The following is a 144,179-nucleotide window of genomic DNA, read 5'->3' on the forward strand; positions in this document are numbered from 1 at the left end:
ATAAAAGGTACACACTTTGTAAACAGCTGATATTTTGTACTGTTTGAGAGGAAATGGCAAGAAAAACAACTGTACTTAGTGAAATGCAGATACAATTTTTTTTAAAATTGCAAGTGATTTTTTGATACCATTACTCATGTAATTTAATGGATAATTTTATTTTTTATTTTTATTACTTTATTAATACTAAGAATCAAAATTTCCACTTCCTCCCCTCCACCCGCTCCCCCCCCACTCCTACACTCACCCTCCTCCCCCACCCTCCAGTCCTAAGAGAGGGCAGGGTACCCTGCCCTGTGGGAAGCCCAAGGCCCTACCTCAGGATCCAGCAATACCACTCTTAGGCATATACCCAAAAGGTACTCAATCATACTACAAAACATTTGTTCAACTTTATTCATAGCAGCATTATTTCTAATAGCCAGAATTTGGAAACAACCTAGATGCCCCTAAACTGAAGAATGGATTTAAAAAAATGTGGCACATTTACACATTAGAGTATTACTCAATGGTAAAAAACAATGACATCTTGAATTTTGCGTGTAAAATTTTTGCATGGAATTAGAAAACACTATCTGGAGTGAGACTCAAAAAGATGAATATGGTATGTACTCACTCGTAAATGGATACTAACCATAAACAAAGGATATTTAACCTATAGTTCATGATTCTGGAGAAGCTAAGTAATAAGGAGAACCCTAAGAAAAACATATATACATCCACCTGGAAAGTTGAAATAGAAAAGATTGCCTGACAAAATTGGGAGCATGAGGATGGAGGGAGAAGAAAGCATGGAAGGGGAAGAGGATGGTAGAATGGGAAGGATAAGGAGAACTTGAGGGAATGGGCTAGTCGAGATGGAGAAAGAACAGAGATGAGAGCAAGGAAAGAGATATGTTGACTGAGGGAACCATTATAGGGTTAGCAAGAAATGTCTAAGAGACATTCCCAGGAAGCCACAAGAATGACTCCAGCTAAATCCCTAATCAATAGAAGAGAGGAAGCCTGATCATGACTTGCCCTGTAGTGAGACTGATGAATATCTTAAATATCACCATAGAACCTTCATCCAGCAACTGATGGAAACACAGAGACCCACATAGTAGGATTGGACAGAGCTCTCAAAATCCAGTTGAAGAGTGGGAGGAATGAGAATATGAGCACAGGAGTCAAGACCATGATGGGTACACCCAATGAAACAGTCTACCTGAGCTAATGGGAGCTCACCAACTCCAGCCGGACTAGGAAGGAACAAGCATAGGGCGAAACTAGTCCCTCTGAGGGTGGTTGATAGTTGCATGGCAGTGGCACCAGGATTTATCCATACTGTATGTACTGGCTTTTTGAGAACCTGTTTTCTTTGGATGGATACCTTGCTCGCCTAGATATAGTAGGGAGGACCTTGGACTTTCCCCAAAGCAATGTGCCTTATCCTCTTTGAGGATTGGATGGGGGTGGGGTGGAAGGGTTTGTGGAGAGAATGAGTGGAGGGGAGGAAGTGTGAACTTGGGTTGGTATGTATAATGAAAAAAGATTTTTTTTCTCTTTTTTTTTAGAAAAATAAAAAATGTAATGTAAGGTAAGATATATAGGTTAATCAATAGTCATATATAATAGTCATGTTTATAGTCATGTTAGTTATGTTTTCTAGATATACAGAGATATATTTCAGTTAGATAGGTATTTAAATCTTTAAGACACGTTCAGAATATGGCATTTAAAATGTTTTAAGAACTTAGGACTTTTCATGACAGTGAGACACATCTGCTCCTGGCAGCAGCGGTCTACTTCAAGAGGAAGATGGACATCTAGAGGCTCCTTATGTAGTTTGGTAGCCATTTGGGCAAGAAACAGCTCTTGCCTGGACTGCTTGATGTTATGCTGTGTGAAATGGGCATTAAGGACTCACAGAAAAACGACTGCTGAAGTTGCCTAAAGAAGATGAGACAGTTTTTCGGGATTTCTGCTTCTTGAAAAAGTCTGTCAGACATTCTGCAGGACACAGAAAAAAGTGACTGACAGACTGCCTATATAGGCTTAACTATCTTTGGAATTTCCTGCTTCATGAACAAGTGAGCCGAATACTATGGGCCTGTAGGATGAAGATGGATGCCCCAATGCTACAGAAGAACTTTGGGTCACTATCCAGGTAGAAAGATGTCTCTGTCGATTATAGAGTTTTGGAAGTTGCTTACAATGAACTTCTTTTTATTCGGTAATATTATATCATTCTGGAGTCTTTGGTGGAGTTGAAGAATAGATAGTTATAGTTTTCCTTAGTTACAAGAAAAGATAAAGTAGATATAAATATTGTAACTAATTCTTGCTTGATAACTGTTTGGTTTTATGTAATTTTACTATGTTAAAGTTAAAATCTTCCTTTTTATTTAAACAGAAAAGGGGATGTGGGAAGTCCTTCTGAATATGTGCTGCTTTTATTGCTTAATGAATAAAGAAACTGCATTGGCCTGTGGTAGGGCAGAGTAGAGCTAGGTAGGGAAAACTAAACTGAATGGTGGGAGAAAGAAGGTGGAATAAAACAGATGCCATGTAGCCACCAGAGGGGAAAGATGTAAGCTGCAAGCTGGAACCTTGCTGGTAGGCCACATGCCTCATGGTAAATTATAAAATAATGGAAATTGGTTAATTTTAGATATAAGAGCTAGCTAGCAATATGCTTAAGCTATTGTCCAAACAGCATTGCAAATAATATAGTTTCTGAGTGATTATTTCAAGTGTCTGGGTAGCCAGGAATGAACAAAAAGCTTCTAACAACAGACCTTTGCATTTGAGATGTCTCTGTAGGTCAAATGAAACAGAAGCCACTTTCTTGTCACCTCTTCAGATTTAGCTATCAGGCTTCATTTCATTCCTCAGACCTAACCTGCTCTCTTCTCTTTCCAAATGTCTTTCATCATTATGACAGAAAATGTTTAACGCAGACCGACTCAGCCTTCTGGCCAGTGTTTCATTATTTTCCTGGGTAGATTATTTTTATACATTCTAGATAGAGAATGTATGACAGAGTCAATGACAGAGTAAAGAACAATCTCATCTTGAGTCCAAGCTTAGTGAACCAATGCCTTTATTGGGACTGCAAGAGCATGGATGATCCAGGCAGCTGGATCATCAAGTGTCTCACTACAGCATGGGGGTTGATTCCTGAGAGTTCCATTACTGTAATCCCTTGCACAACTTGCAAGCACCTGCCCTATGGAGTCTCCTCCCCTTAGCAATTGCTTACAGCTTATATATTATCAGAAAGGGGATTCCTGAGTCTTATAAGCTTCATGAACTTTGTGAAATTCATAAATTTCTTAGGAATTTCATGAATCTCACCTTCTCTCCACTAGGGATGGTTCAACCCAAAAGAATCAGCTATAGAACAGCAGCCACAGAGATATCAACCACTATGCAAGGCTTAAACTACCCAGGTCCTGTGGATAGCAGTGGCTGTGCTCACAAATATGAAAAGACCAATCAGCCAGGTTCTTGAAACAACTGCTCAAGACACTTCATTAGTGTGAGACTTTTGCTGGCAGATTATATTTAGAATCTACCACAGTTGCAGTCTTGACAATACCAAATTGGGATGGTCTCTATCTAAAATATCCATGATACTATTACATAAACAAATTATTTTTCTAAAATTCAGTATCTTTCTTTCTTAGCCAAAGGGAAAAAAATGAAAATATGCTTCTTTCAATGTGACAACTCTTGAGCACTTCATCAACCCATGTTTTCATTCCAGCTGTTGCTATAGCAACCAAATCAACAAGCTATCATCAGAAGTTTTAGTGGTCATTTTGGTCTATTGGCAAGCCCGAAATTTCAAAGAAATTAATATTACTGGAAAGAGATTGATCAGTGGGCAATCAATACTCCCTTCTTTAGACCATGAGACAATTTTTTTTTCTAAAAGTACCTTCTGCACAGCTCTTCAAAGGGTCCCCAGCAACCAGTTGAACACCATAGCCTTTGAACAGTTCTCTATTTTTCTTTGGTGTATCATTCTTGCTCTTTGGGGGTCACTTCTAGTGTGAACTGTCTTCATAAAAATCCTTGTTAGAGAGTTGGTGGAGCCAGGGGAGGCAAAGGAAGGTAACCATTTTTCAAGATACTTTTTTCAGTCCTGGAGCCTCTGTGATCAAGGACACATGCCTCCCTTTGTTTGTTTGTCTTACATCCCAACTGCAATTTTCCCTCCTTTCTCTCGTCTTTATGTTGTTTAACTTATGCTTAGCATAGCAAACTGTTTATCTCTATTTCAGATCATTTTCCGTGTCTTCCTTCTACTTCAGTGTATCTCAGCAACTGAAAGAGGATGGAGGCAGAGGTTCGGTGCCATGTTTCTAAACCTTCCTGTATATTCAAATGAGTATTCTCTACCTTTGGCTAGAACTTCACAGACAAGAGCTGAGGAAACGCCCAACTCCCACCACCCTGTGGTGCTAACCTCCTCATGTTCTTAGGCATTTGGCCCTATCTAAATGCCCCCAGTTACTCTAATGTATGCCACCAATTGAGAACCATAACATAAGCATCAATATATACAAGATGGAAACTATTTAAGCAGCGATTAGTGCTACCTCAACTAAAATACACTTTAAATAATTGATACTCTCAAAATGAGGAGAAAGGAAAATGAGAGTTGACTCATTTGGCACAGAGACATTTTAGATACTCCGTGAGTGTAGCTCAGGATGGCTAAGGCAGAATCAAAGTGAAAATTGCAGTAATCTATTTCTTTATTGATTTGATACCTTTAATGACTTAAGCATTATAGGGGGTCCAGAGTATGAAAAGAAGACTAGGAAAGAGTTTCTGCTCTCAATAACAAACTGTAATAACACCAGAACTTCGGATGAGGAATAAAACAATAGGGACTCTACTTTTTACTTTTGAATTGTTCATCTAAACCTGTTGATGAGGAAATTTTCTCCTTTTCTCCTTTTTAGAAATTCTGGCAGATCTGGAACTCTATATTTATTTATTTAATTTGGTGTCTTTTATTTACTTAAAATAGTCAAGATAGACATTTTAGAAAATTCCGAAAACAAGAAAATAAAAACTACTCTCAGAATTATTTTGCATTTTGGTATCATCTTTCTTTTGTACTTCTTTGTGAATATAAGTTTGCAAATACATTTATTTATTCTTCTTTACTAATAATTAATATTTATTTATTAAAAATAATTAGTTAATCTTACATGCTACTAAAGCCTTCCCTCTCTCCTTTCTTCCCACTATCTGCCTCCTCCTCCCCTCTATATACCCCTCCTTCTGATCGTCCAGAAAGGGGCAGGCTGCCCATGGACTTCAGTAAAGTATGGTATATCTAGCTGCCATAAGACTCAGCACTTCCCTCTGTATTCAGGCTGGGTAAGGCAATCCAGTATGAGGAATAAGTTCCCAAGAGCCAATCAAAACATCAGAGATAGCCTGTGCTCCCATTGCCTGGGGTCCCACATATAGACCTAGCTATACAACTGTCTCATATATGTAGAGGGCCTAGGTCAGTCATAAGCACGCTCCCTGGTTGTTGGGTCAGGCTCTGTGAGATCCCATGAGCCAGGACAGTGATTTCTGTAGGTTTTCCTACAATGTTCCTGATCCCTCCTGTTTCCTATAATCCCTCCTAGACATAAACTTCTTTTGTACTCTATTTTCACTTATGCTACAACACAGCAGCTTAATTCCTTCAAGTATTTGTCCAAAGTGTGTGGTTTCTTCAGCAATAGGATTTTATTTTCAAGCTCTGTTAAGACGACAAAGGGCAACAGCAATAACCTATATTTTGGGGATAGTCTCTTGTATTCCCAGGACCAACAATTCAAAAGGAGGTTCCTTGTGTCTGGTATTGGGGTTGTGTTAAATAGAATACGGCTCTTGAAGTATCAAATTTATACCTCTGTGATATAAATTTGAAATTATTTACATATGTTGGTATTCAATGTGATTTTAGTTAGATATTAAAATGTATCCTTATGGTTTTTTTCAAACATCCTTAGTGTTATTAATCCCTCACCCCTTCCTCTCTGTCCATAGTCTATGCCCACTGTTCTCAGTTAAATCTCCCTTACTTTTCCCATTTCCCCCGGTGTCCTGCTATTCCTCTCTCTAGAGTTCCTTCTCACCACCTGATCCCCCTTTACTTTCCTGTTACTCCAAGTTATAGATTCCCATCTAAAGATTAAGAGCCAGGATCCACAAATAATACAGAATATGTGTTATTCATCTCTTTGCATCTAGGTTATCTCATTCAGTATAATATGCTTTAGTTCTATTAATTTCCCTGCAAAATTCATGATTTCATATTTATATGAAATATAATGAATTATATAAAAATTATATTATATGAAATATATATATTTCATTATCCTTTCGTCAGTTGAAGGGCTGTTAGGTTGTTTTGATTACTAGCTATTACGAATAGAGCAGCAGTGAACATGGCTGAGCAAGTGTCTGTGGAATATGATGTTGAGTCCTTTGCACGGGCCATACAATAGGCCTACATTTATATTTCTGAGAATTGTCCATACTGGTTTACAGGACTGCTTCAGCTTGTGTCTGATGCTTCCTAAGGCTGTTAAACATCTGATGATCACCCTCAACTCCCAATTTTCTCGCCTCCATTTCTCAAGTTCTGGGATTATAGACATGCATTAGCATGCCTAATTGTATGAAATATTGGAGATCTAACCTAGGGCTTTGTGTATGCTAATTAAGCATGCTACCAATTGAGGTAAACTCCACCCCTCTATTATTTATAGGCTTTATCTATATCTAGACAGATCTTGAATCTGAAATCTTCCCAAGTGCTGGAATTTTAGGTGTAAGCCACCAAAGCCAGCTACCCATTCTTCTTAAACAGAAAAATAATCCTATAGTTTAAGTCACAAAGCACAGTACAACTGTAGTAATTTAAATGACTAATAAGTACTGAGGAATAATAAAATCCCTGATTTTCACTAATCCTCCAATTTCCGTCCTCCTTGTATTAGTTTTGATTTGTTTCTGCTTAGGATAAAACCTGGGGCTGTGGCATGCTGCTTGAGTGTCCCACCACCAAGTAACTATTCTAATCCTAGCAGTACATTTTAAAACAGATGTAGAAATCCCAAAAGAGATACAATTTCTTAACAGGTTCTTTACGTTTTTCATTTAGTTTCTAAAGGTCCCATAAATCCATGCACATGAATGTCACTGTAGGAACAGAAATTCTAGTATTATTTATTAATCCCTGGAGTCAAGAAGGGTGAGCTCTTCAAAATGATGATCTCATTTATAATCAATTTATACAGGACTTAATGGACTGTGACATTATAGTTTGCAATTAATGGGTTTACCTAGTAAAGAGCACCACTCTGATATGAAGTATGAAAGGTCAGCTGAAGTGTTATAATTATTTGAATAGGTTATGAATCTTATGTTAGTTAGTGTCTATTATTTTGATGGACTTTGGCTGGAGATAAGAGCAAGAAGCTGTGTCTTACTGAACAATTTTAAATCATTTACCATATATGTGAGTTCATGATGAATCACACTTTCAAAACGCACATAACATCTAGACTCTTGGTTTGGCTTATCAAAACCTTTAATGTTCACCCAAAAAGAAGAAACAACAAACATATGCTCAAACAGATTTATTTTAATTACTTAAGTGTGTCTTAATCAATTAATGGACTTATAATGAAGATACAAAAGAACGACCAAGGTAAGACTTCCACTCTCAAGAAAAATAAAAATCAGTTGGCAATACTGCACAAAACAGCAAGACTAAAGGCTATCTACTGAGTAGCACAATACCAGTCAAAACAAAGTGTGTCTATTCTAAAAATTGAGGGGGCAGAAAAGTTGGAAATGGGTGGAACACAGTAGAGGCGCTCACAAGCAGCCAAAATGGAAAACAAGTTACTGTAATTTCTCACTCCATGTTCGCTGCGTGTTTGTGAAATTTTATAACAACCCCTTCCCAAAGCCTTCCTGCTGCACAGAATGAGACTACTATGGGTGTGGAAGGCCCTTCCTTAGAAACGCACAAGCAGGCCCCTTTTGTGGGCCAGAAAACCAAGAGCTGTTGCTGAAAAGATGGTGGTCAATCCAAGCAGCTTTAGCAGTCCTGGCACAGAAGGCAAGTGTCTCTCCAGGAAGGTGCTGGTAATGGGTCGTGCAGGGACATCCTGGGTTCAGAGAACATTTGCGTGAGTACAATATTGAACATGTCATTCCAGAAACTATTTCTTTCAGATTTATTTTAGAGTAACCCACTCATTTCAACCTCTGGTATAAAACACAACAGTCCCTTGTGGCTCACCCCCTCTTCTTCACCTGGCCATTTATGTGACTTTGCTAGTCTTTCTGCATCCCAAGGCTGAGATGGCTCCACCTCTCATATTTTCTCTTAGGGTATCCTCTGCCAGAATCATACTTTGGGGTTATTCTCTGTCTTTCCATCTGAAAGCCCTTGCATTCTCAGACCACAGGTCCTTGCAAATCATAAGTGTTTGTTGAGAGAGGATGGATGAATTTCCCTCTCAGCCCACCAACCTATTTCTAGCAGAAGTACTCGGACAGTAATTTTGGAGTGTCAGGGCTGTCCTCTATAGCTTTAAGCTTAAAAGGATAGAAGAATAACTGGCCTTATGGATACACGCTCTCTAAACTCTGTGCATCCTTCCCGCAAGTCAGAAAAAAATTCTATGGTTTTATTACAAAAAATGTAATTGAAGTGAGTTTAAATGTGTTTCACTTTGTTCTACTCCTTCACCACATGAGAAACTTTCCCTACCTCTTATTTTTCTACCTTATTTTCCTATTTCCTTTTGAGAATCATTAAATGAGACCATTCAATAGACATTGAAGCTCTTATGATTGAGTTCTTATTTTGAGTTTTGTTTCTTTTTACCCTCTTTCTTTCGTTTCTTGTCTTGTTAGAGATCTAATGCAGGATCTTACACATGCTAAGCAACCATTTTGCCTCATCCCCACTCAATTTTAAGTATGTCTAGAGTTCTCTAGAAAATATTTCCTTATGATAAAAATCATTTTTTATTAATTTGCAAGATATATAGCACTGTAAATTTATCAAAGTTCATATAAACCTGTAATTCATGTGATTTACTTAGATAGCCATACATAGAATCATTAAGAAAAGGAATCTGCATATATACAATTATGCTCATGGGAACAATCATTGTTAGAGTAAATTTGTGAAATATAGCTTACCACAGACTCTGGTTCTGGCTGCCAAATTTCATCTTCTGGAATCTTCCCAATGGCATGTAGAATCTGAAATGAAAGATTACCTTGACAAATAGCAAAACAGATACTATCTTTCTTTTATTCTTTAAGAAAGAATGAAGTGAATGCCTCTTGGGATATCAAGGTAAAGGGCAGAGAAATCTACTTGACCTTTAGAAAGATCCCTAAAGATCTTTTATTTATGGCATAAAAGGTCTCAACCATTAGTTTCACCATAAATTTTAGTGTATGTGAACATACCTTAGTGGGAATGAGACTAGAAGACTTGCCAGAAAAAGAATAATATGTATTATGAATCCTTGTGGAAATACTTTTTGATTCTATAACATCAGGTCTAGGTGATCATTTTTATTTAAAAATTTTAATAAATGTATCTGTATGTGTACTTATTGAGTGGCTGATAAGGAGGGCTGACTGAGAAGCTAAGGACAATAGCACTGGGTTTTGATTCTACTGCATGTACTGGCTGTGTGAGAACTTAGTCTGTTTGGATGCTCACCTTCCTAGACCTGGATGTAGTGGGGAGGACCTTGGACTTCCCACAGGGCAGGGAACCCTGACTGCTCTTTAGACTAGAGAGGGAATGAGGGGAAGGGGAGGGAAATGGGAGGAGGGGAGGATGGGAAGGAAGTGAAAATTTGTAATAATAATAATAATAATTGCATCAGGTGCTTGGAGAAAGCTTTGGAGATCACAGGAGGCCATCAGATCCCCTAGAACTGAATGTGGGTGCTGAGAACCAAGCCTCTGCAAGAGCAATGAGTGCTCTTAACTGTGAGACCCCTTTCCAGACCCTCTATTTTTAAAGATCTGTTGTATTTGTAGTTATATGCATGTGTGTGTATGATGTGCAGATGTCCTCTGGCTCTGAAGATGGCATTGTTTCCCCTGCAAATTAAGTTATAGGCAGTTGTGAGCCTCCTGATGTGGGCACTGGGAACCAAACTCAGGTTCTATCAAAGAGTAGGAAGCTCTCTTAACTGCTGGACCATCAGTTAATATCTCTTAAGTACAACTGAAATCTGACCTCCAGTTCAAGTAAAATATTAGATATTTTCATTATTTTGTTTGATTAAGCTGTTCCTTTTCCTTAAAACTGCTATTATAATGGTTTCCCAGGTCTATAGCTGGGGAATATGGTTTGTGTGGGGATACTGCCAAGCTCTCAGGTATTTTTGAGCTGTTTATCAAGCTTTTGTGCACCTCAAGCCCATGATCCTGGGCCCTACCTCTCTGGCAGCTCTCTCCCCAGCCTCCACAGCTCCCTCCATGTAGCCACTCCAGTGTGTGGCCGTCTCAGTGCCTGCAAAGAAAATCCTGCCCACTGGCTGACGTAGAACCCTGGGAACAAACACAGAGCAGTAAATGTGATTTTATAAATCCAGAAATGAGTTCTCTCATGAGGACCCAGGTCAGTTCATTTCTTAGATTAAAAACTTCTAGGAAGACACTGGCAATGTGGAATAATGTTCCGTAGGGACCTTAGATATTCTATAATCTCTGTCATGGGCAAAATGGAACAAAAGTTGGAGTTCACACACTCCGGTTCCAAGAGACTACAGGGAAAAGATCTGACATTAATATGGACAAAATAAGTATTTGATTATCTTTATGAAGTAAGGGACTGATTAAGCCAAGCATGTATGGTTACCTTTATATGAGGAAGGTGTCACATGCTTCTGATTTCTTACCTAGTTATTCTACCATTAAACTTGACAGTTTCTTCTAACCAAGCTTTGCCCTCCTCATCTGTTTTTAATAATTACTTGTTTTGTTTTATTTCTGTATAATACATAATGTATCCAAAGACTTTATATATGCTAGGTATGTGTTCCACTACTGAACCGCATCCCCAGACCTTATCTATGTCTTAAAGGGATAGTCTAATGATTTTAAAGATGGCTTATAATATTAAAACTGAAGAAATAAATAAGTCTTATGGCTAATGATAACTAACTCCTATTCGCTACATTTCAGAATAATTACATCAAACTTTAAGTTAAAAATTGTTGGGCACCAGCTCTTCAAAGTTCATTACTCCCCACCAAACCCCTAGTACTATTATTATACACATTTCCACAGGAGAATGTGGAGTCAGACTGTGGTAGGCCCTGTGATGCACTACCAGGAATGAAGGACTTGTTTGTTGGTGGAAGTCCTTCCAGAAGATGGTATTCTCATGCGGGCACTCGTTGGAGGTGGCTATTTCCACTGGAGAAAACTACATCATGACTCCTTCCAGCACCAGTGACTGACAGAAATAAGCTTTTAAAAAATGCAAGCCCCAAACTTCAACATGAGACCACTTGGAAGGACCATTCTACTTCTAGAATGCTTTTAGAATGCTTCATGGGGTCAGCTGGCACCTTTGTTGAAATTGCATCATCACCTCGCTTGCCCTTCCAGATACTCTTGCTTCCTTCCTCTCCCTTTCCCTAGTTTCAATCCTAAGGACACAGCGGAATATCTATCCTGTTTACTGCTTGCTTCAGGGTCTTCTTCCTAGAATGTAACCAACAACAAAAGTGAAGTGCTTTTCTCTAGTTTACAGACAGCAAATAGCAGAGGTAGTATTCGAATCCAAGTGATCTAACAACTCTAACACAGTCTTGCTACATGTCATCTCTGTACTCCGTTCTATTTTCTTTGTAATCTTTTCAAGAACTCCATGATAGACTACTAGTTAACATCTCACATTATGTAGAAACCAACAGGCTCAGGGCAATGTGCAGTGACTCAGCAAGAGCCACAGTGCTATAAAACTGCAGATGCAGCATTTGAAATATGTCGAGCAGCTGCCAACATCTCTATTTTTACCATCTATGTGTTACCTAATATATTACCATCACAGTTTCCATAGTGCTAGCATTCTAAGCAAAGAGATGGAAAGATCACAAGCATGTAGCCCATAAGAATGAAAGTCCGTTATCACGCTTACAAACACACCTTAAAAGGAGTACCATTTACAGCCATTTTCATTCCATCTCAGGCTTCCATGATCAAAAAAGGTTCTTAACTGTTGAGCCACTTCTAAATCCTTGATTCTTGTCATTCTGTCGTCAGTATCTCCTATAGCCCAGTCACACCTAGCTTTGCCCAAGGCCTCGTTTGCAGGATTCCAACAATGATTGCTTCCATACCATTTGGCCTAGACTGCATTCCCCAGGAGGCTTCTTCTGCTCCCTGCAGCCTGACACAAAGCCATTGCACTTCACTAGCTAAGGTGAGATTGCAGAATTCCACAAGTCCCCAGAATATTTTATCGCCTTTAACGAAAGCACTGGCACTAGTACTTTAGTACTTCCATTTCTAATGTTCTGTCCTTCCTCTGCTTCCCACCATTGCCTCCAACACTGTCAACTCTTCAGAAAGGGGGTACTGATATTGACATCTTTAGAAACAGTAAGGAAATGGTTGGCACTTATCCAGTACACACCGATGAATTGTACTTAGTTTGTACCTAGCATATCTGAAAAGCAACCTAATGACTCAGAATTTTACTGGACAGTATCAATATCCTTTAGCCCTCAAATTTTCTCTGGATTCTATTTTGGCCTCTATAGGCAGATAAGGAACATAATCTCCAGAATCATTAATCATCTTCTGCTAAACAAATTTTGACCCTTCTTCCACACTTGTTCTCATGGAGAGCTGGATCACTTGCCTTTACCCATTAACACTCTGTGTTGTACTCTCTCAATGCCCTTTCATTATTTCTCCTGATTTAGTTTAGTGTTGCTAGGAGAATTGGAGTAATGACCCTTAATTTACACCTTGTTATCATCATCAAATGCATTGAACTCAACACCAGTGACTCATACTTGGATGCACAATGCTCTTACTACTAAAAACCTATGAACTCTGAATGGGAGAGTCATATCATATGTTATAATCAGGATAAAGTTTCTAAAGAATAACTCAGACAATAATTACATTATCTTGTGTTTCTCATCCACGTGCTAAGGAAAATCAAATCCAACAACAATAATGACTAAATAGTTGATTGTTAGTAATAGAGTAGGAACCCAAGCCCTTTCCTCCCTGGTCTAGAATTGATTCTAAGTTTACAGTGCCATGCCCACATTGACACAGAACAGTGCCTGGGGAAGTTTATTGAGTTCCAGACTAAGTATTAGGACACAGTACTGTCAATCTTAACGAACCCTCTGGCTATTTAAAGTGCTTCTTACGTGTCAACTTTCTCTGGTTATATTGGTTGAGTTTGCTTCTCTAGCAGAATGAAGAACAGAACCAGCAAACATGGTGCAGCACTGTGACTTCCTTTATGAGACGCATGAGCATCAAAGGAAGTTGGGGATATTTTTTCTCTCTGGTATTGACAAAAACTAGCAAGAAACACGGTAACACTTATCTGGAGCTTGGCTTCAATTGCAGGGCTTTCAGTCACAGCTCGGTTCATTTTTATTTATTAAACATGGCTTGTTTGAATAATGTGTGCCAGCCCTGTATGAGTTGGTGCAGTGATGGGGCAGTACCTTCCATACTGGGTCATGATGCCGGGAGGGAAGTAGGTTGTGTAGCAACCTCCGGAGTACTGCTCTTCACACCAGTTCATCTCTTCATAATGGACTGGCTGTGAGGAAGAGGGAGAAAAGCTTGAAAGAGAGGCAGAGGATGGTATCTTGTCTATTGTGTATCCAGTACATGCTTATAGACTTCATTGTACAGAACAAATTGCACCTGTCTCTTAGAATCTGAAAGACACTGCTTCCAAGCCTTCCTGCTCCCTCAAGTCTTTTGTAGAAATTAGTGCAGTATTTGCATGTAATGTGTGCAACCCTCCTGTATGTTTTAATTCATCTCTAGATTAGTTATAGCACACACTGCAATAAAATGCCATGCAAATACTTATCACACTGAAACTTCAGGGTTTGGGCAGTTTTTCAAATATCTTTCAAGACCTGTACATACAGAAGGCTATATGCACTTCTGAAATACAGCCGTATTATCCTGATGTTTCTTAAGACATGTCTTTGGGCAGGTAAATGTTTTGAATAATAAACTTGTGATAATTTCAGACATTACAAAGTTTTCTCATTTGTCACATACCTGTCTTAATTTAATTATGCTCTGAGACAAAGTTTTCTCATGTGGTATAAGCTTACCTAAGAGTCTTGATTCTCCTCTCCTGCCTCTACCTTCCAAGTACTGGGATCATGGAAATGCACCACTATTCCTGAACATGGGTAACTTAAGTTCTTGCTCATAATAATTATCGGTTTCCAGTTTCACTTTCTTTTACCTATCAGAAAGCTCTTAGTGTTCAATGGTTTTGAAAAAGTTTGAAAATGATATAGTTTACAAGGATGGCTGACCAAGAAAAACAACCAGAAGTGTTTATCTATGAAAGAGACGATGTTTTGGTAGCAGCAAGCTTTGCTGAAGGTAGAATAGTATATGCGCACTATGCCAGGATGGTTGAACCTGTAAAACAACCACTGGTCTGGAAAATGTGTTTTAGTCATTAAGAGGCTGTAGTTTAGTTGAGAGATTTGCAAAATCCGAACTCCTTATAAAAATAGAGCACAGACCTAGCATGCAACACCCTAGGTTCAATTCTACCTGGGGATGGGGGCGAGCCAACAATGAATAACCTAGACAGAAAGTTTATTATTAAGCATATTTTGAAAACAGAGCATTGATATAACAAAATATTTAGAACTAGACTTTGAAAGCTTTTTTTTTTAAATTCAATCATTTAGTTGACTTTGCATAGTCATTTAAGGCGCCCTATTTACAAAGTGTGAGGGCCTGCCTAAGTAGTGAAAGGCCCTAAGTCCCTTTCGGTGTTAACCCTATCATTATGCTTTCTTTTGACATCTGAGGGCAGCTGTTGTTTTCTGAGCATCTTTCTCTGGCTCTTTGCAGCCAATCATAAGAAAGGTTGGGCATTTTTTTCATTTCCTCTTTCTCCAAGGAATTTCTTTCTCTGACACAACAAATATCAAAGTCACACTGAAGCAGGTGACTTTCTTTGTATAAAAACACACACCAGGACAAAAACAACATCTTTTCAGCATTAGAAATTGATCATCAATATCCTTTTTAGAAGACACTTTATCAAATAAAAATTATCACCTTTTAGAAAATACAAAAACAACTTCTTATCTCATTAAACAATCATTCAATGATTTCATACGGTGCCGGAGAATTTGATTTACAAACTGCTGTCACCCAAATGCCTGCTCTGGGAACAGCTCTGACTTTAGGGACAAAAGAAGCACTACCTAAGCCCAGAGTATGCCCCAGGTTCCTTGCCTCATTATATACACAGACAGGACTAGCTCACACTTTATGGAACCATTTATACATTAAACCTATATGTACAGACCCTTCTGTGATTCTTTGGGAAAAGATGAGCAGTAGGGTTCAACTGACACAAACCTGTCCCTGAAAATGCTTTTGGGGCAAAAAATAACCCCAGGCCTCTCCCCATTGGAAAAAAGGCTGGGAAACCTTACCTGCAGAGCTTCTTGGGAGTTCAGAACTTTTGCATATAGCTCGCAAAGTTTCTTCAGTCTGTACAAAGAGAAAAAAAATAATGTTTTAATGATGAAAATGAAGGTTAAAGGAACTGAGACAAAGAAAGAGTCAGAGACATTTATTCCCTGTATCAAAGTCTCTGAGTGCTAGCTTTTCTACTTCGGCATTTCATGTTAACTAATTACTGTTTTCTTTTGTTTGAGATACTACACTGCTATGTAACCCAGGCTTGCTTGGCATTCTCATTCTTCCTGCCCTGACCTCTCATGAAAGATGATTACAGGAAAGTGTGAACATACCCAACTTCATTTTAATTTTTGAAAACAAAGAGTTTATCATATTTCTAATATCTTAAAACCAATAGGGAGACTATTGCTAAATCTTTAAGAAAGAAACTAAAGTGAATCTCTGGGTATATCAACTTGGAAAGGCGAGTCTCAGGTTCATCCCCTGACTTTTCAACTTGGAAAGGAAAGTAGCAGCAATCTGCATTTTACAAGCCTTCCAAGTGAATCTCAAATTTGAAAACCACCAATATAAGGTTTCTAGTCCAATAATGGTTTCTTATAAATAAATTCTTAGCAAATTCTAGCTTCTAAGTCTAGTGGTAGAGTTGGAAGTAAGCCGGCAATTATAATTAACCAAATAAGATGAATCAACTAGTTTATCAATTAACATAAATCTGATGGAGGAAGGTCATTGGCTAATAAAGGAACTGCCTTGACCCATTTTATTGGTTAGAGGATAGGTGGGAGGAGTAAACAGAACAGAACGCTGGGAGGAAGAGGAAGTGAGCTCAGTCTCGACAGCTCTCCTCTCGGGAGCAGACGCCTGAGAGAGACGCCATGCCCCGCTCCCGGGATGAAGCTCTGACCCAGGATGGACATAGGCTAGAATCTTCCTGGTAAGCGCACCTTGGGGTGCCATACACAGATGATTAGAAATGGGCTAAATTAATATGTGAGAATTAGCCTAGAAGAGAATGGGCCAAGCAGTGTTTAAATGAATACAGTTTGTGTGTTGTTATTTCGGGGCATAAGCTAAGCTAGCAGTGCGGGCAGCTGGGGTGCTGGGGACGCAGCCCCGCCGCCCTTATTACTACATAAATCTAGCTAATGATATATGTCTTTAAATAAATATAGCTGTTTCAATACTGTTTTTATAGATTAGTAATATTATAAAGGGGATCGTAAGCATGATTTAGAGTTGTAAAAAGTAGTATTATCATGAACTGGAGAGTGGGTTCAGGAGTTAAGAGAGTTGCTGCTATTCCAGAGGACTTGAGTTCAATACTCAGCATTCATGTGGTAGCTCACAGCAGGTTGCAATCCCTGCCCCAGGGCATCCAGCACATTCTTCTAGTATCATCAGGTACCAGGCGTAGCTCAATATGGTGCACACACATACATGCAGGCAAAACACTCATACACATAAAACTAAATCTTTTTCTAAAATGTAATCTTGTTTTAAATCTAGGAACTCTTTCTACAAGCAGATGACCAAAAACTCTTACTTTCTTCTGCATCTCTCTTCCTCTGAAATAGCTTGGCACGGACAGAGGAATGATGACAGAATAAAGGTATGCAGGTAACATTAGAAATGGAATGAAATCTATAAAGAGGATTAGAATTCAGAAAGGTGGGCCTTTTAAACCCGTGGAGAAGAGACTGATAATTCCAAAATATGGCTGCCAAAGAAAGAAATGAAATTGAACCTTCACTTCTTTTTAAAAAGTTATATTTTATTTATTATTTGAGAAGTTTTTACATATATGCAATATATTTTGATCATTTCTCTCCTCCAATCTTCCCCTTAACTCCTTCCATATCTATTCCCAATCCCCTCCTTTTTTAATGACTCACCAAGTCCAATATGTGCTAGCTATTTATTCATGGATGTGAGCTCAGCCACCAGACCATGGTCAGTTTACTAGAGTCTACATCCTAGAAGGCATCAATAACTCTTTGGTTATTAATAAGCAGTCATGAGTACCTCGACGCTCCATGATATAAACTCTTACTTCAAAATATACTTCAGAAAAAGAAAAGATTTTCAGATAGAGTCCAGAGATGGGCACGGTGTTGCATGCCTGTGATTTCAGCACTTGAGAGATGGTGGCAGGAAGCCTGGGACTTAAAAGCAAGCCTGGGCCAAATAGTGAGTCAGAGGGCAGCCTGACTAGGCAGCAAGTCACCTAACTCCTCTTTCATTATTAGTCCCAAAGTGGTGGAAAAATGGATAATTAAAAATACATATCTTGGAGGGCTGGAGAAATAAATCAGTGGTTAAGAGTGTATATTGTTGGGGCTGGAGAGATGGCTCAGAGGTTAAGAGCATTGCCTGCTCTTCCAAAGGTCCTGAGTTCAAGTCCCAGCAACAGCATGGTGGCTCACAACCATCTGTAATGGGGTCTGGTGCCCTCTTCTGGCCTTCAGGCATACACACAGATAGAATATTGTATACATAATGAATAAATAAATATTTAGAAAAAAGAGTGTATATTGTTCATTGGAGGACCCATGTTAAGTTCCCAGAATCTACACTGGGCAGTTCATAGTTGCCCCAAACTTCAGTTCTAGAGGTATCCAACACCTCTGGCCTCCAAGGGAACCTTCACTCACATGTACACACACACACACACACACACACACACACACACACACACGTTACATAGACATACACACAAGCACTCACCCACATGACACACATGTTTAGAAAATAAAATCTAAACAAAAGATAAAGCACAAACAGTATTTTGGAATAGAATTTTTCTGTGTATGACAGATCATTTATTAAATTGTTAAAATGAATAACCTTGACCACATAAAAAGATACAGCTGAAGCCGGGCGGTGGTGGCGCACGCCTTTAATCCCAGCACTTGGGAGGCAGAGGCAGGCGGATCTCTGTGAGTTCGAAACCAGCCTGGTCTACAAGAGCTAGTTCCAGGACAGGCTCCAAAACCACAGAGAAACCCTGTCTCGAAAAACCAAAAAAAAAAAGATACAGCTGTTACAGTATATGATGATTAAGTTCTGAACATGATCAAAAAGACAAATTGGGAAAAGACGTGTTCAAGGCATTGAAGATTAAGTAGTGAGTCAATCAGATAACACTTCCTAAATTTCATGGATCTTACATTCCATTGGGAATATTTTAAAATCTATGGCCCAGTCAGACTTCCACAACTCTGGCAATGCATCAATGTAGCACTGGTTTTGGAGAACAAGCTGATGCAGACAGAAAGAATGCATTGTAAAGTCATTTAGGCTTTGGGTCATTAAATATGTTACCAGTGGTGAATGAAAAATTGCCAGAAGACATAGCCTCCAGAGAAATTAGTCTCTGTATCTATAATCTACTATTGCTATGCATCACTTATGTAGTGCTGCCTAACCTAGCAATTTGTCTACTTCTCTCCTTCATAAGTAAATGTTCAGCACTCTCATTATGTCCTTTTTTATACTGTTCATAGTTCTGAGCATAATGTCTTTGTACAATAACTTGATAAGTAGTAATTTGAATATTTGGTTCTTAAGTAATAAGCATTGTGGCATATAAGACCCTTGTCATTTGCATAGCAGATACATCACATTAGTAATGCACATATTATAGGGTATTTTGTAAGTTAAAAAGCAAATAAACACTGAAAGACAACTAAATAGTCAAAAATGAAAGAAGAAAGGAGGGAGACAAAAAGGCAGAGGAAAGAAAGGCAACTTACTTGAAAAGCCACACTCCCTATTTAGTATGTGTTCTTGCTCTAAAAAATTATTTTCTTCCAACTTAAAAAATAAAAGGAAGTAAGGAAATAAGAAAGGAGAGTAGAAGAGAGGAAGAGAAGGAAGAATGGCAGACAAGGGATGAAGCAGGGCAAATGAGGGAGGAAAGGAAGGAAGTTGGCAGGGAATGAGGGAAGGAAGCAGAGCGAGAAAAGGAAGGAAGGAGGAGGGACTTGGGTGAGGGAGAGGAAGAAGAGAGGGAAGAAAGAAAGAAAGAGAGAGAGAGAGAAAGAAAGAAAGAAAGAACATTTTGTTACCTTTCTTCTTTGGTAAGGCGTGTCAGTTTTCTAGCTTTGTGAGCCAGGATAAATCTGAAAACACAAATAAGAAAAAGTGGGCAGTTTAATACTTTCTTTCATCTTAGCTTCATTTCTATAGCTACATACGCTCTGTGCAACATGTAGAAGAAACCATTTATATACTAACAATGTTCATAGTGTTCCTGTTTTTATATTGCATTCCTGACAGTGAGGAGCACTTTCTGGCTTTGGGAGATCAAGGTACCAAAAGTAAATGTCTGGCCATGATTTCTGCCTACGGTAATATGGTGACGGAACTACTGCCCTCCAGCAAGCTGGTGACCAAGAGGAAAGGACTTGGACTTCAAATGCTCACTTAAGGCTGTGTCTGAGGTCTCCAGTCCTTTGCCCTCTTGCCCTTTGGTTCTGTCTGTAACACTTAGATTTTTGGATGCTGTCACATTTCCAACTCAACAATTGCTTTCTTCTTAGCAACTTGTTTTGTCCTACCTGTTCTTGCCTTGGCCTTCTGTTGGTCATCTCAATGTTTACTCTAGTAAATATGTCTTTATATCCACTACTGACCCCCAAACACTCTTCAGCTATGCCAGTCTTCCCTAGCAAGGTGAAGATAGGGCTGGCTTTCACTTCTTTGTAGTGGGACTCAGAAAAAAAGCTCACTCTCATAAGTAACATTTACTGTGAGTTAGATAGAATGGTCATTACCCAAACTCATGTTGAATTATAATGACATTGAGAGGTGGTAGGGACTTTCAGAACATTACTTTGTTAGAAATTCAAAGGACTAATATGCTTTTTGTTAGAAATTCAAAGGACTAATATGCTTTTCATAACAGTGGTTTACTTCTTAGGAGAGTGGGCTATTTTAGATAGCAAGCTTGGTTTCTCTGCTTGCTTCTTTCAATCCACTCTTGCCATGTGATTTTGCAACAGATGTTTATCCCTCCCACTTTTCTGCCATGTATGGAGTAGCATAAGTTCCTCATTAGAAGCCGAGTGCATATTGATTCCATGCGCTTGCACTTCCAAAACTGTGAGCTACAGTGAAGCTCTTTGCTTCGTCAGTTGGTCAGTCTTAAGAACTTTGCTGCAGCAACAGACAACATAGTAAACAACATGGATGCCCACAAACTACTTAGTAAAACACTCCTCCTAGTAATACACTGAGTAAGATCAGTCTATCATGTAAAGATGTCCCCCAAATATATCTACTAATACATTAAATATGAGGTAGAAAATTGATACAACAAAATTTAAATGTTATTCGTATTTGACATCTAGGTATTTATTAATTTAAAAGAAGGAATAAAATACTTCTAACACTGAATTCGGAGATTAGTACTATCAAGTAAAAAAATCTTTTAACAAAGCTTTTTTTCCTTAATCAACAGTATTCTATTGCTTTGCCAATAGCAAATATGACTACAATACTATAATTGTGCCTTACCCAATTATAGCGGCATAACTGCCATCGGGTTTGGTATCATCCAATGTGTATGCAATTGGAACTTCCTCTCCTTCAATAACCATGGTTCCACAGAAATCTTAGAAAACAGTGAAGTGAATGAACATGTTCATTACCATATCATTTCACCCACAACAAATGCAATTAAACATACAGTTTTCAACTTGAGAAATTTGGAGGCCAAACATAACACATTATATTCTAAGTATATGAAAGCAAATTAAACTGATGTCAAGGAGACGGCTAGGTAATCAAGGTCTTAGGGAAAAAGTGAGTAGGTCCAGACATTGTAGCACAGCTGGTACAGTGTCTTGGATTTGTTCCCCAGCAGTGAACAAACTGGGTGTGGTGGTACATACCTGTGATCCCCACACCTGGAGGTAGAGGCAGGGACCTCAGGTATATAGTGATTTTGAGACCAACTATGTAAAACACTGTCTTGAACAAAATCAAAGTGGTAAATGGAAATGGAAATACAAGAGACTACATGTTCCTATTTCATGAGGAGCTGCTCCTCTTCCAACTTTTCTTTTAGGGTGGGGTCTCACTATATTGTTCAAGCCAGTCATGAACTCCTGGTCTCATGTGACCTTCCTGCCTCAGCCTCTTGAATAGCTAGGACTACAGATGGTCCTACTGTGTCATGACACTTAATGACTTAATGCCAGTTGAAGCAGCCTTCAACTTTTAGAACACAGGGTAGAGAGCACATGGGAAACTAAAATGAACCACATAGTCCCATTTTAAACCTGACCTCTAAAGACTCTTTTCTTTCAAGAATAGCAACATGGGTAAGAATTTTAATTTATTCTGAATTAAGGTAATCTTATCATCACTGTATGGAACAAAATACAGTTGGACTTCTGTATCTGTGAGTTCTGTAACAGTCAATTCAAACTTACTATCAAAAAAAATTTAAGGGGGCTGGAGAGATGGCTCAGAGGTTAAGAGCATTGCCTGCTCTTCCAAAGGTCCTGAGTTCAATTCCCAGCAACCACATGGTGGCTCACAACCATCTGTAATGGGGTCTGGTGCCCTCCTCTGGCCTGCAGGCATACACACAGACAGAATATTGTATACATAATAAACAAACAAACAAATAAATAAATAAATGGGAAAAAATTTAAGGACAGGCTTGGTGGCACATATCTTTAACCCAAGCATATTCTAGATAGAGACAGGAGAATTTCTGTGCATTCAATACTAGTTAGCTGGTCTACATAGTGAATTCTAAGACAGCCAGGGCTACATAAAGTGATCCTGTTTCAAAGAACCAAAAACATTTTTAGTTAAATCTATACTAACTGAATATATCAACTTTTTCTTGCTATGATTCCCTATGTATAGTGTTTATATTGCAGTGTTTATATTATTTATACATATACATATATTATATACACACATATATAGTATAAACATATATGATGTATAATTGCTATTAGATGGCAACATGTATTAAGTATTTTAAATAGAAATTATTTAGAGTATATTGGAGAATATGTGATAGGGAGGTGGAGAGGATCTGGAAGGAGGAGTGAAAGAATATGATCAAAATACGGTGTATTAAAAAATAACTAAATACTAACTAATTACATCAAACAAACAAAAAACCTAAACTAGTCTTTATTCCTTGTCCTAAATTCTATCAACTTGCCCATAGCCAGCTACCTAAAATTGATGGCCTGGGTCTCAGAAGGAAGAAACTCAGCCCCATTATGCTATTGTTATTGAATTCAAAGGGCAAAAGGACAGAGCTCTTTGAGGTAAGTCCTTTGAAAAGGGTAGAATACTTGCTCAGTAGATATTCCAATAAAGTAAGAACAATAACCAGGACTAGCTGCTGGGAGGGGAGTTAAGAGACTGAAGCATGGCTGGGTAAGGTTATCAATTGTCCCTCCTTATCTAGGAGATTTTACTTCAAGAACTGGCGTGGAAAGTCCTTCTGTATATGTGTTGCTTTTATTGGTTAATGAACAAAGCTGTTTTGGTCAATGGCTTAACAGAGTAAAGCCAGGTGAGAAATCCAAACAGGGATGAAGAGAGAGACTAAGAGGAGACAGGGAGGAAACCATATAGCTACCATAGGAGACAGGCACCTTCACCAGAGTCTGCCAAAACTTTGCCGGTAGACCACAACCTCATGGTGATGTATAGATTATGGGATGGGTTAGTTTAGGTTATAAGAGCTATCTAGAAATATGCTTAAGCTATTGGCCAAACAGTATTGCAAATAATACAGTTTCTGTGTGATTATTTTGAGTCTGAGCAGCCGGGAACAAATGAATAGACTCCAACTACAAAAAACCCCCAAGAGAACCAAAATCCTTGAGTGTGCAAGTCTCTTACATAAGGTGGGAACCTAAACACATTCTCTTATACACTAAAAGTAATTTTGAGATTGCTAAAAATACCTAATAGGATATAAACGCCACATAAATTTTTATACTAAATGACTGAGAAACTAACAAGAACAAAAGGCCTACACATATTCAAGACAGGTATAATTCTCTTCTGAATTTTGTTCATCTGTAGCTGGCTAGATATGATGAGCAGAGCCCATGGATACAGAGGGCTGACTGTGCACAGGAAATGCTATCCAGACACCAAACTGTGACACTATTCTCAATTGTTTCCAACACAGTCTTATGTCTACAGTCTTCCTCCCATTCTAGTCCACCCTAGCCTTATTTTACCCTCAGCTGAAGGGATTGCTCATCTTTCCTAGTCTTCACTCGGTAGATAAGTAGACATGATCAGAGAACAAAAAGAAATGATTGTACATGTTGTTCAAAGCAGCAGATACTAGCTGCATGTGGTGATTCACTTAAAGCAATAAAAGGCCAAAAAATTGTTTTTAGTGTCACTAACCACATTTCAGGTGGTTGGTACCCATATGTATCTAGTGATGTGAATGTTAGACATGATACATCAGGTGGTTGGTACCCATATGTATCTAGTGATGTGAATGTTAGACATGATACATCAGGTGGTTGGTACCCATATGTATCTAGTGATGTGAATGTTAGACATGATACATCAGGAGTGTTTCCTACAATGCACAGTGCAGCACTTTCGTGAGCATTCCCATTCTCTGTCCTACCTGGTGTAGTAGCATAAATATACATGGATGAAGAAATGGATTTTATTTCCTTTAGTAGGAGCTTGACACTAAGAAAACATGACCTGAAAAATTTCACAATTGCCACTTTTGGGGTGTGTGAAGTTAGGGATAAAGCACAGAGTCTTGCATGTGCTGTGAGATTATTGAGCTAAATCTCCATTTATGAATCCATGTTTTATAAATTCATGCTTTTGGTATCTTAGAAAATAAAGTCACATGTTTTCATGGAGATTTGGAGAGAAATAAATAAACTTGAAATCAAATTATTGAAAGAATTGGTCAGATTCCAAGGAAAAATAATTCATGAGTTTGTGTCAATATATTTTATTTGCAAGAATTGTTCATAGAAACTGCAGTAGCCAGAGATAGTGGCACACACCTATAATACCAGTATTCAGAAGGTTGAGACCGCAGGATAAGGAGTTCTTTGTCCAGAATTCTAACAAAAATAGTTATATCCAAATATGTATCTTGATACAAAGTTTCTTGGGCCTTCTCTGCTACGTCTTTATGTCCAGAATGTACTTACCCTTTTGCCTCCAGAAAGGTTCTTTATAATAAACTATGCACTTAATGACTGAACCCAAAGGCACACGAGTGATCAGCTGGTTTCTTAGCACCGGCAGGGGAGGACTATAGTGAATCTTCATGCCAAGAATAGGTGGAATGGCACTAATCACATATTTAGCCTGAAAGAAAAGTAAGCATGGTTAAACACCATTGGCCTGCTACAGAAGATTTTTTAAATCCTCTCTCTCTCTCTTTATGTTTCTACCCTTGCTCCCTTTTCATCCCTTAACAGTGAAGTCAGAAAGACCTTGTTAAAAACTAAAGCAGCCTTTAATACTCCCTAGTTCTAAACCTTCCGTGCCTTCCTGGTTGCCTCTCCATTCCACTTCTTCTTAGTCCCTGCCTTCATTTTGCTTGCGTTTTGATCACCTTGCATTACTTGGTCAGTCCAGACATGCTTCCAATTGAGGCCCTGGTCCTGGCTGTTGTTCCATCCATCTGTAGTTCTTTTCCCACAGAGTCATCTCCTTCAGCTCTAGTTTACCTATGTTGCCTTTGCTAACAACCTTATTTAAAGTAACATGATCCATCATCCCAGTCATCCTTACAGGATGCCTTCTTCTTTTCCCATTTGATTTGTCTGCTGTGAATAATGTTCTTGTACACTGTAAAGATTTATGACTTGTATTAGTTTAATAAAATGCTGATTTGCCAGTAGCCAGGCAGGAAGTATAGGTTGACTGACCAGACAAGGAGAATTCTGGGAGAGGAAAGGCACAATCTGCAACCACCAGCCAGATGTAGAGAAAGCAAGATGAGAATGCCTTACTGAGAAAAGGTATCAAGCCATGTGACTCAACATAGACAAGAATTATGGATTAATTTAAGATGTAAGAGCTAGTTAATAAGAAACCTGAGTTAATAGGTCAAGCAGTTTATAATTAATATAAGCCTCTGTGTGTTTCTTTGGGACTGAACAGCCGTGAGACTGAGCAAGACAGAAACCTTCATCTACATTCTTCCACACTACTTATCACTATTTGATACACTTTAGATTTCAATATATTTGGCTATAGCTTTAGTCTTTTGCTAAAATGTAAAACCTCATGAAGTGAGAAAATTCCAAACTCTTAGAATAATGCCAGGCCCATAAGCCATCCTTGATACTTATCAAATATTTCCTTTGGGTTTTTAATTACGCAAGGGTCAATTAAAGTGAGGACATTTTTAATCTTCTCTCCTCTCAAAGAGTTTCATTCCTTTTGTTTTCTTTCAGGCAGATGTAGCTCTGGCCAATCAACTCTAAGAAGTCTGGGCTATCCTTGACCTCATATATGCTTCAGTTACTCATGGGATTCTGATCGCTTTCCCTCACTTTGAGAGTCTTACTTACCTCATATATTTCATGGTTTAAGGTTTTCACAACAACATTTTCCCCATTCTGGTCAATGTGAACCACAAGCCTCTCAAGCTTCACTTGGTTCCCAAGGAGCTCCATTATCCGCTCACTCACTTGACCGGACCCACCAACAAATTTCCTTTCCTGGAAAGAAGAAAACTGGACTAAGGGTGGATGGTCAACATAAGAGCTGACATAAACAGCTAAGTGGCTGTTTCCCCTGGTTATTCCTTCTCTAATGTATATGAAATTTCATAGTATTATTGGGAATAATTTCCTATACATTGTTGTCAGATTTACTTTTACTTACATTTTTATTGTTAGTTGGATTTTTAACTAGAGGCTACTGTCATTTGACAAAATTATAGGCTTGGCTTATTAATTGACCCTAAAGCTATATTACTGTGGATTCCAGTGCTCCAAACTGAGATGAACATTCTCAGAATAAACCTGGTTTCCCTTTTGCCTGGTTAACACATTGTTCTGGGCCCCTTCTACATTCTTTGGCTGGTCCATTGGGCCTAGTCAAACTCTACCTACATATTGACCATCATTTTCCTGAGTATTACTAGTACTTGTCCTGTGACTCAGAATCAGACACACCCCATTTCTGCCGTTCCTACACTACACCTCCAGCAACAAGTCATCATTTTCCTTCTATTTTGGGTGGGCCCACCTTATCTAGGGTCATATGTCTGCTGCTCCATTGGCCACCAATGTCATTTCATCTTGCTGAATCTACCTGTCTGTTGGCCCTTATTTCATACAAGGTATTTGCAGCCAGGCTCTCTGGCCTTGCTTAATTTCCAAGGCAGCTGCAATCCTGCCAAACAAGCTAGCCACCTAACAAAGGCAAGGATGTATGGCTCCTTCTCTTTTGTTAAAATGTAGATCGCCTGGGGAGAGGTGTAGAATCCAAGCTGGTGACTTAAGTTGCAGGTGATTCAGTAGTCCCATGTCCCCGGAAAGAGAATATTAATGAATTTCCACCTTGGTTTACCCAGGGGATAAAAGGTGTTTGAATAAAAAACGCGGGTAGATCTTCAGGAATGGATGAAGCCTGAGATGCCATTCCCATATTGCTGTGTGAACTGTGTCTCATTATTTCCCGCACCTCTGTATGGGTTGAGTTAGGGAAAAATAGTTTCTATATTGGGGCCACGGACCCTGACACCTGTCTTCAGCCCTGTTTCCAAACATTCAGGAGTTTCTGAATACTATACCTGGCTATGCACACAGTTTACCTGACTGCCTCCTCATCCTCAAGTTTTAGAGCAGCTAATTCAAAAAGCATTATACTATTATTATTAGTAATTGTGTGCGTGTGTGTGTGTGTGCATGATGTGTATATGTGAGTGGAAGTGTTAAGGTCAGGGAGCAATTTTATGGAGCCAGTCTTATTCTTTCTACCTGCCTGACTTGAGTTCTTGGGGTTGAACTTAGCTGTTAAACTTTTATAGCAAGCTCTTTTACCTGCTGAAGAGCTTCATTATTCATTGATTACCTTTTTAAAGACTTTTTCAAATAGGTCTACAAAGAAGGTGAAAAGAGGAGGAGGAAGAAGAAAGGATAGGAGGTGAAGAAGACAGGAAGGAAAGGAGTAAGACAACCAAACAGATTAAAAACTTAAATTCATTTTATACTCTGCCTAACAGGGGACCTTTCACAATGCTCAACAAACAGGCATTGAATAAATAAAAGGAAGAATGAATCCTCATATGTGGCGTCGCTTTTCAAGACATTCACCTCTTCCTTCCTTCATTTATTTTCTCTTTATTTCTTTTTCTTTCTTAGTACTGGAGAAGGATCCAGAGCCTGTTGCATTCCAGGGAAGTGTTCTTTCAATGAACTACAGCCCATACTTTGGCATGTTCTTTAAATTTAAGTGCATATCTGTGTTTTCCTGTTTGGAATTTCTGAGGAGCCTCTTAAAATTTCCACTTGGATACCTGACAACAGATGGTTCCTTCCGAAAGCTACTTGAAGCTACCACGGTAAATAAAGCATGACAAACTACAAGCCTGTCTTATTCATCAGCATTGAGTGACTGCAGAATGACACCCATTTCTGTAGTAGTGAGTTTGTGTGGGTACAGTACCTGCCCTCCATTGGTAGTTGAGATGATTCTGGTTGTGCCCCCACACTGCTTTACGTACCACAGGAACCACAAAGCAGAGACCTCATGGGTCTCTGCAGTGACACACAGGTTCACAAAGAGAGTAGCAAGTTGCTTTGCCGAGCTGTTCAGAAAGAAACAAGAGTATGGTTCGCAAATGCAGAACAGAGCCTTCTGAAAGGTCTAGAGTAGTCAAGTTTCTTGTTTCCTTGGCTATGTTTACTACAATTTAACAAACTTCTGGAATTCAGTATCATAAAACATGAAAACATGGACTTGGAAATTTATGCCCCCTAAAACAAAACACCTTTTTCAGAATTGACTTTGGCGTCATAGCCTGTGGCATCAGTTGTCCCTACACACTCACTAGTCTTCCTAAAATTCTTCTTTGGGTAAAAGGCACTCACTTTCACTAAGTGGTTAAAGCCAAGACTCTCAAAAATAATCTTGAATCTCTGTCTCTATCTCTCTCCTCCCATAAATCCAAAGTGTATTTATGTGCACCACATATGTCCAGTTGTTGAAAAGGGTGTTGGATCTTTTGAAGGTAGAGTTTCCAGGTGGCTGTGAGCCACTTGATGCAGGTGCTAGGAAGTGAACCCAAGTCATCTATAAGAGCTATTTCTGCAACTGCTTATCTATTGTTAATTACTTAAAAACTTATGATAAAATTTAATTTATAGATCTAGGGATGTGGCTTGCCCATTTTGTGTAAAGATTTGGGTTCAGTCCTGAGCATTACAGACTCCTTTAATGTCCTAATTAAAGAAATTATCAATAGCTAATAATAAAATGAATAATCATAAAATTATAAAGTAATAAAATTTATGCGAGTGTAGTCCATCTCTCCCATGAAGACAAATGTTCTTTCTGGGCAAAGACTAATGATGGTTAATTGAAGCTGTAGGTGAAGGAGAAAAACTGCATTTCTCCGTGTCAAGCAAATCCATTCTTAATCTTTTGTTTGATTTACTCTGGGAGTTTCAGCAAGAAAAAAATGAACTTTACAGCATTTAAGGGATGAAAGGTCAAGAAGTCTAGAGTAATAATGTTTTGTAATTTTGCCTTCTTTACTTTAAAAAAGATAAACATTATATTAGTTTCATTACATAAAATATATACACATTAAATGAGCTTTGATTCATAATTCATAAGATAAAAATATGAGGCAATGAGTACTTTCCATATTTCTGCCATCTAAAAGAAATTACAAGTCTAATTTTGATGTGTTCTTTTTCTACATATAGTTTTTTTCTAAAACATAATTGCATACCTAAGATCCCAATGAAAATACACTTTGCTCATCTGAACAACATTTTATAAATTATGACTAAGGAAATGACCAGCACTAGTCTTTGAATGTATGCTTGTCATTTTTTATTGTTTTTATTGAGCTATGCATTTTCTCTGCTTCCCTCCATTCCTTTCCCCTCCCCTTCAACCCTCTCCCATAGTCTCCTTGCTCCCAATTTACTTAGGAGATCCAGCCTTTTTCTACTTCCTATTTAGATTAGATCCATGTTATGTTTCTCTTAGGGTCCTTATTGTTGTCTAGGTACTCTGGGATTATGAATTGTAGGCTGATTTTCTTTGTTTTATGTCTAAAAGTCACTTATGGGTGAGTAGATATGATATTTGTCTTTCTGGGTCTGGGTTACCTCACTCAATATGATGTTCTCTACTTTGAATAAGAATAGGCTAATTGTTTTGAGCGCTGTTACCTTTAAAGTCAGCAAATGATCTCATGTACATCTTGCTTAGTAATAATTAGAAAATGCCTCAATTCTTCTTTAAATAAATATCTCAACATTCTTTCTGTGAGTTGGCCACCAAAGGTATTCACTAACTGGAGGCTGAGGTCAAGGCTGTTGAAAGAATCTCAGGTCTCTATCTACTTAGAGAAACATAACTGATTCTATTGTGAAGGTGCCTGAAAGCTCTTTGAGGACAGAAGATCAACTAGAATTTATTAAAAACATTCCATAACAGAAGTTCCAGAACAGATATAGATTATCTTATTGGAAATCTACAAACTTTATAAGTAATCATAATTCTACTACAGCAAAAATATGTCCTATTATAAATTATGTTCTCATATGAAGTTTTAAATGTCATAGATAAGTGTTCTTAAATGATACAATAACCATAAATTTTGTAACACAAATGATCAGAATGGATTGCTTTATACAATATGTGCATAATAATAATAATAATAATAATAATAATAATAATAATGAAAGCTTTGAGGCAGTCAAAATATCCAACCGAACAGTAATAGGTAAATGCATTGTACCATTCACTATTCACTAAATATATTGCAGTGAATGTCCTTTGTTTTTTATAATGCATATTATAAATAATTTTATTTTCAGAGTTGGGATTGTATATCTCACCATTAATAATCTATGAAAGCCCACTTTTCTTTTTTAAAATTACTACACCGCTTGGCCAATAGCTTAGGCTTCTTATTAACGAACTCTTACATGTTAAATTAACCCATTCCTATTAATTTGTATTTTATCACAAGGCTTGTGGTTTACAGGTAAAGTTCCCAGAAAGTCGAGTTTTCTATGTGTTTAATATTATTTTTTAAACAACTACGTATTCTTCTACAACATGATTTTCAAACTTTCTAGTTTATCCCATCTTTTGGATACCTTTTATTTCATCTAATCAGTCTTCGATTATTAGAGTTTCAGATCCTCCCTGAGGAGTGGATGGGCAGTGGGGTGGGGGGAGCAGAAGGAGGGGAGGGAGAGGGATTTGTATGTAAAATTTTGTATTGTATTGTATTATAAAAGGTGTTTCAAATGCTTGTGCTCTCTACACTTAACCACCAGTGAGGAATACAAAACTATCCCTATGTCAACAATATCAGAGACTATTAAACCACTGGACTTTAAAATGTTCTAAGAAAAAAAATGGCTGATTCTGGTTTGTTCTGAGGACTTCATAGGGGAAATAGCAGCTTGGTGGCACAAAACTACATTGAAGAAGTAAAAATATCTGTATTTAGAGGAAGAATTTGTTTCAGGATCTTTCATCTATTTCCTTACTCAGTGGTATGGTTTTCGACATAAAGCAGACACTTGATTGCGTCCTGTCTGTTAAATGGCATACCAAATAAACCCCAAGGATTTTCACAATAAATGCTTTTGCCCAATGGGAAATCTTACTTAGTCCAGCAGATCTTATCTAGCAATTCTTTCATTGACATGTAGTCCCACTCTTCTGCAAGGGGTGCCTTCCAAGGAGCATCACTGGGAATCTACATTGAGATGCATTAAAGAAGAAAGAATGACAATTTTCCATTCAACTAACTATTTGTACAACATTAAAGGATCTAACTCAAAGAAGAAAAAATTGAAAATTTTATTTTCCAAGTGCCCCTAATAGTTTCTCAAATAGCATAAATCTGTCTGTGTAACTCTTCTGTCACAAATCTATAGCACTCAATTTATAGTAACTTTCCTTTAGAAATAAGATATTTATCTTATAAAATATATCTACAATAAAATTTATTGTACCATGAACAGCAATATATTAGCAATAACAAAACAATGTTTATAACAATGTATTATAATGATCTATGTGATTGTTGTGTTTCTGGAGTTTTCTCTTTAATAATTTCCAACTGCAGTTGGCCATAGATAATTACAATCATGGAAACTGAAGCTACAGGTAAGAAAAATTAAGTTAATAGCTTACAGATATCACTCACAAATTCAACTCTTTAACTTGAATGAAAGAACTGCAGCTAACCATCTGGAAATCAGTTTTCAGTTAAAGCTTCCATGTGTTTATTTGGGAGCTGCAAGTTTGGGTGTGATGGATAATCAAATAACTGTCTATGTCCTGGGGGATTTTCTAAATCCCAGAAAGGCTTCAGGCTTCATACTTCTCAACTTGCTCAATAAGTGTATACAAATAGCAGTATTTTTGATAGCTCATTCTTTTAAACATTAGAAACAAATTAGTTCATTTATTTTACTGATGTGTATTGATTGCTAGTATGTGCTGGGTACTATGTTATGCATGTGGGATGACCAATACTTTGTACCTTCTTTCTTCTGAAGAATAATGAAAAATACATATGCAGCTTTAGGAAGTGTTACCTCATCACCCATCTCGTCCATTGTCCTCCAGAGGTTGTTATGATCTAGGTAGGTAATTGGATTCCATACTGCTGGGAATGGGCCTCTGAAGGGGTATGATTTTCCCTGTGAAATATAAAAATTTAGAAGAAAACATTTAAAACAGTGTAAATCTTGTTAAATCTGCTACGTTGGCGTTTTTGAAAATTATTTATTTTATTTTATGGGCACTGATGTTTTGTCATGGGTGTCAGTTTCCCTGGAATGGAATTACAGGCATCTGTGAGTAGCCAAGTGGGAGCTGGGAATTGAACATAGGTCCTCTGGAAGAGCAGTCAGTCAGTCAAGGACCTTCTTATGAGTGAGTAGTAGCAATCTGGATGAACAAATTGGCAAACAAAGAACATACCAAGAACACCATGCTGAAGAATACACGTGCATTTCTTATGCATGAATTTGCTCAGTCCTCAGGGCCTTACATCTAAGCATATAATGATTTAGTTCAACTGTATTCATAAAAGCAAGTATGCTTTTAGAAGATGAGGGAAAGTTTCTTATAAACACAGGAAAGAGCTATTGTTGGATGACTCATTTAAAAAAATCTCAAAATTTTAAGCTTCAAGGAATAATCAAGAGAGGAAGGAAATGGAAGTTTATAAGACCGCACAACCAAAGGCACTGCAAGAAATTTGGAGCTCAGGTTTGGCTATGGTATAAACAATCCTGCAATTATAACTGTTTTGAGTACTGTCCAAGACAGCCTGTCCTTCTGAAGAAATCATGAAAAGACATCAGAGTAACTCCAGCTCACAAAGCACCAAGTTCCAAAGTCTAATTCTGGATAGCATTTTTGTTTTGTCCTCAAAATAGCCCTGTGATGTAGCATGGTAATTTTTTAACGTACTGTGGGTTAAAAAGATAGAGCACAAATAATGACTGCTTTGAAATATTACAAATGTCAGGTGAAAGCTACTGGACTTTCCATTTACTCTACAGTAGCTGTGTAGGTCAAAACTGTGTACATGTGTGTACTCATGTGTACCAATGTGCATGTGCATGTGTGGAAAGAGAATGGGGACTATCTGGCAATTGTCAGGAAATAATCATTAGTCTATATATAGACTGTTGACTAATACCAAAATCTCTATGATCAAAGAAAGTTAAATGAGTTTTCCAAAATAAGCACTATAAAGCATCAGAGGGATTAAGGTATTTGGGAGAAAGGTACATTTTCCTCTGAGCTCCCCAAACAGAACAGTGAAGTAGATTTATAGGCAAATAGATGGTAGAAGTCCACAACAGCCCCAAGCTCTTTGAAAGATACTTCAGGGAATGTGGAAAACTGTGAGGAGGTAGGGAAGGTTGAATAGCAAAGATTATTAACTATGCTTGGTTTAAGTGTCACACACAGTTAAGCACATATGCATACACACACACTATTGTAAAATTTCTAGATGACAAGGAAGTTATGACACTTAGATATTTATGGTGCACAGTATTACTCTGTAGTAGAATACTTGCCTATCGTATACTGGGTTTGATCCCTAAAATTACAGGATGCAAAATTAAAACAAAGTAATCATTTATGGTTTTCATCAAGCAAAAATTAATCATCATTATAAGTATTTCAACATGTTTATTTCACCCATTTATTCATTTATACATTTGATGATTGAAGTATAGGTATCTTATCTAAGCAATTACTTTCTTGCTAGTTTTTAGCCTATTTTATATCCTAAACATGTTGTATGCCATTTCTTAAACCTTGTCAACCATATTTTTCTTGATAAATAGATTATATTTCATTATGTATGGAGACTAACCATAGTCAAACTGAGCTTAAAGGATTCTGCAGGGTTTCTGAAATGAACAGGGTAGAATTAGCTGTCTCCATTTTCCAACCATACATCCATATGATGGAATTTTTTTATATATTCCATCCCAAACAACATGTTTCAATGAATTAAATGTTAATAAAGGTACAATAACCCAGCTATTTTCCATGGAGCAGGATGCAAACAAGTTATGTAAAAATGTAAATACATGCTATCCACTCATATTTTTCATTTTAAAAAAAATTCTTAACTTTTTCTCATACAATATAATTTGAGCCTATTATATTTCCTCCTCCAATTTTCTAGATCCTCTCAACCTCCCTAACTGCCCAACTTTATTCTCTCTTTCCCTCTCTCTGTCAATAAAATCCCCCAAGCCAAAAACTGAAAAATGAACAACAACAAAAAGCTCACAAAATGGGGAAAATTACTTAACCAAACCCACTCAGAAATTTGAGTGCCTGCCCTGGAGTGTGGTTGATATTCCCACACAGATTTTCTTCCTTTGCAAGCAGATGTTAATTGGATACAGCTTCTTGGTTAGGGGTGAGACCCTGTGTTCACTCTCTCCTCCTAGTACTGGAATCCCATTTGCTTGAACCTGTGCAGGTCTTATGTGTGTTGTCATCGTGTCCTTGTATGCACATGCGTCAGTCCTGTTATATCTGGAAGACCCTGCTTCCTTTGTGTCACCCATGACCTCCAGATCTTACATCGTTCTTCATACTCACCTTGAGGCGACAGGTTTGGTTAAAAACATCCCATTTAGGGTTGAGTGCTTCAAAGTCTCTCACCCTCTACACACTGTTGAGTTCTAGGCCTCTGTGCTACTTACAACCTTCTGCAAAAAGCTTCTCTTAAGAAGGTTGAGTGAGGCTTTGATGTATGCATATAGCAATATGTCATTAGGAGTCATTTTCTTGTTATTTTTTCTTTCGCAGAATAATAGTAGTAGGCTTTCCCCTAAGGCACATGACCTATGTAGTATCAGGTTCTTGGCCACTTTAGCAGGGTCATGTATGGGCTGCATCTCATGGAGGAGGCCTGAGTATAATTTTAGAAAGTACCTTGTTACTTCCCTGTTTCTGTTACTATTATACCAGTATATCTTGTATGCTGGTCACTGTTATAGGTCTCAGGGTTTGTAGCAGGGTGATACCAATGATAATTTTCTTACCCTGGTAGTGTGCACAGTACACAACAGCACCATAAGTCCTATTCAATAGTGGTGAAGCTTCTGGCTGGGTGCCAGCTCAATATCTCCATGTTAGATGACAAAAATCAGCTATATCTTCAGCACCAGGATTTGGAAAGTAACCAGTTGCTTTGTCAATAGTCTGTGATGTTTTGGGGATCCATAAAACCCCTTTGGCCAATGACTGATCAAGATGTAACCTATTCCTATCATGATGTAACCCATATAAATATGTATTTTATATATACATAAAACATACATAAATATATGTATAAACAAACAGTTTGTAATAGAGTTATTGTGGTGACTTTAAGTGGATTAATAAATAGAGAATTCTGTTTCAATTTCTAATATAGCAGTTATAGAGCCAGAAAAACAAAAGCCAGTTGAGATTCTCGATAGTTTTAAAAAATACAAAAGTATGACATAATTTGGAATAGAACCTCATGACAAGAGATAAAAGATGGCTTTTAAGAAGATAACAGAGCAGATTCAAAGTGGCTCTGAAATGTGATAGTCCTATGATTAAAGGGAGTTCTATGATTAAAGGAAAATGGGTAAAGATTTGCAAACTTCAGTTCTCTCTCTTTTTTTAAAGATTTATTTATTTTTTTATGTCTATTTATATGCATAGCCCATAGAAGCAGATTTACAGACAATTATAAACCACCATGAAGGTATCCTCTGCAAGAATAGCAAATGCTCTTAACTGCTGAGGTATCTCTCCAGGCTCAGTTAATTTTATTGTATTGTGTATGCATATACGTGTATGTATGTATGTATGTATGTATGTATGTAGTGGGACTGGAGCTGTAACTGCAAACCACCGGCATAGTAGGCAGGTGTTGTACATGGAGCTATTGCAAACTCTTGTTCTCTTAACTTGAGGATCAGAATTACAATCTGTTTCTCACCTGTGTGTGACAGGAAGCACTGAAGGTTATACACAGCACAAAGGATATGTACATACTAAATGACAGTGGCTGAGGGTTGTGTAGCATGATAAACTGTCATCTAAGTTATCTTATAAAACTATTCCAGGTTCTGTTAAGCTTATTTATTTTATGCATATGAATGCTCTATTTGCATGTATGACTTTATGTCAGAAGAGGGCATCAGATTTCACTAGAGGTGGTTGTGAGCGGCCATGTGGTTGCTAGAAATTGAACTCAGGACCTTTGGAAGAGTAGCACATGCTTTTAACTGTTGAGTCATCTCTCCAGCCTACCATTTCATGTTTTAAAAGTAATCTTCTTTGGGTTAATTCTGAGAGTCTGAATTCTGGGTATGAAGGATTAGATCAAATTTTATGGCAAACTTTGTGAAAGGAAGAAAAGAATTTGATATTCATATGGCTTTATTTTGGAGCCTGTAAAGATTTGCCAGGCATTGGAAAACCATTTGAACTCTGCCTTCTGGAGCCTCTACTTTAGAGAAGAAGGTTTGTTTGGTGACACTAGAGTCAGTATCAAGGACCTGTGGGTCCTTCCCCATTTCCTTATCTTTGTTCTGGAGGGCCAGGCCTCATATTTCTATCAACTTTCCATTGCCTTCTTGTTGTCAATTCTAATGTCAGTCACTACCAGCAGGAGTAAGTGGCTTCATTCTTCTTAGATCAGTCTCCTAAAGGATGGACAAAATGTCACCTCAAATGTTCATGGGAACCTTGCCTTCTTGGCCTTGGAAGCCTAGGATAGTTATTTGTCTTTCTATGGTATTGGCACGTTTATACATATCAATTAGGCTATTCTTAGGACATACCCATTTAAAGGATCAAGCTTTCTTTCCTTTTGATCTATAGTTTCAGTGTGAGAGAAGAGAAACATAATCTTTCCCATGGGGTAAGACCTGCAAACTGTACAGGAAAAAATATTTTTCTTCCTCTGTTGACATGCTGGCTTTGCTGACCGAATTCATATTTATTAACACCCAACCAGACACTGAGATTCTCTTTTGATAGGATCAACACATAGAGTAGATGTGGTTTTTAAAATCTGCCATCAGCTTCCCAGCATATAAAAAGACTGACATTGCTTAAGTAGGGAAAGATGGGAAAGATAGAGCTGCAAAAAGCAGGTCAGGCACTATAGAAATAATAGTGATAACCATGACAACAGCTAACATGGGGCTTTCTCTGCACAGGCCTCTTAACTGGACTTAACCCAAGTTTTGTGCACTTCACAATGACTCTAGGAGACAGGCACAATATTGACTATTAGATATAGCAAAACAGAGCCAGAGAGATGTGAAACAATTATTTGGTATTCTCATAACTAAGTAGCAGCAAGATTTTAATTAACGTAATCAAAGGCCAATGCCTTTGATCATGAACTTCTCAACATTTTAACTATTTAGTACAGCTTGACAGGTATGAGCTAATAGTTTTGAGTAAATTATTTAGTTTAATTTTTATATCAACTCAGGGAATAACAGTATATAAATAGGGTGTTCCATTTTGAAGATCAGTCCCAAGGATGGGCTTAGTAATTTGTCCAAGGTTGTGTAGTTTATATGTGGTAGGATCAGAATAAACTTGTGATTTATGCATCTTTTTTTATGTCAGTGCTGAGGATAGAACCCAGGTCCTGGAGCATGCCAAGTAAACCTCTACTATTGAGCTACATCTCCAGGTCCTGGAGCATGCCAAGTAAACCTCTACTATTGAGCTACATCTCCAGTCCTCAAACTCATTTTGAAAGTTTTCATGGTGCATGACTGACATATTGATAAAATGCTTATAAGAGTAATAGAGTTCAGGAGTCTGATCGTGAGCAACATCTCAGGTGATTTATAGAAGGTCTCTGGGGGAATTTAATCCAGAAATCACTTCAGATTCTTACATGCCAGGCAGGAGTTAATGATCAGCTGAATGACTGGCCAGATCATTTCTATGCTGTTTTTCCTCTTTCAGCAAAATTCCAGTCCAACTCTTGCTCAAATGGTTGTCACACCAACTTCATTTGCCCAATAAGAATGCCCAATGTTCCTGGCAGTGTTGCAGGTGCTGGATAAGTAGCAGACAAAAATCCCTTCTCTTTCACAAGTTTCTATTCTAGTAGGTGCTCAGGAAATAAATGAACCAAAAGGACCATGTAGTGGATTAGAAAGGAAAACACTATGAAGTCAACAAGAGTAAGGAGGACAAACAGGAAGTTCTGGCAGCTTGGGGTTGGGTGCAATTTTCAATAAGGTGGTGAGAGATGTCCCTGAGGGAATGTTGAGATGGGGGAATTATGTGACTGCACTGAGGTAGAGTGCTCCAGTAAGCACAGATTCTGAGACGGAAGGACGGATGGAGTAAAGTACAGGGCACAGAAAGAAGCTAGCCCAGCTCTCCTTTTTTCCTCCAACAGAAATGTTCCCATGCTCTCTGTAACAAATCCAAGTTTGTTGAAAAACTGATTTTCAAGGTGGCCAGAAGATGGTGAATGTCAAAAAAACAGTGGTTGCCTTTGCACTTGGACAGGCACCTACCCTGATTTTAGTGGGACATTTTGACGGCATCTTTCAGCCAATATTCTTTACCTTCTCATATCCAGTGGGAGATGCAAACAACATACCAGGCCTAGATCTTAAGATTCAGTTTCATGAAGAGGTCTCCAAAAATTATCTTGCCAAAACCAGTGTTTGCCCAGAATATTCATTTGGGTCCCTACCATACTTGTTCATGCTATTTTGATATTGTTGTCTGGATGCTGACTCTCTTCTGTCTCCAGACACTTAAGGATCATTTCTATGCTGTTTTTCCTCTTTCAGCAAAATTCCAGTCCAACTCTTGCTCAAATGGTTGTCACACCAACTTCATTTGCCCAATAAGAATGCCCAATGTTCCTGGCAGTGTTGCAGGTGCTGGATAAGTAGCAGAGAAAAATCCCTTCTCTTTCACAAGTTTCTATTCTAGTAGGTGCTCAGGAAATAAATGAACCAAAAGGACCATGTAGTGGATTAGAAAGGAAAACACTATGAAGTCAACAAGAGTAAGCAATATATTCAGCTGAAGATCGATAATCATTGAAGACAGGGATGGATGGATCCGGTAGGTGGAAGATGAATGACTGGTTGAGTATAATTCTGCAGAAGAGGAATCTTTCAGCATCTAAGGCAGCAGAATGACTTTTGTAAACAAAATTACAATTTCTCAGGGAGCATGACTGAGTGGAAAAACACTTGCCTACCCTGTGAGAGTTCTTGAATATGACCTTCACCATCATTCCCCAAATTTACTTTTTTTCTGAAAAAAATTTTAAAGCAGACGGCTGAACATTGTAACTACTTCTCAAAGGAACTTCTCGTGTCATTTTTGCCTGCGGTATCTGTTTAGAATACACCTGCTGAGGAAGGCAAGGCAAGTCTGAGTTCCACAGGAAGGAGTCTTAAATTAGACTGCTGACTTCAGAGAATAAGATTGTGTTCCCAAGGGATACCCTGAATCCTTTGATGCTTGAATCAGACACTTCCAGTCCTATCACGTAGCAAACCACCAAGACAGACTGCCAATACTGAGAGGCTGTTTCAAAGCAGAATAATGGTCACAGATACAAACCACTTTCCTGTGCCACCTTTTCACTCTTTTTCATTTGTAAAGACTTAAATGTTTATTTGATCAAATGGCATAGGCATAAAATATTTTAATAAATATCATCTCTTTGTTTAGACCATGTAGTTTTTTAGAATCCCCAATATATGAAGCAACAAGCACCATTTTAACAACTTGCGGAGTAATCTAGCCCTGGATAATGTGCTTTTCAACAATAAAGACAGCAAATTAACAGTGTTAGACTGTTCAGGTGAAATTAGTGGCTAAAAACCAAAACAAAACAAAACCGACTACAAAATCAAAATATCAAAGACAGTAAGAAATTTAAAACCTTAGAGAAATGGCTCTTACCCTTTTCAGGGACAAGGACTCCAGTGAAAATCTGTTCAAGGCCATGAAATCTCATTAGGACACTGAACACACACACACACACACACACACACACACACACACACGAGAGTGAGAGAGGAAGAGATATTATTCTGCATCAAATACTAAGGGAAAGGTGCTTGAAGCTCATTTGTGTTCTACTAAGCCCCACTTTTGACCCCTTAGAATTCAGATCATATTCATAACTGTGAGCTAGAGGTATAAATGTGAGAGAGTGGTTGTGAAGAACACATGAAATCCCAGGATCTAGCCTCAGAACTTCTGCAAATAAGAAGTCATAAAGAACCAGAAATCACTAGGTGGTAGTGGTTCATACCATTAATATCAGCACTCGGGGGTGGGAGGGCAGAGTCAGGCAAACCTCTGTGAGTTGGAGGCCAGCCTGGTCTACAGAGTGAGTTTCAGGACAGTTGGGGTTACAAAAAGAAAGCTAGTCTCTAAAATCAAAACAAAGCATAAATGAAATGAGACAAACAAACAAGTAGAACCCAGGCAAAATCAATCAACAGTGGCTGAGGTCAGCACAGTGGTTATGCTAGGACCAAGATGAAGAGTCTGAAGAAGTATGAAGAGGTTTCTGGGGAATGCCAGCACTCTGTTTCCAGTTCTGCATGCTATATTCTTGGGGTTTGAACATTAATCAAACTTCTCACTTACATTTTGTCTTCTTTTCTGTGTGTATGTTGTATATTTGCAGAAGTCCACATACTTTGAATAGGTTGAAACCCACTGACTTGTTCCAGTTTAGTGGATGAGTTATATGATATCTGAATTACTATCAGTGGAACTATTGCCGAGGGGGGTCAGAATCTGATGAAACAGGTCTGGAATCTCTTTTAAAGTACCCATTCATTGACCACTGGATTAGAAAAGGTTTTCAGCTTTCATTTTCATTCATCCTGTTGTGAAGGATCTTGTTCAACCTCATGCCCTAGGATAGCCATCAGGCCACTAGCCAGGGTGCTTGACCATGAAAGAGATGTTCAGTATTCATATTGGTTGTAGGCAGCTGCCTCAGAAAGAAAAGGGAGTTTTAAATTGTATTCCTATTGGGATCCCAGTGGCACTGGCAATGGTCCCCATTGTCTATGGCACAGGCATTGCATATGTACCATGCCAGGCTGTTGGTGCTAAGGTTACCTTGAGAAAATAGTTCTATGTTCTGAGGGTCTGCAATGGGCTGATCATGTGTTTGAGGTCTCCCAGTAGAAGATTCTTATTTCTTAAGTTTCATGGAAGCTAAGAGGCTTCCACATCCTTGGCAATGGTCATCAGTGAGTCTAGGATCTTCCAGTCTGTTATCTCTTCCTTATAAGGGCTCTCTTTCTCTCCATTTCTCTCTCTCAATTACCCCCTCTTTTTCTCTCTATCTTCTCTCTCCCCTTCTCCTGAAATGGCTTTATTGAGAAATATGTGAATTTTATTGATCCATTCTGCTTCTCCCTAACATCCCCACACCAACTTCACTCTTCCTGCCTTACAATATTTATCCAACTGCTATGTAAAATCATAGATTACCTGAAATAAGTTGCTTAGATGAAAAAAATCACCCTTGGTTCATCTACAGTTTCCCAGCCTCACATGCAATCAGTTCTACATTTCAAATATATCAAAAAGGCAGACACTTCTCAGCTTTTTCCCTTTGAGTACCCAGATCAAGGCCACTATCAGCTTTGACCTATGATACTGTATTAGCTTTCAAAAATTCTCTCCCACTTTCTACTGTTAGTGCCAAGAGTTTCCAAGAATATCCATTCTAGAACACATACTGAAATTTAGCTTCCACCGTAGTGGTATTCAGGGGTGGTGTCTTAGTTGAGCATGGTGGTGCATATCTATGCCTCCAGCACATAGGTAAAGTAAATATAGGAGGATCACTACAAGTCTGAGTCTGATCTTAAGACCAGCCAGGGACACCAGTGAAACGTTCTCTCATAAGTATAAAAGAAAGAAAAGGAAGAAGGAGGAGGGAAAAAGAGGAAGAAGAGAACTTGAACTTTTAAGCTGTGATTAGGCCAATGGAAGTGGGTTGGAAATAGCAATAGTGAGTTCTGATCAAAAGGATGAGTTCATTTTTATTTTTTTCTGTCTCATGCGTGCTTGCTTCTCCTTCTGCTGTGCCTTAATGTAGCACAGAGACTATCACTTCATGCTGGTGTCATTTCCCTGGACTCCTCACACTGTGGAAGTAAAAGCCAAATACCCTTCTATTCTGTATAAATGCCCCAGTCTGCAATACCCTGTTACCACAGCATGAACTAGACAAAGACAGTGTGATATGATTAGTAAGCCTTTGGAGAAGCAGCTTGCCCACTATCTCCCAGTTAACAAGTTGGTTTCAAATTCAAATTTGATTAAAGTCATGCTACCTTTCAAGGGGTCTGAAAAAGCATGGGATGAAACCGGACTTGCTGAACATAGCAGACAATGAGGACTACTGAGAACTCAAGAACAATGGCAATGGGTTTTTGATCCTACTGCACGTACTGGATTTGGGGGAGCCTAGGCAGTTTGGATGCTCACCTTACTATACCTGGATGGAGGTGGGTGGTCCTTGGACTTCCCACAGGTCAGGGAACCCTGATTGCTCTTCGAGCTGATGAGGGAGGGGGACTTGATCGGGGGAGGGGGAGGGAAATGGGAGGCAGTGGCGGGGAGGAGGCAGAAATCTTTAATAAATAAATAAATTAAAAAAAAGAATCATACACATCAAGGAATAATTATCCAACTGAAGCTAACACCAGGCCTGGAAAGTGACCTTAGTGACAGCGCACTTGCTTAGTGTGCACAGTGTTCAGGGTTCCACCCGCAACATGAACCTAAAAGCTCACATCACATTTTACTAAGTGATGAAGAGGATGCACTTGGTCTTACTGATAGGATTGGACAGGTGTAGGCGAAATATTATCCAGTGCTACTTGTAATGTACTATTTCTTCTTGTGTAAAGTTAAAAAAGTATTAATGACAAACTGTTAAAAAAGCATGACACAGCATTCTGTAGATATAGAGATAAAATAGGACATAGCACCAAGCTCAAGGAGCTCTGAAGTCTAGGCAGAAGGGCAGTTTATACAAACAGAATTGTGATGCTCTATTTGGTCTGGTTTCATAGCTTGACCTTCACATCTAACTCTGAAACCAGATAACAGAGAAAGCAAAGTCATTACTAAATGAAGTTTGGCCTGGAACTATTGGAGTTTACTTCTCAAGAGTTCAGTCATGGCTACTTTAACGAGCTCTTCCAGGACGTCCCTCATTCCTGAAACTTCCAGGAGTGCTTCTGGTAGGCAATTCTGCTTCTTAGCTCTCTGCAGAGGTTTTTCTCCAGTTGCTGAAAATCCATTTTGCAAGCCATGTTGCATCCTCTGGGTAGCTCACTTCCAGTGACTGGGGAATGTGAAGGTACAGAGGCTTTGGGATCACTCAGGAAAGTTCTGCAACCTCATCCCGTCCTCAGACTTCCTTGCATGGTCAGCTGAGATCTGCATTGCAGTCACATAAGAAGTCTGACTTCTTTCACTCACTCTGCTACTTCTGCTTCTCTCTCCTCTTCATAGCTATTACTCCCCAAAGCCCTCCCTAACAAGACTCCTATACTTGAACTTGGTTTTCCTTCTCTTCACCTGCCATTCATCGGTACTGGGACAGCAGGAAGTTAGCAATGCCTTTAGAAATCTCCATCCCATGGATCTGGGATAGCTCAGACCACATTAGACACTTTGGGAACCAGGCCTATTGGGACCTCATTTTAGTTGTCTAAGAGACTTTCTGCAGAGGTACAAACCAAGATGACAATTCACTTTTACGAGTTAGAAGATTCCTTCTAGGAAGTTTGATGCCTTAAAATAAGATCTACATGTCAAAGTATGCATTGATCACAGAAAAAAAGTCTGGGTGGCGCCCACAGGAGCTTTGCTGCTGTGAACATTTATTATTAGTATGGAAATTGTGTTGATTTAAGGGATATTAAGAAATAAGAAAATTTGGGACAATAACATAAGTCCAGGACAGGTCCTGATTAAAAGATCATGCTGAAGTTTTGCAGAGAAATTATGCTGGATAAACCTGGAAATGATATTGTGTCTGAGATGAAAAGGATATCTCAGACCTATCTGCCTATGTGAAAGAATTATTTTCAGGAGAGTGTCTAAAAAGTTCACTATTTTTGATTGATGTTTCTGCTTTGAAAAATATCACTGTTTCAAAAGAGCAGTCACAACAAGAAAAAAGTGAAATGAGAAGCAAAGTTTGTGCTATCTTACTATAAAAAAAACGCTCAAGGCAATCAAGCTATATATAGAAAAGATTTCTTATTCTCAGAGTTGGGGAGACTTCAGTACAGGGTCAATCAAACCTGTGTTGAGACAGCAGTTATGGCAGAAATGTGTGGTTGAATAGAATCAAACACATCGTGGCTATAGGGGGAGTAAAATAAATGAAGAGGAGCTGGGATCCAGCTATATCCTTCAAATGCCCACTCAAATGTCTGAAAGACCGCTTGATACATGCCATCTATTAAGGCCTCTCCTACTGTGCAGTTTCTATACAAAATTTATATATTAAAGGCTTCAATTCCTTAGAAGCAATGTTCAGGGATTGGGTTTTTGAAAGTTATTGGATCATGAAAGCTCTAATTTCATCAATGGGTCAATTCACTGATAAATTTGCACTTTGATGACCTTGCTTGGGTTGAAGAGAAACTTAGAAAGTGGGGCTGGATGGAGGAAGTAGTTCACTGGGACAGGTGATAGATGAGTAAATATTGTGTCTAGCTTCTTTCTCTTGAAGTATCTCAGCTTTCAGGCCACCATGATTTAAAACACTTTACTGTGGCACATGCTCTCTGTGATGATATTCTACCTTATCTGGTATGGTAATGCCTAGAGACCTTTATTATCATTTTCAACTATCTCACACATTTCTTCTTTAAGCTTCTATGAATTTTGCTCAGAAAGTCTGTCATTATACTAATATTTATTTGATCAGTATCTTTTGGAACCACTAAAAATTATATTTAAAATTTGACAACATCCCAAATGCCATTCTTATGTGCTGTTCCAACTTAGAAATTATTTAGTGATGTTACCTCATATAATGACCTTGAATTCCAAGGTAGGTCACAGGGTATAACTAACTTCTGCAGACTTTCACGATCTTTCAGCAGTTGCCATCATATGATATAAAAAGGCAGGCTAGTCTAAGAATAATTTCAAAGTGGTCTTCTTCAAAATTATTGAATGACTTCTGAGCACATCCCTTCTTCACAGGCATTGTGCTGGTTAGTTTTATGTCAACTGGACACAAGTTAGAGTCATCTGAAAGGAAGGAACCTCAATAGAGAAAATGCCTCCATAAAATCTGACTGTGAGGCATTTTCTTAGTGATTCATGCAGGAAGGCTCAGTGGTGTCACCATGGGCTAGTGGTCCCAAGTTCTCTAAAAAAAAAAAAAGCAGGCTTAGCCGGGCGGTGGTGGCGCACGCCTGTAATCCCAGCACTTGGGAGGCAGAGACAGGCGGATCTCTGTGAGTTCGAGGCCAGCCTGGTCTACCAAGGGAGTTCCAGGACAGGCTCCAAAGCTACAGAGAAACCCTGTCTCGAAAAACCAAAAAAAAAAAAGCAGGCTTAACAAGCCATGATGCATGCACAAAATCAGTAAAGAACACCCCTCCATGGCCTCTGCACCAGCTCCTGCCTCTAAGTTTTTGCCCTGTTCATGTTCCTGTCCTGACTTCTTCAGTGGTGAAGTGGAAGTAGAAGTGGAAGCCAAATAAACCCTTGCCTCCCCACCTTGCTTTGGCCATGGTGTTTCATCACAGCAATTAGTCAATAATCCCACTAACACAGGTACAGACATCAATTTGTACAGCTTCAGAGAAGGAGTACAGAGTGGGATCCCCAGACTCCTTACATTACCAGTGAATGAGAGGAAATAACAAAACCTATTGTAATGATGCAAACTTTTTACACATGCTGAATTTCACATGTATGAGAAACTCAGAGTTTCAATCCCCATTGAAATATAAGACAATCATATTTCAGTGGCTTATTGTTTAAATTCCTTCACGATGAAAGAGGACAAGCTCTTTGAAGGAAAGATTATGTATTCCTTTTCTAAATATGTCCAAAGGAAAGAACAGAATGGTGGCTGGTGGGACTCTTCACCCATGAAAAAGATATATGTAAACATGTACATGTATTTAACAGATACAGAAGCATAGAGAATTCACTGGCACCTGTAGGAACTGCCGTAAAATTTTGCTTTGGAAACAAAAGTCAGCCAGGTATAGTGGCACACGCCTGTAATTCCAGCACTTATGAGGAAGAGGCAGACAGAGTTCTGTGAGTTCAAGGCCAGCTTGATCTACACTGAGAATTTAAAGGTAACTAGAACTACATACACACAGAAACCCTATCTCAGAAAGAAGAAAGAAAATGAGAGTCAGATCGCATTACTTCTATCCTTCAAACCTTTGAGAGGCTTCCCACACCACCCACCATACAGGCCAAAGTTTTTAAGTAGTGTAGTCAACTCTCTATGTATGCAAGTTCCACATCTGTGTGGAGGGTGTCAATCAATCACAGAGGTGAGCACTTTTAAATCACAACTGTACTGAATTATAAATAAGGTTTTGTTTCTTGTCATAATTCAGTATAAGTATTTGTATACTATTTCCACTGATAAAGTATTCTACATCATCTAGAGACTGTTTAAAGCATATAAGAGGATGTGGATACATTATATACAATCCATTTTAGGGACTTGGGCATCAGTGGATTATGATATTCATATAGGAAGATCATTCTATAATTGATTCCCTGCATATGTCAAAGGTCAACAATATACTTTCCTTACATGACTTTAGTGGTTAACACAATGTAAATATCCTATAAATAATTGTACTATTGTATTGAGTATTATAAGTATTCTAGTATCAACCGCCATGGGTCATCATGATAAATGTAATTACCTACTCACTGGGTCCTCCATCATCCAGGTGTGATAGCTCTCAGGCTTTACATCAAAGTGCTAGAACCTGTGCATACTGTGCTTAATAACTATGTTCTGGAAAAGATTCCAAGCTTGACATTGTCAATGAAATATTGATACCATGCAAATCCTACAGATGACAGCAAGATTTTTTGTTTTGTTTTGCTTTGCTTTGCTTGAGAATGGTTTAAAAGCAAGCAATTGTTTCTTTTTCTCAACTCTTTCTTAACTTCTCTTCTCTGAGTACACAGGCTTCTTACTCTCCCCAAACATTTGTCACATGCCAGCATCCAGGCTTCGAATTTGTCATTCATCCCCTCTGGCTGGAATATTTTAGTCCAGACAACCATGTTTTCTTCTTTTGCCTCTTTGAGGTTTGTTTGAATTGTTAACAACTTGGTGATGCTCTCTCTGCATTCCCTACTGAGCATCACATTCCCCTCCCCCATTCTCTTCAGTCTCTGCTGCCTCCTAACTCATATAGAATGCCTGGGTGTCCGTGAGTGCACACACATATATGCTAACCTTTTACACACTGTTTTCACTATATGTTACTCTTAATATGGTATTATCTTATGCATGTTTATAGGCATTTATAACATCTGGCTGAAAATTCAAATCCTTAATCATTAATTGTTGTTGCAATGGGAAAATAATGAAATTAAAGCCAAAGTCTTTTGCATAATTCAACAACTTGATGCATAACTGAATTTTAACTCCAAAATACACTTGAAAAATCAACTCAAAGGCTCATTAGAGTTAAGAGTTATCAAATTAAGTGGCAACTTTAAAAAAAACTCTTTAGACAAATGTGAGTTTTTGGTATATCTACATTAAATTATGAATGTTCATATTTCATACCATTTTTCATTTTACACTTAAGCTTTTTCTTTCTAAAGTGCTAGGATTAGAATTTAGAGTCTTGAACATGCTAGGTACATCACCACTACATGCATATTTTAATGCCTTCTAATAATTTTTATGTATTTTATTGATTAATTGCTTGTCTTTACTTGTTAACAGAAAAACTCCATGAGGATAGATGGTTTGACATATTTTGTTCATCTGTGTATTTGCAATTTATTTATAACTTAAATGTCCAGGAAGAAGATAGCATTTACTTGTGAGATTTGGAGGAGAACTGTAGTCTAAATGTTAAACTAAACAACCTATATAGTTCCTTGACATCTTGTAGTGCTAGATTTTTTGTGACTTGAATATTGCAGTTGTCTCCAAAGAGCAATGCCAAGTCAAGATCTGCCTAAACATGCTCTGAAAGGAACAGGCTTACAGAAAGACAGAGACACATTCTTTCTACTATTTGTGCAAGAATCAATTACTTATACTCTACTAAGTATCATGTTCCGGTGAAAATTCTGGAGGTATAGCAATGGATGAAATATTAATGATAATATTTGCATGAAATATATATAATAAAATATACATAAGGACAAATATATAAAAAATTTAACAATATGGTTGCCTAAATACAACCTGCATAGTGATAACATCAATTGACACGTCAAAATGTATGGAGGAAATCTCAGAATGTCTCATTCCTAGATGAAGAGCTACAGACAATCAATGGTTGCTAAAAGAGGGAGGAACATTCTTTCCAGGGACAAGATCTGATAACTTATCCAATTCCAAGTGGTCATCTCTAAAGATATGTACATAGGAAGAACATTAAAGGTGTTCAGCATGTTCTATTTCTGTATTCACATGTGTACACACACAACAACAACAATTAAAGAAAAGAGCCTGAAGGAGTGGGAAGCATGGGAAGAGTTTGAGGGAGAGAATGTGGTAGAAGTTATACAAATACAGTAGAATTGTGTAAAACTCTTTAAAATTAATAATGAAATAAATGTTTAAGTATGTAAAGGATGGTTAAGTTTAGTGGGTAAAGGCACTTGCTTAATAGGCCAGGTGACCTAAGTTTGATTCCCGGGGGGCCAATGATGGATAGAAAGAACTGACTTCCACAACAACCTCTTATCTCCACATACATACTGTGGCATGTACACAAATATATACATATATACATCCCTCTAGACAAATATAAATTAATATTTTTCTTTAAAAGAGAGAAATATTTATGTGGAAACACACATATTTTTAAATTTTGGTTCTTGCCTACTGGAACTTGTACCAAGAGAGAGCAGATGAGAGACAAATATGTGTATTTATGTAGGTGTGTGTGTGTATGTGTGTATATATGTGTGTGTGTATACACAAATATATTTATATGTATATACACATGTGTATACATTTATATGTATGTATATACACACATATATTTATCTTCAGTTTTTTCTGTTTTTAGCCTCATCTACTTTTTTATTTATGTGCATGCTCCATGTGCTTGCAGTGCCCATAGAAGCCAGAAGAGGGAGAGAGATCCCTTGAAACTAGAAATACAGGTAGTTATGACCCAGAACCTAACCAAGTCCTCTGCAACTGTTGAGATCACTATTAATAATGGAGCCATCTTTCCTGGTCCCTATTTCAAGTTTTTTAAAATGCCACATAATGACAAAACAATAAAGCAGAAAAGACATGTTAGTCAGTTTTTTGTCATTGTGGCAAATACCAGAAACTGAAGGTGGAAAGACGGTTTTGTCTCACAGTTTAAGAGGTTTTTGTCCATGGCTGACTCCATTGCTTCTTGGTCTGTGCTGAGGCAGAGCATCATTATAAAAGAAAACTGTTCATCCTCTGTTGTCCAAGAAGTGGGGGTAGGATGGCAAAGTTTCTCTTTCTATAGTATACCCCTAGAGAATTGCTTCCTTCCCTTAGACTCCACCTCCTAAGTTTTCCACTACCTATCAAAATAGTATCATCAATTTGGTGTCAAGCCTTCAACACCTGAACCTGTGGTGGAACTTTATATATAATATATATTGTCAAGGGATAACTTGAAGATACAAAATACAAGCTAAGCTAGAAGAGGCTCCTCCTTAGGATCACCAGGGAAAACCTTTCCAAGTAGAGGAAGTAACAAGTGCATTGGGGTAATCCATTTCTGCTTAGAGAAACAACTCCACAATTAACTGGCTTTACAACATCAATTTAATTATATCTCCCAGCTTCTATGTGGGTTAACTGGACACAGCTGTTTGGTTGTTGCTCATGAAGCTGTGTCAGATAGTGGTGTGGCTAGAGTCTTTTGAAGGCTGGCTCAGCTTGGGCATACAGGATAGCTTCATTCCTGACTCTACTACCATGATAGTGAAAACTCAAAGGCTGTATTCAATTGGAACAGATAATTAGGATGCCTACCTGAAGCCTCCCTAGCTTGGCACCTTCAGACTATTTGGATTTTTCTCATGATCTATATAATTCAAAGCTCTAAGAGTGAGTATTCTAGAGAGAAGTGGAATCTTCCACTTTCCTAAGGCTTGTGCCCAAATTGAAACAGTATGACTTTTGTCAGGACTTTCTAGCAGTAACAGAGTCCTCCCAGATTCAAAGTGAAGGGGACATGGGACTGTCATATCCTTCTCCATAGGACCAAGACTGGACAGCCTCCTTTACTCAGCTTCAGAGTTTAAAATCCAGGAGATGGGAATATACCGGCTCACAAGGAGGCAGAGTGAAGCTGGGCATGGTGCTGCACACCTTAATCTCAACACTTGTAGAATGAGTCAAGAGATTATAAATCTGGGACCACTATGGGCTACATATCCAATTAAATGCCATCCTGGGTTATTTAGTAAAACTCTGTGTTTAAGATGAACAAAGAGTGGCCAGAGATTTGGATCAGCCTTTAAGAACACGTGCTGATCGCACAAAGGACCAAAGTTTGGTTTTCAGCATCAACATTGGGTGACTCACAACTGTCTAGAACTCCAGCTCTGGTAGATCCAACACTCTTTTCTGGTTTTCATGAGCACTTGTTGTAGTGATAAGAGCGGCGGGGCTGCATCCCCAGCACCCCGGCTGCCCACATGGCTAGCTTATGCTCCAAAATAGTTACACGGAAATGGTATTCTTTTAAACACTGCTTGGCCCTTTAGCTCTAGCCCTTACTGGCTAATCCTGATATCCCGATCAACCCATCTCTAAAAATCTGTGAGCACCGGTCTTAGTGAGCACCTGTCTTACCAGGAAGATTCTAGCCTATGTTCATCCTGGGTCGGAGCTTCATCGCGTGTGTCTCAGAGAGCAGAGCTGTCATGTCTGCCCTGGAGATGGGAGCATGGCGTCTCTCTCTCTGAGGCGTCTTACCTCACTTCCTCTTCCTCCCAGCATTCTGTTCTGTTTACTCCTCCCACCTATGTTTTAACCTATGAGGGCCAGCCAAGCAGTTTCTTTATTTTTTTAACCAATGACCTTCCTCCATCATTTCCCCTTTTTCTGTTTAAACAAAAAGGAAAGGCTTTAACTTTAACATAGCAAAATTACATATAACAAAACAGTTATTAAGCAAGAATTACAGTTACAATATTTATATCTACCTTATCTTTTATCCTGAGTTGGTCACAGTCAGGAACAAACTATCACACACATTAAGATATTGGCCCTATGTGAAAGCTATTTTTGCTCATTATAAAAGTTTTCTCTGCAATTTCTTGAGTCCTTCAAGGTTTGGGGAACCAGTCAATACCTTCATTTACAGCTGTCTTTCTGGTTACTTCACCTTCATTAAGTTCCAACTAATATGCACCAAAGTCATAGGGACATGCCATAACCTATACATACAGGAGAGTATTCTCAAAGTGAATGGATTCTAATCTGCCCTTAGGAAGCAACAGGAATACAAGGAATTTCATTTCAATTTACTTCCGACTTCATTGTGATGCCAGATGTTTGCAGCTACAGCATAAATAATTTGTGATGTAATATAAGACCTATGTTGTGAGAACTAAGATTTATAGTGATGCTTTAATTTTTAAAGATGGATTAGGAATGTTTTTTAAAAAATACATGGGCCAGGCAGTAGTGTCACACACCTTTAATCCCAACACTTGGGAAGCAGAGGCAGATGGATCTCTGTGAGTTCGAGGCCAGACTGGTCTACAAGAGCTAGTTCCAGGACAGGCCCCAAAGTTACAGAGAAACCGTGTCTTGAAAAAAAATTTTTTTAAAAAGTGGATTACACTAAACCCTTAAGGCATCAGTTTTCTAATTCGGTAGCCACTAGACACATGATGAGCATGTGGTGTGTGATTGATTCAAATAGTACATATTATATATTATACTAAACATTGGTTTTTACAAAGGTTGTTACAAAATAGAATACAAAATGTAGCATTAATGATGATTTATATTGATTACATTAAAAGGTTGAGAAGATAGATTTTAGATATATTGGATGCAATATGATATATTATTATTTTTAATACTTAGTACAATAACAGTTAGTGAAAAAGAGACCATGAGTTTGATGGAGAGTAGTAATGACTTATGGGAGGGTTTGAAGGAAGTAAAGGGAAGGGAGAAATGTTGTAGGTGTATATCAAAAATTAAAAAAAAACATGAAAATTGTATGTGTACTGGTGTTTTGCCTTCATTTATGTCTTTCTACCACACTCTTGCCTGGTGTTGACAGACAACAGAAGAATGATTCAGATCCCATGGAAAGAGAGTTACAGATAGCTGTGAGCCACCATCTAGGGGCTGAAAATCTAACCTGGGTCCTCTGGAAGAGCAGCCAGTGCTCTTAACCACTAAACTACCTCTCCAGCCCCATGTAAGATGTATTATTAAAATCTACTTGATCTTTATTTTTCATCTGTTATTGTGACTTCTAGGAAACTTGAAATTGCTTATGTGAATATATTTTATTTAGACTGGACAAGACAGTTTTGAGCTATTTGAAATGAGATTTCAAATTATATATATGACAAAAAGAAAGCGAAATGAATGTATTTCGGTACCCTGAACTCAGTTCCATAAGAATAAGAATATTGGCAATGACTGGCCCTGGCAACCTCAGGAAAGGTTTGCAACTTAGCTAATCATAGCCAAATTCTATTCTAATCTAAAGAAATTAGATCAAAATGGAAAGAATTTTAGAAGTTAAGCAGAACCAGAAAGGGGCATTTTGTTTATTTTCTATGATTACTTTAGCCTGGGCATGTGAGTTTGCCTGCAGCCAAATGCTGATCTCCCAGACTACTCTTAGCTCAAGAAACAAACAGAGGAAGGAAGACTGAATTTAAAGCGTCAGCCCCCAGTTCAGCGTACAAGAAGCTTACAAAAATATTTTTAGGGCCTGTTTTACTTCCAAAAGGAATTTGAAAATCTTGGTTCTACCTGGTGTCTCATACTTGATGTCAAGAATTAGAAAAGTGTGTTTTCCAGGCTGGATCGATGACTCAGAAGTTAAGATAACACATTGCTCTCTCAGAGTAGTTTAGTTTTCAACATCTTAAGTAGGCAGCTGACAACCACTGGTAACTCTGGAGGATTTGATGTCCTCTTCTGGAGTCTATGGACATCTGCATTCACATGCATGTGCACACACATGCACACACATTTAGAAAATAAATATTTTAAAAGTGAATTTTTCAAAGAAAACCAAATTGTCCTACATATTAAAATGTTCATAAAATCTTCAGGGTATCACAGTAGCTTTGGTTGTGACAGTATTACTGAGTGTTTTCTCTCAAAATGCATTCTCTTTAAAACCTAGTAGTATTTTATCTTTTCAGATGGAAAAATAATGGTACAAAGTGCAAATAACATAGCAAGGTGACAGAGAAGTTCATTTGTAGTAATTAATGATGGTGACAATGTCAGGGGGAGAAAACACATGAGAGAGAGAGATTGGGAAAAATCTGTAGTTTAGTAATACTAAGAAAAGAAAGAGCCTTTGGGATTCTGCTTTCAAGCAGATGCTTTGGGATCTAGATTTTGTAAGCACTAAGTCTGGTTAGAAGTAGCTTGGTTATTGTTAATGACAATGTAACCCAGGAGGCTACTGTCTAAACAGTAGAGAGGCACAAAGCTCAGCTGGAAACAGGAGCCCAACTTCTTTTCACAAGTCTTGAGCTCACTAATGCCTGTGTGTCTAATATATTTTTAAAAATAAACATGACAGGAGGTCTTTGTAAAAAATGAATGATACAAAAAGAAAGGAACATATCCCCTCATATAACAAAATTTATGTTTGAAAAACACTGTACAATTCAGTGTATGGCACTGTAGGCCTTTTTACAAGTCTCCACAAAATAGAAATATGGGTAAGGGAATAGATAGATGATTGCTATATCAAGATAGACAAATGGGTTATTGAGAGAGAGAAATGAAACATAAAATGAAGAAAGGAAGAAGGCAGGAAAGAAAGGACACATAATTAACTTGAGAATTAAATTCCATTTAAGGTTACAACATTAAATGACATACAAGCCTTTAAACTTAAAGGAAGAGACAAAAACTGAACTAAACCAAAGGAAGGCATGAGCCTAAATACATATTTTGTAATTGCCACAGAAGGATTAAATAAAAAGATGATGAAATTCACAGAGAGAGTTCAGGGTTTGTTTATATGAAGTACAAGTTCAGCATTGGTATACATGGATAGCCTCCTATGAAGGATTAAAGGCATTTTTCTCCTCACCTTCCTGTTTTTCTGACTGTTAACCATACAATTTTTAAACAGTATTAAGGCTTTTAATGCCAGTTATGTTCTGGGTTACAATAGTCAATTATTGTCTTTCTTCATATTTAAGTTTATTGAATGTAGTAACACCAATCTCACCACAGTTGAGCTTTTCCTGGAGCCAACTTTGAATCATAAATTGGTAATAAAAAATCATATTTTGTTTTTTTCCCCTTATTTTGTTTTTTTAAAGAAAACAAGCAATGTTTTTTCATTTAGCACACCAATTCCAGTTCTCACTCCCTCCTCTCTTCCCATTCCATCCATTTATCACCTCACCCCAAAACCAATCCTCAGAGAGGGTAAGGCATATCGCTTTGGGGAAGGTTCAAGGCCCTCTGTACTATATCTAGGCTGAGCAAGGTATCCATCCAAAGAGGATGGGTTCCCAAAAAGCCAGTACATACAGTCGGGATAAATCCTGGTGCCACTGCCAGTGGTCCCACAATCTGCCCCAGTTATACAACTGTCACCCACATTCAGAGGGTCTAATTTGGTTCTATGCTGGTTCCTTCCCTGTCTGGCTGGAGTTGATGAACTCCCATTAGCTCAGGTAGACTGTTTCTGTGGTTGAACCCATCATGGTCTTGACCTCTTTGCTTATATTGTCCCTCTTCCCACTCTTGAACTGGATTTTGGGAGCTCAACCCAGTGCTCCACTGCAGGTGTCTGCCTCTGTTTCCATCAGTTGCTGGATGAAGGTTCTATGGTGACATTTAACATATTCATCAATCTGACTACAGGGCAAGACCAGTTCAGGTGTCCTCTCCTCCATTGCTTAGGGTCTTAACTGGTGTCATCCTTGTGGATTCCTGGGAATTTCTCTAGTGTCAGGTTTCTTGGTAGCCCCATAATGGCTCCCTCAATCGAAATATCTCTTTCCTTCCTTCATCTCGACTATCCTGTTCCTTCAAGTTCTCTGCCCCCTTCCCTTCTCCCCTCCTCTTTCCCGTCTGTCCTCCCTTCTCTGCCTGTCACAATTGGTAATATTTTGAAATAGAGCACTGCTAGGGCAAAACTTTCAAACAGCCAGAAACCAGGGGCCACTGGATTAAAAGGCAGAGAAAGCAGCAAAACCCTGGGAGAACTGTTGCTGAAGGTGGATCTGGTGGCCCTTGCCTATAACCCCAACAGCCCAGGTGCTTGAGGCAGGAAGATGGGAGTTTGAGGTCAGTCTGTGATGCATAATGAGAACTTGTTTCCAATCAAAATATACAAACAAAAGTGAGGATGAAAAAGAAAACTGTTGCTAGGCTAATTTGAAAAACAGACCGTACTTTGCTACTTGAAGTTCTCACAGAAACTGCTGAAAAGATTGGTAGGGATTATCTGCTTAACTTGCTAGTGCACTTGCTCTTGGCAGAGGAATAGCTTTAGAGGCCAAACAGCCAAGTTTAGGAACCTTAAAATTACTTCACCATCAATTTTCAAAGAGTATGAACTAGTGTTCTCATGGGAAGTTTGAAGGAAGGCCTTGATTGGGATTTGACAGCCTACCAAGGATTATCCCTAGAGAAGACTGCTTCTCCCTTCTCAGCAGGCTTTCCCTGCCTGTAGCTCTCCATCTAGTTGCCAGATTTCCCCCGACCACATTAGCATGCCCATCGGTACTGTCACTTTTCAGACCTCCTTTAGACAATCATACGGTTGAGATTTCATGGCTACAGCTTCTCTATATCTCAAGGCAGACATCCTGGTCGCCCGAATCTTATCTTTCCACCCCTCTTCCATGATGTTTCTTGATCTGTAAGTAGAATTGTGCTGTAGATATATCTATTGAGCCTGGGCTCCCCCAGCTAGCTGATCTCTGCATTTTTACCAGTTTGAGGTTTCTGCAGTGATCTTCACCTGTTGCAAAAAGTAACTTCTTTGATAAGGGGAGAGAGCTAAACGTATTGGTGGGCATAAGGATTAGTGTTTAGAATGCACTTAGAAATTATAGTGGTTTAGGAACATGGCGGTCATTATAATGGCACTTATATTCTGAAGGTAAGCAACAGCTGTCTAATTGGATTTAAGGCCGTGTCCATAGGGAATGAATGACTAATACTGTAAACTTAGCCATTATTCTTGGCTGCTGACCCCATGGACTTAGCAGAGATCCTATTACCATCATTGTTGTGGTTCATAGACATTGCAGCTAGATAGGACTATTAATTGCTTTTCTCCTTTGGCATCTTGCATAACAGAATAATTTTCATTTGTTAGATGCAACTATCATTTGGATACATTATTTTTCAGTATTTTCTACTCCAATGTCAAGAGACGGTTGAGGGAGTTCACTGAAATGGAATTATTGCAGAGGGAGACCTTGTTGTTTTTATGTGATTTTCATGCACCAGGTTTTCTTTCCTTTTTCTTTTTTAAAAAGTTTTTCGAGATAGGGTTTCTCTGTGTAGCCCTGGCTGTCATGAAACTCACTCTGTAGACCAGGCTGGTCTTAAACTCACAGATATCCACCTGCTTCTGCCTCCCAAGTGCTGGAATTAAAGGCAGGAGTCACCACCACCCGGTGCACCGGGTAGTGGATTTCAGAGTTGTCAACAAGACTGAGGAGTGGTGCCAAGTGTTCCCTCTTCCCAGTTTGTTTAGGCAACAGCAGTTCTAACAGTAACAAATGGATAATCCAATACTGAGATGTCTCTTCAGTCACATGCTTCTGCAGAACTGAGGCTGACCATAACAACACAAAAAGGACTTTGACAATAAACTTTGCTTCTGTCCACAGGCAAGCAGGTTAAGACTGAAATGCCTTTTTTTTTTGCTCGTTTTCTCTCTATAATGGAAGGCTAGAAATAAGTATCACTATGAAGCTTTGCTTTTAGTGTTAAGTCACATTACACCTTTGCATTAACCAATAACTAGTTACATGAGCCTTAAGTCCTAAGGTGGTTCCATGTGTACTTATATTTAGTTTCAATTCTCATATACATGTAAGCTTCTCAAACAGAAATTTCCTTTACTGATAGCCTCAGAATTATCTCCAAAATCTCCAAAGTAGGAATTCAGAAGAACAATAACCAACGAATAAAACAGTCACCTATTTATGCACTTGAAAACACATACACAATGATAGAGGAGGGGGCAAAAGCCCAAAATACAGCAGTTTCATAAAAAGTGTTTTATTATATTTTTTCTTTTAAAAGGGAAATGGTCATATCCAAGCCATCTAGATAGCTATCTTCTGAATGATACCATAAGAAAGTAACACCAGAATATAAGTGGATTCCTAAAAAATAATTGCTAAAAACTAATGGCTGCATCACTAACTTTATTAATTTTTTTTAGTATATATTAATTATATAAATAATGGGTTTCATTATGGCATACTGTATGTAAAAACATGTTGTAAATTATATAAATTTGAGCCAAAGTGATCAATTTTCTCACTGATAATTAGATGTCGTAACTTTGGTATTATTTCTTTCATCACAAAGCTATCTTTGGCAAAATCACATTTTGACAATATAAAACAGATCGATAGTAACACTAAAAGAATGCCGATCCTTAGCTACACACAGTTTAGAGGGAATGGATCTAGGTGCTATATAGACCTGTTCATTACACCAGGGGTTATGGGTCCCTATTAGGGATACAGCAAGAACATAAACAATCTGACATTAACACTCATGCAAGAAATTAAAAACAAACAAAGAAAACATTCCTGTGACAAGCTAACTAGGAGGATCTGATGACACAGCAAACAGCATACTACTAGATCCATCTTAGCATTCTAGTTAAGAAATGCATTAAAGTCCACAGAAAAAAATCAAGGAAAAATATTATATATTTCCATAAACTGCAGTTTGTGCTCAGAGGCAATAATTATTAAAGTAGGAAATAGAGGCCAATGCTCAAACTGCCAAAGTTGCCTTTCCTAAGAGAAGAGATTGGATTCTGAACCACTGGTTGGCATGTAGGAGGAGATCAAGTGCTGGTAAGAATCTCAGAAATAGACAAGTCAATCAGAAACTTTTTATAGGTTAAAAATATGAAACGTGTCACATGGCCAAGTACAAGAATGGTGCAAAGTAGGGAAGAAGTTTTAGTTTGGGACCAATGACTTCGTTATTTTCTTAGCATGAAAGCCTTCACTGGACATAGCCACTGAGAGCCCAGTGTACCACATCATCTGCATTGCAGACCTCCAGTGTCATTGTTGGCTCAGTTTTGCTCACACTAGTGAGAATTAATTAGAGATAAAATTGTTATACCAAGCATAAATTTATGTACATGCATGTGACTTTATAAAATTCACAGATATTTCCCATTTCCTCCAGCAGAGGTCAGACAGCAGCAGTCCTGGACTATGAAAATTGAGGAAGCCATAGAATATTTGAGAGTGATTTTATTTTCAAGAAAAGATAATGGAGGATTTCTTTGTAAAGTGTTTTCCTCTACTCATATTGTCTAACTATTTCTTACAGCAGGCATGCCTTACTTGTGCAATAACAAAAAACATCAACAATCACTTTAAATTTTATAAAGAGTACATTGGCATATATATTCACCCTGTATTAAGTCACAGACACTGCTTCATTATTTATGTGTTCTTAACTGAGCACAGGTTAATAGAATAGGGTAAAAAGGACGCACATTTGGCATCCACTGTAAAATAAAATGATTTAAGGGCAACATCATGTCCACTGTTGATATCTGGAAGCATTCTTTCTTAAACAAGAAAGAATCTTACAGCTGTAAGATTGGCAGCATGACACAAAGCCTCCTAGACACAGCGCAGAGGCAGGAGCACCTGGAAAGTGCAAAGACAACAGCCAGTGTGCACTGCAATCCTCTCCTTTGTCTGCAGAAACCTACTAGATCTTGATGCTGCAGTCACTCAGTTTCTGCAAGTCATGTAGGCAGAATAAGGAAGACATTTTTTTTAATGGTCAATTTGACAACACATTTAAAAATCAAAGAAGCTAACACAGAAAGTTTACTGAGGACAGCCTTGGTAAGCAAGTCACACTATCACCATGCCGCCTTTCCGTGACTCTTTCATATTGATAAAAAAAGAAAAGGCTTAGAAAACAAGGTCTTTTGAAGGATAATCATTTTATACTCCATTATGCCAAATCAAATAGCTGCTTCATATCTATATTACTAAATGATTTATAATGTCTGGTTTGCTACTTGTGCTTCTTAATCATATCACACAAATGTAAGGCCATTAAATTGTTATACAAATCAAAACTATTAGTAGTTTTTTTTATTTTGTTGTTTTGATTTAACTTTGGATGGTCATGGGAACAAAATGCTAGGGCATGCTCATACAAGCTTAGCTAGTGTTCTTGCACCTAGGGCTTCATAAATGCTTAGCATGTTCCCACAAACCTAGACTCTCATACATGTTAAGCATATGCTTACAAACATACTATCATGCATGCTTAGCATATGATCTACTTCAAGCTACTCTCTTAGCTCCTCTTTCTTCCATTTTTTCTGAGGGAGTAATGTTTTCCTGTGGCAATAAGTTTCTATGGCTTCCTTCCACCTCTGGGAGCAACTGAAGAAAAGAGAAATGAAATAAAAAAAAACTCTATCAGAGCAGTTGGAGTGGCTCACAATTTTAATCTCAACACTCTAGAGGAAGAAACAGACAGGCTTTGAGACTAGGTCAAGGCTTGGCTACATAATTAGACCATCTTAAATAAAGAGAATATAAATAAAACCTTCTAGTAGTTCTTCTGTGGTGGGACTCCACAGTGATGCCTAGAATAGATGGCTCTTTGCTTAGCCTAAATTATCAATGGCTTCTGGAGTAAAGTGAGGATTATGGAAAAATGGGGGAATAGGGAGGTGTGAGACAGAAGGAGTCCTTAAGGGAGAACCAGAATCCACAAAAAGGTGTGGTCAGTGAGAAATCCTCAGAGACTCTTTTGTCTGCCAGAGTTTCTGTTTTTCAAAAGTGGTCCATTCCTCAAACCCTTGGCAATGTGTGCTACACAGATTCTCTGATGAACTCAAGGAAATTAATAGATGAGGTAAATGTTAACCCTGACTAGCACAGGGAAAAAGAAGAGACCTGTAGGCCATGAGAGGTGAATAAGTATAGCTTTGGAGGAGGAGACAATGAGTCACAAATGATCCTAGTACAGAAAGAGAGACACAACATATTCAAGTAAATCTTGGGAGGGGAGTCAATGGAGAGTCCATGACATGGGTGTGCTTTGATTATCAAGCCACTTTTACATCAATTTCTAGAGAAGAATAACTTTAACTGACATGTAGGATACAATGCCAAACATATCAAAATATCTGAGAAGTTTGTAATAGAAACAGTGTTTGTAATAGAAAGTCTAGGGAAACATTTGAAAACTATAAATAGATTTTTACATAACATGCAAGTGCCACAGGTATTTAAATAGAGATACTTAATAAGCAAATCATAAATATTTTTCTACTGAATTTGTAATATAGTTTACTAAATGGAAGTACGATTTTGTCAACAGCTTTCCTAACTAGATTTAGAATTGCCACCCAATTTATCTTTGATCATAATGAATGTATTCTGAGAAGGGCTGAAAACCTTCCGTGCCTGTTTTAGGCTTACCTTCACATGGTGGATCAGACGTTCAACTTCATTCACTTTATAGGTCTCCAATCCCAGCTCCTTGGCCAACCGTAGGATACGATTCTGTGTTGGTCCAACATAAGATCCTCCAAGGTCCACATATTTAACATTTTTATTCTGTTGTTTCATGGGGAAAAAAAACAAAGATGACTGTTTGAAACAACATTTCTAAAATAAACATTTCTGAAACAAGCAATTAACATCAAAGAGGTTATAGATCCGTTTGAGCTGCATCTGTGGAAAACTGAGTTCTGTTCTCAACTCTTCTTTTCCTGAATTACATGACTTAATTATTAAATCAATCTTTAATTTAAAAGAAAATTGACCACTGAAAAGGCAAGGCACATCAGAACCCATCACTCACAATACAGCCCAATATCTCTGACTACACCTCAGTCAAACTGGAAACTTATGAGTCAGTGACATGAGTAGTGGCATGACTTGTCTGTGTTGATTTCATCATTTGCTGTCTAGTCCCTGCTCCCCCAAAGGAGTCGTTTGTCACAATAAAAAGAATATTATTCTCTATGGACAAATAAAACATACTATAGATACACACAACGGAACACTATCCACATTTTACAAAGAGGAAAATTCTGTCATTTAGCACAACAAACATGCATCTGCTGAACATTATGCTAAGTGAAATAAATCAGAGAAAGGGAAGTGTCACATAATTTTACTTATATGTGGAATCCAAAAAGAGTTAAACTCCTAAAAATAAAGAATACTATGGTGTGTACTAGAGGTTTCAAGGGTGTGAATGTTAGGGAGAGAGGGAATGAGGAGTGACTGGCCAAAGCATACAAGCTTCAGCAAGATAAGAGGAATAAGTTTTGAGCTGTGATGTATATATTCAAAAAACCTAAGAGTAGATTTCAAGTATGTTGTCACAAAAAATGTCGAGTGTGTGAGATAACAGTTAATAAGCTTGATTTAATCACCCACATTGTATATGTATCATGTTGTACTCCATAAATGTAGCATAATTATGATTTGATGTTTAAAAACAAAATAAATTAAAATAGATAAATGAATAAGTAACTGAAATGAGACTCCCCATGCATCCCTGAATTTAGTTTGTATAAACAGAGAGAAGGAAGAAAGAGTTGAAAGAGAAGTAAATTCAGAGAAGTTTGGGCAACTCATGTGCTTAGCATGTGCAAGTTCCTGGATGGAAGATTCTTAGCACTCATGATGATGATGATGGTAAAGAAAAAGAGAGGCATAAGGAAAATTTTGGAGTCATGTTATCCCCTCTTATAAAGTCAGTAACAAAGACTTTCAGGGAATACAAAAGTCTAAAAACACAATTCAGGGGTGGACAGTGGTGGTACAAACCTTTAATTCCAGCACTTGGGAGGCAAGGGAAGGCAGATCTCAGTGAATTAGAGGCTAGCCTAGTCTACAAAGCGAGTTTCAGGACAGCCTGGACTATTACACAGAGAAACCCTGTCTCAGAAACCAAAAAGAAGGAAAGAAAAAGAAAAACCACAACTCATGCTTCAGACCATGTTTCTCATTCCGATTCTTAGTGTCTTACCCTAATTGTGTAAGTCCTGCCTCCCACACGATCCCGTGCTTCCAGAACCACCACACTGAGGCCAGAGTCATGCAGAAGTTTGGCTGCTGCCATACCTGGAGAAATGTATAAGAAAACATTAGGAAGAAATCTGCTACAGGAATGCAGACACATGCCACATGCTACTGGCCAACAAGAACAGTCACAATCACACAAGCTCTACTATACAACTTAAGGCATAGATGGAATTCTCTGTAGTGGCCTCCAGTCTCCATCTATGAAACCACATGATACTTTTAGAAAGAATAAAATATGCTTCATTAGCAGTGACTATCTGAATAAACATTCCATGACACTATGCCAATAATATCCCTATTTTAACAACTAAATTATAAGTCAGACAACCTAATGCAGGAGCACAATCAAGAACATTCATATGCTGGAACCAAAAAGGTCCAATGCTAGCCACATACTCCATTTTCAGTTTGAGTCTGAGAAGCAAAAATGTGGGAGAGAACAAGCCTTCAGCAGTCATGAGTGGACCTAGGCTTTACTGGGAAATTGGACTTTTGAAAGTTCACAAAATATTTCAAATCTAAGGTCATAAAAACTGACCCTATATACATCTTAATTTCAGATATGCCTGATCACTGCTCAGATACACCAGCTCAGATATGGTTGATCAGGCCTGATCAAGGATGAAATGGCTCCATCCATGTACTTTAATTGTTCATTTAGTCAAAATTATTTCTTGAGTGCCCGTGTATAGTCGTTTGTCTAATGCATCCCAGACACAGCTTGGAAATCCCTGCACTCATTTTTGTGTGTGAGGTGACTTTTGAAAGGAACATTTTTCTCTCATATTGAAAATAGATTTTTTTCTCACATAATATATCCTGATATGTTTTCATCTCACTCTACTCCTCCCAGCTCCTCTCCAGTCACCCTCCTGCCTGAATCCACCCCTATTCTGTCTCTCAGTAGAAAACAAACAAGGTCCCATGTCTTTAAAACCACTCGGGCTATAGCTGTGATTCAAAAGTAGGTCATTTGCTTAGCATCTGGGAAACCCAAGGTTTCTCTCCATAGCACTGCCAAATATAAATATATGAAATACAAGCACTCCCAGAATACAGCAAGAGCTGACCCCAAGAACAGATGCTCTTTCAGTAAATTGAATTTACTTCTTGCTTCACAAAACCAAACAAAATCAAAGAAATGCCAAAATGCTACTGTACCTCACAGATACATGAAACAGTTCCTCTTTCATAAACAATGACTACATGATGTTAGGCCCCACTACCACAGCACACCTAATGCTCCCTACCAGTAAACTATGGTCTTGTTTCCTTGTATCAATTCATGCTGGGAGTGTAGTTTAGTATTGATGTACTTTTCTAGCTCATGTGAAACACTAGGTTCCATCTCCAGTTGCATTAAAAAGAAAAAAGGGAGACTTATAGTACATTGTTTTAATAAATGCATTCCAACAGGCTAGTGGGCTAAAGTTCTTTGATAGCCTCTTTGTTGTTGTTGTTGTTGTTTTTGTATTTTTTTTTCAAGACAGGGTTTCTCTGTGTAACAGTACTTGCTGTCCTGGAACTAGCTCTTGTAGACCAGGCTGGCCTTGAACTCACTGAGATCTGCCTGCCTCTGCCTCCCGAGTGCTGGGACTAAAGGTGTACACCACCACCCGGCTTGTTAGCCTCTTTTTCTGCCTGGGCCTACATTGAAAGTAAGTGAAAAAGCAGTTCCTTTCCAGCATCTGTGTCTGACTCAAGGTCAGTCTCATCTCTGGTGACGTCTCTCAATGTGCACTACAGTGAGAATCCCCACTTCTAAGAATCTTTTTCACTTTATCAAGACCAATGTGTTTTGAAGACACACTTGACTGTTGTGGGCTGGTAAGAATCCATTGGACATAATCTGAGTCTGAGTGCAGAAGCATAATGAGCCAAAGGGTGATTTTCACAAAGGAAACCCATTTTCCAGAGGGATTGGATCAACATTTCATTGTTTGATGTAATGTCTCTTTCCATCCCTTTCCCCAGAGGCAGGCTCAATGCTTCCGGTGGGTGGCAGAGCAAGCTCCCAGAGTCCACACTGTGAGCAGTCACACTTGTAGCACAGAAGCATCTCAGGACTCAGTTTTAGGAATGCAGGGCTTGAAGTTTTAACTCCAGTATCTCAATTTCACCCCCATAACAGGAAATAACTATAACCATTTTTTTACTAAAATTCAAAATTGCAGACAATCTGAGGACCTTTTTCTTATCAATCATCACTCCAAGATATCAAACACACAGCCATAACAGCAGCAGTTACCAGCAAGTTCATGTAGAGCTCAGCAGCATGTTCTTTAAACAAAAGAACCAGGAAGGAAATACAGCCCAACTCCCAGACACTCACATATGCGAATCCACAAAGGGTACCCCTGTCTTTTAATGAATACAGCTGCTCAATAGTATCTGACGAGAAGCATACAGTTATTAAAACAAACCATGAAATCGAGCTCGCTCTACCTTTTTTACATTATAATTATGCACAAAAATGACAAAAACATTATTAAGCAATATGTAAGTATGTTTTTTTGAAATCCCCTTTTTTAAATTTATGTTCAGGATGCTTGAGGGAACATTTGAAACATCTGTTAGGCATCAGCTGACAAAAAGGGAAAATTAAAAATGCAAAAATTGATTTAACTGGAACAAATGAGGATGGCTTAGGGCATCATTGAATTTAGCAGTCAGAGTCCAGTCAGGATGTGATTAAGATGGTGAAGAAGGGGTACCTGTCAAGGGATGCCACAGTGATGACAGATAAAGAGACAGGGAATTGACTACTTAAACAATAGGCAAATGCTACCTCTCCCGAGCATCCTGGCTCAAAATGTATTATTCTCCTGGGTTTCATTGTGTTTTGGATTTGGAAGCTTTAAAACATTTGTCACTGAAAGGATGCCGGAAATGTCTATGTTCAATAATTCCTGTTTTAAAACCTTCGTAAATTATGAGCAATTTTGACCTCCCAAAACACTAGACAAGATAGTTGTCCCTGACTAAACATGAAGCAGTTTCTGAATATAATATAATAATACTTTTAAGGGATTCATACTATCAGCTACCACCTAAAATATGGAGCACTTACTTTTGTGTTCAATGCTTTCTACAAAGCCTACTTTGTCTTCAACACAAGGGGGAGAACTATTTTTATTCTTAATTTCAACAACCAGATAGGTTACATAATTAGTAAATGGTAGAACCAGAGTTGAACTCAAACCTCACCTCTTAGCCACTATTCTTGGTCCAAAAAAAAGGAAGATTAAAAATATAATAACATGATATAGCAATCCTTAGAAATATAATAACATGATATAGCAATCCTTAGAAATTATCTGAAAGCATTCTGCTATCTGTCTAAATATTAGGAACCAGCACACAATCAGTTTTCCTTTTGAACAGATGTTTGGCTTCTGAAACGGATTCCAAAGCAAGCTTATCATCACTGTGCACTCCTGCAGGGTTAATGAAATTTGACTTTAATGTGCAGAGTCAATTAATATTTCACAAAATAGTTGTTTGGTTCTTTCAGAAATAGTTCATATAGGCCCTTAAGACACAAATAATAGAAATACACATATAATGCTATGAAATTGCAGAAAGATTGCATTTTGCCAGGCCTGGTGGCAAGCCTGCATTCTCAGTGATCTGAATACTGAGGCAGACAGTTCACAAGTTCAAGTCCAGCCTCAAAGTGAGACCATTTCTGAAATTATTTTAAAGACCTACAAATCAGTGTCATGCAGCATCATTAGCATTTGTGTTTCCAGTTTGGAACTGTAAAAAATGGCTTGAGTTAGACTCTGGGAGAGACTGCAAAAGTGTGAGACTCATGAAATCAGAGTCCACATCTACCTCGCTCTCTGTTTTGCCAATGTGTTTCATGTCCTTCAGATTAATCTGTGCTAGTTAACAAGCTTTTACACTTTAAAATAGGAAACTAATTGTCTTGGAAGGAATATAAAATATCTGCACTTTATTACTACATAAAGGCTTTTGCAGTCTAAAGTTACACACACACAAACACACACAGAGAGAGAGAGAGAGAGAGAGAGAGAGAGAGAGAGAGAGAGAGAGAGAAACAATCTTGGTAACAAAAATTGACAATAAAATTCACAGTACTTCTAAGTTCCTATAACCTTGTAACCCTGACAAATGACATAGGCATTCTTTTAGGACTTATAAAAACAATATTATGTAAATAGCCCTCATCACCTCTGTCACTTCTGACAAAGCAGTGTGGTTTGTCTGAGGCAGTTCAAAGCAGTGATTTTCTGCGTAGCCTTGGCTGTCCTAGAATTGGCTCGGAAGACCAGGCTGGCCTCGAACTCTGCCTCCTGAGAGTTGGGATTAAAGGCATGTGCCACCACCCCCTGGGCAAAGCAATGGTTTTATGAGGAAATTCTAGAAACAACCAAGCAAATTTCTGATCAAAGAACTCCAGTTCTTTGATCTCTTCAAAGAATATGTTTCTTTAGTTATTTAACACAAATATACCCAAAAAAGGCCTGGAGTAAGAAGAAAAACATCCTCTGTTAGAAGTCCAGTTTCTTCGGGGAAAGAGGCATGAGTAGGAAGAAGGGAGATGATAAAAAGCTACTATGGTGCTCGCTTCAGCAGCACATATACTAAAATTGGAACGATACAGAGAAGATTAGCATGGCCCCTGCACAAGGATGACATGCAAATTCTTGAAGCGTTCCATATTTTTTTAAATAAATAAATAAAAAGCCACTATGTAGGTGAGGCCACGGCTAAAAGAGCTAACAGTGCTGAGAGCCAGCTTTGCTACTCCAGGGAGGTAGGCAAATGGAAAGTGAAGCACACAGAGACCCAGGAGTGTTCAGTTAGCAAGTGGCACAGACAGTGTTCCAATCTCAGCACGCTGACTCTAAATGCGGATTCCATATGACATACTGAAACATGAAGGGGCTATTTAACAGTGAATCACAGTGAACCGCCCCTTGGATATCTCCCATCATCTGAGTGCCACTTATTCTTTGCCTTTGTGCAAATAACTGGAAAGTAAAGTATATGTTTCATATACTGGCAGGTAAAGTTCTAAAAGGTCTCCTGTTATGAAGCAAATGACATCCACAAAGACACAAATAGCTTGATTGACAGAGTGGAAACTGAATGGCATTCCCTTTTCCTGTGTCGCTAGGATACCGTACATGGAGCTCAGAAAGCTCATTTCCGGGATGGTAAGATGGTAATCATCTATGTTTTCTCTCTTCCTGAGCCAGGATACAGTTGGTGTTTGTTGAATGGTTGTATTTAATATCCTTAAACAAAGAAGACTTTTAATAGAAATGATTTTAATACAGAAATAAATAGGTATAGTAATATCAAAAACTTTTCATGTTGTCTAAGAAACTAAAATATTTAGGTATGTTGAAACTGATTTCTTTCTGTCACATCAGGTAAGATATCCCTGGATTTTGCAAAAGAAAAAGAAATGGCCAAATGATAATACCCAGCTCATATTTGTATGGTACTGTAGTTTCCAACATGCCCACACAGTCAACCTTCAATAAGGTCAGCATTGTTGTGTCCATTTCTCAGATTAGGAAATAGAGACTTGCCCAGAGTTTCACACCTAGTGAAGGCAGAACTGGGCCTAAACTATTTCTCTGTTTCTAGGTCCTATGGGTTCGCCATTAACAATAGTCCTTCCCATAACAAAAGCTTTTCACTGTTGAATTCTTGAAGCAGTCAGAATTTGAATTAAAATCAGAATGTTTCCTTTATTGACTTTCTTGGAAAGAATATGTTGATAACAATCATCTAGAGTCTGCCAGTATCCAAAGCTCTGGGACATGCTCATTGGGGAGAGATCCAAATATATTTGGAGCAAGAAGTACACATTGAGAAGAGCTCTGAGAAAATAATTCCTTGTATTTTATTCAGAATGACTCTTGCCTGGCAAGATACCCCTAACAATTTGGGGCAAAATTAAAACAACATAGACCACGCATACACACATATGCTTGCCACTGAGAAACACTCTAGAATGATGTTATTTACATGTTCTCTACCCCCCTAGCACAGATAAAAAGACAGATTCCAAATCTTCTTTGAAGAGTAGTAACCTTTGCCCTGTTTTCTCCAAGACATTCAAAATACATAACACAAAAACAAAGAGCAGTGGCTTGTATGATACAGGAGATCTTCACTGATGCCTCAGGCCAAGGAGTGATTTATGTTCTTGAAAGGGCTACAAAACATCAAGTTTCCATAAGTTGCCATAGAAACCTTTTCCAGATGCAGCTGCTTTGAGACACTCAAATAAGATTGTCTGCAAAGGCCTTTCAGAATATACCTAAAACCATAAAAAATGTTTCTGCATCACATTTTATATGCAAATGATGGCACTTTTAGGAAATGTCAGCCATCATAATGAGTCTTCTTTCGTAAAGAAGCCTTTTTCTTTCCCCTTTGTTGTTGGAAAGCAGCTGAGCATCTTTTGTGCCTCACAAATGCACCAGACAAAACGTATTGCTGGTTTACCTCCTCACTATCTTCCAGGAATAAAGGAAGTGTTGAAATACGGAGCGGCGGGCTGTGTCCTGCCACCCGGCTAGCTTTACCCGAAATAATTACATGGAAACTGTATTCTTTTAAACACTGCCTGACCCATTAGTTTCAGTTTCTTATTGGCTAGCTTTTACATATTGATCTAACCCATTTCTATTAATCTGTGTAGCCCACGAGCTGGCTTACCAGGAATGATCTTAACCTGCGTCTGTCTGGAGTGGGAGAATCATGGCGACTCCCTGACTCAGCTTCTTTCTCCCAGCATTCCGTTCTGTTTACTCCGCCTACCTAAGGGTTGGCCTAACAAATGGGTCTAGGCAGTTTCTTTATTAATAAGAAATCACTCCCACATCATTTCCCCTTTTTCTGTTTAAACAAAAAAGAAAGGCTTTAACTTTAACATAGTAAAATTACATATAGCAAAACAGTTATCAAGCAAGAATTAAAGTTACAATATTTATATCTATTTTATCTTTTATCATAACTAAGGAAAACTATAACTATCTATTCATTCTTCAACTCCATCAAAGACCCCAGAAGGGTATAATACTACCTAAGTAAACAAGAAATAAGAAATCTCTAGAAATGACAGAGACATCTTGCTGCCTGGACAGTCACCCAAAGTTCTTTTGTATGGTTGGGGCATCCATCTTTAGCCTTCAGGCCCATAGTATCCAGTAGACATTTCCATGAAGCAGGAAATTTCAAAGACAGTTCAGTCACTATCTGCTGTGTCCTGCAGAATGTCTCGCAGACTCTTTCATGAGTCATGAACCCCAAAAGACCGTCTCACCTTTAGGCAAGTTCAGCAGTCCTCTCTCTGCGGGTTCTCTGTGTCCATTTTATGCAACAGTCCAGGCAAGAGCAGTTTTTTGCCCAAATGGCTATCCAACTCCATAAGGATCCTCTTCGATGCCCATCTTCCTCTCGAAGTAGATTGGTGCCACCAGGAGCAGATATGTCTCATTGTCATGAAAAGTTCTAAGTTATTAAAACATTAAATGCCATATTCTGCAGTCTTTGAAAGATATGAAGAATGTCTATCTAACTGAAATGTATCTCTATATATCTAGAAAATCTAACTAACATGACTACAAGCTTGACTATTATTGATGATTAACCATTAACCTATATTTCTTAATTATACATTACATTTTTAAATGAACTACACAATCACAATACCTTAATCAAGATCAGAAATACATATACATATAACAAAATTGACTGTAAAATCCACACCAATGCAAATTACTCATACCTATATCATTTCCCCCTTTAAATGTAAAAGAACATTTACAAACAATATTTTGGGAACATGGGCGCAGTTTTTTCTCTCCAAACTGCTTCCTGCTGAATGGGGGCGCTGTTAATCAGATCATTTAGGGTGTAACCTGTGTGCCAGGTTTATCTCAGTTGCCAGTTGAGTGAAGTAATTTTTTGAGGGTGTTCACAGGAACTTTTCGGGAGGTCGTGGTCTATCATACCATATCGGGATAGATGCAATCCACAGGGTCTGGTCCTCTGTGAAAACAAAAGAAGACCCTTTCCAAAGCATCATATCCTTAGACCCAAATTCTGAAGTCATACCCTCATGATATCCGTTTTGGTTCCACTTGGCAGCCCATAGAATGAAATGTCTCTCTGTACTTAGCTCCTTTACAGTCAAAAATTTTAAAGAAAATACAATGTACATAATCCAGACTCTCTGTGAATTTTCCATTTTTACGTGGCTTATTTTTCTTTATTTCTTTTAATCTTTTAACTATCTGTATTCTGTCTCTTTAAAGACTTTACCTTTTTTTTTAAACCATTAACTTTATTCTCTATTTTTTTTTCTTCTCTCTCTCAAGCCTATGTACATTCATCCAACAGTGTGGTCTTTTATGTCTGACTCTGTTTTATTGTGAATCTGTAACATTTTTTTACTATCCAGGAGCATTTTTTAAAATGTTAAGCAGTTCTTAAAAACTTAAGTTGCACCATGTACAGGTAATACGGTACTGCCTGTGTCCTGCCCAGTTGAAACCTTAACTGCGCTGTTTTTATGGTAATTACGGTAGTTCCTGCCTGAGACCAGCATAGTTCAGCATGGCAGAGCTGAGCCAAGCTGCTCCTGCCTCAGAGCCATTTGGTGCCCCTGGGCCACACACAGTTCCAGGCACACAGCAGTCCACATTGCCATCAAGCAAACCGTAGAGCTTTACTCCAAATGGTCCATTCAAAAGCTCTGTCTCCCACAGGAGCCAGACAGATATCACAATGAGGGCACAGCCCAGAAAGCCGGCATTTTAAAACAGCCAGTTTTTTCCTGCTGCTGAGTCAGGACAATTTCTTTGTGGACGAAACCCAGAAACAGCAAAAAGCTGTCTTAAATTCTCTGTCTCTCCTTTTTAAGCCCTCTCAGGTTTTACGTGGAGTTCATTAGCACGTTGGGTGCCACTCTGTTGAAATACGGAGCGGCGGGCTGTGTCCTGCCACCCGGCTAGCTTTACCCGAAATAATTACATGGAAACTGTATTCTTTTAAACACTGCCTGACCCATTAGTTTCAGTTTCTTATTGGCTAGCTTTTACATATTGATCTAACCCATTTCTATTAATCTGTGTAGCCCACGAGCTGGCTTACTAGGAATGATCTTAACCTGCGTCTGTCTGGAGTGGGAGAATCATGGCGACTCCCTGACTCAGCTTCTTTCTCCCAGCATTCCGTTCTGTTTACTCTGCCTACCTAAGGGTTGGCCTAACAAATGGGTCTAGGCAGTTTCTTTATTAATAAGAAATCACTCCCACATCAAGGAAGCACATCCAAAATTACAGATTCTCTTTCTCAAGTATATTATCTTTAAAACCAGTCAGTAGCTTTTAATTAACCTGCTTCAAATCTTCCTCAGAAGCAGATTAAGATGTGTAGAAATAGATACACCTTTCTGGAAAACAACTGTGAGCTCTTTTGTTTGTTTGTTTGGTTTGATTTTTACTATGAGTGTGGTAGCACACACAATCCTAACACTCAAGATACTGAGGCAAGAAGATCTTGAGTTTGAGAAGGGGACAAAAATGAACACTTCTACAAAGATCTAAGGGAAACCATCTATGACTGTCTGGGTAAATTACTGCCGGGGTGTCTGGAGCTGAGATCTAGCTTCCCATTCATGTTAGAACATTTGTTTAGCTTAAATTCAAATGACCCTAAGTGTATTCGGAAAATCTAGATGTCATTCTGAGTGGTGGTCACAAACTCTTGCCAATTCAATGGTCTTAATTATGTTTAGGTGATTTTGCATTGCTTCCAAAAGGAAATTTTAGTATATATATATTGGATTTTCAAGACAGGGTTTCTCCGTAGCTTTTGGTTCCTGTCCTGAAACTAGCTCTTGTAGACCAGGCTGGCCTCTAACTCACAGAGATCTGCCTGCCTCTGCCTCCCGAGTGCTGGGATTAAAGGTGTGCACCACCACCACCCGGCTAGCATATTTTTTTTTACAGAATTTTCTTTCTTTTATTTTTATTGAGAAAAGGAAAAAAAAAACAAGTTTTCGCTTCCTCCCAGCCTCCCATTTCCCTCCCCCTCCTTCCACCCTTCTCCCCCTCCTCCCACCCTTCCCCCCTCCCCCTACTCCTCTCCCCCTCCCTCTCCAGTCCAAAAAGTAGTCAGGGTTCCCTGCCCTGTGGTAAGTCCAAGGTCCTCCCTCCTCCGTCCATATCTAGGAAGGTGAACATCCAAACTGGCTAGGCTCCCACAAAGCCAGAACATGTAGTAGGATCAAAACCCCGTGCCATCATCTTTGGCTTCTCATCAGCCCTCATTGTTCGCCATGTTCCGAGATTCCGGTTTTATCCCATGCTTTTTCAGTCACAGTCCAGTTGGCATTGGTGAGCTCCTAATTGATCAGCTCCACTCTCTCAGTGGATGGGTGCACCCCTCATGGTCCCGACTTCTTTTTTTTAAAAAAAAAATTAGACAAATCTCATATTTTGTGTCCTCAACTGGTTTCAAATCATTCTCTATTCTTTTATTATTTTTATTGATTGAGAATCTCATATCATGCTCCTGATCACAATTAGTATGGCTTCAGATAGCAGGCTTCAAGTATCATGGGCACAGACATCAACACAGCCCTTGGTCACATCAGAACCACTGATGCACTCATGGTCCTCAGTGACTGCTCAGACCATGAGCCTTGGCGTGGCCGCCCATGGTTACATATGCCACTCACATCAGCATGGCTCCCTGAGACAGCAAAGCCCAAGGGCATCACCAAAGCATTAGGCAGCAGCACAGACCTTGTATGTCCACAATGATCTCAGGCTTCATCTTGACCTGGGGTAGCAGCATGGACCACCAACACCAACATGGCTTCTTGTGGCATCACAGACCACAATGGTCCTTCAAGGAGGGCTACTCCAGAAAGTGAACCTTTTCACATCTTGGGCCTCTGTTGTTGCCCAGAGCTAGGGGGATCCCACAGCCAGGGGCAGGTTCAGAGACTGAGTCTGTGCCTGCTTAAGCTCCAGGCTGTTGCAAACCATTTATCCAGCCCTTTTGGACAATGAGAACATTTAGATCTCACTCCTCTGAGATATCACTGCCATCACTTCTCCAGTTCTGCCTTTCTCCCTAGCACATGCATGGGTCAAGCTTTTCTACCGTTCCCACCTCTCCATCATGTATTTGTTCATTGTAGTGACATCTCTCCACCCAGGGCCTTGAGTTCAGGGCAGCACTTTAGATGACAATTTGCAGACCTATTTAAAGAGTGAAAATATTTGCCCCTAACTCATCAAGTAGTTGTGGAAAAGGACACATTATACAACATATTGTCATTGCATGACAAATACCCAAGAGATACTTATGAATGAATGAGGAGTCTAATACCTTAGAAAATACTTGACTTGGTTTCATATTAATCCTCTGTAGGGATAGCCCAGCCCTCTTAGGGGGAGTGTTCATCTTGGGCTAATGTTTACATATAAATCTGGTGAGTGTGATCCCACTGCCCTCTTTTTTTGTATTTCCTGCTCATCGCTGGATCCCTGGTGTTGTAAGCAATCCCCTCATTAAAATTTGCTGTTTCATATTCAAGCTAGCCTGGTTATTACACCAATTACAGTTTCGCGCCCAGCGTGGGGCTTTTTTGCCCCCGCCCGAGTGCCCCAGGGTCCCAAGCTTGATCTTTCCCAGCCTTTGTGAGCAAGTCAGCTACTGGAGCTCAGGAAGCACAATGGGGCTCCAGCGAGCATAGCCAGATAACTTTCACAGCGCGCTCCCAGCTCGCTTTCCCTTCTCCCACTCAAGTCCAGCTGCACGTTCATCTTTATTACCAAAAGGATGGCCTCTCATAGTTATTGATTTAAAGGATTGTTTTTTCACTATACCTTTACAAAAGGAAGATAGAGAAAAATTTGCCTTCACAGTGCCTACATATAACAATTCTCAACCTTTGAGGCAGTACCACTGGGCCGTCCTCCCCCAGGGTATGATAAATAACCCTTCCCTGTGCCAATATTTTGTAAATCAACCACTGCAAATAATACACAAAAAATTTCCCAAATCGATAATATATTATTACATGGACGACATTTTGTTATCCGATTCAAACATGGATACCTTAAACAGACTGTTTAAAGAAATGATACTTTTACCTAAATGGGGATTGCAAATTGCTCCTAAAAAGATTCAAAAGGAAGATTCTATTAATTATTTAAGTTATAAAATAGGTTTACAAAAAATTAAGACACAAAAGGTACAAATTAGGAGAGATCGCCTACGGACTCTTAATGACTTTCAAAGACTGTTAGGAGACATTTCCAGTCTATGACGAGCTATTGGGATAACACCTGATTTAATAATTCATTTGAACAAAACCTTGGATGGAGATAAAGATTTCAACAGTCCCAGAGAATTAACAGCTGAAGCAGAAAAGGAACTGACAATGATTGAGGAGAAATTACAACAGGCACATGTGGACAGAGTGAATCCAGAGCTCGACTGTATTCTCATCATACTACCATCAAAAATTTCTCCTACAAGAATTTTAATCCAGAGAGATGATATTATCTTGGAATGGATCTTTTTACCACATAAACCAAGTAAGAAACTAAAAACTTATGTGGAAAAACTCTCTGAGTTTATTATAAAAGGCAAGTTGAGACTTCGTCAACTAGCAGGCATAGACCTAGCAGAAATTATAATGCCTTTCACTGCTGATGAACTAAAGAAATTATGGAAAGATAATGAACCATGGCAAAGAGCTTGTGCTAATTTTTTGGGAGACATTAATAACAACTATCCAAAATGCAAGAGGCTTAACTTCATAAAGAGAACTTCTTGGATCCTTCCTCAAATCGTTCATGATGCTCCAATAACTGGAGCCCGTACATTCTATACTGATGCCAATAAATCAGGGAAGGCAGGTTACAAATCAGAAGACTTGGGTAAGGTGGAACAAAGTCCGTATAATTCTGTCCAGAAGGCGGAATTATATGCCATTCTTATGGTGCTAAGGGATTTTAAAGAACCTATTAATATAGTTACTGATTCACAATACGCAGAAAGAGTTATTTTACATATTGAAACTGCTGAATTTATACCTGATGATACAGAACTAACCTCGTTGTTTATCCAGGTACTAGATTTGTTCAGGAACAGGCTTTGCCCTATGTACATAACACACATCCGATCCCATACGGTTCTGCCAGGTCCTCTAGCACAAGGTAATGCAGAATATTATCAATTATTGATTGGTAATATGCTACAAGCCTCTGAATTTCATAAAAAATATTATGTTAATAGCAAAGGTTTGAAGAATGAATTTTCAATTACATGGCAACAAGCTAAGGAGATTGTAAAGAAATGCCCTACTTGTTCTTTCTATAACCAAGCACCACTGCCTGCAGGGGCTAATCCAAAGGACACCCAAAGGAATGAAATCTGGCAGACGGATGTGTTTCACTTTGCAGTATTTGGCAAATTAAAATATGTTCATCACACTATTGACACTTATTCAGGCTTTCAATGGGCAACTGCTTTAAGTTCGGAAAAAGCTGATTCAGTAATCACTCATTTATTAAAAGTCATGGCTATCATGGGTATACCTACACAAATAAAGACGGATAATGGTCCTGCTTATGTCTCTAGGAAAATGAAACGGTTTTTTGATTATTACAATATCAAGCATGTTACAGGTATACCATACGATCCTACAGGTCAAGCAGTCATAGAAAGATCAAATCAAACTATAGAGGATATGTTGAACAAACAAAAAGGGGTGGGAAACACCCCCAGAAATAGGTTACATAATGCTTTGTTAACCTTGAATTTTCTCAACACTAATGAGAAGGGAGCAACGGCTGCTGAAAGACATTGGATAATGGAAAATCTACTGAACTAAGTCAACCAGTTTATTTCAAGGATGTGCTGACCTCACAATGGAAGCCAGGAGATATGCTGCGTTGGGGAAGGGGTTTTGCTCTTGTCTCCACAGATGAGAAAAAATTGTGGATACCGTCAAAATTAATAAAGGTTCGGTTTGAAGAAGAGAAGCCACTTGGAGAAGATAAATAACAATTCATTCACAAGGATGGCGATCATACTGATGATAAGAAATACAGATAGGTTGGGGGCAGGGTTCTTTTCATATCTCCATAGGAAAATACTCATCTTCAATGAATTTAAGGGACCCTGAATATTTAATTACTGACAGATGGAAACTAGTTATGACCCACTAAGGATCAACAATAAAATTCTATATATTCTGTAAGTATTAATTTTTTTATGTCTTATTAAACATTTCTTTATAAACATGTAGAGCTGGTTTTGGAGTCGGACTATGGCTCAGTCCCTCTTCAGTCCCAAGCCTGTTGATAAGAGATATTTCAAAGTTTCTGTCTCACGTCAGGAGCCATGAAATGGGACAGAATAAGAATAATTATATACTTGATAAACTTTCTTTGCCTTTCCTCATATCTGTGTCTTTCTTTATATTTCGATATATGTCCATTTTGTTAATGTTTAAATTTCCCATAACAAGCAACAAATTTTCCTACAGTAATCTTTGAAGTTTCCAAGATAAAGATGGGGCCCCACGACATCAACTCAATCTGGTTTTTATGACGTCATGAATTTTTTTTAAGTGCTAAAATTAGACCTGTTTTTTGGTACCAACTGCACGAGACAATTTCGAATGGTGCACATTTTTGACAACGCTCTGGCCAGACCTTTTCAAAACGCTCAGAGACTAGTTACACTTTTCTTAGGTCAAAGGTTAATTTGGGAATTTTACCATCATTTGCTTTCACAGGAGCCCCTAAGAAGAATGTCACCCCCATGTCAGCTAGAAGCAATCTTAGAGGACGATGTCCCCTCTCCCAACAGAGTTTGCCCTCAGGGTTAGGGACATCATTTAATGGTTGGTTTAGGGTTGAGGGGATGGGGAGATATTTTATGGAATTAGGGGTATTTTCACAAAAAGGGGGGGATTAACTGGTTTGATGGGATGATTGGTATTTGTGAATTACTGCTTTTAGAAAATTGTATTTGTACTGTTTCTTATATATTGATATATTAAATATTGAATGTGAGTGTTCCTACCTCTATTTTTTGCATGCTTATAACTTTGTCTATATTGTATTGATACATCTACCATATTACAATGTACATTTCTACCTCCGATATTATTTATACATTTGATATGTAATGACATTGTTCACAGTTGAAGATCATTGTCTTCATATATTACACAGTTGTTTATTTTCTTAGTCTTCAAATTAGATAGGTATTGAGAATTAATTCAGGTCTTTTAGATACATAGAGATTATATTTAATATAGATAGTATAATCTTCAGCCTCTTCCAAGAGCTGTAGAAAATGGCCTTTAATCTAACCTAAAATCTTCTTAATCTAACCTAAAACTCTGTGCCAACGAGACACAATCACTCCTGGCGACACCACTCTACTCCCAAGAGAATGTTGAGCACCAAAGACACTCCACTGGGAGCTTGTCTTCTTGACAGAACTGGCCTTTTGGTTAAGAAAAGCCCATACCTCAACTACTGACAAAGATACAGAATATCCATAAATGGATAAAACAGGATTGTCTTATCCTGCCAAGACAGGGTAGGATAATTCAAAGAAAGTTCCTTGCCTTTAATAATGGTATGTCAGTTATGTTAGGCCTTAGTCAAAGTGGGTTGACTCAACATTGCAAACGAGACTTTGGGTGATTGCCCAGGTAGTCAATTGTCTCTGTCATTTGTTGCACATTTTGGATATCTCTTGTTTGTTAAGTAATATTTATTCCCTTCTCAGATCTTTGATGGAGTTGAAGATTATATAATTATAGTTACTCTCTACATTATTTAGACTCGAGATAGAATGTTTAGCAAAACGTTTGTTCTCAATATTGTTTGTTATATTTATTATTTGTTATTATTGTATATAGTTGTATTTGGTTTAGTTCTGTCTTATTTAGACAAAAGGGGGAGATGTAGGGATAGCCCAGCCCCCTTAGGGGGCGTGTTCGCCTTGGGCTAATGTTTACATATAAATCTGGCAAGCGTGAGCCTGCCACCCTCTTTTTTTGTATTTCCTGCTCATCACTGGATCGCTGATGCTTTAAGCTATCCCCTCATTAAAATTTGCTGTTTCATATTAAGCTAGCCTGGTTATTATGCTGATTACAATCCTCTATCTTAGGTCTTATGAAATCTTTAACAAATAATTTATTTACTTCTACTGATTCGAATTTATAAAACAAGGACAGTAGCAAGTATTTTATCTTACAACTTACATGCCATCATGAAGAGAAGTCATGGCAGGAGCTCAAGGCAGAGAGAGTTGGAGACAGGAACTGAAGCCAAGACTACAGGAGATATTATTTACTGGCTTGCATCATGGCCTGCTTACCCTATTTTTTATACACCCCACAGCCACCTGTCTAGGTTCGACACTGCCAACAATGGGGTAGACCCTTCCACAGTAATAATTAATCAAAAAAAATTCCAACACAGACTTTCCCACAGGTCTCTGTCATAGTGCCATTTTCTTGATTAAGGTTGCCTCTTCCCAGATGGTCCAAGCTGGTATCAAAGTTGAAAAAAAATAACCAAAATAGTGTCAAACATTTGTAATGCCAATAGTTAAGAGACTGAGACAGCAAGATCTAGAGGTCCAGGACAACCTGAACTGCACAGAACATTTAAGACTAGCCTGACACCTACCTAATAAAATCCTTTCTAGAGAAACTAAGGGCTGAGGATGCAAGTTGGTGTTAAAATCCTTGCATATCATCTGTGAATCACTAGGTATATTTTACAGCAATGCAAAACATAAAAATGGGCTATCTATCTCCCAGGCCAGGCTGATAGAGGTTACTTGCACAAAATTATTTTCTTTTATGGGGCCCTGTTATTGTGATGAACAGACTGAGCTTGGAAACTTGTGGCTCTTCTCTTTCTTCTTAATTTTCCTGTCCCTAAAATGTTTATTGACAATATATCAGATTTTTACACAATTATCCCATGCTTTGGCTCAATGCAGATGATTTATAGATCAAGTATTGCAATATTTGCATAACCTCCTAGGTTGTAGTATTTCATTAAACTGCATCATACACACAATAACTAAGTCTCAAACTGCTGTTCTCAGTCTGTAGAGAAACCAATAGATAACATATGCCATGTATTGGACAGCCAGTTAGCTGAGTGGGGGAAGATGCATAATGATTCATTTTTCAAAGAACTTACTCTGATTAGTCCCACCAGAACACACTCCTTCTCTAAAACTTGCACATTACAAAACTTATTGTAATGTTATTATGACATTAAAAGGAACATCACAAAAAAAAAGGAACATCACAGATGTCTTGAAAATTTTTCAGTTCCCAAATTTTCTTCTCCAACTGTCTTTTTTTGTGTTGTTAAAATCATTTGCATGCATATGATAGCATATGTGTATGGGGTGTGTGTGTGTGTCTGTGTGGTGTGTGTGTGTGTGTGTGTGTGTGTGTGTGTGTGTGTGTGTGTGGTGTGTGTTCAGGTATGCAAATGCCAAAGCATACTGTTGAGGTCAGAAGACAACCTTGGCTATTGGTCCTTGCCTTCCATCTTGCTTGAAATAGTATATCTTTGCTGTTTACTGTGCATAATATGGGCTATCTGGCCTGAAGACTCTGGGATATCTCCTATCTCTTCCTCCCATGTTGCAGAAGGAGCTCCGGGGTTACAGATGCTCTGCTTTACATGATCTCAGGCCATTCAAACTCAAGTTCTCAAGTTTATGCAGCAAGTACCTTAATAACTGAGTCATTGCCTGAGATAAGAATGTGTTTTTAAAGCTTGTTTTTAATTTTAAATAGAGGACAGGTGATGGTGATACATGCCATTAAGCCCAGCATTTAGGAGGCAGAATGACGCAGATCTCTGTAAGTTAGAGACCAGCCTGGTCTACACAGTAAGTTCCAGACCAGCCAGTGCTATTATGCACAGACCCTGTCTCAAAAAAATTAAAGGACCTGACTTTCCAGGCGGGGTACTGTGTTAGGGAGGTGGTGGTGTTGGTTCTGAGAGGAGTTGGGGGACAAATGGGAATGAATATAATTACAATTCATTATATGAAACTCTCAAAAAAAACTAATAAAATATTGTTTTCAAAAGACTTATGGAAGTCAGTGTTTCGGTTTCTTAGGAAATTCGGGATCAACCTACCCCTGGACCCAGCAATACCACTCTTGGGAATATACCCAAGAAATGCCCTATCATATGACAAAAGCATTTGTTCAACTATGTTCATAGCAGTATTATTTGTAATAGCCAGAACCTGGAAACAACCTAGATGCCCTTCAATGGAAGAATGGATGAAGAAAGTATGGAATATCTACACATTAGAGTACTACTCAGCGGTAAAAAACAATGACTTCTCGAATTTTGCATGCAAATGGATGGAAATAGAAAACACTATCCTGAGTGAGGTATCCCAGACCCAAAAAGATGAACATGGGATGTACTCACTCATAATTGGTTCCTAGCCATAAATAAGGGTCACGGAGTCTACAATAGGTGAATCTAAAGAAGCTAAGTAAGAAGGGGAACCCAAGGAAAAACATATAGTTATCCTCTTGGCTAAGGGAAGTAGACAAAATTGCCGGGGAGAAAATTGGGATCTTGGGGTGGGGTGGGTTGGGGGTAAGGAATAAAAAAAAATTATTCGTATGTATGTGTGTATGTGAGTGTATGCCATGTGAATTCAGTGCCCACAGAGGTCAGAAGAGGTATCAAAGTCCCTGAAACTGGAGTTACTTGTACCCACTATTCATAGATGCCTGCACAAAAGCACACATAAAAGAACATTTTCAAAAATGACACCCAAAATAAGTAAAAAGGCAAAAAGAAAACCAACAAAGTGGGGGAGTAACTAAGGAAGACATTGGGCATCAACCTCCAACTTCCAAACACATGTACACATGAGTGTGTGCACACCCACACACATGTCCAACCCACATGAACATGTATAAACACCACATATACACTAATAACCAATAAGCCACCTAAACAAATGCCTGTCCGATGTAGGAGGGTCATCTGTCTATGTGTTACTTTCATTGGTTAATAAAGAAACTGCCTTGGCTTTTTGATAAGCCAGAATTTAGATAGGTGGAGTAGAACAAACAGAATGCTGGGAGAAAGAAAGCAGAGTCAGTCAGACACCATGCTTCTCCTACCCAAGACGGACAGTGGTTAGACCCATGCTGGTAAGCCACAGTCAAGTGGCAATACTGATAACAGAAATGGGTTAGATCAATATGTGATAGTTAGCCAATAAGGGACTGGAAATAATGGGCCAGGCAGTGTTTAAATGAATACTATTTCTGTGTTGTTATTTCGGGTGTTAAGCTAGCTGTGCGAGAGCAGAGCAGGACAAAAAGCAGGCCTGCTTGCCTCATCACTACACCTGTCTATGAAGTACTGCTAGAGATAAGTAATTAGTGAAGAATAAAGTAGGGTGGGGTACTGGAACAGAGTTGAAGAACCTCTTTCTTAAGGAAAGTTGTGTTGTTAATGTACAACACATGATATCAAGGTTAAGTGTGTTATAACAGTTTGGAACATTTATTGCAAAGGTTTTAGGATGAGAAAAGCCTTTGCATGTTTAAGGAACAGAAACAAATATCTACACACATTCGTGTTTTCAAGAACTTCAAACAAACTTGTTGCACTCCAAAGTTTTTGGACACAGTCCTAAACTATCGTATCAGTTAGCAGTTAGTAAGTTGAAATGTAAAACCATGTGCAATGGGAGGCCGGCTCCATTCCACCTTGCTGAAGGGAAATGCAATTCTCAGGAGCCTTTCATTCTTGACAAATCCTTCCTAGATGAAAAAACAAGTCTTTTGCCAACTGAAAATATGGTGGTGTCAACACTCACACCCAAAATTGCAAAATGAATTACAACATTTAAAAGATTTTAATGCAAAAACTTTAAATTCAGACAAGATGCTGTGATGTTAATTTTTTTTCCTTTTCCTCTTGTCTCTCTGGATTTCTGCTTTTCTTCAGGAGACTTTATTTCTGAATACTCTTTGAATCTTTGTAGGTTCATTCTTACTTATATCCTTGGCTCTGTGTCTCAATGTATCCAATTTTATCCCATTATTCCTCAGTTCCATTGCCTTTGACCAAGTACAAAACCAGTAATTACTTAACAATTTCCACATTTGTCTGCTTGGCAAAAAATACATAGAGATTTGGAAATCAACTTAGTGAGGTCAGGTTTTGTTTTGTTCTTTCTCTTTCTGCAGCATTAGGGATGGGATTCAGGGCTTCATATTTGCTAGGCAAGAACTCAACTGCTTACAAACAGACTAGGCTCCCACAAATCCAGTACATGCAGTAGGATCAAACCCCAGTGCCATTGTCCTTGGCTTCTCAGTCAGCCTTAATTGTCCGCCATATTCAGAGAGTCCGGTTTTATCCCATGCTTATTCAGTCCCAGTCTAGCTGGCCTTGGTGAGCTCCCATTAGATCAGCCCCACCGTTTCAGTTGGTGGGCGCACCCCTCACAGTCCTGACTTCCTTGCTCATGTTCTCCCTCCTTTTGCTTCCTAGACCTGGATAGAGGGGGGAGGACCTTGGACTTCCCACAGGACAGGGAACCCTGACTGCTCTTTGGACTGGAGAGGGAGGGAGAGGGGAAGGGGGGAAGGGGGAGGGAAATGGGAGGTGGGAAGGAGGTGGAAATTTTTAATAAAAATAAAAAAATAAAAAGAACTCAACCGCTGATCCACAAAACTAGTACTAAAGGTGACCTTTGAAACCACTGAGTTTCTTCACAATTATATAAAAATGATAGAATCATAGTATATATTATACATACAATAGTACTACAGAAAAACCATTCAAGGAAACCTACTTATCAGATTGGGGCATTTTAATTCCAGTATCAGGCATCACCCTGTGGCTATTGTCCGTACACCTGGGCATGAAAGCAATACACCAGTCATGGTCAGAAGACTCAAAGAAGCACGTGTATGCAGCTTAAGGGAGTAGAGGCTCTGGCAAGTTGAGAGAGAAACTCAAAGGCTTGACTAAGGCCGTTTGAATATTAGCTATCTGTCAGGGTGGAAAGGTAAATAAGAGCTGGTTTATTCAAAATGGAGGACGAATTCTGCCCCATGCTACAATTTCAAGCAAGTAAAAAAAAGGAATGAATAAATGTTATTCTCCCAGGAAATATAAATGAATTATTTATAGACCCAAGAAAAATGTTTGTTTTCTAGTAATTATAAATGAAAAATAACCATTTCATCTCTCAATTTGTGAATACCACTTTCATTTTCAATTTGAGAGAGATATAAAAAAGATATTAAATGGTCCCAAGAGTGAAACAAAGCAAGCCAGAAGTATAATTGGGGAAGTTCTTAGAAAAGCAATTTGCCGGGATGTGTCAAAAGTCTTAAACTACCAATGTTGTAAAACCAGGCATAATTACTTTGTGATTCAATATTTAAGGAAAGACTTCCAAATTTGGAAAAGGTAATTATTTCTGAATATCTTTAGTACAGTATCATTTATAATAGAAACACACATAAATAATGCATAATGCATAATGAATGCAAACTTGTGCAACCACTCTGGAAAGCAGTGTTTCGGTTTCTCAGGAAATTCGGGATCAACCTACCCCTGGATCCAGCAATACCACTCTTGGGAATATACCCAAGAAAGGCCCTATCATACAACAAAAGAATATGCTCAACTATGTTCATGGCAGCATTGTTTGTAATAGCCAGAACCTGGAAACAACCTAGATGCCCTTCAACGGAAGAATGGATGAAGAAAGTATGGAATATATACATATTAGAGTATTACTCAGCAGTAAAAAACAAGGACTTCTTGAATTTTGCATACAAATGGATGGAAATAGAAAACACTATCCTGAGTGAGGTAAGACAGACCCAAAAAGAGGAACATGGGATGTACTCACTCATATTTGGTTTCTAGCCATAAATAAAGGACATTGAGCTTATAATTCATGTTCCTAGAGAAGCTAAATAAGAAGGTGAATCCAAAGACAAACACATAGGAATCCTCATGAATATTAACCTTCATCAGGCGATGAAAGGAGACAGAGACAGAGACCCACATGGGAGCACCGGACAGAAATCTCAAGGTCCAAATCAGGAGCAGAAGGAGAGGGAGCAGGAGCAAGGAACTCAGGACCGCGAGGGGTACACCCACACACTGAGACAATGGGGATGTTCTATTGGGATCTCACCAAGGCCAGCTGGCCTAGGTCTGAAAAAGCATGGGATAAATCCGGACTAGCTGAACATAGCTGACAATGAGGACTACTGAGAACTCAAGAACAATCCCAGTGGGTTTTTGATCCTACTGCACGTACTGGCTTTGGGGGAGCCTAGGCAGTTTGGATGCTCACCTTAGGAGACCTGGATAGAGGTGGGCGGTCCTTGGGCTTCCCACAGGTCAGGGAACCCTGATTGCTCTTCGAGCAGATGAGGGAGGGGGACTTGATCGGGTGAGGGGGAGGGAAATGGGAAGCGGTTGTGGGGAGGAGGCAGAAATCCTTAATAAATAAATAAATTAAAAAAAAACTCATAAAACTCCCATTGAGAAATCAAAAAAAAAAAAATTCATCCAGAAGCTGGGGCTGGGGATCAGTAGTAGAGTGTCAGCATGGGATAAGTCAAGTTCTGGGTTACATCCTAAGAACCAGACACACACACACACACACACACACACACACACACACACACACACACCAGTCCACCAATCTCTAATTAGTCATAATACCATGGGAACAATTTCATTTACTAGACTTTTAGCAGGATTCTTTACATGAATAACTTTTATAAATTTATACATTTTAGAGACCTAAATCAATCATTGAGAGTCACATAATTATAAAACTTCTCTATAAATTACAGCCTACCTTTCTTTATATTAGCTTTCCACACTTTCAAGAAAAAGAAAGCAAGTACACTAAAAGCAATTTTTCTCAAAGGTCAACTATATATCAATTTAAATAAATGAAAATACATTCAGCTATTTGCTATTTTATGAAATTTTCAGTGAGGGAGTGGAGAAAGAGATGCATATTAGTTTTTCAAGGACAGGAAATTATTTCCCTGTCCTTGAAATAGCATTGTTTACATTATGCCCTCTAAACTGATGAATTTAATGTATTGTTCATCAGCTAAAGGATTGAACTGGTTCAGGGACTAACAGAAATATCTCCATATTCATATGAAAGCTGTGACTAAGAAAAATATTTAGTGTGTATTAAATATAACATTTAATATGGCAGCTAGAGAGATGGCTTTGCTTGTAGAGAGCCTGGCTTTGGTTCCCATCTTCCACATGACAACTTACAACCATGTCTCTAATTCCAGTTCTGGGAGATCTGTTGTCCCCGTCTGGTCTCAGAAGATACCAAGATCATTTGTGGTGTACATATTTACATGCAGAAAAAACACTCATGAGTGTATAAAATAAAAAATTTAAAACAGAAATGCAAATATTTATTCATGCAAATATATGTATTCTGTGTATTTATAGACATACACTTAAATGTACATACAATTGTAAACATTTTTAACTCTGGTCTTCATGTGAGTGTTGAGCTATTCTATTTATTTTGTAAATATGAATACATATAAGCTCATATATATATATATGCTATCGGTAAAACTAGACATAAAATATATTCACCATAAATCTGTTGCTGGGAATAATCATTTTTAGTGATTATTATGTTTTACGTTCTATAGTGTTATATTGTTTGTATTTTAATAAATAAATCTTGACTAAAGAGCAGAGGCAAATCTAAAGCCATTAGAGGTCAGGTAATGGTGACACACACTTTTAATCCCAGGATTTGGATGACAGAGGCAGATGGATCTCTGTGAGTTCAAGGCCACCTTGGGTTACTCAAGATCAGTGTAGAAACAAATCCAGGTGGTGGTGGCCCAAACGTTTAATCCCAGTTCTAGGGATTCATGCCTTTAATCCCAGCACTAGAGGGAATATAAAATGAGAGGAGAGAAAGGTTTAAGCTGCTTAGTTTGCAGTCACCCAGTCTTGGTAGAGGTAAGACTTCTCTAGCAACTTGGCTTTTCTGGTTTTCCGGTTGGATTTATTTATTAAAATACAAATATTAGCCACTATAACCTTCATTAGTATCCATGGGTTTCAATTATGAATGGAAAACTAAAGTGTGTCCAATTTTCTATTTAGTTTGCATTTCATTCCTGTAAATTTACCTTGTTTCACACTATTTCTCAGAGCACGATCCAGCAAATATGCACCTCAAACAATAGATGGACAAACAGTGCTTTGATGAATGGCTTTACTTTTGCCAGTGTGTGAGCTTATTTGGACTTTGGGCTTAACTATACAAAGGAGATTTAAATTTGACAAATAAGTCAAGACTCAAGATGTCCCAGAGTCTGATTTAAAAGGATGGGAGTGGCGTGGTTTGGCATGGTTCATGGGATCTACTTAGCTTTTAGAAAGCTAAATAAGGTCAGAAAAGGGTCACCTCCAAGGCAGTATCCTGCCTGAGGAAGCTAAGCTGCCTAATAGTCTTGCCTAGTGAACCTCCCACAGTCACAACCATCTAAGAAAAACATATAGAAGAAGCAAATGATCCAGTAATCCAGGCATCTCCACCCACTTTTTGGAAGGTAGCTGATACAAAGTACTTTCTAAATGTACCTGCAACTGTAAGGTATCTGGTCAACCATTGCAGACCACAGTTTTCAACTTATGACAATGACCTTCAAAAGTGAAAAGATAATGTTTTAAAATGACTTTGAAATTCATCCTAGGCACATACCCAATATAAATGAAAACGTGTCTACCCATTGTGTAGAAATATTTATGGCAACCTTATAATAGCCAGAAAGTGAAAAGATCTCAGGTGTCTATCAACTAATGAATAAATAAATTATGGGTTAGTCATACCACAGAATATTGTTCATCCTTAAAGAGAACTAAAGTGCCGATACACATGGAAACATGGATGAACCTTGAAAACATTTCACTAAGGTGAAAGAAGCCAGACATGAAAGACCATGTAGTGAATGTTTCCATCCATACAAAATGCCCAGAATAGGCAAATCTATTGAGAGAAAAATGTTAGCTGTCAGAGATGGGGGTAGAAGTGATGAGTAAGAGGGAAGAGGTTGGAGAAATGACTTCTAATATTTTTGTTTTCTTCTTGGAAAGGCAAAGATATTTAAAAAATTCACATTGGTTGCAACCATCACACAGTCCCATGAAGCATGTTCAGAAAACCTAAATAATGTGATCTTTTAGATGAGTAAATTATATGGCATACGAATGGCGTTTCAGCAAAACCACTATTGAAAAATACTTTGATGTAATTTTGGAACTTAATATAGCTGATTATTATTGTTATCATTGATTTTACAGGTTACCCAAGGGTTGATTTTTGGTTTGGCATTGGTTATTATTTTATTTGTTAAAATGATTGCAGGTTTCAGACTGGCCCAGGACTTACAGTATAGTTCAAGTTAGTGTTGAACTCTCTGTTCTTGCTCCACTTCCTGAGTGCTGGGGTTATAGAGGGGTTATAGAGTATCTCTGATATCCAGCCATTTGAAGAGTTTAATTGAAGATGTAATGACAGGTTTTGATGCCCATTCTTATTACCTCAATATACACTTGTAAAGGCAACCACTGCTTCCTGGAGCCACTGTAACTCACTCTTTGAAGGCTTTCTTGGTGGCTATACATACTTCTGGACTCCCTGAATCTGAAATCTCCTTAGTGCCTCAGTGGGGATAACTGAATAGTCTTCCCAGCTCCCAAACAGGATTGAGCTCCAGGCTTGAAAACACATTGTTGTACCATTATTCAATGCCTCATTTCTTATTGGTACAGTTGGGTTCACTTCAATAATAAATAAGGCTTTCAGATCCTTCTCAGGGTCTGCTTCTAGGAGAACCCAAGCCAAGATTTGGGTTCTTCCTTTTTCTCTTCTCAAATAATATTCATAACTTCCCTTACCTAGCTCTGTAGTTTGGGTTATACCAAACCAGAGAGAGACAAAGACAAAAACATAGAGAGTTTGAAGTTAGTCTTTGTTGGTTTGGGTTAACAACACCGAACCTCCCTAAATCATAGAACTCTAATGAAACTTTATTAAATGAATAACTCTACTAAATTGCCTGTATGAGAAATGTGGTGGCTTTGGTACCAGGATCTCTAGAACCACTGTCTGTCCTTGAGGGTCCTTACCAGAAAATTCTGGGATCTCAGCGCTAGCAGTACCCAGTGTAGTGTATTGAGTGAGCAACTACAACACCCCACCAAAACGCCACAAATGGCTTCAAGGGAGCAGAGTAGGGACTGGAGCTGACAGAGGCAGCCAAACGTTAGTACATATAGAACCATCTATACCCTCTAGGGTTTAGTATTGCAATTTCTAATGTATGTCATCTTCTTAGTACATAACATAAATTACTTTCCTGATCTATAATCCTTGAGCTAAATGCATTTTACAACTGAATTTCAAATTTGAGAGACAACATAGTACACAGATGCCTATTATAAAAGTCTTATCAAGAGCTGAGACAGCCATCAAGTAATAACCTGCACTTTTATATCTTCTATAAACAAGACACATCAATTCTGATCAGGTTTTAAATGTGCAGAGCTCTGTCAGTTTGAGAAAGAAACACAAACAGGGTGCTGTATCTTGTATTATGGTAGATTCGAGCCATAACCTGTCATCAACCACTGAGGATGTCAATGTTTTTAAAAAAATGGAACAAAAATACTTAAGGAAAATGAGGATTAGTTTTTTGAAATAGCTTCCTTAGTCTCTTGGTGGTCGCAATACAACTGTAATCTAAAAGATACCCTTTAATCTTTATTAACTTTATTAAAGTAACTCAGAAAAGAAAGACATCACAGAAAAAGTTCAAATGTAATTAAAAGAATAAAGCTTTAAATTGTACCTCTAAAAGAATTCAAAAGGTCTCATGATATAGCTTAGCAATATAGCGTTTGTCTAACCTGCAAAGACCCTGGGTTACATGTCCATCACTTCAAGAAATAAAAGACTTAATGAGCCAAATGATACTTACTTGGAACCTGTTTTGTACCAGATACTGTACTACCCTTCTCACTGAAAATGACATTAGAGAAGACAAAATATTATGGAACAAGGTGTCGCGGAAAAGCAGGCCTTTGGGGATACAATATAATTTGCACAGTACTGTCAGATAAAGAAACTCCCAAAATGAACTTCAGAAGGATGAACAAAAGATATCTGAGTTTGAGAAATAGTAGAGCTAAAAAAGAATAATATATGAGAGAATATACATATTATTCAAGGATTTGAAGTGAATGGCATAACTGCAGATTCAAAGAATAAGAAAAATGTGGACGGCTACAAGCTATACTGTTAATGTGGACTGCTTAGGTACATTGGGAAGTAAGTGGTAAGGGCCAAGGGGTAAAGTAATTATCTTTATCTTTGAATAATTTTGTTTGCTTCTCATTTGAATAAAAGTGGGTTCTAGAAGTTAAATGAGGTTTTTTTGGACCTTTTACTGTTAAAAACAGATTGTTCTTATTGAATGTGTGAATGGATTAGATGGAAGAACTTTGAAGACACTGAACTAGGTGAAAAAAAGCCAGACACAAAAAGACAGATACTGTATAATTCCACTCATAATGAAAACCTAGTGTACCCAGATTCATAAAGATCAAAAGTAGAATAATGGTTGTAAGGGGTTGTTTGGGTTAGGGGGAATAATAAGAAGTTTGGGTTTAATAGGTAGACTTTCTGTTTGAGAAGATGTAAGAGTTCTGGAAATGGATGGTGGTGCTTTATACCAATCTGAAGTTACTCTATTGTATATTTTGATGGTCCATCATGGAGAAGACTCTGAGGAGCACAGAACTATATAGAAGAAGCCCTATATATAAAAATCCTGAGAGATAGAGAGACAGAGAGAGTCAGAGAGAGAATTTGACAGGTTTAAAGTATACTATAAAACTAAAAGTCCTAACTCTGTATGTATGTATGTATGTATGTATGTATGTATACAATATTCTGTCTCTGTGTTTGTCTGCAGGCCAGAAGAGGGCATCAGACCTCATTACAGATGGTTGTGAGCCACCATGTGGTTGACGGGCATTGAACTCAGGACCTTTGGAAGAGCAGGCAATGCTCTTAACCACTGAGCCATCTCTCTAGCCCAAGTCCTAACTCTTTAGAACTAATAGGAGGAGACAAAAAGATTATGGCAGAATAATTGTCTGAGTTAGTACCCAAACAGACCCTGAAACAAGGGATTGGCAAGAACTGACGAATCAGAAAGGTGGCTTCCAGGAGCTCTAATAAGAATCTGGGGAGAAGAAACAAAGATAGCCAATAAAAGTGGTAGTATTGGACTTATTGCTACTCAGCCAGAAGGTAGTGTTAAATAAGCCTTAGTTATTCTATGTAAAAGATGAGGACAATAGGTTTAGATGTTTTGGTGCTTAAGATGGAACTTAGGGCCTCACATATGTTAAGCAACTACTCTCTATCGCTGTCTGTATTCTGGCGCACTGTGCTCCTTATGTATCCAATCATGACAGTTATAAGCTGACAGCTACCCCTGGAGACATCAAGCCCATCTGCCGGCCTACTTTGAGTATGGCTATAAGAGGTTCCAGCAGGCACAGAAATCCATCAGGCAAATACCTCACCCGCAGAGCCAGAATCTTTGCTTCTGTATATGCAAATGAGAGATCAGCTCTCCCCAGAGCTGTGGCAGCCCTATGATATCAGATAAGAAGCAATGCTCTTGGTTTGGAAACTGGCCTAGAGGTGATTTCTGATGCCTAAACAGTAAATTCTAGCAGCAAAGCAAGTAGGAATATGCAAGACGAGAAAGCTAGCATGCAAAGCAGATGGAAGAGGTATCTACGGATTACTGAAAGAAGCAAGAAATTGTTATCATGGAAGTGATAAGAAGTGATTTTTTCCTCAGTGCCCAGTAAATACAGAGAATAAGAAGCTGGAAGTTTTTTTCTTTGACTGTGGGAGCTAGTTTAGAAAACAATATTCGTTAAATAACAGTTTATATGGTCTACACACACCTATATTGCATTGGCCACAGGACTTAGACACAACAGATAGAGAAACAATATTCAGTTTGACAATTGTATAAACTAAATAGATGTTCCCAATCTGTGTTTTTACCCTTTATGTCTTTCTGGCTTTCCATAATTCATTCATGAATTATTTTTACAAAAACATATACCACAATCTAGCAAAAAATGTATTTGTTCAAGGAGATAAATTAGTATTGCTTTTCTTATGTACACAAAGACTATATGTGTTTAAGGGCCTTTAGAACTACCATGCAGACACCATTGTTACTGCATTCTGCACATGTATTTTGTTTATCCTTTACATGAAGCTGTGATTATTTTTAGAAGCAAGCTTAAAAAAACTCTCACCTTAAACATTATCTGCAAATATCATTTTCAATGCCATTAAAGTCTTTATCCACTTTATTTTTAAAACATTGACAAAAGCACTATAATTTTGCATATTGAAGCACACTAATGTGGAGACTGGTTGAAAGTCTGAGTCAATACTTTTTCAGAGCCTAAGAAAAGATATTTAAACCTCTTACACATCTATTCACTGGAAATTTAAAAATTACCAGTGCTTTTCATCTTACAGACTAGTGTTAAATTTCCTCTCAATCTTAAGCCTACAAGCCCTTTCAAAGGAATTCACGTTTAGAGAAGAAAGCCAGATTTAAGAGATATCTGTGGCTGAAATATATCCTCCAAAGAGCACAACAGGAATAAAAACTAAACTGCTTTAGCAGTTTTAGCCGCCTTTCATTATTTTCTCCCCAGTAACTAAGACTAAGAACTAAAGAAAGCACAAGGTCCAAGTGAATTTGCTGTCTGCAGACCAAATGTGTTTGCCTGACTTACCTACCTGCGATCACAGCAGCTTTGTGCTTCCCTTTATTTCTCAGACATGCCCAATGGAAGTTCAATATCCAGGCTAGCAGACTGATCTATCTCCACAAAGCTCACTTTTCCCTCGAACACATTCTTCATGAAATCAGAGGGGAATAAGGGGAGGAAAACGGAATACAGGCAATGCGTCAATTAAAAAGACCACATGATCTCTGTCAGTTTCTGACTGTTCCTGTATGCAGCCACTTTCTAGTAACACAAAAGCCACTTCTGTGATAATTTGCTTATCTCCATCTGAGGCTGGAAATATCACCCCATGGTGAATAAAAAAAATTAAAAGCTAGAGGAGGGCAGAGAACATGGATTTTCAGCTTCCTGTCTTTGTTCAGATGTAAAATCCTTCATGGGACCAAGAAAAATCTTCTATTTGAAAAAAATATTTTGGCACATACAAAAATGACAATTTCTCCTGATTGTGTGTATGTATGTATGCGTGTTATGCCGGATCTGTTTCTTGGTTGTTCATTCCTAGCATTTATCATGAAGATGGCATTTAGCTGATGTTTTCTAATTAAAGAATGATGACAGATAAACAGATAGAATAACATATTGCTACTCAAGGGTTGGATGTAAAATAAATTCAAGAGTCTGAACTATAGGATTAAAAAGTGCTCTGCAATTTCCTTTTATAGACAACTCAATAAACATTGTAAACAATGTCTGGGTTTTTTCAATCTGAGACCAGAATGTCAGAATCTTCAGAGTGCTAGACAGTATAATGCTAATAGTCTGGCCCAAGGATGTTGCATTTGCTGGAGCATGGAACAGATTGATATTCTCTCTCTCTCTCTCTCTCTCTCTGTGTGTGTGTGTGTGTGTGTGTGTCTGTCTGTCTGTCTGTCTCTCTCTCTTTCTCTCTCTCTCTCTCTGTCTGTCTGTTTGTCTGATTCTGTCTGTCGGAAGTACACAGGCCTGCACGCACAGTTTGTTGAAGCAAGTGCTCTTTCCAATGGACTTTAATAATGGTGAATTCTGATCATGGTTTTTTTTTCCTAACCATTTCAAGCTTGAGGGTAAAGTCCTTGTCTCCCTGCTGATCCATACTTCAGAGTCCTGAATACTTTGCTTTGAGTCCCTTCTTCATCTTCCTGTTCATCACTTATGCAGTGTCACCATCAGAGGAGTTAGCATTCTCAGTAACTGTGGGCAACTGAAACACATACTATTATTTAGAACAAAACCAAAGAGGATGTCTGCTGTATTTCTGAATCTAACAGAGGTCTATCAGTCATCCCTAAACATGGAAGTGGGTAGTTCTGTCCTCTGTCAAACTGTAAAACCAATAGCTAAATTCATTTTTAAAAGATGCTGCTCTTCTGGCTCTTAAATTATTTATTGAATTAAAAGATGATGTATTTCTTAGTTTCAGTGCATGCTGACTCAAATGTTACAATACAGGACTGAGAGCATAGCTCAGTGGTAGAATATATATGAGGTCTTGGGTTCAATTCCAAGTATCACCCAGCCCTCTGCCTGCCAGTGTTACAGTCATTTACAAAGAATAAAATCAAAAGTTTATCTGTGGAAATCTTACAACACAGATAGAACATTAGAAGTATTTTTCCATCCTTCTAGTTCTCTTGCTCAAATCCCTCAAATATAAACATCCTTCAACCAAAGACCTGTAATCTGTTAGTCTTGACACTTAAACCTACCAATCAGCTACCTCTCTCACAACCTCATTTTCCTCCTTCTCATTCTATCATCCATTTTATAGTCACTATCTTCAGTTCCTGTGGGAATTCTTATAGGATACTTCATGAAAATGGTGGAAGGATAAAGGAAATAAATAGATATGCACCAACAGTACTATTTACCAGAAACCAAGATCACAGTTAGGTACAATATCATGGTTCAGAATACACAGACAGACCTTGACCTTATGTATCCACGTTTTACGAATGATTGTGTTTCGTTACTTGTTCCTTAACTTCACTGCTATAGAGTTCTCTAATAAATGAAGAAACCCATATTTGTATAATTTCCATGTCAAAGGGTCTGAATCTCTACTTTAAATAGTTCAAAGAATGCTGAAAGAAATAGAATCTCTGAAACTTCTTTGAGCTGGTATAGAGACCAGCAAGCCCAGTTCATCTTGCTTTGGGAATTTTAAGGGATCAAAGAGCGGGCACCCAGAAAGAAAGAGGCTATGTACTATCCCTGGGACTTCTCAGCTTCATTCACTCATAATAGTAAAGGCTTTTTATCCTTTAATGGCCTCTACCTTCAAACTTGTTAAATCAGCTCCATGATAAGAGTATCTCATAACATATTGATCAAGAATTGTTGCTCAACCATAATCTGTCTAGATTAGGGTTCCAGGCAAACAGCCTCAGAGAGAAGTTTGTATATATATATATATATATATATATATATATATATATATATATATATATATATGCCTTATCTAAACTTAACATACACAAAGATGGAAGGCATTTTGCTAAGAGAGGGACTCAACTGAGACATAATCACAGTAGGGAGGTCAGAGAGCAGCTCTGAAAGTGAGATGGCCCTCCAGAGTCCCCTCGATTGAGACAAGGAATCCAGTCCTGTGTGCCACCACACTGGTTGTACAGTGCCTTCAGGAAAAGGCAACACTCATGCATGAGTCCATTTCCTCTGACCAAGGGGGTTCCCAGAGAAATTTTCAAATGTAGTCCAGTAGCAGCTGACATTATTAGCCCGTTCTGTATGGATCTTACCGCATACCACAGCACCCACTACACTGTAATGTAGTCCAGTAGCAGCTGACATTATCAGCCCGTTCTGTGTGGATCTTACCGCATACCACAGCACCCACTACACTGTCATTGTCCAGTCAAAGAACAAAGTAAAATTCCAATGCACTAAGTATATTAACTATAGATCTACACTTTAGCCACTTAAGGTATATTTGAGAGAATAATATTTGAATAGGCCTTTGATCTCTTCAATAAATATTGACAAGATTTCCTCCAGTGTCTCTGAGGCCGTTAAAGTAAAGCGGCCATTCTTCCCCACCAATCTCTCTTCTAAACCACATAACATGTCTCTCTCACCACACTATCCTTCAGGGACTTCACCTGTGTCTTTGCCTCTCTCTGCTTAGTGTACATCTCAAAGATATTGTCATCCGCATCTCATTATTCTAGCTCAGTGCTTGGCAAACAGTGCACTCAACAGAGGTTTGATGAGTAAACAAAGTAACCAAAGAGCAAGCAAATGAGAAGAACAGTTTTGTCCCCCACAGAAACCATAACATAGGAAAACACATTTGATGAAATGAGAACAACTCATTTTAATGCACACCTGTATGTGAGTTTATCATTGGTGCTTAACAAGACCAGTTTGATTGTTACTGACTAGCATAGCATAAAAGGACCATTCTCCGTTGGCTGTATCTCACATCTCTCCTGTGTATACTAAAATCTATCATAGCATATGAATGTAAACTGGAGAAGAGATTAAAATGTAATCATAAAACAGCTGTTTGATCAGCTGTTACAATAGGCTGTGGATGAAGCTGTGTTTCCATCTTATCTAGATGGATAAAAATAATTAGTCACAGAAAATGGTTGGTCATAAGGCTATTTTCATTTCTATAACAAAACATATCAGCTAATTAATGATGGCAGATGTCTAGAAGAACAGGATAAATTGTATCCAATATTTTACAAAGATTAAAATATGTTTATAGTAGACGTTGTAGACAAAAAGGTGTCGACTGCACATTCATAGATGAGAAATTCACTAAAATTTGAAAAAACTGAATCTGCTTATGACTGCTACTATCAATAACTTCAATGCATTACAGTTCTGAACTGATGAAGAATTATGGGTTTCTTTGTGCTGTATCATAGATGGGGAGAATACTTGTTTTCTTTTGAATTGACTAAGAAGTTCAATATTAAAATAAATTGGTGAAATTTGTCAGGGGTGACAGTTTTGAAATACTAAAAGAACTGAAGGGATTTCCAAAATTTATTTCTAATAATTTCATAAAGAGATAGTATTATGAACAACAATTTATATGTATTATAACTTTGTCTAAAAGAAAAAATTTGGAAAAAACACCAGTGTTCAAGAGATGATACATTAAATAAGTTATATGAAGTATTCTTATAAATTTATCAATCATATGGAATCCCAGAGTTCAGAGGTGGGAGGGCAGGAAATTATCAAATTTGAGACCATCTTGAACTACACACTGAGCTCAAGTCCATCCTAGGCTAAGAGAGTTTCAGGTAACCCGGGACTGTATAGTAAGGTCCTGCATCAACGAAACCAAACAAATATAAGAAAGCTATCATCTGAGGCAAGATCAAGTAAGATGTACACAAGTCAGTGTAAATGACCTCTAGCCTCTTCTTGTGAGGCATTTAGAAACTGAGAAGAAAGCAAGTCTGCTGGAGCTCTGAGGCTGGGTAGAAGGAAGATTTCAAGTCAGACAGGGTCCCAGCGCTGAAAGAGGAAGTGGTTAGTGGCTCCCATCTCTAATGCAGAAGATAAGCTATCACTCCTTGACAACTTCATTTAAAAAAAAATTCAAAGGAAAAATTAGTTTTCTCCAACAGACTCTCACTGTGTATGTTAACCCCATGCCCAGCAGTAGATGACAACAGAAAATGAAATAAATGCTATTTTTTGGAGATAACATTTTTTGGTCACACTCATTTGTTTAGGCACTTTTTTAAATCTTGCTGGTCTTTTGTTTGTATATTATGGTTTTCAGGTTTGTGACTTTATGGGTTTTGTTTACGTGTGTATGCGTGAGTGTGTGTAAGTGTGTGTGTGCGTGCGCTGTTTTGGGTTTGTTTTGTTTTGTTTGTGCTGTGGTAGTTTGTTTGCTTTTTTATTTGCCTATTTTCTCTAAAGAGAGAGAAAGAAGGTATGGAGTTTAATGGATGAAAAGGTAGAGAATATCTGGGGACAAAAGGAGAAAGGGAAATTATAATCAGTGTATTTTTACTGTACAAGTTTTCAATAAACATAATTAATGAAAGATATTCATAAGCATTCATAAAATGTTATTAATTTTAAAATGGATAGTAATGAGTATATAATAAATAGTTTCTATGAAGAAAATATAGACTGAAATAGTAAGAGTAGGTAGTTTTATGAGGTTTAATTATACCTGAGTTTCATTTCCTTCTTGACATTTTTTGTAAATTTATAGATTTCTCTTCAACAAATATGTATTATCTTTATAGTTTCTATTATTAAAAATATTCCCAGCTCTTTAAAATGTGTGTTAACGTGTAAATCCCACAGATGGGATGACTGAAACTTCCATTTATCTAAGTGGAATTCTTTCTTCAAACTTCTAAGGGTATTCTGGCTATTAATTAATTAATTTGCTGTTCCTATTTCATTTCACCCTTCTGTTAGATGACAATCTAAACAGTTTGCTGCTACAATATAGCAAACAAAAATAACCCATAGAAGTGTGATAAAATCAAAACAAAATGCAATTTAAGATAGAAATGCAACTGAGAGCCTAAGAGGGAAAAAAACAGCCTCATCTCCAAATGATGAAGCCATGACTCCATATTTAATATGAAAAAATTGGTGGAAATATTGGACAGATTAATAAAAAGCAGTGAGGGTGTTTGGACTAGAAGCAAATAGAGCTGAGACCTGTCAGGACACCTTCGTCATTGTCAAATTCTGGAAAATACTGCTGCTGAGCAAGCCAGAATGAAATAACAATGGGAGAAAAAATTGACACAAAAACCAAAGGCTTATTAAACACTAAACACTTCAGATGTCTTTAAACACTGTGTATGGTAAGAGGACTAATATTTTATAGGTTGCATCCATGTAAAAGTTGAAGGAAAGAACTACTCCAAAAAATTGTTCTGTGACCCCCCCATGCCATGCCACTAATACCCACCCATACATTACACAGACATACTACTAATAAATAAAAGTGAAAAAAATAAAAAAATATATAAAAATGAATAAAATATTTTATAAAAATAAAAAAACATTTAGAGAAATAAATAAAATCTGGTGTTCTTGAGCTGGGGATGTAGCTCATCAGTGAAATACTTCCTTAGTAAGCATAAGGACTTAGATCTCATTCCTAACACAACTCAAAATGAGCAAGTGAGGAATGAGGTGGTTTTATCTAATAAGTAAAAATCTTAAGAAGCTTTCATATCAGAAATCACTTAAAACATTATCTCAAAAGAAATTCATCACTTGAATGTTCAAAATTAAGGAAGAATTTTACCCTTTTAACAATCCTTTTGTAGCATAAATCAGTTTTATGTAGATTCCTTAGAAATAAAGCCTAGTGAGCTCTTGAGAGAATGTAAAGTCGGGGCTGAAGAGGTAAGTCATCAGTTAAGAGCATTTGCTGCTCTTTCAGAGATCCGAGATTCAATTCCCAGCACCCACATGTTCCAATATTCAATTCCCAGCTCACAACAATCTGTAACTTCAGTTACCGGAAATCCAACACCCTCCTCTGGGATCTGGGGGCATCAGACACATACACAGTGCACGTGTATACATGTAAGTAAACACTCATGCACATAAAATAAAATTAAATGAATCCTTAAAAAAAATGAAAAGATGGGCTGCCACATATATAACCAGAACAAATTTCCAAGCATTTTGGTGCGGGCAAAATCACCATTTCTTTGGGTCCATGGTTCACCTAAACAGAGACTCTCATTTTGACATGCATTTTAAACCTAGCAGGATATTTTCTCTTTCAAGTTTTCAGAGTCCCTCTGTAAGATGACTTGTAAAAAAAATATACCCAGTGACTTGTAAAAATAAGGTCAGTATTTCCTGATGGAGCAGCTCCCACTCATGGAGAAAGATCCTGAAACTGAGGAAGCAAGCGCTGGCTTATCCAAGATGCACATTTAGAAAAACAGCTGGGATTTGAAGTGAAGTCCCCAGATCCTCTAAGCCTTGTGCTTCACATCTAGGTTAGCCCTCTTCCTTTAGGAGGTATATGGTTTAGCTCCATTCTCAGGTTCTCAACTATGGAGCCAGAGCCTGGGAAAACCCATAATGCTCACCCAGGAATTCTATTGGTTTAACCCAGTTTCTGGGGGCTATGAAAGTCTAGAGCTAGAGAGATATATCATAGCATGTTCCTGATTTTGACAAGTTTGTGATCAGATGAAAATTCACAAATCTTTAATCAGATCATTTGTCCTATGAGACATTGTCCCATGTCATTTCAGGCTGACCTGAAATTCACTGTGCAGTTGAGCGTGATTTTGAACTTCCAATCCTTATGTTTCCATGTCCTGAGGACTGAGAATACAAGGCATAAATCCTCATGTTCGGTTTATGCAGTACTACGCATGGAGCTAGGGGCTTTGTGCATGATAGGTAAGCACTCTACTGACTGAGCTTCAGCTGCATCCCTTAACAGATAATTTAAATAAAACACAGTAGATGAGATGCAGTAATAAAATCAGACATGGGGCATTGCCAAGATTATAAGTATCATGTCCACCAAACCTAAAACCGAAAGTTAAGTTATGAGTAGTTCATGCCCAGGGTCATATACAACTGTATACATTCCATTCATCCTGGGTCCTAGCGCACACCTACCATTACACTTTTATCTTCTCACCTGTAATGACTTAATACCACTGATTGGACATACTCTTTAAGCTGCAGACATTCTAATTTAAGGCATACCTATTACTGTATGTGTGAATTTGAAAATTGTTAAGAATAAATGTGTGAATTTACTAAATTTGGGTGGTAAAACGCCATCTGTCATTAATATCTGGAAACGTCATTATATAGACTTTACTGTGTCAGTGCTCCTGTAGGCCAACACCTTGGAGAAATAATCTAGAAGCTAAAGTATCTCCTCAAGTTCACAAGATAAATCAAAGCCAAAGACCTCTTGTATGTTTTATTTTGTCAGAAATGTAGAAATTATTAGAACAATTGAGTTCCTCAATTATATGCTGCGGTATTTAAACCAGGCATTAATTGTGTGCAGATCAGTTAAGGTAATTACCCTACTAAAATCTTCTGAGAATGTGTGTACTTGCAGCCGTGTGAATGAATGAATGATACCAGAGCAGAATTAATCATCATTCCACAGATGGAAATGGTGACACACACCTGTAATCCCAGTGTCTAGGAAGGTGAGACCAGAGCATCTGAAGATTAAGAACAGCCTGAGCATCAAAATAAAACACTGTGTCCAACAAAATTATTGTAATAGAGAAATTTCTGTCGTGGACAAAGGTGAAAAGACTGAAACTTGCTTCACTGGATGTGTTATTCTCACAAGGAGAGTAGAACTGACACAGGGAATGGGGGCAATCCTAATGTTATTATCTGCAGGCATCAAGTCGATTGTAAGGCTTTGTAGAACAATATGTTTGGGATTTCTGGTATTTGACATATTTATGTTTTAGATGTATATTTCAAAGCAAGTTTAAGCTTTTTCTTTAAATTCAGTCACTGGCTTCATATATCATCTGTATATGTGAGCAGAATAAGCAGTGCTTGCAAACAGAATTCTTTGTTGAAATAGGCCTTGTTTCCCCATCTCCCTCCCCCTCCCTCTCCCTTCTTCTCTCTCTCTCTCTCTCTCTCTCTCTCTCTCTCTCTCTCTCTCTTTTCTCTCATTCTCTCTGTGTGTGTGTGTGTGTATGTGTGTGTGTGCAGACACAAACTAATTCTACAAGTCAATTTCTCACTCTATTACTGAATAAGTGGTCACTTTGTGAGCCTGATTAACAAGAATAGTCAACATTTCCTGTATACTTTGCAGATGCTGAGCCCCTTTCCAAACACCTAACATACATTTTCTCTTTATTCTTCTCAACCACTTTATATAATAGATAATATAGATGTTATTAGTAACCTCATTTGCCAGATGAGAATGAAGGCAGGGAAAGTTAACTATTTTACCAAAGGTAGCAAAGCTTGTAAGATAGGACACAACCCTTGAAAGTTGTTGCCACTGCTGCTGTTCCTATGAGGCACAGAGCCCCTACCTCATTGCCCAGCTAGTGGGAGGATGGTATTGAAGTACTGTAGAAGGCTCATTTGTGCCTTGTAGAAGGAGCTGTGGGCTGTGTTCCTGCCACCCGGCTCCCAGCCTCCTGGCTAGCTTGTGTCCCGAAATAACAACACACAAACTGTATTCATTTAAACACTGCCTGGCCCATTATATCTAGCCTCTTCTTGGCTAACTCTCATATCTTGCTTAACCCATATTTAGTAATCTGTGTAGCACCACGAGGTGCTGTCTTACTGGGAAAGATTCAGCATGTCTGACCTGGCAGCTTGCTCCATCGCATCTGACCAGAGAGGAGAGGCATGGCGTCTGCCTAACTTCCCTTCTTCCCAGCATTCTGTTCTGTCTACTCCACCCACCTAAGGGCTGGCCTATCAAATGGGCCAAGGCAGTTTCTTTATTAACCAATGAAAGTTACTCCTCCATCGGTGCCTTAAACCCATTCTGCTGACTTCTAAGAATGTGCAAGAAATTGTTCTTTAGTGATATGTGGTTTCACCCATGCAGTCCACTTACAGGCTCCTCCTACCAATACACCCTAGGTGTAAGGAGGCATTGTCATTAGAATCCTAATGAAGCTGCCATGAAAAGTCAAGCATGTAGACAATGCTCAATATGCTACCGCTCTTTACTGTTATTAAGTAACAGCGTTGAATGGATAATTCTGTTTGTTGTTTAACTTTTATTATAATGAAGACAGGCATCAAGGGGCCACCATAAGAACTACATCAGAGTTAGAACAGCAGCCTGGCTGGGGTGATGCTGAAGCACAGATCTAGGGATTCACAGATTTCTCCAGATGAGGAATCAATGAGCTCCTCCAGTCCCTTGATGGGGGTCTGTGGCAGGACACAGTTAGAAGTGGGCAGGCTGCTACCAATGCTTAAATTTATGCACACATTTTGTTGCCATCACCTATGTGAGTCACATCCAGAAAAATTATTGGCTCCTGAAAAGGAAGTAGTTATTACATTTAAAAGTGCCTGTTTCTTCTCTCAGGGACTGGAGATTGCATCAAGAGAAATAAGCAAGGCACAGAAAGGTAAGCAGTGGATGACCTCACTCATATTTGGAAGCCAAAACTGTTGATCTCACAGAAGAGAGTAAAATGCACTAGAGGCTGGGAAGGACTAGAGTAAGGTCATACAGTGAGACAGCAGGTAGCAAAACACAGTCATATACATATTATACATAGTTATAGTGTTCTATAGCATTGTTACTGGACTATAGAATACAATAGTTTTTAAAACTGTTTTATTCTGAAGTTCTAGGATTGCACCCAAGGCCTTAGGCATGCTGGGAAATCACTCTACTACCAAGCTACAATCCACAGCCACAATTTATTATGTATTTTGCAAAGTGCTAAAAGAGGCAATCAAAGGTTCCAATGCAAAGCAATACATATTTTGAAGAAAAATAAATGCTAGTTACATTTATTTGATTATACAGTGTGTATGCATGTGTGTGTGTGTGTGTGTGAGAGAGAGAGAGAGAGAGAGAGAGAGAGAGAGAGAGAGAGAGAGAGACGTTATCAGGTAATACAAGATTATTTTGATTGATATAAGATACATTAGGTACAGCGGTCTCACTAATAGAAGTTATTTTATAATACATTTACCTTTTTGGGAAGAGAGAGTCTAGAAGTCTCCTAACAAAAAGCAATGATCAGGTAGTGAGGACACAAATTATCCTAATTTGAATAGAACATATTATCTATATCTATTGACATATCACACTGTGCTTCATAAATGTGTTCAATTATCACATATAAGTGGAAAAATTTTGAATAAGGTGAGAAAAATATTAACTACCCTGATTTGATCATTACAGTCTGTATAAATGTAAAAAATTATCATGTAACTCACCATATATTTGTAAGATTAAAATTACAATCAAAATTAGAAATACATATGTAAAAACGTTGTTTTTAAATATTACTATTTGCATTGCATATAATGGTAATGATTTTTACAGTACAAAGATGAAGGCCCCATTTTGTAATAATTACATGTTGAAAGTGCTTTTAAAAAATGTTTTAACTGAAATAGAATGATGTCACTTCCCCCTCCTTTCCTCCCTCCAGTTCCTTCTATCTGCCTTCCTTCAGATGAGCTCAATGATTTTTAGAAAAGGGAAAAAGAAAAAAGGCTCTTTGTTCAGAAAGCAAAGGCATATCACAAGCCTTCTTTCTGAACCTCTGAAATAGGCAAAAAAAAATCCATTGTGACTTCATGATAGCAATTGGAAAGGCAATGTGTTTCATTGTGACATCTGCATACAGCATAAAGCATACCTGACCCCACCCTTTCTCTCACCTTTTTCTCTCCTCCCCTTCCTTCCTTCCTTTCCCCTAATTGCCCCCTTTCTACTTTCTGTTGCTTTTAAAACTAGTCTTTCTCCTGCTTTATTTTCCATGGAAGCAGTTTTTTCCTTCCCTGTTCACTGGGAATTATTTTCCTAGTACACGTTTTGAATCATTTCTAATTTTAATTTTCAATTTTTTATCAGTTAGTAAGCCTTCTTTTCCAGTGAAAAAAAGAAGCGAGGAAGCAAGTGATGAGAAAAGCCATGCGAAGTATCTTAGGCGAGTGGAGGAAATAGGGCTCACATGCGGTTTTCACGGTTTCGATCTATGCTTACTGAATACGGCCCTGGCCTTTCTGGGTTTTTTTTTTCTTAGCTGGGATATACAAATTTTCAAGCACATTATCAAATTATAGATGTTTTTGAACATTTCGCTTAAGGAGAATTTCTCCACTTTTTTCCTTTCATGACAGAGAAAGAGGAGGCTTGACTGTCAATCCCAAAAAGACCTCTACCTCCAGTGTCCCTGAACTCATGATATCTTATGACTGTGAATGGCACTTCCTATCCAAGCTAGTCCCACCAGCAGGCAGCCAGCCCACTTTCCTAACCACATACATCACTCACCCACCATATGTTGGATTTAGAAGGTAGATTCATGCTCCTCCAAGGATCTCAAACAAGTGTCTCCTGTCTCTCCTTTCCCAAATCTAGCAAAATCTTTCTCTTTTCTGCTTTGAGTTGCTCTTTCTTAGCTTTTATTTTGGTGGTTGAGTAGGATCTACTCCAGACTTGCAAGATAGTTTCCATGACTGCATCAACCCAAACATTAAAAAATTGAAACTGCAGTGCTGCCTGCCAGGTCCAAGTAGGAGATTCAGTTTGCTTTGCCAGTTTTCGGGAAATGGACGACCTTCTTCCACTAGTAGGGAATCACTTCTAATCAGACATTTCTAAAGAGATACCTCAATTGCACTGAAAGCTTTTAAGCATTAGAAAGAAAGTTATATATTAACTAGCTATACCCTGACTGTGCCTCTCTGTTTATCCTAAAGGGAGGAATTCAAATTTGCTGACAGCTTTAAAACTCATCAGGGGATTATCAGATTGGCCCATGTTTAATCATTAACTAGGTTTCAAAAACCAAGTGGAATTTGGAAACATAAACCATTGTGTCAATCACCTCCTGACTCTAAAACTGTATACTCTCAACTTGGGCCATTTCTTCCATGGCAGTGACTTTAACTCTCTGTCATGCACATGTATGGCACCAAATTCCTCCTTGAGTTTCTGTCCCTAAGTGTATTCCCATCACTTCCTTCCCAGCTGTCTCAACTTTTCCCACAAACCTGTCCTCTGTTCTTCCCAGTTCCTTTCACACCAGCACTCTCTCCGTATTCCCAGTCATCTCACATTTATCTTTTAGGAATTAAAAAGTATCACATTCACTTACAACAAAAGATGATAAAAACATAAAAGGCTCTCCACGATTTATCTCTTGTGACCTTTAAAAAAACTTGAAAAAATTTTAAAACAATTCTGCTGTGTACCCAGACTTAAAGCTGTAATTCCAGGCTTGTGCCACCAGGGCCACCATCCCAACTGACCTTTCAGTTTTGTTTCTGTCAGACCTCCCCCTCATTCTTCCCAATGAAATTCTTTCCTTAAGAGGTATGAATTTTTTTATTTTTGAAATTAAAATATAATTACATCACTTCCCCATTTTCTATTCTCCCTCTAAACCTCCCATACCTCTTCTTGATACCTTTCAGATCAATGCCTCCTTTTTATATTGTTTTATCCATACATACATAATATGCACTCACATATATGTATATACACATAAACTCAAATGAATAGATACAACCTGCTCAGTCTGTTTATTCGGGCCTGACCATCTGAAAGTGGGTAAGCTATTTGGAGACTCTTTCCTAGGGGAAGATTATTTTCTCCCCCTGAGCATTCCTTAGTTGCTAATAGTTATTCTTAAGGGGTGGGGTCTCTTGAAATGTTTCCTTTCTGTGTTATCATGTCTATTGGTGTTGTACTTGTTCAGGTTTTGATTAGGCAGCCATATAGTTGAGGGATCATGGCTGAAGCTTCCCTGTCACTTCCAGGAGACACAGCCTTTCAACAGATTTCCTGCTGCTTCAGCTCTTATAGTCTTTCTGTCCTCTGCAATTCTAAGTGCTTCCTGAACATGCGGCTAGGTCTTTCCCATGCATGCTTCCAGCATCTACATGACGTATCCATTTCATGCTTTCTCTAAAGCCCAGGTCCCTCCTCTTGTGTGTGAAGTTTGCCCATATTTTCCCAGATTCAGATATGTTCTACAATCACCTTCTCTAGAGTTTTGCATGTGTGCTACCAAAGCACGTGCCATGGGCCATTTTTATTAATTGTTCATGACTGGCTGTCACTTTCACTTGTGAGGGCTCCAGGATCAACAACCTATGTTCAACTTTAATTCCCTTCGTGTGAGATAGGAGTAAGTGTTCATTAAATGAAAGAATAGACTCCTGTTTTCACACACACCAGTTCCCTCATGTGTGTTTGTATGTGTGAGTGTATGTGTGGTATGCATACATCTATGTGGGTGTGGTTGTACAAGTACTCACGTGTGTGTGTGTGTGTGTGTGTGTGTGTGTGTGTGTGTGTGTAAGCCAGGGGTCAACATCCAGGCACTATTTTTCTTAAAGATAGGGTTTCTAGCTTTTCTGGCCTTACAGCTATGTGCCTTCATACTCAGTTCTTTTGTTCATATATATAACTTTATTGTATGGGTATTTGCCTGAACTTATAGACTGTTGTGATATGCTATATGGGTATTGGGACCAGAACCCAGGTTCTCCGCAAAGGCCAGCTCTCCAGTTCTCTCCAGCCCCATCTCATTTTTTAAACGGATAAATTTTGTCATTTGACAACTTCATATACATATATATGCATATATAAATATATATAAATAGATATGTATAGATATGCAATTATATGACCTCCCGCCAACATCTTCTCTTATCTCCCTTTTATTCCTATCAATCATCACCTCACTGATTCATTGATACTAGTTTGTTTCATACTTTGTTTTTATTTTGTAATGCATTTATTTTAATCTGGGCCATATATATGACCAGTGGATTTGAACTACCTATTGGAGTCTGGTTAGGTCACCAGCGAGCACTTAGCTGAAGGTCTTACATTTCTCTGAATATATCAATACCAAATAGTCCATCCGTGGTGAGTAGGGCCCCATGAACCTTTCCTCCACCCATACCTGACTGTTGATGGACCCATTCTTTTGCAGTGCTGTGAGTTCCCGATTGCAGTTTCTGTGTGTTCTGCAATAGATAGCATTCCCCAGAGCTACTCCCTGTCTCCAAGCTCTCACATTATTTTCAGCTGTATTTTACATGGGTTCTGGGGAGGAGGGTTAACTCCATCCTCATGTTTCTGCAGCAAATACATTACTGATTGAGCTGTTTTCCTACTTTCTGTCTTTTATAATTTATTTACAAAACTAGAGATGTAACTCACTGGTAGAGGTAACTAAAATGTTTGAGGTCTGAGTTCCATTCCCAGCACAGCAAAGTTAGATATTCCCCGGATGTTTTGATATAGTTATGCACAGCGTAAGACTCAATTGAGAGTAATTATTTCTGTCAACTCAAACAATTGTTATTTTGTGATGAAAATATTAACAATTATTTTTTCTGATTCTTGTTTTAATATATGGTGCATTTTTGGTCTCTATAGTTAGCCTACTGCAACACAGCCCATAAGAAATCATTTCTCCTTAGACTGTCCTCTAGAAATCTTAACTCTCTTCATAGAGTGATAGAACTTGTGTTTTTGTTTAAGAAAAGGTTGTGTTACAGGAGGCTGGCATTGAACTTTTGGTCCTCCTATCCTCCTGCTTTATCCTTCCCATCACAGGGAATCAAAGTGTGCTACCATGTGCATCTGTCTTCCATTTGGACACCTTCAGTGCCCTGCATGCCATATTTTAGACATTTCCAAACCAGAACTCGCATTTTTCACTTACCCTTCACAATAGTCTTATAATCTGACTATGATTCACTGGTGTTATCTGCAAGGAGCAGATATAGCAAGTCTGGGTCTTGGATCTCTTGCTTTCATTAGCAGAATATCCATTCCATACAAAATTCTGAGCAAAGGGAAGTCTCTTATCATCTACTTGTGTTGATCAGAGTTAATGCAGAGGTTCATCAAGGTTTATGAAAGCAGTTAAGCCTTTATAGACCTCTCCTGTGCAAGTCTAACATGAATAATTTCAGTGAGTTTGAAGGTTTGGAGCATAGAAACTGAGGATGTAGCTCAGTGGCAGAGGCCTTGCATGGTATGGTGAAGCGGTGGGCTCTGCTCTCTGCACTAAAAATACAAACATACTGTTCTTTTGTTTTGGTTTTTGTTTGGTTTGTTTTCTTGGTTTATCAAGACAAGATTTCTCTGTGTATTTAGCTCTGGCCATCAAGGAACTTGCTCTGCAGACCAGGCCTCAAACCCAGAGATTTCCTTGCCTCTGCCTCCCTAGTTCTGGTATTAAAGGTAGGCACCACTAAGACCCAAGCATTCTGTTGAAAGTTTAACGCAGCCGGGCAGTGGTGGCGCACGCCTTTAATCCCAGCACTTGGGAGGCAGAGGCAGGCGGATCTCTGTGAGTTCGAGACCAGCCTGGTCTACAAGAGCTAGTTCCAGGACAGGCTCCAAAACCACAGAGAAACCCTGTCTCGAAAAACCAAAAAAAAAAAAAAAAAAAAAAGAAAGTTTAAGGCATAAATCAGAAAGACCAAAAAAAAAAATGGGGCAAAGTAGAAAACCCCTCAGGGCCCTTTGGGAAAGAAAAGGACTTTAGTTAGTGGCCTGAAAAGAAAAGGTTTAGTTTTTCAACAAGACAACATAGTGTCTGGAGCAGTAATATCGTCTATGGCACCTGGGTAGGAAATGCTTTGACGTCCAAGTTTCTCTTAGAGAGAAGGCAGGAAAAGCATTGCCATGAAAGCTGAGTGTGTGTCCGCTCTTACCACCTCAGCACACTGTGCTCATGCATCAATGCATCTGCAGTGCCAGGCTGCTTGCCTCCCACGGGTAAGTTCAACATGGCTGACTACACAGAGGTATTTAATCCAAGCTCTGACCCAGAGGTGAGGAGGGCTGCCATGAAAACAGAACCAAGATTAGTAGGCAACGTTCAATGCTTGTGGCCTCTCTCTGGTTCTCAGAGAGTCAGGTCACTTGTCCAGTTCTCATGACAGGAAGAAAGGTGATCTCTTGATAAATATGGTCCTTTAAGATCAATGGACGGCAAATCTTTAAACAATTTCTCTACAGATTTTGAGAGCACCTTCTAGGAATTTAGGTACCAGTTAAACAGCCTATGATGAGAGCATTGCTTATTCTCACTGGCCCTGTGACTTGGAGCCCGCCTGACCTTCTCTAGAGAGTTCCATTTCTTATAATCCCCTCCCAGGTCTGACTTCTGCGCTTCTTACCTTTGTTGTGTCCATAGTCTCTCTACGAATGGGCAGTCTTTGTCCCCATTCTTACCAAATATGGCGTGGACTTGGGCCTAGTAGCAGTTTGGTCACCCTACAATACTCAGGGAGAGACTGCCAGGGTAGGTGGGGCTAAAAGCAGCATTCGCCAAGAAGGCACAGGTTAGCTCTGTTGAACTCATAGCAATCAGGGGGCCACAGAGAATTCGGGAAGTCTGAGCGATGCTTGGCAACAGGATCTATCTCCTTTTCTTTTTCAAGACCACTCGATCAATGACAAGATAAAAACCTGTTGCTTGCCTTTTCTAAGTTAGTAACGTGTCTAGATCAATCTGGAACCAATATCTGACCTTTGAGGGTCTTCCCAACCCCAAGTGTCTCCAGCTTTCCAGTTCCCTTTCCCCTCAACTGGAAAATTCTAGCAGCATTCTTGAAGGAAAGGATCAAAGTCTAACACCAAACCCTCAGCAAGCTTCCAGTCTCCCATTTGTGGCCAGGGACTCACCGAATCCACTCCCCAGGAAAAACACAGACAGACAATAGCTCAATTCCACCCACAAGGACAGCCTCAGGTACAGCAAGAGTCGGGATTCTGGGGTCCGCCCCCGCCCCTTTGCCCTGCTGGCCTCCCTTGAGCTGGCCGTTTGTCTGAGAACATAGCAGGAGCTCACAGCGGCGACTGACCTGATATGCCGCCCCCCACCACGATCACATCGCATTTGTTGCTCATGGTGCTCGCTAGGTTCCAGGCCGCTCACGTCGCCCGCTACTGTGTCAGGACGTTTGCCTGTAGCCGCACTGCGCGCTGTCCCTTCACGCTAGTGCCTGGGCAGAGTGGCTATAAGCTGGCGGGCATCTGGACTCTAAGCCCCGCCCTCCTGCCACTGCGCAAGTCCTCGCCTCCGCCCCTTGCCCGACGGTCCAGGCTTAAGGAGGGCGGACACCCCAGCTGAGATGGTGACCTAGAACAACAAAGTCCTTCCTCTGAGTAAACAACCCCTTGCTTTCTGCTATGTATTTTCCAATCAGCCTCGCAATCACTCTATGCAACTGAGAGGATAGAAAGTCTTTTAATAGGGGTGAAGAATCAAAGATTGAGAGCTTTGCAAGTGCCAGGCATTGTGTTAAACTCATTGTGCAAGATTCCCGTTCAACTTCACAGTGACCCATTTTTACACAAGAAGAAAGCAGTCAAAATACTAAGCAAAAAGCTACAAAGTAAAATTATGTTAAAATGTCACCTCGTGGGGCTCAAGAGATGGCTCTAACAGAGGAGCCCTGTTCAATACACACAGCCATCTGTAAATCCCAGTCCCAGGGGATCCCACACTCTCTTCTGTCCTCCAGTGGGCACCAGGCATGCACGTTGCATTCATACATGCAGGCAAAACACCCACATACGTACAACAATTAAAATCACATCGTACCCCAGAGATGTTTGATTAATATCTGCCCACTTCCAGTAATAACAATAAAAGGAAGAATTCAAGGCTCACCTTATCGACCTAACAGAATTATCATTCCCAGCCCTGGTCACCTCCATTTCAATTATCTGCTCTGTCCCTGACACACACACACACACACACACACACACACACACACACACACACATCGTGATACTATTTAGTTAACTGCAAAAGACTGCCCTAACTTGTGCTGAAGCACATAACCTAAAGACACTCAATTTTGCACACTTCTACAAGGCAAAGACAAAAGTAATCTGTAGGAGACCAGAGGACGGGAAGCTCAGTGGTAGAGCCCTTGCCTACTATCAGACAAACCCTAAAACACCCAGTGCCACAAGGGAAATAATGCAACCAATTGCCCATTAAACAACCAGTGCATCTATAGTGTAAACTATGAAGGATGGTTCCCAGAAAGTTGGTGATGGCAGGGGAGAGGCCTTGGGTAGGCAAGTGGAATTTGGGAGTTTCCAATAGAGCACGGTGAGTTATTTTTATCCAACGTTGGGTTGGCTACCTGGGGACTATGGCCTTTACAGTTACAGAAGTCATTTGACAGGGCTATAAATGCTTAAGCTTAAGAGATCAGGCAAAACAGGGATGTATGTTTTTCTAAGGACTAGAAAGGCCACCTTTGATAACTAAAAGCTAGAAGTGGATAACTTTTGCGGTGATGTGCTTCTGTTCAAGGTAGTGGAACTGCCACTCTCAGAGGAATTAGCTCCAGTGAGCTGCCAAGTTGAAAAGAACCAAAGGCAAACGTGTACTTCATCTTACTTCACTCCCTAAATCCACTTGTCACTAAGGGACTTGGTGCTCCAGCTGCTCACAGACTAGGAAGAGTAAGGAGAGCCCATCTGTTGCTGAGAATTACCAGAGGCAGAAGGGTCTTATTCTTAACATGTTCATTTTCATTGTCAACTTGGCAGGCTTTAGAATCATATAGAAATCACATCTCCAGGTGTGTCCGTGAGAGTGTTTTTGTTGTGCCCAGATTACGACTCCCAGAGAGAGACGACCAAAGAGGCCCAGACTGTAATAAGCAAGGTTTAATCAACATAATACAAAGAAATTTGGAACTCATCTCCATCCCCGTTACAACAAGGTATAGAGGAGTTATATCTCCTCTGTGGGGTAAGCTTTTTTTTGTGGGGTAAGCTTTTAAAGGTATAACTACAAAGAGAATCTTTGAAGATGCTTTGGCATGGGTACAAGGACTTCTGTTAAGTCAGCTTTCTCCTTGTTCTTAGAGCAAGGCCACTGTTCTTGAGTTAGGACATCTTTATCAGCCTGTACCAGGTGGCTGGTTGGGCTGAGCTAAGTGACCTTGTGTTTGGAATGTCCTGGGTGGAAGAGGGGAAGGCCACTATCTTCCTGGGAAAACATTCTATTAGGAAATTTCTTCTTTCCCCTTTGAGAATAAGGGGTGAGAGTCCCACAGTTTCCTGAGATGTTGAATTGGAAAACCCATTCTAAACATGGGTGGCACTGTCTTATGGGACTAGGTACCTAAGGTGAAAAAGGGAAATAAGAAAAAGCAAATGAGATTCATCTCTCTGCTTTCTGACTAGATGAGATGCACAATGTGAACAGTTCCTGCCACCATGCCTTCTCCACCATAATGGACTCTACCATAATGGACTCCACCATAATGGACTGCATCCATGCCTTTTCTACCATAATGGACTGCATCCATGCCTTCTCCACCATAATGGACTGCATCCATGCCTTCTCCACCATAATGGACTGCATCCATGCCTTCTCCACCATAACGGACTGCATCCACTCAGTGAGTCAAAATAAACCCTTGCTCTCCTGCATGGTTTCTTGTCAGGTATTTTGTCAACAAGGAGAAAACTTAACAATATACTTAGATTCTAAAATTTCCAGACACTTGAACCCTGCACTCCACCTACAACCCTACTACAGAGAGTGATGAGCCATCTCATCCTGCAAGCAGACCACACTGACCTCTTCCTTACCACTCTCTTCTGCATTCACCTTCATGCACAGCTCCCTGAGGCTGAGGACCTCTACAACCTGTACCCCCTTTTAACTTGCAATTGAATCACATCAGGTGGAGATGATCTTAATAGGATCTGTCTGAAACCACTTTTGCTTTTTTTCCAAGAGTGTTTCAACCAGTCTTGAATATCTAAAGTTTTGAGCGGAAGACAGACTGGTACTTCCCTGTGTCCACCTGACAATGTGACCAAAAGAAAGCTCGAAGAGTTCCATGGTGTCTGGAGAAAACACACTTATTCCTTTGAACAAAGCTAGCTCTTTACCTTTTACTTTATAAGATATAAATGGGTTGAATCAGAACTCAGACCTTGGTAACAGGGAACCAGAGCCCTTAAAGAGTTTCTGAGGCTATTTCTGTCCCTACATTGAAGTCATCCAGGCCTATATTGAGTCCTCAGTCCCCTAGGTGAGACAGTGCCTCTAGTCTTTTGTCTCTCTCTGCTTTACTGACAAAACAAAAGTAGTGCTTCTGAATTTGAGCATGCATACACAACAATCTGGACTGCACAGAAACCAGAAGAATTTCCTTCCTTCCTTCCTTCCTTCCTTCCTTCCTTTCTTCCTTCCTTCCATTTATTTATTATTGCTTTCTGTCTTTCTGTCTTCCTTCCTTCCTTTCTTTCTTTTTGTTTTTTTTGAGACAGGGTTTCTCTGTAGCTTTGGAACCTGTTCTGGAACTAGCTTTTGTAGACCAGGCATTCCTCGAACTCAGAGTTCTACCTGCTTCTGTCTCCTGGGTGCTGGGATTAAAGGTGTGTGCCACCACCTCCCGGCTCAAAAGAAGTGCATTTCTAACAAGTTCTAGAGGATAGACATGCTCCTGGCCCATCATATATACAGGTTTCTGCATTGCTATGAATTCTAGACCAACCTCAGGCTCTAATGCCCCTTACCAACTTCAAGGAGTTCCTTTAATATTCATATGGGTGGTATCTGATATGGTTTTTAACATGATTTCTTTCCACTAGAGCACATGTTGAGGCTTAATTCTTCAAAGAGATGGTACTGAGAGATGGTTTGACATTTAAACCTCTGACTATGGATTCTCCTCCTTATCAATAAATTAATATAGTTTTGAAGAGCAAGTTATTATTAAAAAGTTTGTTATAAAGAAAGCCTGAATTCCTGCCCCTTGCTTGGGCACCACAATAGAGCCATTCCTATTGGCAGAGGTGTGGTGAGCCAGCTCCAAAGTTGTGAGCATAGGAGAACTGTCCCCATTACTCATCAGTCATGTGGCAGCAAGGGCAGGGGAGAGATACCCTCCCACCACCCGTCAACACCTAAGGCAGGTGGGAGAGTTGGTCATAAGATAATAATAGCAGAAGAGCTGACCCTGCCTCTCATCAGCTGCAGCACAACTGTACCACAACTGGGCAACACAGTAGAGCTGGCACTGAAGGTGTAGTGTGGGGCAGCAACCCTGAGGACATGAAAGTGGGAGAAATGGACCCTCCTCTTGCTCATGGTGTCAAGGACTGAACCAGCCAGGGCAATGCTGGAGAGCTCACCCTGATGGTGAGGAGGACAAGGGAGAGCTGGTGGGCTGACCAAAGCAGCAACTTCCCAGGCCCAGAACCAGAGTTATGAGGTGGCCCACCCCAATATCCACCCCATCTATGATCTTCTGGAGCATGTAAAAAGACTGGTCCTGCAGAGCCAAAGCTGCAGAATCTCCACAATGCAAGACAACAACAGGATAGCCAAGAGGAGTGCCAGAGAGGACCCAGCATCCATAGTGTAGCAGAAACCAGAGGCCTCTAACGAGACCTTTGCAATGAGCACTTCTTGTGACTCACTGTGTCTGTCACACTACAGCTTCCATGATAGAATTGATTTTTCCATTTTGTTTTTGTGGGTTTTTCCCTAGATTTTATTTTATTTTATTTGGGGATATGTTGCAAGGGCAGAGCACAGATAGGAAGAGACAGGACAATAAATGGTATAGAGATGCATTATTTGAAAGACACAAAGAATAAATAAATAGAAAGTTAAAAAAGAAATAAAGAGAGCCTGCACATCCTCTCATTCTATCGCACGCCTTTCTTCATCATGCGTCTTCATCTGCTTTTCTGCTGTGCATGGGGCCCTCACCAGAAACCAGCTCTATACTAACTCTGTGTTCTTGGCCTACCAGACTGTAAGACAAAATCAATATTTTTACTTTCTGAATATCTCATTCTCAATTATTTTGCTATAATAACAGAAACCAGACTAATACAGTGTCTACTTATTATGTTAGCCTTTATTGAATACCTGCTCTTCTGAGCCCTACTGAAGAGAACAAGATAGAAGCCTTCCCTTCTCTTCACAGGGTCACATTTTATCAGGAAAGACAGGGATCGTCGTCACAAGCAATTCCTAACCTCACTCTAGGACATATATTAGAGAAAAATAACCTAGCCAGACAATCATGGAGGACCTCCAGTAGGAAATGTCATTTCTTCTGAGATGATTAAAAGTTATTCAGCTAGTGAGGATAACAAGCATGCCCAGCAGAGTGAACGATAATTCTAAGTTGGAAGGCAAGCCTTAAGTTGAAGCATGGAAAGAAATGGGAAAAGGTTGATGCAGAACTCATTCTCACCACCTTTAAGACTATCGACAAAGAGCATAAAGTTAATAACGTAGCAGTGAGTGATTTAACAGTGAATAAATGATAGGAAGCATTATTTGTTTCTGTGTGTATTCCTGTCTTCTGCCCCCAGTTAGGTAATAAATCACCGCAGAAGAAGAGGTGTTATCTTTTATTCATCCATTCGAGAATAATTTATTGAACGCCAACTTGATATCAGACACTGTGTCCATCATTAAGAATATGGCATCATAAATTAAAAATGATGCTAATCCTCGGAAGACTAAACATAAAACTAGATAATTACCAGAAAGCTAATTCATGTTCAATCCGAGCAATGCTTGACACCTTTCACAAAGACATGCAGGGGTGCTGTTTGCTCCTAGCAGGATTTATTTGCCTTTTCAACTTTATGAAATCCATGTTTCTTTCATCAATTAAAATGAACATGCTTTGCTTTCATTTCTTTTTTATTAGAAGACTGCCAAAAAGATAAAATGTTGTTATTACTTCTTTCTTGCTGGCTATCTTTTCATTAAGCGATATTTCAGTGAGTCTCTTATGCCACAGGAGGTTTCAATAAAGAGGCAGACTGTGTAGAACACAGTGAACCAGATACTATCTAAGTAGTACATTTTGCCTTTTTTTTCTGATGCTGGAAGCTTGAAAAGGGATAGAAAATTCATTTTAAAATTAGATCCTTTAGAGCTTACCAGCTTCTTTTCCCCGACAACTACATTAATCTTTTTGCCAAACATGTATTGAAAGGTAAAATGATGAAAGGAGCCAGCCCTAGCAGCCAGGGCAGCTCTTGCTTTAATAATATTCAGTTGAAAGAGCTGCGAGACCTTGGGGCATTCAATAGATTATCCGTCTTCTTCTTAGATGCTAATCTGAGTATTATTCTGGTCAAAAGTGTTGTTTATGGGGTGGGATGATGTAGCCATGGAACTCATAAATTGGAAGAGCTCAAGAACTTAACACCTTACTCAAAAGTTCATAGACTGCTTTAAGACAAGAAAGGAGTATGGACATGTTGCCTAGGCCTGTAATCCCAGCATTTGGGAGGGAGAGGCAAAAGTTAAATGAGTTCAAGGATAATCTGAGTCACATGAGACCTTGTCTCAAAATGCAAACAAACAAAAAAGCCAAAGAGAAAACTTCTAACAGGGTCAGAAGATTTGTCAAGAACTAAGTGAAAGTGGTGTCATCAGGGAACAAGCAAGAGGGCTTAATGTAACTACCCCAAAGCTTTGTGGATGCATTGAACAGGCTTACTGAGACATGTTCAAAATGGATAGAAAATGACTTTTTCTATCTGTAGAGCACAACCATAGCTCTTTTCCCTAAACCTTATTGCCACAGCACAGGCTATGTATACTCAAGGGACACTTCACAGAAAGGCCACTCTCAGAATATACACAATTGGGTAGAGACACCAAGCTTCAGGTCTTCAGAAAAACAGAGGGCAGCTCTGACATATTACAGAGAATAAGAAAATCAAGACGTCATGAACATTGCACCTGCCAGCTGATCATTATCCCAAGTGTTTGCTTTTTTTAAATGACTCATGTTCACAATAAGAGCATTTCTATAGACCAGAAATGGGTCCTAAACAATGAGAGATATCAGAACCAATGACATGGCAAAGAAAACCCATAGGACATATTATTAAACAATCATAGCTAGGAGTTCAGTGAGTGTACATGGTTTATTTATTTATTTATTTATTTATTATTAGAGAATTTCATATATGAATATATTTCATTTTGATCAGATTCATCCCCTACTCCCTTTTTCAAGTCTATCCAGAGTCCCCTAAATCATCCTTCTCCCAATTTCATGTCCTCTTATTTTTATAGACTTGTGAGTTCAAATGGTGCATAATGTTACCTTTCCTGTATGACTGTGGGGCAATTCACTAGAGCATGCACAACCACCCTGTAGTCACACACCTAATGAAAAAGACCCTTTGTCCCTCAGCAGCCATCAGCATCAGTAACTTCCCAGCTAGGGGTAGGGCCTCATGAGGTCCTCACCCATCTGTGCTGGAATATTGACTGCCTTAATCTTGTGCGGGCTACTCTAGCTGCTGTGAGTTCATGAGTGCCATCAGCCACACCATGTTCAGAAGACAGCATTGACTGAGCACTTCTGAAGTAGGCAACCAAAAATCTGTCTCCCAAACACTCCACTTGGCCTGTTCTATGCACACAGCCCTCCTTTAATGACACACTTGGCAGCTTATGTCCCTCACCTGCACACACACACACACCCCTCCAACCAATGGACCTAGCAACCTGTAGTATACACACCTGCATCAGACTGTATCACACTCTTGTCTGAAGCAGTGAAGTAAATTTCTCCTCCTGTTAATGTACATCAAACTTAGACAGATTCTATTCAAGCATATTCTCTTATGACTTCAGGAAGAGACCAGAAACACGAAACTGGCCTCAACTAATTTTGGGTGAATTTGCTATAAATCAAACTGTGTACTTAAAGTGAACTTTGGAGGAGAATACCCTATTTGACATATTGTCCTATGAATAATTTGGCATACATATGATTAAAATCAGATGTATTAGGAAAGAAACATGCACGTTAGAAAAGTGATGACATCACTAATTTATCAATCAAAATATAGTAACACACAAACTACATCCCTTAATAACTAGCCGTCTCCTTCCTTTGAATTATGTAATCAAAAGCACTAGGCCCTTGAATATCTTATGTGGCCTCCTGTCAGTCTTGATAGAACATTCCTTTGGAATCTGTACTATTGCTTTACTTTGAATCAATGACTCTTGCTATTTTGCACATTGTATATATGTGCACATCTTGATTCTTGAATAGGATGTCAAGAACCCAAAACACCCTGCCCAGACCTTCACCACTAGAATCACTTTCATACATGCATGAGGCTCTGGATTCCATTTTTAGCACTGCCAAAAGAAAAAGGAAAAGAACAGAAAATGTAACTCATTAGGAAGACAAAAATCAAAACACCAGGTTGAAGGTTTTCAACCAATTCTTTCCATAAGGATGAAAATTAAAATTAATATTAGAGACTCAAAATATATGTAATTATTGACTTTTAATCATTATCTTCAAAGAATGTTGATGTTTTATATAATTTTATTTTCACAATGTGAATTTTTCTGATGTATAACAAATGTTTTGATTGGTTTTATGTAGACTTGAGTTAAATAATATCTCCGTGTTTTATTATAAAAAGGTATTTTCATTACATATATACCAGATGATTGATGATTGTAATCCAATCTGGAGACTGTGGTAATCAGATAATAAAAGCCCAGAGCTTGTCATTGGCACCTGATGTCAGGGCAGCCTTATTGTGGGGATGAGCCTCATAGATATGTTGAGCTACAACTTGGTTTTAACTGTGAATGAGGCCATTTAGTTCACTATATCTGTGAGTATAAAACTCTCTCTAAAAAGGACATTTTATTTCCCTTGTATTAAAGTGCATTCATTAAAACCTCTTATTACTTGTAATTTTTCACTTTTTTGTGTGTTTTTTTCACAGAAGTTCTGAAAATAGGAAAAGTCTTACCTTAAAATATTGAAAATGAGCCTGAAAAAGGAAGAGCAACAAAGGAGGCAGGTGAAAAATCAGCCTTTAGACATATATATGCACATGCATGCACGTGTGTGTGTGTATGTATGTATGTGCCTGAGAGTGTGTGTGTTTGTGTGTGTGTGTGTGCCTCTTAAGGATACTCAGGATCAACAACAATATAGTATTATTCATAATATTCACCATACTGTGCCTTAGATACCTATAAGTTACACGTCTGTTTACCTTAAAACTATTTATTTTATAATTGTGTACCATTTGCCAACCATCTGGCTGCATCTCCACTCCTCATTCTTGGCAATTTCCATTTCATTCTCTGCTTCAACAAATTAAACATTTTTAGGTTCCACATATAAATTAAGTCATACAGTGTTTGTTTTTCTCTGTCTGGTTTCTTCCATATATATAGCTTAATGCCCTAAAGTTTTATCCCCATTGTCACACATGACAGGAATTTCCTTTTTGTGACTGAACAGTCTTCCAATATTCATACATAATACATTTTCTTTACTTATTCATCAATTGATGGACAGTTCATAGCTGGCTACTGTAAAAAAAGTGTACTGCCATCAACACAGGAGTGCTAATATCACTTGGACATACTCATTTCATTCCATTATAATTAATAGTCAGAAGTAAAAGATTTCTCTGATTACTAGTGATGCTGTGAACCCTTTTACGTGATTGTTGCTCTTTTGTATATTTTTTTTTAGAAAAGGGTACATTCAAGTACTTTACATATGTTTTTAAATATTTAGATACATGAGTTCCTTGCACATTTTGGTTGTTAACTCACTATCAGCTATTGAGTTTATAAATATGTTTCTCCCATGGCTTGCTGCCTATCATTTGGAAATTGCTAACATACTGTATTTTTGACATTCTCAACACAAAAGAGAAAAGTTAATGAGATAATGAATATGCTAATTAGGATGAGGTACTTGCTCTCCATTATGTACTGGAACCAAACCATCACATTAAATTGGGCATAGTGGTACACACGCCTGATGAGACAATTGAGAAACAGAAGCAGGAGAATAATTTGATATCATCCCAGGTTATGAAGACTTGGTATCTATAAAAGAATTCAAAACCAGAGTCAAGCTATCTGAACACATCAGATGTTTCTCCATATATAAATACACAAAACTAGTATTTGTTAATTTAAAAATAAATGTTAGTGTCTAGAAAGAAATTATATAAGTCAGATATGGCAGCTCATGTTTATAATCTTAGCACTCAGAAAGCTGAAACATGATGACCATGAGTTCAAGTTTAGCCTGAGTTACAGTGTAAAATCTTGTCTCAAAACACACAACAGAAAAGAAGTAAGGTGAGAAGAAAAGAAGCAGGGAAGACACAGGACAAACAGAAAGTTCTTTATATTATATCCTCTTATTCATTGATACTTGGCCATGAATGATATGATATGTAAAGTGATATTGCACATTGGTTTCCCAGCTGCCCAGACACAAATAACCACATAGAAAATATATTAATTGCAACACTATTTGGCTGATGGCTTAGTCATATTTCTAGTTAGCTGTTACATCTTAAATTAACCAGTTCTATTAATCTATGCATCACTACAAGACTGTGGCCTCCTGGTAAGGTTCTAGTGTCTATTTCTTTCGGCAGCTACATGGCATCTGCCCAACTCTGCCTTCTTTTCTCCTCTGTCTCTGCTTAGATTTCCTGCCTTACTATATTCTGCCCTGCCATAGGCTAAAGTAGCTTCTTTATAAACCAATGGTAACAAAACACATTCACAACATTCAGAGGGGAATCCGGATCTTAAAATTCTCTCACACTACTATTAACTTAGTCAAAAGTCTATGTTCACGGAGGTAATATGTGTTCAATGTAGAGAGTTACTGCTCTTGTTTTGGTAAATTGCCATGTAACTACATGCATGCCCAGAGCATAGTGTTGTTGTCAGCTTTGGTCAGAGAAGCCTCTTTCTTAGTGATCAGTGACTGCAGAGAATTACAACCAATCAATGTACTGAGAATAAATAAAAGAATAAATGACAGTTGACTACCCAGTGACAAATGGTACATCTGTGACAGAGAAAGTGATGTAAAGAAAGTAAGGAGCCAGAGGAAGACAGTAGAAAAGGTGTGGAACACTGACCTCCAGGTGTGACATGGTTATTACATGCCTGAACACACAATAGCTATGATTACCTCCACAATATTTGCACACAGGCTCGACCTCTTCCCATGAGGATGTGTGTGTCAATAAGGTTGGTAGAGGGAAAGGCTCCTAGAATTTCAGGTCATCATGCTCATTGCTTAAATAGGATAATGTTCAGTATAGCACAGAGTTAGAGGATAAGAAGTTAAATTTTCATGATTACTTGTGCAAATATTTGAAGCTAGAATAAGTTGTTGCCCTTTATCTCCACTATACAAAATTAAGACCCCATATAAAACTCAGATTTGGAATGTAAGGGACTGAAAGACAAATTTTCACCTATACTATCTGTCTTGGAACAACAATTAAAAAAAATCATTGGATCTGCATTCTCTTCTCTCCTGATGAGATACTATGAAGTCATGTTAGAAATTCTATTTCCCCAAAGCCTGTTCCTTCAACTTAGAGTTGATTTAACTATAATGTGAGCATGAACTAGAACCAATTACTCACTGTCCCTGTCTTCAGAGGGAGATTATTTGCACTTTCCAGTTATCTTAAAGGAATAACACAACTGATGCCTGTTTAGATAGTGGCTGCACATCCTAGCCAACCTTGTGTCACATGTCCTTGCAGATATAGGGGAAAATATTGAAGTGTTTGTCCTGGATATGGTTATGAAATTTATCAAATAAAAATCCATTTAAATTTGAATTGCAAATTAAAAATGACAAGCTCAGTATGCATGTGTCCCATGCTACACTAAAACACATTATCTCTGATCGTAAATGCAAATTTAACCTCATGTTCTGTGTTTGATCTGGTCACTCTAGCCTAAAAAGATACCTTGTTATGGTTTAAAGGAAGAAATCCACATGTAGAAATGAAACTGTCAGTAATAAATAACAGAATATGGTCAGGTACAATATCATAAGATACAGAAAAAGAAGTGTTTGCTAAAGTCAGAATTCCTTCAATAGAGTTGGTGAAATATTTCAATATGCAAAAGTATTTACAACCCAATTTGATGACATGAGTTCAATTGCCAGGACCCACATGGTGGAATGAGAAGACCTGTAAGCTGTCCCTTGACCTCTACGTTCATTCACCCCCTTCCATACAATAACACATAATTGTAAAATTGTTGTATTAGGAGTGGCAGGGCTGTGTCCCCGGCACCTGGCCGCCTGCATGGCTAGCTTATGCCCTGAAATAATTACACAGAAACTGTATTCTTTTAAACACTGCCTGGCCCATTAGTTATAACCTCTTATTGGCTAGCTCTTACATATTGATCTAGCACATTTCTAATATTCCTGTAACACCACGAGGTGTCTTACCAGGAAGATCTTAACCTGCATCTGTGTCCGGTGGGAGAATCATGGCGACTCACTGACTCGGCTTCTTTCTCCCAGCATTCTGTTCTGTTTACTCCGCCTACCTAATTTTCTGTCCTATCAGGCCAAGCAGTTTTCTTTATTAGTTAACCAATGAAAGCAACAGATAAGATACAAGACCCACCTCCGTCATAAAATATTTTAAAAATTAAAAGAAAGCTTTCTGTAGTTAGTGAGCTCCGCAAAGATCTCTGTCTTTGGGGAGACTTGCTAAGTCTCCAGGCCTTAATGTAGCAGTAGTACTGTTTCACCATTTCCATATTCGCTGAAAAATTGTGAAAATAAATAAATAACACCAATCTATGTGTTAGAAATTGAGATGAGTCTTAGGCATAGTTTATTTTACCATTGCTGTGATAGAATACCCCAATGACAGCAACTTAAAGGAAAGGAGGTATATTTTGGCTCATAGTCCAGTGGGTAATTTATTATGGCACAGAAGTCCTGGTGGCAGGGTCTTGAATCAACTGTTCACATTGTAAGTCATGAATATAGAGTGATAGAAGCCTCTGCCTAGTGGCCATTCCCCTTTGTAAGAAGTCTAGAACTCAAACCCAGGCCATGGTGCTTATTAGTTTTAGTGTGTGTCTTTCAACTTGAAGTCAGTTAATCAACACAATCCCTCTCAGGCACCCCCAGGGGCTAAATAATCCTACACAAAATACTGATGAATGCTTATTTCCTGGTGATTCCAGATCCTTCCAAGCTGCTGATGAACATGAACCTTCACATATGGAAGGAAGATGAAGATCTCTATGGAGGGAGCATAAGATAGAGGGACAGGTGTACTCATCTGGGCAGAGAACTGGACTGGATTCAATGCAAAGGACCTGAGACTGACAAGGGCAAGGCAGAGTCAAAGATTCTACAACAGCTGATTCTATGTCTTGCACTTCAAAAGGAAAAAGAAGTGTGGATGCAAAGGACATCCCTTGCTTCAAAGTGAATAAGGGATATTTTATTCTGAGCCAAGTGTGAGTGACTGAACTAAATGATTTGCTGTGAAAGTAGTATCATGTCATTCTATAGTCATGGGACAAAAACTAATTATAATTCAATATGCTTACAAATGCCATTGGTAGAGACATTGGAGAGGCAGATAATGACAGAGTCACGGAAACTCTACTATATATTTTAGAAACTATCTGATGCCATTCTTACCTCTTAAGTTGATGGGAATGAGTGGTGTGTTAAGTTAACATACCACCTGATTGCTAAAAAGATGTTAGGTCAGATAAAAAAGGTGGGGGGACTATTAAGGAAACTGAAGATGACCCAAGATAAATTTGGTCCTTGATCTGCGACATTACAAGTCTCCACAAATCATGAAGTTCTAAATGATCAACAGTCTACATACTCGTCCATGCAGATGAAGTTGCTTCAAGAAACAAATGGGATTAAATTAAATAATTAAGTAATTGTGATATTCCAGAAAAATTGATGTGAAGTTTTATATTTTCAGGCCCCTTTATATCTCTTCAGGGGAGTCATTGTAGCTACCAGTGATCTCAATGCAGGATATGGGGGGGGTGTAGTAATAGGAGCAGCGGGGCTGCTTCCTGCCACCCGGCTAGCTTTACCCCGAATAATTACACAGAAACTGTATTCATTTAAATACTGCTTGGCCCATTAACTCTAGCCCTTACAGGCTAATTCTCATATCCTGATCAACCCATCTCTAATAATCTGTGTAGCATCAGTCTTATTGGGAAAGATTCAGCATGTCTGACCTGGCAGTTTGCTTCATGGCATCTGCCCGGGAGAGGGGAGCATGGCGTCTCTGAGCTCACTTCCTCTTCCTCCCAGCATTCTGTTCTGTTTACTCCACCCACATATGTTCTAACCAATAAAATGGGCCAAGGCAGTTTCTTTATTTTTTAACCAATGATCTTCCTCCATCGGGGGGGGGGGGTGTTAAGGAAACATGAAAGGAAAAAATAGCCTTTAACTCCTGAATCTGGTTGAATTCTCGTGCAATTGAGAGTCAGAAATTTTAACACAATTAACACTATTTTCCACAAAGACTGCGCTGACACAGAGATAAGGTTCCATTCATAGAGATTTCCAACAAGAAGGTTCAAATATTAGTGCATACTTAAAGCCTAAGCATGCGACCTTTGAGAGTGGCCTTATTCTTTTTCCAGGTGTTAATGTGCAGTTTTCTGGGAATTTCACAAACAAGACTCTAAACTTTGTCTACAGCAAAAACAAACCTTAACTCCCTTGTGAAATCTGTGTGTACAGAGATTTTAACCTTATCAGTTATAATCCTGTCCAGTGCACCTAGAAATGATCCTATGATTCATTTAACTTCCTCAAATATTATTTGAGATGTAGCTTCAGAAGCCAAGATTACCTGTATCATTCTTGTAAAGACACTTAAATTCAAGTCTTAGTGGGTCCACATTTGGGTGTCTGCTATCCTCTTTTTCAGGAGATCTGCTATCCTCTTTCTTACTCTCTGTGCTGAAATCAATGTCCGAATCTCTTCACAAATGTCAATGCAGCTTCATGCTGACTTATCCTGAAAGTTTTTTTCTATAATGAAATCAATAATTCCAACTTTACCTGGCTAGAGTTTTCTGAAAAAATTCAGTCAGAGAACCTAAAAATTGTGTTTTGAGAAATATTCAACTAGTATACAGACGCTAAATTTAATGATGTTAAAAAAAGAAAACAATTCAAAGCTTTGGTCCTCAATGTTTTAAAATAAAAATAAGAATATCAAGAGCCAAACTCTAACTTGAGAAAGCTTTAAAGGAATGTTTAAATCTTTCAATGCCATCTGGAATTAAGAAAATCTGAACCTTAAACTCTAAAATTGCTACAGAGTAGGTCAGAATTTCATAACCTAGACACAACTGACATTTGATAATGGTAATTCTTTATTATGAGGGTCTACCCTCTGCATTATAGGATATTTATCACAATCCTAGGCATCTACCCTTTGATGTGGCATCCCTCAAATTCATATTGCTTTGTTTTCTCCAGTGGAATGCTATTAAGAGTTGGTGCTTTTAGAATAGGATTGAATCATCAGATCTTTCTGCACATGGATGAAATTAAGGCTTTATAGAAAGAAATTTTTCAGACTCAGTTCATTTTTTGTGGTGCCTTCCACCAAGTGAAGGCATAGCTTTCACCACTCTTGCCACATGATAACGCAACAAAACGGTCCTTCCCATATATTGAACCTGCCAGTACTTCACTTGCTTTCTGACTTTCCACCCTCTAGAATGTGAGAAACTGACTCTTGTCCCTTATGCATTACCCATCTGCTAGGACTGGGAGTAAAATTCAGTGGCAGAACATTTATTTGCATGCATTAGCTACCAAAACTGACTATCAACATAAAGAAATAAAATAAAGAAAGAAAGAAAGAAAGAAAAGTAAACAACCCATTTGTGTCATTTTGATATAGTGAAACAATTAAGTAAAATACCACTAGGTGCCAGCAGAAACTCCTTCCTCTTTTCAATAAACAGACAAAAAAATTCTCGCAGCTTTGGAAGCAAAATCTCCCCATGCTTGGAATCTCTGACCTAGCTGAAAGCATTCTGTAAAGGTTCAGTTCTGTGTCTGAGTCTCTTCTACAATTTATTTCCTACTCAACTGAGGCAATAAGGGATAATTTGAGCATATAAAGACTCTGCATTTGAAAGAAAAAGTCATCTCATAGATGAATGAAAGTGTTGCCAAAGGTAAATACTAGATGATGAAAGATAAGTATCAGTCAAAAGAGATTTTCAATAAAGTATTGAATTTCTCTACTCAGTGGAGTGCTAACTGATCATCAGATATTCATTTTTATTTGCAGGGGCTTGGGACACTACATGAATAAATCTTGAAACCTCTCCCAATGCAATATTGTCCTCTCACTCAAAATCAAGAAAAATATAAGAACCATCACTTTGCATTATGTGAAAATAACCAGATACCAAAAAGATATAAAAGCATATGGCTTCTGTAATAATTATAATATTCAAAATAGGGGAATCCATGAAAACAGAAGCAGGGTGGGGTTTTCCAGAAGCTCAGAGATTGGAAGAAATGAAATATTCATCTTTTAGTGGATATGGGTTTCCTTTCAGAGTGATGGAAATGTCTTAGAAGTAAATAATGTGGTAGGTGCCAACATTGCAATGAACAAAATGCTACCAAACTGTATATTCCCAAAGGTTTATCTTATATGAATTTTTACTAATCTATATCTTTGATTATGTATGCATAATAATTTACATAATCTTTGATTATGTTTGTATAGCCATGTATGGCACAGGCCTGTATTCCAACTGCTTGGGCAGCTGAAGAAAAAGGACAGTGAGTTCCAGGCCATCCTGAGATATAGAGTAAGTTCAAGACCAACCTGAGCAATTTAGCAAGACTTTGGTCTCAAAACAGAAAAATGAAAAAATGTCTCAGGGGAGGAAAATGCTCAGTGTATACAGGCCAAAAACTTAAGAGTTATGAACAAAAAGACCATCTCTTGTTCAGGGATTTGGATTTGAAAAGAAAGCAAGCCAAATAGTGCTATGTGTTTAACAGCAGATCGCAATGAATGACTGGAATGAAGAACAGTGGTAGCAGCTCAAGATTTCCAGGGAAAGAGGATAAATGCTTCTCATATTGTATTTCTTATTAAATATAATCAAACCAATGGTAAAAACGGAAGGAACAAAGGTCTTCTAGAAGTGGGATCTTGAACTAATAAGAAAAATACTAAAATCTTTAGTTATGATTTTAAATGCTGACGTTTATATTGTGATTAAATAAAAGGCAGAAGTTTAAGAAAAATTAATAAATAAAATGTGGTACATTTACACAATGGAGTACTACTCAGCAGTAAAAAACAATGACATCTTGAAATTTGCATGAAAATAGATGGGACTAGAAAACATCATCCTGAGTGAGGAAACTCAGACCCAGATAGACAAATATGGTATATACTCACTCATAAGCGGATATTAGACATAAAGCAAATGGTAACCAGCCTATAGTACCAATCTCAGAGAAGCTAGGTAACAAGGGGAACCTTAAAAGAGACATACATGGATCCCTCTGGAAAGGGGAAACAGACAAGATTACCTGAGAAAACGGGGAGTGTGTGTAGGGTGGGAGTGTGGGAGGGAAGGGAGGATGGAAGGGGAAGGGAAGGGGAGAAGGGGAGGGAAGAGAAGAATACGAAGGAGCAGAATGCTTAAGAAGGGGGGAGGACAGAGAGAGAGAAAAAAGAAAGAGATATTTTGATTGAGGGAGTCATTAAAGCACCAGGGAGAAACATGGCACTAGGGAACTCCCCAGGAATCCACAAGAATGACCACAACTAAGACTCTAAGAACAGTGGAGAGGACGCCTAACCTGGCCTTCCCCTGTAATCAGATTGGTGGCTACCTTAATTGTCATCATACAACCTTCAACTAATAACTTATGGAAACAGATACAGATAGCTATAGCAAAACCCTGGGTGGAGCTACCAGAGACCCATCCAAGAGAGGGAAAAGCAATAATATGAGCAAAAGGGTCAATACCATGATGATGATATCCAAAGAAACAGCTGACCTGAGCTAGTGAGAGCTCACTGACTCTGGACTGATAGCGAGGAAATTTGCATGGGACCAAACTAGGCACATTGAATGTGGGGGTACAGTTGTGAGGCTTCGGCAGTCTATGAGGCCCTTGACAATGGGACCAGGATTTATCCCTGGTGCTTGAACTGGCAACTAGGAGCACATTCTCTTTGGAGGGATACCTTGCTCAGCCTAGATACAGGGGGTAAGGTCTTGGCCAGGTGTCGAGGTGAAGTTTCAGACATTGTTGACTCCTCATGGGACACTTTTCCCTTTCTGAGGAGTGGATGGGAGGTGGGGTGGGGGAAGGGTAGGTCAGAAGGAGAGGAGAAAGTGGGAACAGGGGATAGCTATGCAAAATGAGAAAAGATTGTATGTAATTTTTTAATAAAAGAGAAAAAATAAATAAAATTAAATGAATAAAATAGAATGAGTCCCTAATTCATAGAATAAATAAGTTAAACTGAGTATTTTAAAAAACATACACAACTAACACAGAATTCATCAGCTACAAATAATTTTCTGATAGATAAATTCATGCCTAAGAGAAATAAATAAAAATAACACACAACTAATTAAGAGCAGAGGGAGAATTTCTAACACTCAGTGACAAAGCATGGCCACACCTATTAGGGCCTAGAGGACAGTCCAAATTCCAGAGGGGAAGAATTCTGCCCTTTGTCTATTTAACAGATTATCTGAGGGTCACATTCCTCTCCCCACTTCTCCCAGTGCAAACACACAGGTGGAGGCACTGAAATTCAGTGCTGGAAGTTGCTCTGGTTCCACGTGACTGATAAACGGCAGAGCTATTGCTTCACCCCTGTTCTTCTGGAGCCAAGAGCAGAATTCCCATCATTGCTTTGCCTGTGCATCACTAACAAAACAGTTGAGAAAGGCCATTTATTTTCTCAGCTTTGTAATAGCAGAGATTTTGTGTCTTGTTGGAAAAAAAAGCAATGGGACAAGACAGGCATATTTTACTGGAACTGAAGGGAAGAGTGCTAGCTGACAATCCTCACAGAAAAGGCCCCTTGCTCTGTCTGTGCTATCAACCCTCTGAGTGTTGGGGTGAGTGCAAATTACATGCCAGTGAAGATTCAGGACACTGAGATTACCCTAGTTTGGACTGATCTTATAGTCTCTCTCTCTCTCTCTCTCTCTCTCTCTCTCTCTCTCTCTCTCTCTCTCTGTGTGTGTGTGTGTGTGTGTGTGTGTGATGATGGGGAGCAGGGGAAGGGCTGAATTTGTCATTTATTTTATTAATCAGTGGCAAAAGGAGATGTATGTGTGAAGAGTAATATTTGACAACTTAAAATTAGTCATTAATTACTGTTGCTGTTTCTAGTGAAATCCCCTCAGCTTACAAAACAAAAAAAGTCTGAAGAGTCTGAAGTTATGACACAAATGCAGCAAACCCTAATGAGAGAGTGTTGGTCCCCCATATGTGTTTATGCATGAGCACATTTGTGTGTGTTGTATGTGCATGTTTATGTGTGTGTGTAAAATTGTGCATAAGAGAAAAGAACAGAAACATACAAGAAAAATAAACAGGAAGGTCAATGCAGAATATGGGAAGGTTAAAGTAGCAATATAGGAATACAGAAGGAAATGGGGAGAAGGTTCACAGAATGGAAGAGATGAGATTGGAAACTATCAAGGCAAGGTGTTACTTTAGTTCTGCATATTTATGTCGTGTGCTTAGCTTAGGTTGCTATGAAAACCCAAAGCCTTGGATGGGGTGTCCATGGTAATAATTTGTTTTAGGAAGTACTCCAAGAGAAAAATAGTGGATACCGGGAACAGTAAACCACATAAGGAAATGGCAATATCACTGGGGGCTTTTGGGGAGCTGTGTGGCACATGTCTAATAATTGTCTGCCAATGGCACAAAAGAGAGGACCTGTCACCCACTGGCTCACAGCTCCAGCTGCCACATGGGTGTGCACTCTCTGACTCTCTGACATTTCCAGATGACACATTTATGTTTACCAAGAAAACTCTTTTTGGTGTTGGGGAACTCTGGGGAAGAGAGTGGATAGTTCAGGTGCAAAGAATCATCAGGTTACCGGTTGTCACATCAGTGGAGAAAGGAGGGCAAGAAGGATGTGAAACTGTGCATTTGTAGTGTCTGCAGCAATGCTTTCGTCAGGTAGAAAGATCACTAGGCAGTCACTAGGTGACCTCTGCCTACTCCTCTAAAGTTATTGTGAGAATTAAGTGAGAAATGCCATTGAAAATGTTATTAAACTTTAACAAGGCTGGAAAAATTTGGCACTTCAGACTTGTCGCAGGCTGGAGCTGAGCCAGTCCGGTCATGGGGAACTGAAGAAGTAACATTACAGTAACTGCCTGAGACCAAATTGTGATTGTGCAGCGAAAGTCACTACAGCCACTAAGTAAATGTGAAAGGACATTGGTCACCTTAAGGTGATGGAGGAAGGTCATTGGCCAATAAAGAAACTGCTTGGCCCTGTGGGTGGAGTAAACAGAACAAAATGCTGGGAGGAAGAGGAAGTGAGGTCAGAGTCTCGACATCTCTCCTCTCCGGAGCAGACACATGAGAGAGACGCCATGCCCCGCTCCCGGGATGAGCCATGCCCCCCGCTCCCGGGGAAGACACACGGCATGAAGCTCCAACCCAGGATGGACTAGGCTACAATCTTCCCGGTAAGACCGGTTCTCACAGATTATTAGAGATGGGTTGATCGGGATGTGAGAATTAGCCTGTAAGTGCTAGAGCTAAAGGGCCAAGCAGTGCTTAAAAGAATACAGTGTCTGTGTAATTATTTTGGGGCATAAGCTAGCCGAGCAGGTGGCCGGGGTGCTGGGAATGCAGCCCCGCCGCCGCCCTTATTACTTCATTAAGGAGTGAGAAATCCTGTGTTCAGCTATAGTGTCAGTGGTGTTTAGGCTCATCACACATTAGAAGATTGCCTACCTATCCAAACTGTCACTGGCATAAGGTCAGAATTTATAGCAGGTATGTCCAACCTTTTGATAGTCTAACATGGTATTGTCTACAAAGTTCATAGTCAAGAACTATGTTAAGAATAATACAAAATCTCACTGTCTAATGTCTATGATTTTTTCCCTTTGGGCCACATACATACCTGAACATTGCACTTGCCTGCAGTACTGTGAGATAGAGAAGCACAGCTTACATCCTGCTGAAGTTTCTCTCTTGGTAGCTGCTGCTGAATCTTTCTACCTGACAAAACCATTGCTGCAGACACTACAAATGCACTGCTTCACAGTCTCCTGGCCCTCCTTTCTCCACTGAAGTGGCAGCCAGTGACCTGATGATTTCTTTTCATCTGAACTATCCATAAGCCAATTGGATCTCTGGGCATACTCTCTCTTCATGAATATTTTGCTTCTTGTTCCTAACAATCTGCAAACCCGTCTGAGGCCAAAATGCCTCTCCTACAAATGAAGCTAGGCCATCCATTGTGAGTAGCTTCTGCTACCAGTGGACACGTGATATTCAGGTCATCCCTTCTGTCTATTGCAATATCAGACAGCAAAGATGTAAGTTGTCAGATGGAGTCAGCAAACGGATTTAGTCTTTTTGGCTAGTAAGCAAACTAAAACCAAAGCTAAAGCCCTAACTAAGTTTTCTGTAAGCCATTTTAAATCAATAAAGACATGTTTTGCTCAAGCTGAATGTCTGTCTTAGAATAGGAGAGGACTCTGCTCTAGGGAGGCATGTAGGGCTCTAGACTGATAAAGAAGCTACTGTCTCTAACATTTCCAGAGGAAAAAGAAACCTTTAGAAGGTCTCTTACAGCCAATTTGATTTTATGTATGCAGTAGATGTCTTACTTCCAGCCTGACTTATTAACCATAACTGCTCGTGTGACCTTACACAACTATAGTGATTGCCAGAACATGAATAAAATTATATAGCACCAAAGACTCTACCATAGCCAAACCAGGCATGTAGAACTCATATCTGTAATCCTAGCACTTGGGAGGCTGAAGCAGTAGAACTGTCACAAATTTGAGGTTAGCATGAGTTCCGGGGTAAAACTCTGTTTAAAACAGGATTATTGCAATCATGCAGAAGGAAAGTACTCTTAGGCTGTCACCTCGGAACACTGCTAGGCACCACTTGCAGTGCCAAAATGATGCTTAAATCAACCTTGAAACTCACTCAAATTCATGAATTTGAACTCAAACATGTTCATTGATTGATCTTGGGTCATATGAATGTGCCCAAGAAATTAGGTCTTACTGTGCCATCCTATGGCAGCTCCACCCAATGGATGATGAGGATTTATATCCTGGACAATCAAAACACAAAAAAAAATCCACCTGTGATACACAGAAAAATTCAGAAACATACAAATAGTCCTGTTCCAAGAACTATTTCTATGTGTTCCATGTGCAGTATGGAAGCTAATGGCACATGGTTATTCAACTCAGATCTTCATTTACATGTATGATTATGCAGCAAATGTGCACTGAGATCTGATTTGCTTTCAAGCATTCTGAAGATCTTACCACGAGGAAAAAGGCATGACTCTTGTATTCCAACAGAGAAGATAAACATTAAATAATTGCAGTGCAGTAAGGCATGGAGAGACTAATGCTAAGGAGTGTGCTCACAGAAAACTAGTAAGGACCTTTAATGGCAGTAGATCACATCACTTAGGGATGGACAGTATAGGAAGATGCTATGGTATGGGAAAACTGCCTAGTTACTGCCCTAGGCAAAGTTGAGCAGTGAAGTAACATCAAGGGCAGAAAAGCTGAAAGAATTGAGACCGGGTCTAGAAGTAGAGGCCGAATAAGAGAGGGCTTCCAGAACATGATGGTCATAAACTTTGCCCTATAGGATTGGGAACACTGACACTGGAAATGGATTTCCTGTGTGAAGACAGACGCTAAAAAGTAATCCAGACTAGCTCACAATTGAGTATAATAAAGGGTTATTTTTTTAGAGAAAGATTCACAGCTCACAGTCCTCTGCTCAAATGGGGAACATCAACCAAATCCCACAGCCAGCCGAAAGAGAGAGGGAACACACACTTTACATTGGCGTTTATAGTATGAGAGGCCACGCCCAAGTGGGAGGGTAACTTAAAGGCTACTGGCTGAAGGATTTCCTACAGCCCCTCCCCCTTTTATTTAAAGAAAAGCATTCTAAGCCTAATATAAAATCACATGCAATAAGAACAAATATCAGGTATAAAAAATAGAATTACAACCAGCATAAACAATATCAAGCAAGAAACATGTGATAAATGTTTCAATAATTATTCTATCTTAAGGAGTTTAAGTCTTGTATTATAAATAACTTGGCGAAGTCATGAGAGGAGTGTAACTTCAACTATCTAGTCTTCAACCCCATCGAAGACCCAAGAAGGGAAATATTACTTGAGTAAGCAGGAATTAACCTTTAAGTTACTCTCCCACTTGGGCATGGCTTCATATCTATAAATGCTGATGTAAAGTGCATGTTCCACTCCGGCTGTGGGATTTGGTTGCTGTTCCCTGTTTGAGCACAGAACTGTGGTCTGTGAGTCTACCCCTAAATAAATAATCCTTTATTATACTCAATTCTGAGCTAGTGTGGGATTTCTTTTTAGCGTCCGTCTTCATCTGGTGTCCAATGTGGAGTGCCAATTTGTTGTAAAAAGGATGCTTGTTCATTTCCTGGCCGCCCAGACTCCCAAAATAATCACAAAGAAACTATATTATTTAAATCATTGCTTGGCCCATTAGCTCTAGCTTCTTATTTGCTAATTCTTACATCTTAATTTAACCCATCTCCATTAATCTGTGCATCACCACAAGGTATTGGCCTACCAGCAAAGTTTCAGCATGTCTGTCTCCAGCAGCAGCTCCATGGCTTCTCCTGACTCCACCTTCTTTCTCCCAACATTCAGTTTAGTCTTTCCCATCTAGCTCTGTTCTACCCTATCAGACCGAGTCAGTTTCTTTATTAACCAATGGTATTCACAGCATACAGAGGGGAATCCCACATCATCTGTGTGTGCATGTGTACCTGTGTGCATATGCTTGTGGAAGTCAGAGATCACTGGCAAATATCATTCTCAATCACTCCCCATTTAAGTTTTTCTTTTGAGACAGAGTATCTCACTGAGCTCAGAGCTCACTGATTCAGCTAGCCTGGTTAGCCAACAAGTCACAGAGGTCCTCCTGCCTCCCAGTACTGGAATTGCAGGTGTACCTGCCTGGCATTTTATATTAATGCTAGGGATTCAAAGGCAGTTTCATGTTTGTGCAACAAACAAGTTACCCACTGAGCAATCTCTTCAGTCCTGATGGAAATCCTCCCAAAGAGAAACGTGAAGAGGTACAAGTAGATTTTTGTATCTCTCAAAAGGGGCAAATATTTCTAAAGGACAGCCATATAGGACAAAAAGCAAACTCAGATGGGTATTGCTCAGGGCCACTGAGGCCCAGAAATAGTCACTCTAGTTAGAGAAAGGATTACATGTTTTAGTTTCAGTGTGAGAGTTCAGGCCTTTGGAGCATGGGGTAGAGTTAGACCAGTATTCATGACTGGAGGTCTGTCTCTTTCCTTCTCTTCTGCCACTGTCATTTTTTTTCTGGAGAATGAATGCATACTTGGCAAACACTCTATCACAAACTTATTCCTCCCAGACCAATATTTATGACTTAAAGGACCAGGTACAGCAGAATTTATAAAACAGGAGTGAATTATCTGATTATTTTGCTCAGGTCTTGGAGGAAAGAGCAAAGGTTTTGGGCATGTAGCCAGTCTGAACCAGGGTAATGTTCATAGGGTGGGACTTGAGCTGTACTCTATACAACACTCAGCAGGAGGTTAACTGAGTTTTCAACCACATTTGCTACAAGAATATTGCTTCTTAAATGTAGTGTTGTGGTGTTTCCTCAAGAAGATAGAAGAAGGAATCTGGAGGCAAGGAGTCAGGCATTACTTCATTAGAGGCCATTGACCAATCAATGTTCATACATTATGATCTGCAAAGTAAATAAGTTTCCCCCCATCTTCTAGTCTTATAAGTTTGCTGGAAAGAAGAATTAAGTATACAGTCCTTAGAAAACCACACCTATTAACTGTTCTCTCCCTACTGATTTCTAAGCCACTCTTTTATCTCATGTCTGGCTTGCTTGTGATGCCACACACCTGGCCTTCCTCATTTATGTGCCTGTAATAAATGTAGGCCCTTTATCTAGAATCATAATTTTCTACAGGCCTAGAGAATTGCTCAGCGGATAGAGTGCTTGTTTCACAAGAAGATTGGAGTTAAGATTCCCAGTATCCATTTAAAAAACCAGGCATGTGAGCTTGAACCTCTAATTTCACTGTGCAATTACAGACAGGAGGATCACTAGGGCTTTCTGGCCAGCCAGTCTAGTTGAAACAGTGAGCTCCAGGTTCAATAAGATATCCTGTCTCAGTGAAAATACAGTGGGAATGATCAAGGAAGACACTGGACATTGGCCCGTGGCTTCTACATTTGCACAGGTGTACCAGCACACACACACACACACACACACACACACACACACACACACACAAATAGAATTAGGATTTTCATATTTGACAGGCAAAAATATAGAATTTCAAATTATATTTTAACTTCAGATAAACAAGTCAGTTTGTGTATGTAATTATGTTTTATATAATACCTGGAGTATGTCTACACAAATATTTTCATTGTTTGCATGAAATTCAAACTTGTCTATGCCATGCTTAGCACCTAACCACTTGTTATAGTTTGCATGTATTCAACAAATAGCATATACTGCAAACATGATCCCCAAATTCATCTGTTGATGGAATTAGGTAATCTCTTTAGGGTGAGACTCCTATAATGGGACTGGTGGCTTTATAAGAAGAGAAAGAAACCCGACCTAACATGTTGTCTCATCATTTGATACTCTGATCATGTTCGAATGCAGCAATAGACTATGACCCTCACTAGATGCTGAACAGATATTGTAACTTGGCTCTGGAGCCAGCTGGCCTCTAGACTGAGTCAACTACCTACCTATTCTTTTAATTCTATAAACTATCCTGTCCTGGATATTTCATATAGCAATATAAAATAGCCCAAGACATCCTCTTTACCAGAGTACTTCGTTTTCCAGAAAGCCTCCTAGGAAGCCCTAGTTTGTCCTAGATGTCCTCTTCTTATTACCCCTGTCTTCATGTATGATATGGATCTGTGAAGTTATCTTTGGAGGCACTATTGAGCACCATTAGTCTTTAAGTTTCTCCACAGCGTCATGAACATGACCTTTGTATTTCTATCATGAAGGCTGCTCAGTAAATACTGGCTGATCTGATTTAATGTCTATAGGAGTATACTGTCGTTCACACCTCTGCCTATACCTAAGTTACATATCTGTGAACACAAATACCTGTGAAACAAAAATATTTGAGAAAATGTTGTGTCAGAACCTATTACATACAGACTTTTTCTTGTCATTATTCCTCAAGTAATATCAATTTAACAGTTATTCGCATAGTTTTGCCTTGTAGTAGGTATTATAACAATCTAGACAAGATATGAAGTATAGTGTGGGGTGTGTCTTAGTATGGTATTTTATAGAAGAGCTAGAGCATGAAGATTTTGATGTCCCAGGGGAATCCTCAAAGTAATTTCCTATGATCACTAAAGGACAATTTTATATGTAGCCAAATAAGTGCCAAAACTACCAGCTGCAAAGAAAGAAATTAGTCAGCCCTCTTTCTTTTCCTCGGGTGATAAGAAAAAGACTTTCTAAGAACTGAGTCTCCATGATATGCTGGCACTCTGGAAGTATACAGGCCTGTTGTAAAGAGCTTTAAGAAATCAGATTGCCCTCTCCACAGAACACCAAAGTTCAAATGGGGAAGTTTGACCTTTGAATGTAAAGATAGGCTTGTTATGTGACTTTAGGAGAAAAATACATTACACATTGCTCAATCCTGTGGCACTGTTGAAACAATGATAAAATGTGAAATATTTAGTGTTTTGAGAAGAATCACTATTGCTACCCATAAAACATTGTAGCAAGGCCTGAACCCACTTTCTTGACATTCATCTTATAGTGAACAAGTATCCGGCCAAGAAACAAGAGTGTCTTTTATTTCTTCAAAGCTGGTTCTTTACAAAGAAATTCAGACCCAGAGAGCTTGAGTTTCCCAAAGTCATTGAGCTGATGAGTAACCAAGGACTAAAGGTCTTTTGCTCCTCAGCCCAGAGTCCTTGCAGTTGTTTACAGAAAGCTCCCAGGAAAAACGCCAGAGTCATTGGAAAATCTGCTCAAGTGTTTAGCAGAGAGTTCTTAGTATCTAAAATTGAAATCTTCCCTTTCTTTCATCTTAACTAAGGTTCTCATTCTGTTAACATGTTCCTCCGATAAAAAGGATTAAAATAGCCCTTAGTCTCAACAACCCACACCTTCTGTGGAGAATGTTACTAAGTTGGAGCCTGAATCTTCTCATTTACAGATGAAAAGTAAAATAAAAAATTTCATGCAGTTTCTTTTCCTGAATAAGTACACCTTTTAAATTATTTTATTTCAAATAATTAAATAAACAAACAATTCATATGGTTTTTAGTTTCTCTATTAAGGAGATAAGAATAAATATGTCATTTTGACATGGACCTGCCCAGTTTGGGAACAGAGAAAGGTCTACTTTACCTATTTACTTTTAGTAAGCTCCATAGACCTTATGACTACATGTCTTTAACATAATAAGGTGAACAAAACAGCTCTTTGTTACCTAGTCATAATCATACCATTCGTCTCAAATTATGGCAGCTTTATTACTGTCAATAGCAATAGTTCAACGAGATCTCAAGACCTATGTCCTGGAGCCAGGCATTGGTGTTCTTTGAGTTTTAACCCTCAAAAAGCACCCTTCCCTATCAGTTGGATTTAAATGCATTCCCTTTGCTGTACTTATATTCTTCCCTGTCTGTATTTTTCTAAGATCTCAAATACCACAAGCATGCAGGCCATAACTCTTACTCAGGTTAGAGTGTATCATATATCAAGGGTTTTAGGTCTAGAGTTCTTTTCTGACCAATTCTCACATGGTTTCTAATATCCATTTTATTTAATCTTCTTCTCAGCTATTTAGCATGTGTTATCCTTATTTATAATCTACAAAGTCTTTGATTACCCTATAATAACACAGGCTTATCATCTTTTCTTATGAATTTACTTCACTATTTTAAAGGTATACAATGCCTTTTTTGTTTTGTTTCGTTTGGTTTTTAGAGACAAGGACTCACTCTGTAATTTGGACCGGCCCAGAATTCACTATGTAGACCAGACTGGCCTTGAATTCATAGAGTTTCACTTCAATGACCATATTTTAATTTAGAAAGGAAATGAAAAAACATTTTGACATTATTTGTACTTTGTAAAATTGTGATATAATATGAAAATTTTGATTATAATCTTATGTGAACATTTTCTAATGAGCCAAGTGCAACATGTATGCATAAAATGTCATAATTAAACATATTTTATATTCTAACTAATATTTTCATTAAAAAGTAAACTAAACTTCAGATCATAATAAGAAAGAGCAAAGAACATTTTTATTGATTTGACTGTTTTGTCCACTGAGATAAAATGAAAAGCTTTGCAAAACATCTTGCTCATGAGTCATTCACACTATCAGGAAAGGAAACAAAGCTTGTACTTTTGTTGCTGTTATTGTCTTTGTTGTAATTGTTGAACCAATTCTGTCTTCCAGTGGCTATGACATATTTAGCCACATCTCAGACCATGCCTGTTTTATCTACATTAGATTTTGGTTGAATATTTTCATCAAGCACTTTCTTCTCTGGCTCAGAAATCATATTTCTTCCATTTAAGAAAGTGAGAACGTTTTTCCAAATCCAAACTAGGTTAATCCAGCTTTATATTTCCTTCACGGAGTGTTCCACAGAAATTCCTTGCTCAATTGACTTTTGTAGTTTGCTTAATTTGATGTGGAATTCTTCCAGTGTCTTTGGACTTGATTGGAATATATCCACGGTTTTAGAACCCAAATAATCCATTTGCCTAATAATTTAATAACTATCCTGCATTGCAAGCCAATGGATGTATTAGGTCCTTTACAAGCATCATTTCCTTTAAGTTATATAAGATTACACTGCGTTGTTTAATGTTCTTATCTCATTTGCTCCTGGATAAAGAGGAATGTAGAAATACATGTATTTCATGTTCCATGGTGACTAAAATAAACAGGAAGAATAATAGCAAAGAGGAAGTAGGGGAGTTAGAGAATTAGAAACAAAAAGCTATGAGGAGTCATAGAAGATTTAGTGGGTTTTTTAGTTCCTACTTTCAGTCCCTTTCTGTACACAGATGTTTTCAAACTTCCCACTTAATCTAGATTTAAATGAATCTGCTATTTCAAAATTAATTCTTGAATCTGAGCACAATGGCATACATCTCTCATTTTTGTTTTGTTTTTTCAAGACAAGGTTTTTCTGTGTAGCTTTGGAGCCTGTCCTGGCAATTGCTCTGTAGACCATGCTGGCCTCGAACTCACAGAGATAGACCTGCCTCTGCCTTCCAAGTACTGGGATTAAAGGTGTGTGCCAGTATCTCCTAACCACATCTGTCATTTTATGTCATATCAGCTACTCAAGAGGCTGAAGTAGAAACCCCAAAGTTCAAGATCAGTCTAGGCAACTGTACTGTCTGGTTTTGTGTGTCAAATTGACACAAGCTAGAATTAGCAGAGAGAAAGGAGCCTCAGTTGAGGAAATGCCTCCATGAGATCCATCTGTAAGGCATTATCTCGTTTAGGGACCAATGAGGGAGGGCCCAGCTCATGGTAGGTGGTGCTGTCCCTGGGCTGGCAGTCCTAGGTTCTATAAGAAAGCAGACTGATCAAGCCATGGGAAGCAAGCCAGTAAACAGCTCCCCTTCACCGCCTCTGCATCAGCTCCTGCCTCCAGGATCTTGCCCTATTTGAGTTCCTGTCCTGACTTCTTTCAATAATGAACAGCAATGTGGATATGTAAGCCAAATAAACCCTTTCCTCCTCAACTTGTGTTTTGGTCATAGTGTTTTGTCTCAACAATAGAAACACTAACAAAGATGGCAACTTAACAATATGTTTTTTTTTTTGGAGGGGAGAAAGTTGTAGCTCTGGCTTGCCTCGAATTCACTAAGCCTTCTTTTTTTTAATCTTATGTTATTTATTCATTTGTTTATTAATTTATTTATTTTTATTGAAAAAATTTCTGCCTCCTCCCCGCCTCCCATTTCCCTCCCCCTCCTCCCACTCCTCTCCCCCTCCTCCTATTCCTCTCCCCCTCCCTCCACTCCTTTCCCCCTCCCTCTCGAGTCTGAAGAGCAGTCAGGGTTCCCTGCCCTGTGGGAAGTCCAAGGTCCTCCCCCCTCCATCCAGTCCAGGAAGGTGAGCATCCAAACAGGCTAGGCTCCCACAAAGCCAGTTCACGCAGTAGGATCAAAACTCAGTGCCATTGTCCTTGGCTTCTCATCAGCTCTCATTGTCCACCATGTTCAGAGAGTCCCTCAGGTTTTATCCCACGCTTTTTCAGTCACAGTCCAACTGGCCTTGGTGAGCTCCAAATAGATCAGCCCCACTGTCACAGTGGGTGGGTGTACCCCTCACGGTCCTGACTTCCTTACTCATGTTCTCCCTCCTTCTGCTCTTCATTTGGACCTTGGGAGCTCAGTCCAGTGCTCCAATGTGGGTCTCTGTCTCTATCTCCATCCATCGCCAGATGAAGGTTCTATGGTGATATGCAAGATATTCAGCAATATGGCTATAGGATAGGGCCATTTCAGGTTTCCTCTCCTCAGCTGCCCAAGGAACTAACTGGGGACATCTCCTAGGACACCTGTGAGCCCCTCTAGAGTCAAGTCTCTTGCCAACCCTAAGATAGCTCCCTTAATTAGGATATATACTTCCCTGCTCCCATATCCACCCTTCCTTTATCCCAACCATCCCATTTTCCCAAGCTCCCTCCATCCTCCCTTACTCACTTTTCTCTCCCCATTTTTCCTTACCCCCATCCCACCCCACCCCCAAGTTCCCAATTTTTGCCTGGCATCTTGTCTACTTCCAATATGATGACCATATGTTTTTCTTTGGGTTCACCTTCTTATTTAGCTTCTCTAGGATCACAAATTATAGGCTCAATGTCCTTTATTTATGACTAGAAGCCAATTATGAGTGAGTACATCCCATGTTCATCTTTTTGGGTCTGGCTTACCTCACTCAGGATAGTGTTTTCTATTTCCATCCATTTGCATGCAAGATTCAAGATGTCATTGTTTTTTTTTTTTTTTTTACCGCTGAGTAGTACTCTAATATGTATATATTCCATACTTTCTTCATCCATTCTTCCATGGAAGGGTATCTAGGTTGTTTCCAGGTTCTGGCTATTACAAATAATGCTGCTATGAACATAGTTGAACAAATGCTTTTGTCATATGATAGGGCATCTCTTTGGTATATTGCCAAGAGTGGTATTGCTGGTTCTTGGGGTAGGTTGATCCTGAATTTACTGAGAAATCGCCACACTGATTTCCAAAGTGGTTGCACAAGTTTGCATTCCCACCAGCAATGGATGAGTGTACCCCTTACTCCACAACCTCTCCAGCAAAGGCTATTATTGGTGTTTTTGATTTTAGCCATTCTGACAGTTGTAAAATGGTATCTCAAAGTTGTTTTGATTTGCATTTCCCTAAGGAAGTTGAGCATGACCTTAAGTGTCTTTTGGCCATTTGAACTTCTTCTGTTGAGAATTCTCTGTTCATCTCAGTGCCCCATTTTATAATTGGGTTGATTAGCATTTTACAGTCTAGTTTCTTGAGTTATTTATATATTTTGGAGATCAGACCTTTGTCTGTTGCGTGGTTGGTGAAGATCTTCTCCCAGTCAGTAGGTTGCCTTTTTGTCTTAGTGACAGTATCCTTTGCTTTACAGAAGCTTCTCAGTGTACTAATGTGAACGGCAGGGTGCTGCATCCCCAACACCCTGCCGCCCGCACTGCTAGCTTTACCCGAAATAATTACACGGACACTGTATTCTTTTAAACACTGCTTGGCCCATTTCTATCTAGCCTCTTCTAGGCTAATTCTCGCACCTGGACTAGCCCATTTCTAATCATCTGTGTAGCGCCCCTAAGTGTGCTTACCGGGAAGATTCTAGCCAACGTCCATCCTGGGTCAGAGCTTCATCGCGTGCGCCTGGGAGAGCGGAGCATGGCGTCTATCTGAGGCGTCTGCTCCATAGAGGGGAGCTGTTGAGTCTGAGCTCACTTCCTCTTCCTCCCAGCAGTCTGTTCTGTTTACTCCTCCCACCTATGTTTTAACCTATGAGGGCCAGCCAAGCAGTTTCTTTATTACTTAACCAATGAAATCAACAGATTGATATATGACACTCCCACATCATCTCAGTTTCAGGAGGTCCCATTTATTAAATGTTGTCCTTAATGTCTGTGCTGCTGCTGGGGTTATATGTATGAAGTGGTCTCCTGTGCCCATATGTTGTAGAGTACTTCCCACTTTCTCTTCTATCAGGTTCAGTGTGTTCAGAGAAAGTTGTAGCTCTTGCTTGCCTCGAACTCACTAAGCCTTCTTGGTCTCCTGATCTTACTTTCAAGTCTCAAGTTCTGAGCCTATAAGAACGTAATGTCATGACCAGAAAAACAGTACTTTAAAAAGAAAATAAAGAGCTGAGATATAATTGAATGTGTAGACTGCTTGCCTAGCATTAGCAAAGCTCTGGGTTCAATCCCCTGCACTGCCACTTACCAAATTTATGTCATAATTAGGAAGATGTTCCAGTTAAAACTTCATTTTAAAGAAATAGGAGTTTTCTGCATGAAGAAGAACATTGGCAGAAGATGCAGCATCCTGTGAGAAGTTCAACATCCAGGGTGTTTCAGTGGCTCTGATAGGAAAGAAGCCTGAGGAATATAATGGGTCACAATGTAGAGGAAAGACAATTGTGATAAACCAATGACACTGAGGGGGAAGTATTTAAAACATATCCTGAACATCAAAGAAATCATTCTAATATTAGTATAAACACAGTGATTCTGACAGTTAGTTGTTTCTGGAGGTGGAGGTGTTATTTTCTTTAGTCGTGTAGAAATTAGTAAATGGCCCACATTTCAGTAAATAACTCAACATTCATGGTCGTGGAAGCAACCCTAGCGAGACTCAATAGTTTACCAAAAACAAACACACAAAAACACATGAAAGGAGGAGGGAACAAATTGGGAAGAGAGGGTTCAGAGAGAGGGCAGCGGGGGAGGAGGTAGAGGAGAGTAATGTGGAGTGGGTG

At 38.8% G+C, this 144,179-nt stretch overlaps 1 protein-coding gene and 1 non-coding gene across 3 annotated transcripts; one reads left to right on the forward strand and one right to left on the reverse strand.

Moving 5' to 3' along the window:
• Nucleotides 1-7,718: 7,718 nt before the first annotated feature.
• LOC121441131 (amine oxidase [flavin-containing] B-like) lies at nucleotides 7,719-110,918 on the reverse strand. Of its 2 annotated transcripts, XM_041642264.1 has the most exons (15): nucleotides 110,796-110,918; nucleotides 63,191-63,285; nucleotides 61,627-61,764; nucleotides 32,535-32,639; nucleotides 31,596-31,687; nucleotides 28,402-28,543; nucleotides 26,298-26,447; nucleotides 24,924-25,083; nucleotides 21,256-21,352; nucleotides 19,806-19,859; nucleotides 15,747-15,804; nucleotides 13,761-13,858; nucleotides 10,494-10,605; nucleotides 9,229-9,291; nucleotides 7,719-8,183 (listed from the first exon to the last, which is right to left on the reverse strand). In XM_041642264.1, exons 1-15 carry the CDS (start codon nucleotides 110,839-110,841, stop codon nucleotides 8,031-8,033), a joined length of 1,563 nt encoding a protein of 520 aa, XP_041498198.1. In that variant the 5' UTR covers nucleotides 110,842-110,918; the 3' UTR covers nucleotides 7,719-8,030. The 2 variants fall into 2 exon arrangements, with proteins under 2 accessions (XP_041498198.1, XP_041498199.1); XM_041642265.1 differs by lacking the exon at nucleotides 10,494-10,605 and having other exon boundaries at nucleotides 8,099-8,183.
• Nucleotides 67,833-67,939, forward strand: LOC121441168. The gene has a single exon (XR_005973435.1). It is a non-coding gene; the product is annotated as a U6 spliceosomal RNA (small nuclear RNA).
• Nucleotides 110,919-144,179: the final 33,261 nt, after the last annotated feature.

The sequence above is a fragment of the Microtus oregoni genome, unplaced genomic scaffold, assembly GCF_018167655.1.
Source record: "Microtus oregoni isolate MIOR12 unplaced genomic scaffold, Mior012 000073F_ref0000255, whole genome shotgun sequence".
NCBI classification, from domain to species: domain Eukaryota; kingdom Metazoa; phylum Chordata; class Mammalia; order Rodentia; family Cricetidae; genus Microtus; species Microtus oregoni.

Coding starts and splice junctions, on each gene's coding strand:
- LOC121441131 (XM_041642264.1), bottom strand. CDS start 110,841: ATGAGCAACAAATGCGATGTGATCGTGGTGGGGGGCGGCATATCAG. Junction 32,640..61,626: donor GTCTGATCCACCATGTGAAG/GTAAGCCTAAAA, acceptor TATATTTCACAG/GGAAAATCATACCCCTTCAG. Junction 26,448..28,401: donor CAACTACCAATGGAGGGCAG/GTACTGTACCCA, acceptor TCTTCTTTCCAG/GAAAGGAAATTTGTTGGTGG.